The sequence below is a fragment of the Garra rufa genome, chromosome 15 (genome assembly GCF_049309525.1).
Source record: "Garra rufa chromosome 15, GarRuf1.0, whole genome shotgun sequence".
Taxonomy (NCBI): Eukaryota; Metazoa; Chordata; class Actinopteri; order Cypriniformes; family Cyprinidae; genus Garra; species Garra rufa.
In genome coordinates, this window is record NC_133375.1 from 25,813,335 (window position 1) to 25,957,513 (window position 144,179).

At 36.8% G+C, this 144,179-nt stretch overlaps 9 protein-coding genes and 1 long non-coding RNA gene across 22 annotated transcripts in view; 2 read left to right on the plus strand and 8 right to left on the minus strand.

Annotated features, from left to right (window-relative positions):
* Positions 1-8,843: 8,843 nt before the first annotated feature.
* On the plus strand, positions 8,844-21,773 carry ptk6a (PTK6 protein tyrosine kinase 6a). Its single transcript, XM_073819256.1, has 8 exons — positions 8,844-9,269; positions 9,883-10,004; positions 10,436-10,602; positions 16,173-16,341; positions 16,758-16,916; positions 19,807-19,988; positions 20,078-20,231; positions 20,314-21,773. The coding sequence occupies exons 1-8, from the start codon at positions 8,905-8,907 to the stop codon at positions 20,538-20,540; spliced, it is 1,545 nt and encodes a 514-aa protein (XP_073675357.1). The 5' UTR covers positions 8,844-8,904; the 3' UTR covers positions 20,541-21,773.
* A 5,359-nt stretch (positions 21,774-27,132) lies between these two features.
* Positions 27,133-29,353, minus strand: ppdpfa (pancreatic progenitor cell differentiation and proliferation factor a). Its single transcript, XM_073819328.1, has 5 exons — positions 29,215-29,353; positions 28,077-28,182; positions 27,635-27,712; positions 27,438-27,534; positions 27,133-27,350 (listed from the first exon to the last, which is right to left on the minus strand). Exons 2-5 carry the CDS (start codon positions 28,129-28,131, stop codon positions 27,227-27,229), a joined length of 354 nt encoding a protein of 117 aa, XP_073675429.1. The 5' UTR covers positions 28,132-28,182; positions 29,215-29,353; the 3' UTR covers positions 27,133-27,226.
* A 1,265-nt stretch (positions 29,354-30,618) lies between these two features.
* On the minus strand, positions 30,619-46,080 carry tpd52l2a (tpd52 like 2a). Of its 11 annotated transcripts, XM_073819008.1 has the most exons (10): positions 45,902-46,079; positions 45,328-45,425; positions 42,927-43,075; positions 42,536-42,595; positions 39,752-39,799; positions 35,924-36,025; positions 33,986-34,009; positions 33,091-33,135; positions 32,013-32,061; positions 30,619-31,898 (listed from the first exon to the last, which is right to left on the minus strand). In XM_073819008.1, exons 1-10 carry the CDS (start codon positions 45,918-45,920, stop codon positions 31,830-31,832), a joined length of 663 nt encoding a protein of 220 aa, XP_073675109.1. In that variant the 5' UTR covers positions 45,921-46,079; the 3' UTR covers positions 30,619-31,829. The 11 variants fall into 11 exon arrangements, with proteins under 11 accessions (XP_073675109.1, XP_073675110.1, XP_073675111.1 ...); XM_073819009.1 differs by lacking the exon at positions 33,986-34,009 and having other exon boundaries at positions 45,902-46,080; XM_073819010.1 differs by lacking the exon at positions 33,091-33,135.
* A 2,072-nt stretch (positions 46,081-48,152) lies between these two features.
* dnajc5aa (DnaJ (Hsp40) homolog, subfamily C, member 5aa) lies at positions 48,153-57,587 on the minus strand. Its single transcript, XM_073819028.1, has 5 exons — positions 57,455-57,587; positions 54,370-54,501; positions 53,375-53,588; positions 52,830-53,001; positions 48,153-50,441 (listed from the first exon to the last, which is right to left on the minus strand). Exons 2-5 carry the CDS (start codon positions 54,477-54,479, stop codon positions 50,329-50,331), a joined length of 609 nt encoding a protein of 202 aa, XP_073675129.1. The 5' UTR covers positions 54,480-54,501; positions 57,455-57,587; the 3' UTR covers positions 48,153-50,328.
* Positions 57,588-57,879: 292 nt separating this feature from the next.
* slc17a9a (solute carrier family 17 member 9a) lies at positions 57,880-69,815 on the minus strand. Its single transcript, XM_073819078.1, has 13 exons — positions 69,625-69,815; positions 67,435-67,632; positions 67,211-67,350; positions 64,506-64,605; positions 64,197-64,321; positions 63,686-63,785; positions 61,336-61,432; positions 60,995-61,082; positions 60,690-60,724; positions 60,445-60,560; positions 60,207-60,262; positions 60,083-60,112; positions 57,880-58,349 (listed from the first exon to the last, which is right to left on the minus strand). Exons 1-13 carry the CDS (start codon positions 69,753-69,755, stop codon positions 58,174-58,176), a joined length of 1,392 nt encoding a protein of 463 aa, XP_073675179.1. The 5' UTR covers positions 69,756-69,815; the 3' UTR covers positions 57,880-58,173.
* A 272-nt stretch (positions 69,816-70,087) lies between these two features.
* Positions 70,088-75,208, minus strand: gid8a (GID complex subunit 8 homolog a (S. cerevisiae)). Of its 2 annotated transcripts, XM_073819080.1 has the most exons (5): positions 75,171-75,208; positions 74,407-74,534; positions 74,123-74,319; positions 71,064-71,261; positions 70,088-70,923 (listed from the first exon to the last, which is right to left on the minus strand). In XM_073819080.1, exons 2-5 carry the CDS (start codon positions 74,525-74,527, stop codon positions 70,750-70,752), a joined length of 690 nt encoding a protein of 229 aa, XP_073675181.1. In that variant the 5' UTR covers positions 74,528-74,534; positions 75,171-75,208; the 3' UTR covers positions 70,088-70,749. The 2 variants fall into 2 exon arrangements, with proteins under 2 accessions (XP_073675181.1, XP_073675180.1); XM_073819079.1 differs by lacking the exon at positions 75,171-75,208 and having other exon boundaries at positions 74,407-75,107.
* Positions 75,209-77,786: 2,578 nt separating this feature from the next.
* On the minus strand, positions 77,787-83,929 carry LOC141287344 (uncharacterized). Its single transcript, XR_012339446.1, has 2 exons — positions 83,540-83,929; positions 77,787-78,374 (listed from the first exon to the last, which is right to left on the minus strand). It is a non-coding gene; the product is annotated as an uncharacterized lncRNA (long non-coding RNA).
* Positions 83,930-90,576: 6,647 nt separating this feature from the next.
* Positions 90,577-105,176, minus strand: ythdf1 (YTH N6-methyladenosine RNA binding protein F1). The gene is made up of 6 exons (XM_073819404.1): positions 104,781-105,176; positions 104,139-104,163; positions 103,425-103,504; positions 100,715-102,349; positions 94,465-94,509; positions 90,577-92,224 (listed from the first exon to the last, which is right to left on the minus strand). Exons 1-6 carry the CDS (start codon positions 104,805-104,807, stop codon positions 92,198-92,200), a joined length of 1,839 nt encoding a protein of 612 aa, XP_073675505.1. The 5' UTR covers positions 104,808-105,176; the 3' UTR covers positions 90,577-92,197.
* A 2,008-nt stretch (positions 105,177-107,184) lies between these two features.
* nkain5 (sodium/potassium transporting ATPase interacting 5) lies at positions 107,185-120,054 on the minus strand. The gene is made up of 6 exons (XM_073819472.1): positions 119,875-120,054; positions 116,739-116,876; positions 109,998-110,078; positions 109,543-109,740; positions 108,199-108,259; positions 107,185-108,096 (listed from the first exon to the last, which is right to left on the minus strand). The coding sequence occupies exons 1-6, from the start codon at positions 119,926-119,928 to the stop codon at positions 108,083-108,085; spliced, it is 546 nt and encodes a 181-aa protein (XP_073675573.1). The 5' UTR covers positions 119,929-120,054; the 3' UTR covers positions 107,185-108,082.
* Positions 120,055-123,083: 3,029 nt separating this feature from the next.
* The window catches only part of LOC141287200 (uncharacterized), a 33,298-nt gene continuing 12,202 nt past the window's right edge, over positions 123,084-144,179 (plus strand). For both annotated transcript variants that reach the window (XM_073819334.1, XM_073819335.1), the window contains exons 1-2: positions 123,084-123,465; positions 140,067-140,312. In XM_073819334.1, coding sequence (XP_073675435.1) covers positions 140,179-140,312 — 134 coding nt within the window. In that variant the 5' untranslated portion in view covers positions 123,084-123,465; positions 140,067-140,178. The remainder of the gene's footprint in view (positions 123,466-140,066; positions 140,313-144,179) is intronic.

Genomic DNA, 144,179 nt, shown 5'->3' on the forward strand with positions numbered 1-144,179 from the left:
TGGCAAATTTCTAGACTTTCACTGCTGCTTGAAACCTTTCACTTATGATGGCATTACTGGAAGAACCATGCAGTCTTTAAAGATCTTACAGGAACTTTCATGGGGTTGAAAACTGCCCTTTTTAAAAAGAGCCTGAAAAAATTCTCAAGAGCGTTCTGGCTGTGTTGCAAACCTAAGGAATGCACTTTGTACAGTATAGCATTACTGCATGAAAGTGTACAAAGTGTATTAGAGGAGAGCGGGGTTATCTGAGCCTTCGGGGAAGTTGAGGCACACCTGGTTTCTATGCAATCCTACACAAAATTGGTGATATGACCAGACATTTGAAGAGCAATCCATTTTAACGCACCCTCTGATGGAGAGAGGCCCATGGAACAATTGGTAACCACATTTAAGTTCAAACAACTTTTTTTTTTCTGTTCTAAGTAATTTTGTAATGTTCAAGTACTCATGCTTCTTGTGTCTGAACAATTACAGACAAATCTGAAAAAATATTAATATGTGTTTGGGCTTTAGGAAGTTATAATATGAGGCTCTGAACTGCTGGATGATACAAGTTAGGAGTGGGGTAATTTGAGCCAAAAGTCCTGGGGTACGTTGAGCCGCAGTGGCTCACCCCTTCTTATGATTATGAGTAGGGCTGGGAATCGATTCCAAAAAGAATCGATTCCGAGGCATTGGGAATCGAGAGTCGATTCCAACGTTTGGAATCGATCCTCTCAAGGGGAATCGACTCCTCATTCAGAGCCGTTTTCAGTTCAACAAAACTTACCTCTTAAACGGAAGGCTGTATTCCATGAAGGCTGAATATTTCGGCTGCAAGTCATCAAACGTCGATTGACGAAAATAAACATAATAAAAACGACTCATTACTAAACTCGTCTGAGTTTAAGGATGCTTATATCATCCTGCATTTATTGCGAAATTATAGCTCTTATATCAGTGTTGTTGTTAAAGTTCTGTTTATTTTGTTTCAGTGTATAGTTTGCTAATTTTGTCATTTTATACACGTCATGTCTTGTTTTATTCATGCAAAAAATGCATGTCCACTGCTGAGCTGTGGGTTATGACTAATTTCCTGGGCAATGAATTACAATTTGAAATCAGTCAGAGCTACAGAAAAATAGTATATATATATATATATATATATATATATATTTTTTTTTTCTTTTTTCTTTTTTTTTTTTTTACAAATGAAGCTTCATATTATGAGAAGGTAACATTATATGACCTTTACATCCTGCATTTATTTCTAAAAAACAAGAATCGAAAAAGAATCGAAACAACAGTGAGGAATCAATTCTGGAATCGGAATCGAACAGCCCTAATTATGAGTATTATTTTACTGTGATTCTACTTCATATTTAATTTTTTTAGACCAAACATTTTTGATTTTGTTCTTTGTTTTTAACTTAACTTTGTTCAGAAAATTCTAAATAGGCCTTGTTTATGCCATTGAAGTTTTCATGAAATTCTACTTCCCTGGAACATTTATTAGTGGGATGTAAGGTCAGTTTGATTTATTTGTTATTTTTTGATTCTTCAATTTTGAACTTTTTGTTCAGAAATTTTACAAAATGCCTTCAAAGTTGTGAATTGTATCTTTAAATAAAACTTTTAATAAATCATCCATCCATTCTATTATCCAGACCAAACCTATTTGTCCTTATAGGGTTGCAGGGAGATGGAGCCTAACCCGGTGTCTTGGCCATTACAAGGCTCACACACAGGTTTTAAGAAGTCATTTTGATTGAATTCCTCTTCCTTTGATATAGCATGAGGTGAAAATGGTCAGTTTCACTCCAGCATAATCAGGGACACATTTTAACTTCATGAGGCTCAATTTACCCTCACCCTAGGCTCAATTTACCCCTCACTGGGAGCAAGTTGAGCCAAGAGACCACTTTTTTTGTTGAAAAGCCATATTATTTTCAAAAATGCACCGCATCCTGAAATTTATGTACATATTTAAGTTGGATCCAATACTGTCATGTGCTTTGTTTAAACACATTGTAAGTAAAACTGGCTCAACTCACCTCACTCTCCCCTACATCCAGTGTCACTCATCTAAGCTTGGCCACCCAATTAAAACTGCAGTTTTTGACCCTTTTTTTCTTAACAAATTGCATTTATTGGGACGCGAACGTGGAAAAGTACAGGTCTGGAGGCACGTGAGTTTCAGTTGAACAACAGTGAACTGCGGTCTGATGAGATGTTGTTAGGCTATATGTCAGTAAAACAAACTTTCCTGTCCTGTCAGCAATTTCTCCGTGCTCACGGCGCACACTCTTCAACTTCACACGAATATGAGGCGCACGCACATTACTTCATCATAAATCACACAAGAAACTATGAGCATACTGTCGTCAGTCAAGTCATGAAATTACCAAAAAGGCGATTAAAGCTGCAAACTGTGCATGCATGTATATGCATCACATTAAAGAACATTTCTCAAATGCATGTAGACCTAAAATATATTCTGCAATTTGAGATCACAATACAAAGCACAAACTGATAGGCTATGTATTTTATTATTATTTTTTATTTGTAAGTTAATGCACACGTAAAATGTGAGCATAGTGCATTTAAATTAGAAAATATGTGCTGGTTTGTTTTTCTCTCATTAAGTTGTAAAGTACCAACGAAATTGAAACCATTTAAATGTATAAACTAACTCATTTTACATTCTGGCATTTATGTGCTGTGTACTTTCACATTCTTATCACTATTTGCATGTTTCATCCATGAGGACGCAATGTTAAAGAACAAGCTTTTGGGGGCTTTGAGAACCATAACCAAACTGACTGCGCAATTGTGAGCCCCTACAAAAATGGTCATTCACGCAGAATTACTTGATCTAATAAAAAAAAAAAAAAACTCAATTATAATTAAGTAAAAATAAATTGTATTCAGTTGTGTTTGTCACTAAAACAGTCCAGTACTTTATAGTCAAACACATTTTATACTGAAATAATGAAGATTTTTGTGCCACACCAGACTGGTTGCTGGCCCCTCCCAGGCCACCCCTATGAAAATATCCCTACATCATGGCAATGAAGTGATATTGTCATCTCAAGGGCAAACAAACAAAGGGCAAAAATGTCCCAATTTACCTGAATTCTAGACATACATACTATAATGAAGTATAATCTACAAAATCTGCAAATATCTGTCTAATCTTGCTTACTTTTTGATTAATGTAGGAGATGAATTTCTGTCATACTGCATAGTAGGGGAGAGTGGGGACAGTAGCTTATATCTAAAAGCATAATTACGACAAACGAGCCGTTTTTGAGATTGATCGTGATTTCGTTTTGTGGTCAATGGCCGGTGAATGGGAATACTAGGGGCATAAATTTGAGAGCATCAAAATCGATATTTTTACAACACTAAGAAGGTTCGACACACCATGAAACTTTGCTCGAAGTATCGCCTGGGTCTCTACACATGAACTCGAGCATTGAGAACATTGTTTGTGTACACAGAGTTTACTAAAAAGAAAGGTTTTGAACAACTCACTTTCACTGTTTGAGTTTCCGCTCGCGGCCGTCTTGCCAGTCAAGAGGTGTCGATCTCCGAATGCGAATGAATGGACTCCATAGGACGAAATATTAGGCTTATATGAGGCTCTTTTTACAACTAGAAGGTTAATATTGTTTTTCACTTGTGACAAAACAACTAATTAGCCGTGCATTTATATGGAAATATGCTTTAGGAGCTATCCATCCTCGCATTCGGAGATCGACACCTCTTGACTGGCAAGACGGCGTGAGTTGTTCAAAAACTTTCTTTTTAGTATCTCTGTGTACACAAACAATGTTCTCATTGCTCGAGTTCATGTGTAGAGTCCCAGGCGATACTTCGAGCAAAGTTTCATGGTGTGTCGAGCCTTCTTAGTGTTGTAAAAATATCGATTTTGGTGCGCTCAAAGTTATGCCCCTAGAACTCCCATTCACCGGTGTTACGAGATTTTTGGTTTCTGAGATATTCGGTTTCTGTGGGCGGAGCATACATGCATATTAATGAGACATGATCAGACATGCGCGAATGGTCGTGAAACTGAAAATATCAGCTCTGCTCCATCTCAGAATGTATAACGATTTTTTTCTTCCATAAACCTAACAAACAGACCTTTGTCTAATCTATGAATTTATGTCTAAAATAAATGTGTTTACCTTGTTAATGCAGTTACAAAAGTTTTATTAGTATGTTCTTTTTCCGCGTGAGGTCATCCACGACTAAATGAGAATGACAGGCTTTCACTTCATGTAACTGTAAACGCAGACCTCATCTGCATCCAGTATTGATTTCAGTTCGTAGCGTTAGGTAGATTTCTACATTGCGATGCTTAAACTGGGACTTTATTGTTGTTATTCCTTGTTAAATACATCACTGCCTGTAACATCTTAAACGTCTAGAAATGTATCTGCGGATGAATACGTTTGTTTATAAACTAACCTAATGTGATTGTTTAAGTCTTGTTAACGTGATCAAACCAAAAGTAATGCAGATTGTGACTATTAAACATTGTCCAACATTCACCATCTCTTGTTGTGATACACTGCAGAAAAATGTAATTTATGTTTGTTTGTTTTTTGTCACGTTACCAGATAAAATAAAATATAAGTGAAACCAACAATTCCAGATCACCTGAATGATATGAGTAGAAGGTTTAAAACGGGTCCCTCTGGCAATGACTACTATAATGTCCTCAAACCCATGAGTGGCCTAATAAAGTTTTTGTAACCTATTCTGTGCCCTTTGCTCTTTGACCATGTGTTGAACTGTGTATCTGTAATAATTTTGAAATGTGATATTCCAAAGGATTTTTTTTTTTTTTTTTTTTGGATTAAAGAGTAAACCAACCAAATGTTTATTTAGTGGGTAATGTCTTTATACTCATGGGTTTTACTTAGAATGAGGGTCCTGTGTAACATACAAACAAAAGATTCCCGTATGCTCCCACAGTGTGTCTGGAGCACAATAAAGCAAGCAAAAGGACTAGGAACACCAACATCATCAGATGACAGATTTACACACACACTTGTTAATCAATTTGCTATTGTCAAATTATAAGAATGTGAAGTGTGTCAAAATGATCACATAAAGCTCTATAAACATTATCTTACTCCACTATAATATGCAAATGCTCATCATTAGAAGCCAAAATCTGGGGTGGACAGTTATCTAATAAACCAATGTCAGAAGTGAAATCATCTCAGTAAAGAAATTTTTACGGAATTGCACAGTAGTGCAATAGGGGCTCACTGTGGCATTCATAAAACCTTGGATTCAGTGAGCAGAAGGTTTTATTGGCCAGGCATGTCTTTGGACATTAAAAAATGGGTGAGTGCAATCTCAGGTGTACACTTCTACTTGTGTATGAGCCTACCAATCAACATCAAGAGACAATTTTTTATTTATTTATTTTTTTTATTTATTAATATTTTGCCTCTCCCTCCCATAGAATACCTGAGTGACTTATGCATGGTCTGCGGCAATAAATATCCTTATACAGATAACAAAGTGGACACTTGGGTATGTTTAACTGGGGGCATGATTTCATTGCTCTATTTGAAACTGCTATTTAAGTGTTTATTAATCTATGATCTTAATCTCTATCAGATTGAATGCGACAGCTGCAGGGGTTGGTACCACTGGGACTGCATGAGTAGGCCCAGTATAGAGGAAGTCTTCATTTGTCCAGGGTGCCAAGGACCTTTATAGTGTATAATGTGCATGGCTTTTTTTCTGTTTTCCCCTATATACAGTCATGGAAAAAAAGGTTGGCACCCTTGGTAAATATGGGCAAAGAAGGCTGTAAAAAAATCTGCATTGTTTCTCCTGTAGCTCTTTTAGTCAAAAATTCTGCAAAATTCAAACATTTTATTAAAGTGAAACAATTTGAAGTGAGGTGGAATATAACTTTATGAAAAAATGTTTTTCTCAAATACACCCTGGCCACAATTATTGGCACCCTTAGAAATTCTTATGAGTAAATTATCTCCTAAATATATTTCCATTGAAATTTCCAATTTCTTAGCACACCAAGGTGACTGGAAACATGATGTTGTCCAGTCATGACGTCTTAGTGCACAGATGAATAAATATTAGTAACACAAAGCCCAAACCAACCTAATCATTCATCACAATGGGTAAAACCAAAGAATATACTTCTGATGTACAGCATAAGATTGTTGATCTTTACACAATACAAAGTGGCTTAAAAAAAAATACTTAAAACATGAAATATTCTCATTTCCAACATCAGGGAAATAATTAAGAAGTTTTAATGGACTGGAGATGTTAAAAATCTGCTTGAAACATGATGTGTGTCAATATTGTCTTAATGTGCAGCAAAGAGAACAATTTAAGTGGCCAAATACTCTTCAAAGATCACAGATGGAAAATTGCAGAAATCAGTTGAATTTTAGTGTCAGAAAAAATAAATAAATAAAGGAAAACTGCACCTCCATCACAACAAGTCATTTCAGACACTGTTCAAGAAACAAATCATCTGCTCTCATGCAAAAACAAACTCCACCATATTAATTTACCATACTTTTATTGCCATATGAAATGAGAATTTATTTTTTGGAGCTAGAACACATTAAAGGTTTGGTGCACACAGGGATAAAAAAGTGTCCCATGTCCACATTTAAATATATCACCAGATGTTCTTTTTTGTGGACCTAATTTTACACCAAAGGTCCTAGACATCTTGTTCAGATACATGCCATCATGTTTTATATCAAATGCCAACAGATAAAAAAGGTAAAACTAACTTGCTCAGTTAGAAATATTATAATGGGTCATGGTTAGATCTTCCATCACCACATTGATTCAAAACAAACATCAAAATCAACACAAAAACTGGTCCCTGAACACAAAATCAAGATTGTGCCATAACCATCCCAATTCCCTGACCTGAATCCAATGGAAAATGAGTGGGATAAACTGAAGAAGAGTGAGCACCAACATTTGAAGGATCTGGAGAAATTCTGTGTGGAGGAATAGTCTAAAATCACTCGCCATATATTCTCAAACCTCATCAGGCATGAAGGGGGAAAAATCAGAGCTGTTTTTCAAGCAAATGGAAGTTACAGGAAGTTTTGAATACAAGGGTGCCAATAATTATGGCCAGGGTGTATTAGAGAAAACCATTTATTTCATAATATTATATTCCCCCCACTTAATTTTTTTTATTTTTAATGAAATGTTTGAATTTTGCAGATTTTTTGACTAAAGATCAACAGGAGAAACAACGCAGATTTATTTTTACAGCCTTCTTTGCCCATATTTACCAACGGTTGCCAACAATTTTGTCCATGACTGTATATACATATATATATATATTTTTTTTTTTTTGTCCAAGATTGTTTCTTTGTCCAAGATTCTACTGTAAATAAAATTGTCATCACTACACTTGTTGTTAAATTACTTTCATAAAAGGCTGTGATTTTATTTTTCTCTTTTAAAGCAGATGTACCAAAAATCTATATTTTTACTTTCTATTTCAATACTTTTCCTAGACAAACTACTGCAGCACCTTTACATGGTAATTTGCTTTATTGAAATGCTTTTCATCCAGCACAACAATGAAACAAGTGATAAAAGAACAGACATGTTGGTGTTGTTAGGCTCATAGACTTGTTAGTCCATGTTAGTTTATTTACACAAAGTTGTGGTTTGATCACAAGTTAACGAGACTTAAACAATCACATTAGACTAGTTTAAATAAATTCGTCCGCAGATACGTTTCTAGACGTTTAAGATATTACAGGCAGTGATGTAAAGGAATAACAACAATAAAGTCCCAGTTTAAGCATCGCAATGTCGAAATCTACCTACCGCTACGAACTGAAATCAATACTGGATGCAGATGAGGTCTGCGTTTACAGTTACATGAAGTGAAAGCCTGTTATTCTCATTTAGTCGTGGATGACCTCACGCGGAAAAAGAACATACTAATAAAACTTTTGTAACTGCATTAACAAGGTAAACACATTTATTTTAGACATAAGTTCATAGATTAGACAAAGGTCTGTTAGGTTTATGAAAAAAAAAATCGTTAAATATTCTGAGATGGAGCAGAGCTGATATTTTAAGTTTCACGACCATTCGCGCATGTCTGATCATGTCTCATTAATATGCATGTATGCTCCGCCCACAGAAACCGAATATCTCAGAAACCAAAAATCTCGTAGCACCGGCCATTGACCACAAAACGAAATCACGGTCAATCTCAAAAAGTTTGTCTCGTTTTCAGTAAAAAAAATAAAAAAAACAGGCCAGGTTGCATTTTGGCAATAGTTATCCTTTAAAGACCCTGACTGTGCACAAATAAAATAAAGAAATTGCAAAATGATATTTAAGAATGATTTAATTATTTTATTGAATGTTGCAACTGTCCCCTGTTGTGGGGACAGATGCAACATTTCACTTCGTCTATTTAAGTGTAAATTGTACGTATATTATTCATATGTACACATGTTGCAGCAATATGGGTGAGTAGCTGACAGATGTGGCTTTATTGTATTAAAATTTCGGCTTTCTAATACAAACAGTCTCTGAAAAAAAAGGAAATGCAAAAAGTGTTGCAACCGTCCCCACTCTCCCCTACATTACTATTGTCCTGGATGGACAAGCATATTCAAGCAGTGTAAAAGCTCACCTGCGTAAACTCTGGTCGTGTTTCAAATCTCATTGAGCTACATACATAAACAGCATTCTTAGGGAACGTTACAGGCGCCGTCACAAAAGCTGTGCAGGTTGGCAGTTTGTGTCAGACACAACCTGTTTGTGCTCCTCCCAGCTCTTTCACTCCAGTTTAGTCATTTGCTTCAGCTTCCACGTCCCATCAATCCGGAACCTCTTATAGTCATTGATTCAAATTCAAATGAAATGTCCAAGGACGGGCGGCGCTACTCGTGCCCCGGTTTGGGGGCGCTTTGTGAGAGACTTTTCAGGTCGTCTAAGACCGAAGTTGAAAAACCAGCGAATGCCGGCAAACTTCAGACACAAAATGCTCCGAGTCCGCCTTCCGAATCTGCGCCTGAGCCCAACGGTGAGATCTACATGGCACTGTGGCCCTTCCAGGCTCGGGCGGACGAGGAACTGTCCTTTCAGGAGGGAGAACAGTTCCGAATCTGCGAGCGGCAGGGTGACTGGTGTACTGCCGTTAAACTAGACAGAAACGGAAGGGCGACAGCCAGAGGCTTCGTTCCTCAAAGCTACCTAGCCAGAAGGAAGACGGTGAAAGAGCAACCGTAAGTAGGCTACTTTTTACAGTCTATCTACTCTTAATTCAAGAAAGAATTAACTGTTGTAACCGTCATTCCTAATGACTGAGTTAAGTAATAATAATAATAATAATTATTATTATTATTATATTGAGAATACGAAGGATGTGTGAATAATATGGCACATAATAATCGAATATATCTGAGAAAATTTAAATATGTCATTACTTTGTAAACTTTTAAACTTTTCAAACGAAAAAATAAAATTAAATCGTACATTTCTCCAGAGTTGCTGAAAATGAAGCTTTTTTCTTTCTGTTTTAGGTCTATTCCAATCGTGTTTTACTATTTCATGTTCCAGTTCTCTCACACTGTTGATAGAAACCACAGACACTCTAGACTTGCTTTGAAAATAACTAATAAATCTAACTAATAAATAAATAAATACATACACAAGCTTTCTCAGTACTTGCCTCATAACACAACACTATGCACACGTATGACTAAAACAATACAAGTTCAGAATACAGAGTGCAGATCCCTTTCAATAAGAGTCAAATCATTGTCTGTTATTTTATATTTATATGCATGCATGGGTTTGAGACGTGTGCATCATCTGAACCACTGTGCTCTTCTTTAGTTGGTATTTTGGGACGCTGAACCGCTTCGAGACGCAGAATTTGCTCTTGGCTCCAGAGAATGGAGTAGGTGCTTTCCTTGTGCGACAAAGTGAAAAAGATAACATAGGGTGTGTATTATCAGGTATGTCAGAGTAATTGTTGTGTCTATTGAACTTGGTTTAACTTAATCTGCATAACTTGCATCCAGCTCTGCCTATCCTATTTGTCTATACAAGTAACAAAGCATACCCAACATCATTGTTATAATGTTGTCAATCAGGTCATAATTAGTCCTGTGTATAGTGCAAACATGTTTTTCTTCCCTATTCATTAATTCATTCTATTCCAACCCTGTTCCTGAAGGCACACCAGCAGTACATATTATGGACATCTCCCATATCTGACTCATCTATATCCAGTCTTTGAGTTTCTTATGAGATTAATGAAACTGTTTAATTATGAAAAGTTGGAACAGGGTTGGGAAACACTGGGTTAATTCATGCTGTCCATCAGAAAATCTCTTAACAGTTCTCTACTATCTGCCTTCTTTCTCTCTGTTTGTCATTCTGTCAGTGGTTATCTGTGACAAGGAAGTGCAACACATAAAGATCCATCAGAACCAGAATGTAAGTTTCTATTTGTATCAGAGTGAGCAGTTTCATAGCTTGGAGATGCTGGTGGAGCACTACAAGAGGAACATCCTGAACTGTGGTATCTGCCTCACACGGCCCTGTGCACGGGTGAGTGAAAGAAAAGTTAAGAGTATTAAAGTAAAATTCGTTTACATTATTTACACTACTAGTCAAAGGTTTTCGAACAGTAATATTGTGAAATATTTTTACTATTTGAAACAACTGCTTTCTATTGAACATATTTTGAAATGTTAATTTTCAGCATCATTAGTCACATGATCCTTCAGAAATCATTCTAATATACTGATTTGTTCAAGAAAAATGTATTATTATTATCATCATCAATATTTAAAACAGTTGAATACATTTTATTCAGGATTCTATGATGAATAGAAAAAAATAAAGATCAGCATTTATTTGAAAAAAAAAGTGTTTGTAACATTTATACACTATAACATTCAAAAGCTTGGAGTTAGTGTATACTTTTTTGGGAAAAAATTATAGAAGTGAATATTTTAGCAAGAATTCTTTAAATTGATCAAAAGTGATAAAGGAATTTATAATGTTACAAATGTTGTTCTTCTGAACTTTCTATTCATCAAAGATACCTGAAAAAAATGAATCAGCTGTTTTCAACAACAATAATAATTAAAGCTGCAAGCAGCGATGAACGGGCCCTCGCACATGGGCTCATCGCCGACTGGTGGCTTTAGGAACACAGCAAATGGTGGGTAGTATGCTTTTAATACAGTAAAAATAGGAAAAATATGTCAAAGTCACTTAAATGTGCCAAATTTCCTGCTGCCAGCTGGTGGCGCTATGCCTATAACTGATTATTGGCATGTAGATGTGTTCAGGCCAGCACTATTATCAAACATATGAAGTTTGGTGCAGATTGACCTTGGTATGTTTGAGTTAGTGAAAGATATGATATATCCTGCTGCCAACAGGTGGCGCTATGATAATATCTGAATATTGGTCTTTAGGTGTCTTCAGGCCAGGACTCTTACCAAACCTGTGAATTTTGTGGCAGATCAGACATTTTATGGCTAAGTTATAACAACTCAATGAAAACTCAAGATCTTCACAATTTAACATCTCTAAGGCCTCAAGATCAGACTGACCAAATATAATGTTGATTTAATTAAATGCAATCAATGCAAGGACTTCAGATAATGCCAACTGTGAACCAATATGCTAAATTTTCCCTTTACTCTGATGATGATGATAAGAACATGATTAATGATGATAACAAAATGTTATTATTGCTTGCTTTACGTCCACCACTTCTGCTTAAATGTCATCGTTACCTATCTGTACAAGTTTTGTGTGGATATTGCTTTGCTGGTGACTCCTCCTGTTATAAGACATCACTCTTAAGCGCTACATAACTAAGAATCAATAAGGAAGACGGTGCCCAGTTGGCACATGCATTCACAGTAACCCTCTGCTAGTTTGGATTTTAAGTTTACAGAATTGAAAGGGTTAGACTTTAAAATCAACACACAGACACATACACACAAAATATAAAATTTTATAATTTTCAGATGTTTTGAACAGATAACAGCAAAGCTTGTTTTGTTGTCCAAGTTTGTCTTGAAATTGTTAATTTAAATTTTATATTCAATAAATAACACTATGAAAATAAATGTCTATCAATGAAGATAAATCGCTAATGCTAAAAGTTTAATTTTTCATAATCTTTTGCTATGTGACTGAATAGGACAAGTTCATGGTATAGTTCAGTAAAAAAATAAAAAAATAAAAAAACAACAACTGCAAAATACAAACAATGAAAGACTTAGTGACCCTTTATATTTTCTCAAAATATCAGACTCTCAAAGATCAGACGTATTTATTTCGATTACACTATATATATATGTGTGCATTTCTCAAAGATGGTCTATAGCAAGATAGCATGTTTCACTTTCTACCCCTCTCTCCCTCTCTGCCTCTCACCCCTCCCCCCTGCAATAATGAGCTTCTCTGTGCCTGACTGAACGCACACACATACTGTAGAGACATTCACCAGAGTGACAGCAGGTTTCTGAGTTCTTTTTTAAATTTTCTTTAATTCATAGAAGCTTGTATACATTTTTTATTTGCAGCACTTGCTCAGAATGATTAGATCTCTGTGTGAAAAAAGTTTTAAAGAGTTTGGATGCTGCACTTTAAAGATATAAAAATATTTTTTACTATATCTTTAAAAAATCACCACGTCCACACCGTTCAAGATATCCAAAATCCGCTCGCAATTTAACATCTTCAGAATATTCTCTTCATGTTAAAAAAGTTTGGTGTGAACAGCTGGTTGTTCTTAGAAGTAGTGTGCATTTGTTTACAGCCTGATTTTTCCAAAAATCCACATTCAAATCAAAATAGCCGGCTTCCTGTTGGTCTCAGCTAATGAGTTTGATTTAGAAAGTTGTCCAAATTGATGAGATTAATATATGTACAGAGTTTGGTGACTGTAGGAAAAACTAACCCCCCAACTTTTGTCAAAAGATGGCGCTATAGAGTGCCTGCTCCACGCCCATTTATGACCTTTTGCCAGTGTCTAACTATCATTAATATTGATGTGTGTGTTGAGTTTCATGAAATTCTAAGCATGTTAACTGCCTCGAAAAGACAGGAATCTAATTTTAAAGTTTGACATGTTGCCATGGCAACAGCATTCGATTTATCATCGACCCCTTTACATATTCTTATCGGCCGTGTTTTGACATGATTTTGATGAAGTTAAAGAAAATCGAGTAAAATTAAGAAGCTGATTTCAAAGCATTTTGAAAATGACACACTTCCTGCTGCCAGTTGGTGGCGCTATAACTTTGACTCATAATAGTCACATTTATGGAATCGGCATCATACAATGAACAAACTGGTGAAGTTTCATCAGAATCAGGCAATGTGGTCAACAGTTATTAGACACTTCCTGTTTCTCATATCTCGCCATAACTTTGTCGCCTTGCCACGGCCAAACCGTTCGAGATATCAAAAATCTCCTCGCAATTTAGCGTCCCCAATGTCTTGAGATCATGCTGACCGAGTTTGGTGACAATCCCATGGAATTCCTGGGAGGAGTACGTTAAATTCCAGAGCATGCGCTTTTTAAACAGCCCTAAATATCTCACTTCCTGTCAGGTGGAGCCTATGACATAGAGTACAAAACTTGTTTGGCTCAGTGAGATCTATATGTGTACCGAGTTTCATATCAATATGTGCAAGTATGTGTGCGCAGTACATCAAGTTTTCAAACTGTGTTCCAGGGGGCGCTGTAGAGGCCCTGAACCACGCCCGGGTCCCAGCCTCTGTGGCGTCCTGATGGCCGCAGATTCCGACGTGTGTGCAAATTTTCAAGAGTTTTTGAGTATGTTAAGGCCCCCAAAAGTGCCCGGAAGGTGTAAAAAAAAAAAAAAAAAAAAAAAAAAATAAGAACCCTTAGAAGAACAATAGGGCCTTCGCCCTTTTGGGCTCGGGCCCTAATAATGTTTTTGAGCAGCAAATTAGAATATTAGAATGTTTTATGAAAGATCATGTTACTGGAGTAATGATGCTAAAAATTCAGCTTTGAAATCACAGGAATAAATTACATTTGAAAAATTCAAATAGAACACAGTTGTTTTAAATAGTAAATATATTTCAGAATTGTACTATTTTTGCTGTACTTTGGTACAAATATATGCAGGCTTGGTGAGCAGAAGATACTTCTTTAAAAAACATTAAAAATGTTATTGTTCAAAAAAGTTTGACTGGTAGTTTACATCATCTCATTTCAAACATGACTTTCTTTCATCTGTGGATTTTTTTGAAGAAAATACAGGCCACTCTTGAAAAAAGTTGCAATAGGATTGAGGCTGTCAAGCTTCAAAATGACAAAAAGAAGCCCTCCAAAGTCATGAAACAGTTTGACATTCATGACAAATTTTGACATCCATGACCATCCTGTCTTTGGTAAATTCATAAAAGCAGTTCTGTTCAATTTATTAACAAATCCCTTGATTGAGTCTCGACTGAATCTTTGCAATGAATCATCTGATTCACAAAACTGGTTTAAATTACCCTTTTACACTATGATGCCTTTGCATCCATTTGAAGCTTCAATGCTTTTGTTTCCAGATTTGATATGACATGATGTTGTGTAAAATTGTTTTTGATTGAACTATGTGTGTGGACAGTTTTGGATGAAGTACAGTGCCTTGCAAAAGTATTCATACCCCTTGATTTTTTTTCACATTTAGTTTTATTGCAGCATTATGTTAAACTGCTTTAAATTACTTTTTTTCCACATCAATCTACATCTCATACACCATAATGACAAAGTACAAAACAGGTTTGTAACAACTTTGCAAATTTATTAGAAATAAAAAAAAATGAAAAGATCCCGTGGCATAGGTATTCATACCCTTTTCTGGGACACTCGAAATTTAGCTCAGGAGCATTCATATTGCTTCTAGATGTTACTACACTTCGAGTGGAGTTAAACTGTGGCAAATTCATTTGAATGAGTATGATTTAGAAAGGCGCACGCACACCTCTCAGAAAAGGTCTAACAGCTAAAAATGCATATCAGAGCAAAAACCAAGTCCTGAGGTCAAGATAACTGCCTGTAGAGCTCAGTGACAGACTTGCGTTAAGAGTTCAGAAAAAGTTCACAGAAGCATGTAGCCTCCATTATCCATATTGGAAGACGATTGGAACAACTAGGACTCTAGAAAATGTCTGCCAGCCCCATCCAAGCTGACAGAGCTTGAGAGGTGAAAAGGTGAGGCAAAGAATGGCAGATAATAGGCAAATGCAGATGTGCAAAGCTTGTCACATCATACCCAAAAAGACTTGAGGCTGTAAAGGTGCTTCAACTATGTACTATGTTAAGGGTATGAATACTTATGCAATGTACTTTATTTTTAATAAATTTGTAAAATTTGCAAATCTGATTTTTGCTTTGTCATTATTATGGTGTATGGAGTGTAAATTGATGTGGGGAAAATCTAATTTAAAGCAGTTTAACAATGCTGCAACAAAACAAAATGTGGAAAAAAAATGAAGGGGTATGAATACTTTTGCAAGGCACGGTATAAAAACTGTCAGAAGAAAGACAGGATCTCAGCTAATTAACACACTAATTTGATACAAATTGTCCATTGAAATAGAGGAGCTTTGCCAGTTCATTTAAAGGGATAGTTTACCCTTTAAATGTCATTAAATTCTGTCATTAATTACTCATATCATTCCAAATTTGTAAGACCTCCATTCATCTTCGGAACACAAATTAAGATATTGTTGATTAAATCCGAGAGCTTTCTGATCCTGCATAAACAGCCAAACAACACGTTCAAGGCCCAGAAAGATGGCAAGACATCGATAAAAAAGCCCATGTATCATCAGTGGTTCAACCATAATTTTATGAAGCTACAAATTTTTTTGCACAGAAAATAAAAATAACTTTATTCAACAAATTTTTCTCTTCCATGTCTGTCATTTGACGCAAGTTCACGACAGCACCAAGACATGTGCGTTTGCATTCCTTTGCTTGCAAACAGGATGCATATAGATTCCCGTTTATCAGCAAACTGAATTATTACCACAACTGAACTGAATTTACAATATGTATATGTAACCAAATGCATTTGTCTGTATTACTGCATACTAGTTCCTCTCTGTTTTTCTTATACTAACAGCCAGAACCAAAAACACAGGATCTTTCCCACCGAACAGTAGATGACTGGGAGTTACCTAAGGAAGAGTTCACTTTAGAAGAGGAGCTTGGTAAAGGATTCTTTGCTGACGTTTACCGTGGAAAATGGAAAGGCATGGTCAATGTGGCCATCAAGATCCTCAAAAACAATGGTAAGTTTGGTGGATATAAATAAGAAAGAAACAACTCTATAATCTAAACGAGGGATTGAGTCTGGTGGATCTTGTTTAGTGGAAGCTACTTCCTCTTTGCCTTCTTGTTTTGTGTTCCTGATACAGTATGAATTTAAGAAATGTTGTGTTTCTCGTTTTGTGACTGTGAGAGCTGGATGAATGAGAACACAGCCTACTGCCCTTATAACCTTTACTCAATAGAGCACGTAGCACACTCTTGAGAATATATCTAAAACTCTGTTTAAGCTTCCGGCTGTCAGTCTATTAGTCAAAAATTCCCCTGAAGGAGTAAATTCCATATTTTGACAGATGTGTTAATAAATAGTATATCGCTTCACACTGTTGTACTGATGCTTATCTGATGTGCTCTATTGTGTTTCCTATTCCTTCTCTAGAGTCTCTCAATCACAGGGAGTTCCTGATGGAGACACAAATATTGAAAAAGCTCAGACACAAACATCTCATCGCACTCTTTGCCATCTGCACAAGCTCCCCACCATTCTACATCATCACCGAGCTTATGGAAAAAGGCAACCTGCTCAATTTTCTCAGAGGTCAAAACCCTTTTTATTATGTGATGTTAACCCAGTTAATATAAATGTTTTTTTCAATATCAGCTCTAAATGTTTACTGTTAATTATAAGTGACCTAGTTCATCATTTTCAGCTGTTTTGACCACAAACATATTTTGAGTTTCATGCACTGGATAAGAAAGTAAAACCAAAGGCCAGGTCACAACCACAAACAATAACTATAAAAATAACCATAATGATGATATAACTATATTAGCGTCCACACCAATGCATGATAATGCTCTCTGTTTATTGTAAGTGTGCACTGCAGTTATGTGACCTGCTCTGTAAAGTTTTAGAGATTTTGATTGGCTATTAATGTTTTTTTTTTTGTTTTTTTATCACATTCATCAACTAAAAAAACATTACGAATGTGATTCCATTATTCTATTCCGTTATTGACCGTTATTGGCCTACATATATTATGGACCTGCCTATTCTCATAGAATTAAAACAATTACTAAAACATTATAGTTGCTTATCCTCTTTGGTGAGAACAGCCTGTAAGTCTTTGTTTTCTGATGATATCATTGTTTCTACTCCAAACTGTTGTTGAGATATAATCGTTTAAGTATCATATGTCATGAAATCTTGTTTTTTTTAGATAAAGTCCTCTAAAGATTTCCGACATGACATGTTCACAAGCTGTTTTATTGACATTTTCTGTGATTAGGATTAGTTCACTCCTGAATTAAAATGTCCTGATAATTTACTCACCCCATGTCATCCAAGATCTTCATGTCTTTCTTTCTTCAGTCAAAAAGAAATTAAGGGTTTTGAGGAAAACGCAGCAGGATTCTTCTCCATATAGTGGAGTTCAATGGGGACAAATGGGTTGAAGGTCCAAACTGCAGTTTCACACGATCCCTGCCAAGGAATAAGTGTCTTGTCTAGCGAAAAAATTAAAATGTATATACTATTTATCGTTCTTTTATCATTCGAAAATGACCAATTGTTTCGCTAGATAGGACTCTTATTCCTCTGCTGGGATCGTGTAGAGCCTTTTGAAACTGCATTGAAACTACAATTTGGACCTTCAACCCACTGGCCACCATTGAAGTTCACTATATGGAGAAAAATCCTGGAATAGTTTCCTCAAAAGCCTTCATTTCTTTTCGACTGAAGAAAGAAAGACATGCACGTATGTAATTTACAAGGACATTTTAATTCTGGAGTCAACTAATCTTTTAAAACACTTATTTAAGGATTACTTCACTTCCAGAACAAAAATGTACAGATAATGTACTCACCCCCTTGTCATCCAAAATGTTCATGTCTTTCTTACTTCAGTTGTAAAGAAATTATGTTTTTTGAGGAAAACATTTCATGATTTTTCTCCATATAATGAATATGTATGGTGCCCCAAAACTTCCAAAATGCAGTTTTAAATGCAGCTTCAAAGGGCTCTAAATGACCCCAGCCGAGGTAGAACGTAGAAGGGTCGTCTTCAACTTCAAAATTGTCCTACGTCGCTGTTTTACCTTTTTTGTAAAGGGCATTTTATCTTCTTTGTATTTTCTGTTTGTAAAAACTGGGTCGGTACTTCTGCAGGGATGTAGGATTATTTAAAAGTTGGGGAAGAAAAGGAGATGGGAGTTTTGACCCGGATGACACAGACTACGCATTGGACATGACGAGCATTTGAGGTTAAAAAATATATATAAATTGTCAATTTGTTTTGGAAATAACAGATCGTTTCGCTAGATAAGACCCTTCTTCCTTGGCTTAGATTGTTTAGAGCCCTGTGAAGCGGCATATAAACTGCATTTTGGAAGTTCAAACTTGGAGGCACCATGGAAGTCCACTATATGGAGAAAAATCCTGAAATGTTTTCCTCAAAAAAAAAAAAAAAAACGTATTTACGACTGAAGAAAAAAAGACATGAACATCTTGGATGACAAGGGGGTGAGTAATTGATCAGGAAATTTTAATTCTGGAGTGAACTAATCTTTTTAAAACACTTATTAATTGAGCAATTGTGAGCAATTTTTAGTAGATTTTACTATACCCTCTCTGATGTTCATTCATGTTTTTTTTATTCATAGAGAGGCAGATTATCATTTTCTCGGGATCCGCACTGCCATTTGAACTAGCTGCTCCAGTGATAATAATCTGCCATTTATTTATTGTTGGAATTTAATTATTGACATTTTAAAAAAATTGTATTCAATAAATCGTACATTTTAAAGCAGAGATTGTTTAATCAAAATAACATGAAAGACTAAAATTCAAGCTTTTTGTGCTAGAATTGCGTTTCTTCAGTGCGACTCACATATATAAACACTAATACCTCTCCCTTGAATGAGTCTTTTTCTGTATAAAAACCTTAAAGGGTTAGTTCACCAAAAAAAAAATTATTATGTCATTAATTTTTCACCCTCATGTCATTCCAATCCTGTAATGCCTTCGTTCATCTTCGGAACACAAATTAAGATATTTTGATGAAATCCGAGAGCTTTCTGACCCTCCAACCACACGGTCAAGACACAGAAATGTAGTTAGGACATTGTTAAAATAGTCCATGTGACATCAGTGGTTCTACTGTATTTTTATAATCCTACAAGAACACATTTTGTGCGCAAAAAAAACTAAAATAATGACTTTATTCAACAATACTTCTCCCATTCCTCTGCCATAATGGAGAGCATCACAAGACATGTCCTTACTACATTTCTGTGCCTTGACCGTGGTAGGACCCTGCTGTCTATGGAGGATCAGAGAGCTCTCAGATTTCATTAAAAACATTGATTTGTGTTCCAAAGATGAACGAACATCTTACAGGTTTGGAACGACATGCGAGTAATTAATAACAGATTTTTTTTTTAAGTCTTAAAGCAGACAGACATGATTCCTTCAGTTTTTCCTTTCACAGGTGAGGAGGGGCAGAACCTGGAACCGCATGAACTGATAGAAATGGCGAGTCAGGTGGCTGATGGGATGGCGTACCTTGAGGAGCAGAACAGCATCCACAGAGACCTAGCAGCCCGCAATGTTCTAGTGGGACCCAACTACATCTGTAAAGTAGCCGACTTTGGCCTTGCTAGAATCATTAAGGTGAGGATTACCCTTTAGTTAATCAAAGACAAGTAAAATATTCATTCTTAAACCTTGCTTTTAAAACATGTGGGGCATTTGTTTTACAGGACCCATTTTACTCGTCTGAAGATAAAACAATACCATATAAGTGGTGTGCTCCTGAAGCCATCAGCCATGGAAGGTTCTCCAGCAAGTCTGATGTTTGGTCATTTGGGGTCCTTCTATATGAAATATTCTCATATGGTGGAGTCCCTTATCCAGGTATGTACACCACTTGTGTATCTTTTTTCATGCAGATCTGAGAAAGTTTAAAGTGCATTTTTGTGTGTGTATGTTTTTGCAGCTTTCTCAAATCAAGAGGTGTACAATATGATCACTTCTGGGTACAGAATGCCTTCGCCCTCTAAGTGCCCGTCCCACATCTACGATATAATGCTGATGTGTTGGAAAGACTCAGCTGACGAAAGGCCAGATTTCAATGAACTTAAAATGCTCCTGGAGAACTCAGGTACTGGATACATGGAGATGAGCTGCAATGACACATCAGATCCAGCAGAAGGCATCAGTTAACAGTGCCATGCAAAGACTGGGACAATAGTTGTTCATGCATCTAAACACCTTTCCACTCATTTTCACCCATTTTTTCCAGTATTCGCACACTTTCACTTTTTTGTGCTTATTTTCTCATTTCATGTAGAATTATTCACATTTAATGTAATCAAGCCTTTCCTCAAATCTACCTGGATAATACTAGTGGATAAGTTTCCGAATGGATCACATGGACTTATAAATAAAATGTTCATTATTTACACAACAAAATAACTCTTCACCAGATCTGCACTCTTTATTTTAAATGAATGGTATATACACTACCAGTCAAAAGTTTTCGGACAGTATTTTTAATGTTTTTTTAAGTCTCTTCTGCTCACCAAGCCTGCATTTATTTGATCAACAACAAAAACAGCACAATTTGTAAATATTTTACTATTTAAAATAACTGTTTTCTATTTGAATATATTTTAAAATATAATTTACTTATGAAATCATTCTTAAATTCTGATTTGCTGCGCAAAAAAACAAAAACATTTATTATTATTATTATTATTATTATGTTGAAAACAGCTGACTAGAATTTTTTCAGGTTTCTTTGAAATAGAAATCTTTTGTCTTTATCATCACTTTTAATCAATTTAAAGCAACCTTGCTAAAAAAAAAAAGTATTAATTTCTTTAATCCTGAAAAAAATGTACTGAATAAATATTGAAGAGCAAATCAGCATACTAGAATGATTTCTGCTTTGATCACAGGAAAAAAAATCTATTTAAAAATCTATTTAAATAGCAGTTATTTTAAATAGTCAAATATTTCACAATATTACTGATTTTGCTGTGTTTTAGATCAAATAAATGCATGCTTGGTGAGCAGAAGAGACTTCTTTAAAACATTTTAAAAATCTTACTGTTCAAAAACCTTTGACTGGTAGTGTCATTGAAGAGCAACTTGAAACATTTATACAATAAATTACCTGTTTTTCACTAGGGACTAGGAGGGACTTTTGAGTTTTGAAACAGTGTTTTTATAGTACAATAAAATCAAGGATTTCTCATGACACTGAAACAAGCTCATAAATGTAAGCGAGTACACAACATCCGGAACAGAACGAGTCAGGACAGTTCCTGTAGACAGGACATTTCACAATCTAAAAACTTTCCACTGCACTTTTCGACTGGCACAGTGCTGTCGGTTCATGAGTAGAAGCTAACTGCTCCTCCAAATGCTTTAAAACCACAGAAATGTACTAGTCATGACAGCAGACGTAATGTGCTTTTCATTAAAAAAAGTTATAAATGATTTGATTGTGTGACATTCATGGGTTAGATATAACTTTGAACTATATAATGTATGTACATAGACATGCACGTATGGCAGATGCAGCACGCCCTGCTGATTCATTTAAACTCAGTAACACGAGTGTTGCCACAACGTGTTCACGCTGTAGGTGTGTGGTGAGCAGAAATAGAATTGAGAACACTCTGGACTTGCCTGGCCAGGCTAATCGGGAAAATGCCAGGATGTTCAGGGAGGGTGGGCATCTGCATGATGACTGGCATCTCTGGAGATGACTCTGAACCCCTCTTGTGCTCGACAATCAGACACCCAATTATTCAGACTTCAGCGGCAGGGCTACAAATCAGAAAGGAAATGTGTTAAAGACTGTTATAAGCCTTGTATACTTTCATGCTGTCTCGTTTCTTTTGAATAATTAATCTGCTTTTCAGTTTCCATCTCAGCTTTGTGTGTTGAAATACCATTGCAACCCTGTTTCACAAAGCAGTTTTACAATAGGAAGGGCTGTTTGGTTGGCTGTAGAATTTGCATTAGGCCTAAGAGATGTATTTCTTCAAACAACTGGCCTGTACTGTGCTATTTATTTTACTTTGCTTATAAAAGTAAAATACTGTGTAAATAAGTAGGTTTGTAGTACAATTGTACTATGCTTCTGCTGAGTTTATATGTACAAGTGCACTCTAAAAAAATGCTGAGTTAAAAACAACTCAGTGCTGGGCAAAATATGTACAAACCCAGTGTCTTGGTTGTTTTGACTCAGTGGTTGAGTTAAATGTTTAACCTAACCTTCTGGGTAGTTTTATTTAATTATTGTTTCATGAGTTCGCCCTTACATCTAATCTGATTGAGCGAGTATTAAGCATATTTTGGCGTGCTGTCCTGGGGAAGGGTTCCGGGCCGGAATACAGGCCGGAACCAGAGAACTCCCCCTGCTAGTGTAGGATCGAAACAGATTAGAAGTGGGGAGTAGGGGTGGAGGAGGGATGCCAAGAAACTATCGCTGGATGGAGGTAAGACGGCTGGTAATATATAGAGGATGCGCTGATTGAATGATTGGTTAAACAGGTTGCACCTGTGCCGAATGGGTTGATTATCTGATCGTGCTCCTCCTGAACCTTGTTTAATCAAACATCATTTAAAAATTAATTCATGGATGACTTAAAATGAACCCTAAACAGGTTGTAAATTAAAATTCAGACACATATGGCTGGAGGCATCAGCATTAATCAAAAGGTGATTTTTATGTAATAAGCAATTTATTATTTATTCAGCTTATTAGTAAATGTTTATTTATTAAAAACATTACTAAATGTTCATTTCCAACCTATTAAGAAATATTTGACCCAGGACCACAAAACCAGTAATGAGTTTTTTTTATATATATTTATACATCATATTACTAATCAAAAAGTATAAGTTTTGATATATTTACGGTAAGAAATTTACTAAATATCTTCATGGAACATGATCTTAACTTAATATCCTAATGATTTTTGGCATAAAGAAAAGTCAATCATTTTGACTCATACAGTGTATTGTTGTCTATTGCTACAAATATACCAGTGCGACTGGTTTTGTGGTCCAGGGTCACGTATAGTCATTTTAAGCAATAGTTGAGTTAAATAAAACTACCCAGAAGGTTGGGTTAAACATTTAACCCAATTGTTGGATCAAAACAACCCATTCACTGAGTTTGTCCATATTTCACAGTGTGCCACAAAAGTCATTTTCTCAGCAAAAACTGCAGTTACATAGCCATAATAATGTCAGAAGAGATTTGAAAACCAGTATCAAAAAAAGTTGAAAAGGCAGAATTAAATAAGAGTATAAAGCGAATGAAAGAGAATAAAATTTACTGCCAAAAAAGGTTGAAAAAATGCTCATTCACGAAAATCAGATTATTTAACCCATTAGCCAGGTGAACTGAAATTATAAGTGTATTATATCTTGTGCAAGATACACTATTTTACTAGAATGAAGATTTACAATGTAGCCATATTGTTCTATGTTTAGAGATTCTTGGGACTAGGTCAGTCTTACTAGTACTGGGCCTAATCATTCAAAGTATGTTTAAAGGGCAGGCACTTCAAATATTTACATGGTGATATGAGATGTAGCCTACATACATTCATTAAGGTAACAACAAGGGCAGTAAGCAAACATGACAGCAGACAAAATAATGGAAAGGACAAAAGTCATACCCTGTAATAAGTATAAATAGTCTGCTTATATGAGCAACAAACAGAACTGTTAAAAAAATCAGGTTGAAATAATAAACAGGATGACAATGACATGGGAATGCTAATGATGCTAACTGGAAACTATGTTCCTGTATTACTGTTTCCAAACACTCTGGGAGATACAGAAACAAACAGAACAGTTTGAAATGCTTCCAAGAACGAGTAAGTTACACAAGAACGAGTACACAAACTTGTCCATGTGCATGTGCTCACCTTTGTACAGACTAACCTTGACGCGCGGGTGAGACTGGAGCAACGCTTGCCGCTTGTGATTGTGAAGTTCGCTGTAACGGCAAACTGAGTCTGTGTGCTCATTTTAGCTCTTGTCTCAGTTTAGAAACAACTGGTGGGATCAGTGAGGAAAGTCTGCAGCCCCGAAATAGTCCTATAGGTGAAAGGCTAATGGGAACATTGAAAACATTCACTCAAACAAGAACATTGATTAGAGGGAGGAACATATGTGGGGGTACGCGATATCTTTGCACAAGACTGTTATTCTTGCTAAAAGTTTTACTTTTTAATGTAGTTCTCAGATTTGGTAAAAAAACAATCTGGTTCAGTTACCCGGATGCAGTGTTGCCAGACGTACGATAATTATCGTATTTATACCATAATTTTGACCTCTGTACGATGTACGATCAATAATACCACAATGTACGATAATTTCAGAATTTTGTGACACCATGGTTGTTGTAATTATAGAGCTTCTATTCTCAAAGATCTAGCTGTGTGGATCCTACGTCTACCTTCATGATTGTGAGGGGACGTGAACGTGGCGTTACGCATGTCTTTCATCCAATCTTCCGTCTTCTCAACCAATCATCATAGAGAATGGCTCTCTCTCACGAGCACAAGTTAATGTTCCTGTCGCACTTAGGTCAGTTGTTTCAAAAATGAGGTTGTTAGTTTAACATAAAGTATAGAAAATGAGTGCTGAAAGGAGAAATAGCTCTAACATCTAGATAAATATCTTTATTTTGAACGTTTGACTCAAATACGATAATTTTCTCCCAAATACGATAATTTTGAGCTTCTGGTACGATACTTGGACATTTCCAACCTGGCAACACTGCCCGGATGTCTCCACATTTGATTTGATGTAAACAACAGCATGGATTGCACGTTAATGTGCTACTGCATACGTTGTTCTGCTAATTTATACTGTCTAAACCATGGAAAAACGCATGGAAGCTGCTAAATCATATAGAGAAGGACTTAGTAAGCAGGAAAGGGCACAATATTTTAGGAAAATACAAGTTAATATGTGGTAAAGATACGTACAAGCAGTATTAATTAAGATACTAATATTTCACCTACCTAACCGGAAATGATAAGAACAAACATAAATTTTGACAAGATTCTTGCCCTGAAAATCCTGGTTCAGTTGGCCAACTACAAACACTTTCTGTTCCTCAGTTTTTTGCACTCTTCCCCTTGATTTGTTTTTTTTTCCCTGGTCCGAACGATTAGTACAAGCCAAAACATGACAATAATTGACCATTTTCAACAGCAATAATCAGAAACATTTGCAAGTTCTGTTCGATTCAGTGGCATTGTTTACATTCAGTGCCGCCAGATTTCCGCATCATAGGCCTACCAAGAGGTTGGATAAACTCGTCTCAAATACAGATGACCAGATTTCTGAAATGGAAACCACGGGAGGATTTCTTAGTTCAGAGGTCAAAATATTGTTGAAATCTCACTTGCTATTATCTAAATATTAAAAATGGCTGACAATAAACTTTTAAATGTTTTTCTGTTTAAGATTAAAACTTTTAATGACTCCTTTTCAACTTTTCAAATGGTATTTTATGTTTGTGCTTTTAAGAATAGATCTTAATATTGGGCTCTACTGAGCATTATGTATGTACTTTTTGCAATGTAATTGTTGCAATAATAAATGGTCAAGTTAAAGCAATACACACCCAAAAATTAAACATTTCCCATTATTTACTCCCTTGACAGTACCAGATATATGTGAATTTCTTTAGACAAACATCTTTGAAAAATAATGCATCTCTTTGAGTCCATATAATACAAGTGAATGGGTGCCACTTCAAAAACCACACATAATGATAACCCCAGTGGATTTCAATGTCTTCTAAAGTGAAATTATATGTGTAAAAATACAAATATTTTAAACTATTATCAGTCATATGAAGATGTTGTGATGGGCACCTGGTCAACCTAACTTTATATCAAATACAGTCTTTAATAGTCAGCCTAATACAAAGGCTTCAACATATTGCTACCACAGCAAGCTGATACAAACAATCCTCTACTTCAGGAAGCATAAGCTGCCCTTTAAAATTGGTTTAGAGAATTGTTAAAACTGTGATTATACAGGTCACGGTTTCTAAAACCATTTTATTTTTGGCCAATAATCTGCTTTTAAATCTATGCCACTTTTCTATGATTAGCAACAGATATGAGGGGAATTCGCATTAAAGTTTGCAAAAATACCTTTCCCTTTTTTAATCTACCAAGTTGTGCAGAGGATCATATTGCAGTTAGCTGGTTTCTAAAAATTAATTCTGCCAGATGGAAAAAACAGCTTCAGTTTCTTGCTGCCATGTAGAATAAATGCATCCAATGACAGCAGGTGTAGTGTTATATAAAGCGTATTAGTGTGTCCTGTCTTAGCACATGTGTTTTAATCATGCCAAAGCCTGCTTAATTCCAAACGTCTTGCACACAGGCTGTTGATTAGCAGCTCGTTCTCTGTAAAACAACTGAACAGAGACTGTTTAGTACTAATCCCTATATGAGAATACATTGATAACCTAACAGTGATGGAAGTGATACTGTGCTGTACTGATAACTGATGTGTAATGACGCAGGAAGAAACAGAAACTAACACACCATACTTTAGGCTGCAGTTAGTCATTTATTTATAGCAAATATAATAGTAATATCAAAGTGCACCCAGTGATACAGTGACTTACACTAACATACTCAAGTCATACGGAACGCATATATTTGCCATTTTGTAACAATGTTGATTTGGTCATAGATAAAAAAAAAAAAAAGAGCACTACATAGCATGTCATGACAAAGCAGCCGGTTTTTATAAAAAAAAAAAAAAAAAAAAAGGAGCCTCCGTCGCCTGCTTCTGCCCACGGTGACTCCTGGATGAAGGGTTAAAGGTGTTGATTTGGGTCAGGATGGTTATGAAGGGAAAGGGGATTCAGGCTCCTTCCCGGAGTCACTGCTCTCACTCATTTGTCTTTTCATTACAATCTCTCGGGCAACGCAGGTCACCTGACCGTTTGTCACTGTGTAGGTGCCAGCCCTGCCAATCAAAATCAAAAACACCTTGCATGAAAACCAGAACTCAAGAGCTCAGTCAAGGCAAATACAAAACCGTCTTAAAACTCACTTCTGCTGGGATTCAAATCCATTGGGTGTCCCCATTTGATTCTGCTTCCCAAAGAAGAAACTGGCCCACCAGTGGCCAGAGTCCTGACGTGCCAGACCTGCCACGGAATTAGACAGTGAGCCTTTCTATTCATTTACAAGCAGACTATTGTCACATTTTTATGTGGATTTTAAGATGATAAACATTTGATGATATACCTGGTGGGTGTGGAATGACCTCCCCAGAGTACTCCGAACTGCCACAAGAACTATTGCTGGATGTAGATCCTATGCGCCCTGCAACATGAAGAAAAATTGTAATAAATAAAGAGTATTTAATTCACATTGTGTCCTAAGTAGAATGCGTATATTGTAGCAATACCCAAAAAATACATATTGAGGGGCAAAAATTATCGATTTTTTTTGCCAAAAATCTACCGTAAATATATCAAAACTTAATTTTTGATTAGTAATATGCATTGCAAGGAACTTTAAATGTGATTTTCTCAATTTTTTTTTTTTTTTTTTTTGCAATCTCAGATTCCAGATTTTCAAAATAGTTGTATCTCGGCCAAATATTGCCCTTTCCTTTTAGGCGATGTATAAATCTCAATTTAAAAAAATATATTAAATATAATGTAAAAGAGAAACATTTACTCACTTCGGTAGTAATCATGGGTGGCGACAAGAGAACCACTGGATGGAATTGCTGCCATTTTCCCTGTCCTTGAAGTGTCAACCGTGTGGAAGATGGAAAGATGGTAGACCTGTTTAAAAAAAGATTTACAGCCAAAATGAGGACTAATGTGTCTGAGGATGACAGCTGCATGACATTACAACAGCGTGGCCTTTTAAATTCTAGGGCAGCTCGGAAAACATCTGAAGTTGGCAGATGCACAGTGAGGTTTTAAGCATGTCTGGATCCCGCCCAAGGTGTCGCCAACATTTTTCCAATAGGTTAACGGTGTTGGGAAGATGTGAATGTTAATTAGTGCATTCGGAGAAGAACAAACCAGTTTCGATATCTGAGACAAGGAAGAAGAGAATGTTCCACTGAAGCTGCACATCTATTCCTGCCTATTATCCTGCGTCTTTTGAGTGTGATACTTAACAGCTGTTACTTTAAGAATCATATTTCCATATATTCAGCGACCCACTTGCTTAGAACAGCCATGACCCCATTTCAACATACATGCAGAATAGCTCATGTTTCATGACACGTGGCTTTGAAAGTGGCCGGTTTTCCAAGGTCTGCTTGCAGTTGCTATGAGAATTTAGAATAATGAAGAATTTATGGACTTTGTGACATTTCCAGGCTATAGATTTTACTGAAATAAGTGCATCTCCTTATCTACAAAAAAATATTTAAAAGGTAAGAGACCCATGTGGAGCAATAATAAATAATAACGTCCTGTAGACGTCAATGTCAGGTTCCAGATGGGAAGAGGGATTTGCCACGTGACCTGGATAATACCCTTCTGTGCTACATATAACAGACGAGACGTTTAAGCCACACTAGTGTTTTATAAAGCTGACATGGACTGAATGTTAAATCTACTAAGAAAACTGTTATAGAGTGTAAGAGCAAAAATACTATCCACTGCCTTAAAGAAGGCATTATTCATTTGCATAACCTCGTAATTACTCATATTAATAGTTCAGTTGTAAATTAAAAGCATTGATTTTCCTTTTTAAACTGATATTAATAATCTAGTTGTAAACAAAAAGTAAACAATGCTTTTCTAAACTGCGTGTGTAAAATGTTCAAATAATGATAATGAACTATTTAATGTCCTTACCTTTTAGTTTTGGTGAGTGGTGATGTTGGTAATGCACCAAAAGCAAGGCTTGGTTGGGTAAACGCTAGGCGACGGGGCCCATTTGTAGTTTGGTTCTTGGGTGAGACCCTCCAAGGTCTTTCGCTCCTCTGCTCCAAATTCTACCGCTTGTTGGGCGCATGGGCTATTTATTACCTGAGTAAGTAAAGCCTGTCCCTCCCAGAGGGCGTGGCTTGGCAGCTGACTCAAAGTTAGGGGCGTTCCTTGTCTGTGGCACACGTTGAGGGCGTGGTTTGTTCGCTGGCATGATTATTGTGTGCGTGCGTGGTTTGATCACTGGCACGAGCTTGGCAGGTCAAGGCAATAAGTTTTTCACAGAAGTGGGACAGGGTGTCCACAGCTGCCAAAAAGAGCAAATAAGTACTTAATTCACATGTAAACTATTCCATTAATCCAAACAAAAACACGTGCATAGGAAGTTGTTTTCTAAGGAAAAAAAACGTAATGTGTTGGGGAGTATAGTATGCTAACAGAAAGGTAAAAGGGCACACGTGAGTCTGGACTACAAAACCAGATTTAAGTAGCACGGGTGTATTTGTAGCAATAGCCAAAAATACATTGTATGGGTCAAAATTAACCTATCGATTTTTCTTTCATGCCAAAAATCATTAGAATAATAAGTAAAGATCATGTTCCATGAAGATTTCCTACCGTAAATATATCAAAACTTAATTTTTGATTAGTAACATGCATTGCTAAGAACTTCATTTGGACAACTTTAAAGGCGATTTTCTCAATATTTTGATTTTATTGCACCCTCAGATTCCAGATTTCAAATAGTTGTATCTCGGGCCAAATATTGTCCTATCCGAATATCCTAACCATACATCAAAGGAAAGCTTATTTATTCCCTTTTCAGTTAATCTGCAAATCTAAATCTCACTTAACCCTTATGACTGGTTTTCTGGTCCAGGGTCACACGTGTATCTAATCCACCTTATTTTCCCCTTAAGAGTGGGCGCAGCCATTTGTAAATTTTATGGGTCCGGCTTCCAGTTTCATCCTACCAAACAGCTAGTTTTACTGCCAGATATGGCAAATGGGGGTCTTGCCATATTATTTTAATGTCTTATCTTAATTATAAACACAGTGGTTTGTAATGCAAAGTTTTACCCTTACTGCAAGTTATTCTTCTTATTTTGGCTTACTTCCGTGAAGTATCTTCACGTTCCAATATTTTTAATTTGTAATAAAATGTTAACACAGGCAGCCCAATTGATATGCAATTGTTTGTCGCCACCTGCTGTCTGTTATTATTATTGACTATTTATTGTAAAGGTCACAACCATGAGGTAAAGCTGCATGAAATGCAGTTTATTCTGAGTGTAAGTGTTTGCATGGACAGATCAAAACACAACATTCTCGTTAATTTCTCTGTCTTTAATAAACCCTGAACGGTGTAGTATGTTACAGCCACAAAGCATCAAACATGTATACAGTAGTTAGGTCAGTATGGTAACATTCTTTTACAGATCATTGCATGGACAGTACTCAGCACAAAGAATCAAACAAAAACAATAAACTGACCAATAATAATTTAATTTCCACAACCTCACAGTGAAATTGACCTTTTGCCCCACCACAATATCTGATTAAATATTACAATCTACATTAAATTATCTTACTTGGAAATATTAGTCTTGCATCTGATTAATCTTGCATCTGAGTAATTAAATAATTTAGAAAGCCCATCTTTTCACCAAATCCCTTTATGGTTATTGTTACAGTACTGTAGTCAGAGGGGAAAAAAGGAAAAATGCTAAATCTATGCCAGACACTGCAATGTAAAATATAGGCAACCAAGGGGAAAATATTTAGACAAACGTTTTTCTTATTTACCGAAAAATGCTAAAAAGCAACAGGGGAGATATGTATACTTTGAATCTCAAAACATCTTTGTTATAACATATTATAGTATATTTTTTATCATGACATGGAACTGGGGAAGAACTCAAAACAGACAACATAATAAAATAAATGTAAATAATTTAGTACACACCGTCAGAGATGATACGCATTTGGTGCTTGAGTCATGTCACAAGGAAAGCTTTAGCACCTTTTGCCCTGAGTAAGAAGCAGGGTAGTAACAAGTGCAATATGTATTGTAGGAAGCATGTAACAATAATAAACAGTGGCAACGAAGCAGGCTGAGAAAGCCTGACTTGTTTTAGAACATTCTAAGTGTGAGCTGTGCAAACATTTCACCTCTTCATGCTGATGGTAACAGACCATTTACTACCAAAGTGTCAGAGAAGCCCTGTTGCTTGACAAAATAAAATATTACAATACATTTAAAGGTAATTCGGTGCACAGCAGAAAACCTAACAGACCCACAAAGGGTCATCCGGTTTTTAATATTCAAATTTGGCTACAATGCATATGCAAGGGTGACAATCTTCAGATGTTAAAGGTATAATTATTTCTTTGCATGTTGGCATCTTAGTTTCTTAAAGCATCGTTTTCTGTCTGTACATTCATTTGAAGTTAACTTAGCAGTGTGGAGACTGGAGTGCATTTGGGTACAGCGTTGTAGAGGATCAGAGGTCAGTTCTTGGTCATGATGTTGTTCTTCCTGCTCAGAAGGGTGCGTTGTTGCTCGGTGGTGAATGGTCGCTCTCTCCATTTGATCGGCCCATTACTTTGTACTTCGGGAGACAAAACGCACAACGGTTGGTAAGCGTAAACAAAGCATGAATATACATTACTGTCATTATCAGCAATAGAAATGAACAGCTATGCTAAAAATTAAAAGCTTTAACCTTCATGTTGTCCACCTTATCCTCGAAGGATTTAAAGCTTGGCGAGTTCCTGAGGACATATTTAAAATAAATTAATAAATAAAAATTAATAACTAAGAAAGTAGCTAGGTTTTAAATAGCTTGAGTTTGTTTTTTGTTTTGTTTTTTACATGCAACTTAAGATGTGAAGGAAAATTTGACACGAACAGACACCTTCAAGTCTTACAAAAGAAAAAAAATGAAAGGCTTTTCTACCAGTTTAGGTGAAGCAGCGCTAACAGGGCCACACAAAAGTGAAAGCATGCTCTCCATGCAGAAAAATATAGCTGTATATTCAATATGTGTGTCTACTATTTCTGTTGAGGTCACAATGCTGACCATCCCTTTGGTTCTACCTGAAACTATCTGTCTTTTTGTACCTGTTGCACCTCTATAATACTTCTTGGACAAATATGAAGAAATAAGTTTTTTTTTTTAAGTGTACACAAACCAGAGTCGGAAATTAACAAGGTCTTGTGGCAAAAAATGCCACCAAAATCAACAAAAATTCCATTATTTTAAGACAAAGTGGCAAATAATGCTCAATTAAACAATGTATAAACAATGTATTATGGTCACGATTAAAATGAAAAGTATCAACTGGTGAAATTACATTTAGATCCGCTCACACTGGGTCAGATTGCTTTTACACTCTGTTTTGTTCAGTGTTGAGTCTTATAACCAATCAAACACGTTTCTGTTGAACTTAGGAATGCACTGGCCTATCAGAGGCACTTAGACAACATCGTATGGTGATTAAAATAATAACATGGTTATAAACATTGGCTTCTTGAATTAAAAAAAATGCCCATGGAAATCAATTCTGCGGCAAATATTGCCCCTTAATAGAAAAGTTAATTTCTGACCCTGATACAGACTTGTTTCAAAATGGTTGACCATTTCATTAAAATTATAGTAATATTACATGTAACTATGAACAAGTATTACAACTGCATTGGAAGTTGAATAAAATACATTTGTACATCAGGCACAAGACAGAACGTTCAGACAGATATTAATCTGCAGAGGGGAATGGGCGAGAGAAGGGCTGGTACTTTACCTCATAGCTGGCATACTTAAAGAGTGACGCATGGAAAAGTTGCTACTGTGGAGAGCAGGTTGGAGACAGAGCGAGCAGGGAGAGTTAGCCGAGCAGACAGCGTTAGCCGAGCACAGAGCAGAGAGAAGGAGAGAGTGTAGAGCACAATGAAAAACTCATTAAAGCATCAGAACAAACTTGTCTAACATCTCTGTCATAGCTCTAGTAAATTTAAGGTCATACGCAAAACTTAGATATCAGTGACAGCATTAAAGGATTAGTTCACTTCCAAAATGAAAATTTCCTGATAACTTATTCAACCCCATGTCATTCAAGATGTTCATGTCTTTCTATCTTCAGTCAAAAAGAAATTAAGGTTTTAGAGAAAAACATTCCAAGATTTTTCTCTATAAAGTGGACTTCAATGGTGATCAATTGGTTGAAGGTCATTTTCTTAAAAAAAAAAAAAAAAAATGTATATACTTTTTAACCACAAATGCTCGTCTTGAAGATCGCAGAGCTAGTGCAAGACGAGCATTTGTGATTAAAAAGTATATACATTTATATTTTTTAAGAAAATGACCAATCGTTTCGCTAGATAAGACCCTTATTCCTCAGCTGGGATTGTGTAGAGCTCTTTGAAACTGCAGTTTAGACCTTCGACCCATTGGCTCCCATTGAAGTCCACAATATGGAGAAAATTTCTAGAATGTTTTCCTCAAATAAATTGGATGAATCTTGGATGACAAAGGGGTGAGTAAATTAACAGGAAATTTTAATTCGGGAAGTGAAGGGTAGATTCAGATAAATCAATCGCTTCACAGGTACCCTAGAATGCTCTAGAAATCTTCATAGGTTTAGGAGAAATCAAAAAGAAGATGGCTGCCATCAGTGCAGGCTCTCGTATAGCTCTTACCCAGAGTTAGAGTACGGCAGAGCCCTGAGCAGCCAAAATGCAGCAGTGTGGAGAAAAACACAGCAGTAAACAAAAGAACCACTTTAAACCTCTATCAGAACATAATCTTGTAGATATATACATGACAGGAGAGAGGAAAATAAACAGTAGAAACAAGCTGTGGAAATACAGGTTGTAAAACAGGATGTTAGTTGGCGCTACACTGGTGTTTAAAAGTTTGGGGTCAGCATATTATGATTTCTGAAGGCTCTGAAGCCATCACAGAATAAATTCCATTTTAAAACATCAAAGCAGAAATTATAAATGGAAATATTTGACAATTTTACAGATCATATTAATGCAGCCTTGGTGAGCGTAAGACTTTTAAAAATCTTACCAAGCCCAAACATTTGAACAGTAGTCTACGCATCAGGTTAGTCAGAGAAGCAAAAACAAGGGTAAATACGGGAAGCATAATCAGACAATTTGAGAAGCTATGCAAATTTACAACCTGTTTGTTTGGTGTCAAGTCACAGTTAAATGTCTCATTTTGATAAGCCCTGTTTCTTGACATGGTGTTCAGAACAAGCTGTTTCATTGCCAAACACCACAGAACTCATGCCACCGTAGCCATCTGGAACTTTCCCACCATACAAATACCTCATTATTAGCGCTACTGACAGTCAGTGGCTGTTGGCTAATAGTCCAAATCTGAAGACAGATGCCTGGCTAAAATATGTACTGAATGAATATGAATGGCTTTTTCACATTTGAATTAGTACCACCGGTCTATTGCAATTTATTATTAAATCAAAACTGACCACATTTTCTTTTTTAATGGTCATATTGTGCACGATTCATCAGTGCACATTATTTCAAATAAATTATTTTTAGCTAAATCCAGTCTAGTCCTACATTCGTCCTGAATACAGGGCTCTACAGTGCGACGATTTCAGTAGCATTTGCGACTGCAAACTACTGTGTGCGACTATGAAATAATATTCAGGAGCACCACGTGCGACTGATCCGATCAGCATATCCGTGTTTGCGCTGAAGGGGGCTTCAAAGATTTCTACATGTTTTTGCAATGTTGAGTAATGTAAGAGTGTAAATAAGAGATTCATTGTGCAATGTAGACAGCTTTGATGATTGTAATGGAACTTTATGAGATCGCGATGAACTAAGATGAGTGACAGCTTTTAATGATTTTTAAGGCAGTTTGCAAATGAAGTATTGATTTATATACAGTATCTTAGTATAACACTGTTAGCCTGATTTTGCTCTATTTCGTCATCAAAAATGGTCTGAAACAAGTCACAGCTGAGCTGTGCATTTAAGAATGAACATGTGTTTTTAAATGAATCTAGTGAGTCAATGATTTAATTAGAAATTTTAAAAATAATTTAATAATGACAAAAGATGACATACTTTTTTATAAAGTTGACAAAAATGCCATTACAAAGGTATAAACTAAATTCCCCTGTATATCACTTTAAGTGATATAAAATATCAAATATCACCTCGCAATGGGAAGAAATTTATCAGTTTTTTTTATTATTGATTAGAAGGTGCTCTTGAAATTTTGTCTGTGCTCCTTAAGTTTTTTTAAATGTGTAGAGCTCTATAACATTTTCACTTAAATGTCATGTAAGAATAATATTCAAAAACTGAGGTGATATATTTTTAAAGCTTTTATCCATGTATTCTTGAAGTTCTATCATAGAAAATAAAAGGGACATTTTATCCTAACAGGACCGGACCGAAAAACGGACCTGGACTTTGAAACATGAAGTCACAAGAGCTTCAAAAAAATCAGTAGATAAGGAAACAACTATTATACAAGGAATCAGAGAAATCATAGAGTGAATAAAAGGAGAATTAAAAGTTTATGAGATGGGGGAAGAAGAAGATAGAAAGTAGAAGGAGAAAAAACAGTGAGAGGAGGAATATAGAGGTCACCTCATCTCTCCAAATCGGTTTCTGATGACGGAGCCCATTGAGGAGAGTGCAGCTGATGTCATCTGACCTGCCTGAGACAGAGTCTCTTGAGTCCTCTTATAACTACAGAGTGGAGAGACAGAACAATTTCTCCTTTTAGCAGTTGTCAGTTATATTTTGAACATACAAGTTGGCATTGAACTACAGTAGCTGACAGCTCAGACAGAGAGGCAACTAAGAACCAAGGCAGCAACATAAAACATAACTTTAGAGGTGAATGCATCAAGAACCTGACTACATTTTTAGATAAAATATGCATGCAGCTAAAGATTTAAACTAAACTTCAAATTTGAAATTGTCTGCTAACCTCATAGATTTAATGTTATGGGAAAAACAAAACAAATGTAAAAACAACATAAAAGTAGTCTGTATGATTTGTTCACTATATAAACTACCAGACTTTTTTTTTTTTTTTTTTTAAAGAAGTCTCTTTTCCTGACTAGGACTGCATATATTTGATCAAACTGTAACATTACAATTTAAAATAACTTTAATGTTTCTATTTGGAAATACTTTAAAATGTAATATACTTCTGTGATGGCAAAGCAAAATTTTCATGATCCTTCACATCTCATTTTAATATGTTGATTTGGTGCTTAAGTAACGTTGAACATTTCTGAAAAAATTACATATAGATACATATTTTCAGGATTTTTAGATGGAAAAGAAAGTTTATTATAAATGTCTTTACTGTCATTTTTTATCAATTTAATGCATCCTTGTTGAATAAAAAGATTAATTTCTTAATGGAGCAGTTTACTCCCAGAACAAAAATTTACAGATAATGTACTCAGCCCCTTGTCATCCAAGATGTTCATGTCTTTCTTTCTTCAGTTGTAAAGAAATTATGTTTTTTGAGAAAAACATATCAGGATATTTCTCCATATAGTGAACTTCTATGGTGCCCATTATTTTTTGAACTTCCAAAACGCAGTTTAAATGCAGCTTTAATGGGCTGTAAATGATCAGAAAAAAAAGGGGGTATATACATTCTAACCTCAAATGCTCGAAAATCCAGGTCAAGACATTTAGGGTATGTCAAAAAACTTCAAAAACGTCCTACATCACTATTTTGCCTTTTTTGTAAAGGGCGTTTCACCTTATTTGGACGTTCATTTTGCAAACACTGGGTCGGTACTTCTTTAGTGATGTGAGAAAATGAGATATATACAACATACCCTAACTGTATTGATCTTGATTACACAGAACACACATGTGCATCGCAGAACTTGACAAGATGAGCATTTCAGGTTAAAAAGTGTAGAATTGTTTTGTTTAGTTTTTTCGTTTAGAGAAGTGACACATTGTTTCACTAGATAAGACCCTTATTCAATGTATTTGTTAATTGTTTAGAGCCATTTGAAGCTGCATTTAAACTACTTTTTTTTTTAACTCGGGGGCACCATAGAAGTCCACTATATGGAGATAATTCCTGACATGTTTTCCAAAAATAACAATTTCTTAATGACTGAAGTAAGAAAGACAAACATCTTGGCTGACAACGGGGTGTGTATATTTTCTGTACATTTTCTTTTTGTTCTGGAAGTGAACTACTCCTTTTTAAAAAATAAATTTGATCCCAAACTTAATGGTAGTTTATATTATATCACATTATATAACAAACATGTTCAAAAGACTTGGAATATAAATGAATTAACATTTTTGTAATCACAGAAAACCATTAAAGCATATTAGTTTGAGTTTACATAAGGCTGAATAAATACAGAATCTTAATTTTCAGATGAAATAATAATTTAAAGAGAAGTAAAAGCTAACAGGACTAACTATCTAGACACCTGTCTGTCCATCTTTTTACACCAGATGCTGCTGTCTAAATCTTATTGTACAAAATCTGCACCTGGATTGAACACACATCATCATCCTGATTACACACACACACACACACACACACACACACACACACACACACACACACACACACACACACACACACACACACACACACACACACACACACACACACACACACACACACACACACACACACACACACACACACACACACACACACACACACACACACACACACACACACACACACACACACACACACTACACAAACAGATGCACAGGCATGTAGATAAGCACCTGTTCCTTTTCAAAAATACAATTTTCTTCCCCTACACACTTCTTTCAGTCTCTCAGATGTAATGTAATCTCTGAAGCAAACAAATACACAGCCACAGAGAATGCCTCACAGAGTCCTCTAATGACATTAGGTAAGGCTAAGCCACTTTGCTTTGGGAAAATCCCATCATGTGTTCTCCAAGTCAGCTTTCTCAGCACATGGTCCAAGCACAAACACTACACCCTTTCCAAACCACACAACCTGCCCTTTCTATGTAGTCTCAAGGTCTGAGTTTAGATGATATCACAGGGTAATGATATCTAATGAGGCATGACTGACAAGAGGGTTAGTGTAACGGCTATGGATCTGGGTTGGTAGTAACACTATTTAGAAATTAGATCACTGTTCCCATAAGCAAGCTATCCCCCTAAAATATTGCTTATTAAAATTATAGCAAAGCAGTAAAAAGCTGATCTGTTTGACATCAGAGGGGTGTAACGGGTCACTCCATGACGCTCAGGAAACATGGTGCTAGGGTCACTGAGAAGCTTGTTGTTTGGTTTCTTAAACCATAGTGACATCAGTGCTCTTACAAGATTAAAGTCTGTCAATTTAAGGAAAAGGGCTTTCAACGTTTTTCAGGGTTGAAGGGCTGAGTGCTGCTTTATAAGCCTGGTCTACTAACAATGTATGAAGTATCATAAAAATGTATTAACATTTTTTTTATCCATTTTTATATAAATTTAAAATTTTACTTAATTAGGAAACATTTTTTTAAGATCCTTTGTTACATGTACTTTAATAACAGTTAATTATGCATAATTACAAGCAACTAACTTTAATACTAACCCTATAGTAATTATATAATTACACTGTTATAAGAACATTTTTATATGGCAGTTTGAAACATTTAACAAAATAAAACCCACATTGCAGTCAATCACCTAATGCAGGCACATTTTAAACATGTAAAAATAAAAATTTAAACTAGTGCTGTCAAAATTAGTCAGACAATTAATTTTTCCAGTTTAACAGCGTTAAAAACGTAATGCTGTTAACACAGGGTTGGAGCAAGGGCTGGTCACCCCACTCACAACTGCGGCTTCTGTCTTATTTTCTTGACAAGAAGTGCATTTATTTTGTTGCAGAACGTTTTTTACGGCCACATCAAACAGGAGACTTTTCAGATGTGCACACAACTAACATCACTTCAGCTATATTTTATTTAGTATTTAATGTTTGATAACTTTATTTAATATCTGTATATTTCATACTCGCTGAAGGCACAGGTAGATAGAGGGTTTATGTGAAGATTGTTTTAAGTTCACTTAAATTAGAAGCTATTTTATTAAGTCTAATAAATGTTAAAATTGATAGCTCTCAGTTACACTGTATTGTTGAATGGCTGTAGTCAATAGTTAAATATTAGAAATACAACAATTTAGAAAGACGTCAAGAATATTGGTATTAGTGATACATTCAGTCATAAAATTTAACAAATCTTACAAATATACTGTCTTTATGTTGTTTCCACATTAATTTGAAGATAATATAAAAGTATATTTAAAGCTTTAATATTTGGTGGGATTAATCACAATTAATTTCAGAAAAATGTGCGACTAATTTGTTTTTAATCGGTTGACAGCACTAAATTTAAATATAAAATAAAAAATTAATGACACCAACAAAATCAAACTCACGCATCAGAACGTCCAATATCCTCAAGTGTGGACGAAGCTGTAAGGTATCTACAAACACAAATTTCCACATTATTAACATATAATAACATACAAAAATCTGTTACAATTTGTGGACGGTGCACGCTGCAACAGACCTTATATGTGACCCTGTGATTTTTTACATGATTTTTTTATACATCACCTGAAAGCTAAATAAATAGGTTTTCTTTGATGTATAGTTTGTTATTTGACAATATTTGGCAGAGATACAACTATTTGAAAATCTGAAATCTGAGGGTGCAAAAAAATCTAAATGTTGACAAAATCACTGTCCAAATTAAGTTCTTAGCAATGCAAATTACTAATCAAAAATTGTTTTCATATATTTACTGTATGAAATTTACAAAATATCTTCATGGAACATGATTTTAACTCATTATCCTATGATTTTCGGCATAAAAGAAAAATTGAGAATTTTGACCCATACAATGTATGGTTGGCTATTGCTACAAATATACCCTTGCTACTTATGACTGGCTTTGCAGTCCAGAGTCACATATTGTTAAAAAAAAACAACTGAAGGGCTAAGAAAGGAATGGTGTTGGACAGGAACACAAAACTAAACTTTAAAGATGGCAATACCAGAGTTTAAACACATTGGTCTGAAAGCAAATCACAACCACCCATGGATGCTGAAAAACTCCTAAAACAGGTTTGACTTCTCTTTCAAGTACTTTGGCTTTTAGCTGTATAAAACACTGCCTAACATGAGCACATTACTGAGTACTAATCTCAAAATGTTCTGCTAAAAGAATCAAAAACCCCTATGTTTACACTCCTTTATTTATGCACTTTAATAGAGGTCTGATATCATATTTAGGAAAGTTGAATGTACAGTCGTGGCCAAAAGTTGAGAATGACACAAATATTAAACTGCTTTTAGATCTTTGTTTCAGTTGTTTCTGTGATGAACTGAAATATAATTACAAGCACTTCATACGTTTAAAAGGCTTTTATCGACAATTACATGACATTTATGCAAAGAGTCAGTATTTGCAGTGTTGGCCCTTCTTTTTCAGGACCTCTGCAATTCGACTGGGCATGCTCTCAATCAATTTCTGCGCCAAATCCTGACTGATAGCAACCCATTCTTTCATAATCACTTCTTGGAGTTTGTCAGAATTAGTGGGTTTTTGTTTGTCCACCCGCCTCTTGAAGATTGACCACAAGTTCTCAATGGGATTAAGATCTGGGCAGTTTCCAGGCCATGGACCCAAAATTTCAACGTTTTGGTCCCCGAGCCACTTAGTTATCACTTTTGCCTTATGGCACGGTGCTCCATCGTGCTGGAAAATGCATTGTTCTTCACCAAACTGTTGTTGGATTGTTGGAAGAAGTTGCTGTTGGAGGGTGTTTTGGTACCATTCTTTATTCATGGCTGTGTTTTTGGGCAAAATTGTGAATGAGCCCACTCCCTTGGATGAGAAGCAACCCCACACATGAATGGTCTCAGGATGCTTTACTGTTGGCATGACACAGGACTGATGGCAGCGCTCACCTTTTCTTCTCCAGACAAGCCTTTTTCCAGATGCCCCAAACAATCAGAAAGAGGCTTCATCGGAGAATATGACTTTGCCCCAGTCCTCAGCAGTCCATTCGCCATACTTTTTGCAGAAGATCAATCTGTCCCTGATGTTTTTTTGGAGAGAAGTGGCTTCTTTGCTGCCCTTCTTGACACCAGGCCATCTTCTAAAAGTCTTGGCCTCACTGTGCATGCAGATGCGCTCACACCTGCCTGCTGCCATTCCTGAGCAAGCTCTGCACTGGTGGCACTCCGATCCCGCAGCTCAATCCTCTTTAGGAGACGATCTTGGCGCTTGCTGGACTTTCTTGGACGCCCTGAAGCCTTCTTAACAAGAATTGAACCTTATTCCTTGAAGTTCTTGATGATCCTATAAATTGTTGATTTAGGTGCAATCTTAGTAGCCACAATATCCTTGCCTGTGAAGCCATTTTTATGCAATGCAATGATGGCTGCACGCGTTTTTTTGCAGGTCACCATGGTTAACAATGGAAGAACAATGATTTCAAGCATCACCCTCCTTTTAACATGTCAAGTCTGCCATTCTAACCCAATCAGCCTGACATAATGATCTCCAGCCTTGTGCTCGTCAACATTCTCACCTGAGTTAACAAGACGATTACTGAAATGATCTCAGCAGGTCCTTTAATGACAGCAATGAAATGCAGTGGAAAGTTTTTTTTTCGGGATTAAGTTAATTTTCATGGCAAAGAAGGACTATGCAATTCATCTGATCACTCTTCATAACATTCTGGAGTATATGCAAATTGCTATTATAAAAACTTAAGCAGCAACTTTTCCAATTTCCAATATTGATGTAATTCTCAAAACTTTTGGCCACGACTGTATTTGCATGTATAACTAGATGGGAGGGAAAGTCTGTCCATTCAAACTGTTTTCAAATGTTCACATCTGCCCCTGTATGAGCCAAAGACCCAACAGCACACGATATGTGAACTGTCTATTATATCTTTATTATTAATGATTAGATATATGCTGTCATAATATACTGGTAATTGCAACAAAATCTTTTATTGTCTAGATGGATTGATTGAGAGCCAACAAACTCCCATTTATAGAAAGGGAACATAGAAACATTTACTAGGGAGAGGATCATGGGAAGGGCTGAAAAGAATTCAAATGAAATAGAAGCAAAAGGGTGGCACACATAGCAAACAGAATCACAAGACCAAGCAACAACAGGCAAAAGAGATAAGACTCACAAATTAGATGAGGTAACTCTACGATTCAAGTCTCCAAGAGTTTGTGAGGTTCTCATATAACTAGAAGCAGAAATATAGATATATTAAGAGAAAAAGTTTTTTTTTTTTAAGTTTAGCTGAGATGCCAGTAAAAGAACACTAAAGATTAGCTTCAAGAAAACAGGACTGTGGAGATATTAATTTGGTATATATAAGTAACTTATATATACATTGTATACTTTTATGCATACATTACATATTAAAATAAAAAGATTACGTCCCATCACCAGGCACTGTTAAGAAATTCAAACAGCCCATGTATAAAGACACAGCATGAGATTAGAAAAGACAGATGAAGGTTAAGGTGATGTTCAGTCAGAGTGGACAGGTTTGACAGACAGGAAGCACTCACGCATTGGAGCACTGAACTTCATGCCAGCCTTTGGTGAGGTTCTGTTTGATTTCAGAGAGGGGACTGATGCCTAGTCTGCGCTTGAGCTCAGCAGCGTGCCTCTCCTTCGCCACAAGAACCTGTCTTAGAGTCTGAATCTCATCCTCCACCTAATACAAAAAAATATTAAACAAATGCTTAAAATTTAGAATTAAAGAGATAGTTTAACCAAAAATGAAAATCCCATCATTAATCACTCACCTTCAAGCCACTCCATACCCGTAAGACCTTTGTTTATTTTCAGAACAAAAATGAAGACATTTTAGATGAAATCCAAGAGCTTTCCAAAGTGTGACATCAGTGGTTCATCTTAATTTTATGAAGCTATGAGAATACTTTTTGTTCACAGAATAAACTAAAATAATGACACAGTATTTGCATTGCTGTCAGAAAGCTCTTGGATTTCAACAAAAATATCTTAATTTCTGTCCCAAAGATGAACAAAGGTCTTACGGATTTGGAACGACATGAGGGTGAGTAATAATTACAGAATTTTAATTTTTGGGTGAACTATCCCTTTAATTGTTAACTACACCAAAAAATAAAAACATTTGATCAGTTATTCACCAAAAAATTATTATTTAATTTTTTTAAAATACAAAAACATTGAAACCAACAGTAATATTTACCTAAAAGTTTTGGTAATTAGGTAATTGAAAAAATACTGCTTTCATGTTGTTGTGCTCTCAGGGGATAAATTAAAAACTCTCATAGTAAAGTTCTTCAGCAACGACATATTTGAGCCAATTGCTACTCTAGCATCATATTTAGTCATAATGACGTGCATCCACACTTCAATGTTTGCTTATTGCAGCCTATCCATAATGTGTACATGAAATAGATGCCAAAATAGTCAGAGAAGCACTAATTAAATGTCACTGTTTGGGTCAGCGATTTCAGCCCTCCAATACTATTTATTCCAAAAAAAATAAACAAAACTGAATATTTTTGTATGCCAAAAGTTGTCTGTATCACTAAATTTTGTTTTAAACCATATTTTCTAGATATCAGAAAGAAATATGAATACATGAATATTTCATATATTTCAATTATTTCATTTATCTTTTTATATTTTGCATAATTAAAATATTTGTCAAATGATTGCATAATAAAAACTGCACTTGATCCTGCAAATAAATTATACAACACTAATAAAACCAACTTTCACATCTGAGCTGAATTCTAGCAAAACACTTCAGTTTAAATAGTTAAGAGATAAGATGAAATTAAGTAGCTTTGCATTTTATATTTGACAACTGTGTTATGATAAAAACCAGAGCTGTTTTCAGCACATAACAAATAAAGAATGAAAGTGAGCATTCTGCAAATAAATATAATGAACTTGGTTACATTATCTGACAGTCTTTCAGTAAATTCACACAAAATGTTCAGACCTACACTATAACATGTTAAAATTTGTGGCTTTGACAAGTGTGTTTTAAAGGTTGTGGTTAGGAGAGTTTGCAAATAGTTTAAATGCATTACTTAAAAAATAACAACTTCATACATTTTTTCTTTATACATCTCATTCACCCCATTTACCTTCTCTTATTGATAAGAAAAGTGTCTGCAAAATTTGTATATAGAGAGCTTGCACTTACGTCACGGTTTGGTCAGTTACCGGGATGCCATATTGGTAATACTCGGATGTAAACAACAGCATTGATTGCACGGTTAATGAATACGTTGTTCTGCTAATTTATGCTGTCTTAACGACGAGAAAATGTGTAGAAGCTGCTCAATCATATAGAGAAGGACTTAGTAAGCAGGAAAGTGTGCAATATTTTGACAAACTAAAGTTAATCGGTGGTAAAGATACATACGAGCAGTATTAATTAAGATATTGGCCTAATATTTCACCTACCTGACCAAAAATGATAACAACAAACACAAATGTTGTAAGGATTCTTGCTCTGGAAATCCTGGTTCAGAATGACCAACCTCAAAAGCCTCAAAGCTTTTTGAACTCTTCTCCTACGTTTGGCAGTCTATAAAAGCTACAAATGTTTTTCCCATTGTGACCGATTAGCACAGTCCAAAATATGACAAAAATTGATCATTTTCAGCAGCATTAAACAGCAAAATAATGTTCTTGGCTGGTCTACGCTCAAAATGTAAAATGATAACTGTACCTTTTTTCATATACCTAAATTTTGTCATTTTAAACCCAATGCTATTTTTCACAAGCATGTGTTAATTTTTTTTTTAAATTGAAACAGACATGAAGTAAAATACACTGTTTTGAAGCTATCATTATTTAATCTTTGCCTTTCATATGTCTTAAAACGCACATACGTAGACCAGGGGAATCAAAATCTTCACGGGGGCCCGACTAGGGCTCAGGGTGGAAGATAACTGGTACCTTGATGAGCTCCACCTGCATCTCTTCTGCCTCCTCCTCTGTTATGCCTGGCGGTAGCGTCCCTCCAATGGCTACACCTGGAGATGACATTGAAGAGCCTACAGACAAATAAAAAGATGCTTAGGATTCAGGGCAAAAGAGCTGATATATTGATACTATGGGTCTTCATAGCAGAGTCACAGGAACAGAAGGTGTACATGAGGAGACCTTATCAAGAAGTGATGCCACAAAGAACAGTTACAGCTGTGTTTCTTTTGTTTAAAACTAGAGTACTAACTCTAATTCTAGTTTTAAGTATCTCCAGCCTGGCCAACACTAACGTTACATGTTTAGCTGTCGGGCCGACCAGCACTGATCTATTATAGACCTGGCATGTAATGTGCCGACAGTTTTACTACACCCAATTAAAGCCACTACAATGAACACAATATTAAATAGAGTTTCTCATTAACATGGTGGCTTTTCTATAGGACACTTTCTTGTTGTTTTGCACTTTTATATTAGCGCCACCCACTAGACAGTTTTCACTGCACCTGCTCAAAGCACGGAAAACTCACCCACAGACGACACTTACCGTGCTCAGAGGACTCCATTTCGGATAAGATACGATCTTCGATTACGTTTACCTACGTGCAGACAAATGTCACGGCGTATATTTTAGGATAGATGAAAAAAGAAAGTTGACCCTCCCCGACTTCGCCAACATACACAAGAGGCTTTAACCAGCGACGAGCTTCAGCTTCCGGGGCGAGGATATGACGTCACCACGCTCTACGCCTGTGAATATGCAAAATGAGGTTTTTATGGTTAATGTTCATCGTTTAAAACAACGTATTTCTAAATTATTACTTTTCATTGCAATTTCTTATATTCGAATTTGGGTAAATTTTTTCATTCATACAGTATGAGTCAAACGTTCAAAAAAGTTTTTAAAGACGTCTCTTCTGCGCACCAAGCCAAAGTACAGTAAGGACAGAATTTTTTTTTTTTTAATATTTTTACTAATTTACTGTTTATATTTAAATATATTTTAAAATGTAATTTATTCTTGTGATTTCAAAGCTGAATTTTTAGCATCTAGTACTCTATCTTTACTCCAGTCACATGATCCCTCAGAAATCATTCTAATATTCTGATTTGCTTCTCAAAAAACATTTATTATTATTATTATTATTATTATTATTATTATTATTATTATTATGTTGAAAAAAGCTGCGTAGATTTTTTTCAGGTTTCTTTGATGAATAGAAAGTTCAGAAGAACAGCATTTATCTGAAATAGACATCTTTTGTAACATTATAAATGTCTTTATCATCACTTCTGATCAATTTAAAGCTTCCTTGCTAAAAAAAAAAATCAAAGAATCCTTAAAAAATTTGGTTTTTAAATATTGATAATAATAATAATAAATATTTTTAACAGCAATTCAGCATAATAGAATAATTTCTGAACGAAATTGCATAACATGCATTTTATTTGTACATACAGCCTATAGAGATGATGGGGTTCTTTCACACTTAATTCATCCACTTTTTTCACTTTACTTGTTCTCATTTCACCTTCCCAAAAGTAATTTAGCTGTTTTTTTATTTAAGAAGACTACACTCAACTACATCAAATGTTCATAAACATTTATTTTACACCAGCAAATAAATGTTTTTTCTTTTAGTCATACAATAACCATGCTACAATATAAAGGTCTAGTATTATTCTTTTTAATAATTCAGTGTATGTACAAGAGACCTTCACTATAGAACTATGAGTAGCATAGTTTCAGAGTCAAATTCATGTAACATACCATTTGAAACAAGGACAATTCATTATAAACATGACAAAATAAGATCATAAATAAAATAAAAAATGCATAACATTACCATTTCACTAAAATTACACTAAACATTTTCTCTTCTTTCTGAAGACGTAATATGCAACAATTTCCTGACCACTTTTCTCCAGTATATTTTATTTTTTCTCCTTTAAGCAAGGTTCATTCAACGTAAAATCCAACATTTTAATTAATGACTAAGCCATACTCTTTATACGAGAGCAGTTCTGATACAGATAAATGCACAGGAAAAAAGACCACAGAGGCTAACATCCATTAAAAACCATCTAGAGCATTGGGAACGAGGGAATGAGAAAGAGAGCAAGAGAGAGAGGAGAAAGAGAGCAGATAGTGACTGAAGATACTATTGTACTCCATAATGAAATGTAAACAATTCAATGAAAAATCATTGGCCTTTATGGAGTAACTAGACAGAGTGAATGAACATGGCTGGTGACATTTATATTACGCTCCAGTTAGAGCTAAGATGGAAAATAAGAACAGACAGATGACAAACAAAATTCAGACCTGCCCACGTACGCAGGCAGTGAAGGATGTCTGAGTAAAAAGCACGAGTTAATATGGCATTGATGGTCATCTTAGTGTTTGTAATTGGAGAAAATCAGGTTTGGTATAAGAAGGTTAATAAAGCACTTTCAGTTGTACTTGAAGAGGGAACTGACCGTGTGTACTGAGGCGACTAAGACCCTTTTAGCCACACACACCATCTAATTCACAAGCGTAAACATAACCAGGAGCAAAACAATGAAGTTTCATGACCCTATCACATAACTAGGCTATATGACACAAAAATAGTTAATGGTTTAGGTTAATCTTTTGAGGAATAATGCCACATCTCTGAGGCTGCTTAGAGCAGAATCTATCAAACAAATGCTAATGTTATAGCATTAAACCTTAGCTGCTCACATAATCTTCAAAACATGTCCAATATGAATTTCCTTCGGGACAATAAAGTTTATCTTATCTTATCTTATCATAAAGACTTGACAAAATGAAGGAAAGCGCAACTGCCAAGAAAAAATCTCCCACATAGTCACTGTGAAAAAAAACTGTTTTTTCAGGACTAGGTTTTATGTATTATTTTTATGTCAATTAAGAATATTAGCGTAGAGAAAAATCCCATGACCACTACTGTAATAACAAACTATTTTTTTAAATGCTAAATAATTAAGTTAGCGAAATAAATTTTCATTTTCATTTTAAAAAATCTGGACATGTTACATAAATGTCCTAAAAACAGGCTTTCTTTTATTTATGTAAAATTTATAGACAGCCATTCAAAAGTTTTGGATTTTTTAATGTTTTTCAAAGAAGTCTTTTCTGCTCATCAAGACTGCGTTCATTTGACTAGAAATACAGAAAAAACTGTATATGTAAAGTATTATTGCACTTTAAGAAGTAAAGACTTATGTTGTTATAAAACAATGTATATTTTTAATAAATGCTGTTCTTTTTAACGTTTTATTCATCAAAGAATCATGAAAAAAGTATCACAGGCTCCAAAAAAAATGTTAAGCAGCACAACTGTTTCCAACATTGATAATAAATCAGCATATTAGAATAATTTCTGAAGTAATGATGCTGAAAATTCAGCTTATATTTATATTTTTTCATAATATCACTTTTTAATTTTATATTTTTGATCAAATAAATAGAACTTGAACTGATGAGCATTAGAGACTTCTTTAAAAAACATTAAAAAAAATTACTGACCCTAAACTTTTGAATGGCAGTGTATATTTTGACCCTTCAGGCTTTTGAGATTGGACTTCGAACATGTATCTAGATGCTTACAGTGTTAAAAAAACATAATAAATAAATCATAAATGGCTACCGCTCATGAATTAATGTCTTCAAAATATTTTTCTCACAAAAGACAGTATATCTTGGCATAGGGAGACTCAAGTGACCACAAAAGGCCATTACCACAGTCACGAACAATCTTGCGGCAACAACTAAAATATAAAAATGACCAAAATATACATATATGGTACATACACGTGATGTGTGTAGATTGTATATCTATATAAAAATGTCTTATCTGTTACAGTTTCCACCTTACGTACACACTCACTGTGATATGACACTACCGGAGTTTACGTCAGATTGCGTTCACGATTCCCTTTAGATGAGAGAAAAGAGACACAACTGGGCCAAATTGAGCTTAACACTAAGACCAAAGCTGAGAGGCCAAACATGTTATCGTACATCAACGAACAACCTACACACTACACAGAGATGACAGATAAATCCATTCCATATATAGAGAAGAGTCCTAAGTTTGGCTCAGCTTGTTGAAAACGGTCCTCAGAATAAGACAGGAACACCAACACCCAGATGTAAATATGTAAATACTAAGTAGAAATGGCATATTACCAGTTGCATCATTTGTATCTCTCTCTCTCAGAAAAAAACAAAACTAATGAAAAAAAAAAACACTACTTATGGATAAACAAAGCGAAGCTAAATAACCCAATTAATGTCGACTGTGAATTTCAAAACTGAGACTTAATATTGTGACATAAAGCAGATAAAATTGCCTACAGGAACACAAAAGATTCAAATTGGTGAGGTATGCAAACTGAATATTGAGACTTTAAAAATGAAAAATATTCCTGCTGTTTCTCAGCGCAGTTGCACTAGTCTTGAACACCTATGGCAAGTTCACGGAGTCGACTTTAAACCACACTCAAGTACTTATAAATGGGAACGAACATTTCATGTCAATAAATAGAGCAAAAACTGCGAAAATTTCATTAAACGGAGTCAAGGAACAGTGCATGCCACAGGACGACGAGCAAATCTGGCTGGAGGAGCGAGGGAACGAGTGGAAGGCAAGATCGGAGGTCAAAGGCAACAAAGAGATCAGGGTAAACGACAGGATCATTTTTATCTTTTTTCTTAAGCTCGTTTTTTAAGCTACGGTACGGTGAGGCGGATGTGAGCCACTCTTGTGTGGGGGATAGAAGTGGTGAGTGAACAAGGGACAGGATACGCTAACGATTTCAGCTCCATCGCTGGCTTTTCTCCTCTCAAAAACAGGCTTTTTTAGTTGTAGTTGAAGGATTCTTTCCATTCATTTTTTTTTCCTCTCGGAGAGATGGCGCAGAGTGGTGAGAGACAATCCACAGGGTGAAGGTGAAGAGATTGGGCGTTTAATTGAAGCCGGTGTCGGTGTGGTAAGTAGTATGGTAACCGTCAGACGTTAGCTGCGTGGTTTCTGTGGCAGACGAGGGCTGCATCACGATGGGCTCACCTCCACCTGCCTCTGCAGAAAGATTTCAACAGGAAATCATGGTTTAAACATAAAGAGGCTGTTTAAAGGGATAGTTCGCCTAAAAATGAAAATTCAGTCATTAAAGAGAATGAAAATTATTAAATTGACTTTGTTTCTTCAGTAGAACGCAAACGAAGAAACTGTTGCGGTCTGTCAATCATATAATGGCAGTCAATGGGACCCACGGTTTTGAAAGTCAAAAAAACATACACAGACAAAACCAAATTAAACCCTGCGGTATGTGACGATACACTGAGGTCTTAAAGGGGTCATCGGATGAAAAACTAACTTTTACATGTTGTTTGAACATTAATGTGTGTTGGCAGTTTGTGTACACAACCACCCTACAATGATAAAAATCCACCCTGCGGTATTTTTTTAATCTTTAAAAGTAATATCCCCTTTTTAAAATCAGGTCATTCTCAGCTTCTTGTCGTTGTGACGAAACAGTTGATTGACACGAGCACCTTACCTTAGACCCACCCTCACCGAGCTGAAACAATCTGAATACGATTGCCATTGTGTCGACTGAGGTGCAGAGGAAGACTCTAATTGAGCAATTGAGGTGTTCTGTTGTTGGATGTAATAATGAAAATAGCAGTAGTCATTTACTCCCGACATCTGAGCTACTTAAGAGGCAGAGGACAATGTTACTTTCGTTTTTAAAAGGAAAGCGCCGATCCCGATCTACATATGCATCTATGTTCGTGCGAATCATTCGTGATGCAGCTTCACCCTCAGCAGAATTAAGTATAAGGGTTTTTATGCATCTTTGCAAATGGCCTTTCTTAATAATGTGCCTGTTGGCAAGTTTCGCTGATAAACGCAGCTAAATGCAGCTAAAGTAAACATTACAGCTCGTAATCCCTCAGCAGAGAGGGGCGGGGCAAGCAGAGCTCATTTGCATTTAATGGGCTCATGCGATAAAATGAGCTGATATTTTGCAGAGCTGGTTTTGAGTTAAAAGGGTGTTTTTTTACACTACTATTGAGAATTTTTAACCAAACTATATTAGAGACTTTTTATTAAGACCCTAAAGAATCATATGAACTTGTGGAAAATGGGCATCCGATGACCCCTTTAAGACATAAAACAATCGGTCAGTGCAAGAAACTGAACAGTATTTATATAATTTTTTACCTCTGATCCACCGTAGTGTCCTACTGTCCTGTCTTTTGTTTTGTGTGTTAAGACTTCAATGTATCGTCAAGAGCAGCAGGGTTTAATTTGGTTTTGTCTGTGTATGTTTATTTGGCTCTCAAAGCCGTGGGTCCCATTGATTGCTATTATATGATTGACAGACTGCAACGGTTTGAGTTAAAAATCTTGGTTTGTGTTTTACGTAGATAAACATCAAAGTTTCATTTCTGGGTGAACTATCCCTTTAATTACTCACCCTCATGTGGTTCCAAACCCGTAAGACCTTCGCTGATCTTCAGAACACAAATTAAGATATATTTGATGAAATCCACGAGCTTTGTGACCCTGAATAGACAGCAACGCAACTACCATGGAAAATTACGGTTGATCCACAGAAGTGACATGAACTATTTTAAGGATAATGAACAAAGGTCTTAAGGTGCGTTCACACCGGGCGCGAATGAAGCGGCAAGCGCGAGTGATTTACATGTTAAGTCAATGCAAAGACGCAAATAGCCATCCTGCGGCGCGAAACGCGCGAAGGAGGCGGCGCGAAACGCGCGAATGGCGCGGCGTGCATTGAGCGTTTCAAGCGATTGCCGCGCCATTCGCGCGAGTTCAAAAATCTGAACTTTGGCGAAAATCCGCGCCGCGTTAACCAATCAGGAGCTTGCTCTAGTAGTGACGGAGGCAGAAATCCGAAACAACAATGGCGGACAAAATCACCGTTGCTGTCTGTGGTTCCTCGGAGCTGTACGATACATCTTTGGACTTTTGTAGAAACAGGAATAAAAGGGATCTTGCTAGGAATAAAGTGAGTGAAGAGGTCGGACAATCTGGTTAGTTTTAAAAAACGCTCTTTACTCAATTTGACCTACATATACATACATATTGAGACTACAAGCAAGCTAAAGCTGGCAAATTGAGCTCATTCACCTACTTTCCCGCTGACGAGTGGCAGAAGCCCCTCCCTTGACGCGAATTCGCGTCTGTTGTGAAGAAAATGTCACGCGCGAATGACGCGAATTTTAACGCGCGATTGGCGCGAGTAAACTCAAATGTTCAAGCTTTCAACTACGCGCGAATAGCGCGTTTTTTCCGCGCAAGTCGCGTCCGGTGTGAACGCACCTTTACAGGTTTGGAACAACATGAGGGTGAGTAATTAATGACAGAATTTTTTTTGTTGGTAAACTATCCCTTTATAGGTGGCATGTTACGTGCATACAACACATATCTAACCTCTCTCATCGGACTGCAGTTGGGCCTCTAAGTCCTCAGGGGAGACATAGAATTCCTGTTCCTGTCCCTCAGGTGGCCGTGGTTTACACTTTCCACAGCAGCAGTTACAACAACAGCACAGGCAACAGCAGAAGTAGCAGCCTGTAGCCAGGCCGCAGAAAATAAACAGAGCCTGTAGGGGGAGACAGAGAGCAACAAATTAGAGTGGAATAAAACATTTGAAATTACTGTCAAATGTTTCTTGAGTACCAAATCATGATATTTTTTATAATACATTATGTATTTTAACAGTTTTGTTCAATAATACTTTATTTTAACTAATTATAATCGCCTCATTGCTTTTAAACATGTATTTAAAGTCATTTTAAATGCTATTGTTTGGTTAGGTCTATTTTTACTACCACAAAAAAAATATATATATATATATACGACAATTATCAGATTACTTGATTAATTGTCAAAATCAACCAATTACTCAATTACTAAAATAATCATTAGTGACAGTCCTACTTACATTAAATCCAGCCAGAAAAAAAGAGTCTTACCTTTGCCCACCAGCTGGACAGGACAAAGTAAGTGTTGACGTTCTCTTCTCCAAACTGTTCGGCCACATAAAGTCCCAGAGAGCCATACTTGTCATAGATGTTTCTCTTTGTTGGATCGTTAAGGATGGCATGGGCATTGTTTATCTCTTTAAACTTATCAGCTGCCTCTGGGTTTTCAGGATTCTTGTCAGGGTGATATTTCAATGCCAATTTCCTTTAAAAGATAAAAAAGGGCACACAAACTACATCAAATGCATTCAGATTTTGGTGTTTAGACATAATAAAAAAATTAGTTTTGTTTGTATCAACATATGTGGACCACAAAAGCAGTGTTAAGTAGCACGGGTATAATTTGTAGCAATAGGCAAAAATACATTGTTTGGGTCAAAATTATCACCAAAAATCATTAGGATATTAAGTAAAGATCATGTTCCATGAAGATATTTAGTCAATTTCGTACCATAAATATATCAAAACTTAATTTTTGATTAGTAATATGCATAGCTAAGAACTTCATTTGGATAACTTTAAAGGCGATTTTCTCAGTATTTGGATTTTTTTGCACCCTCAGATTCCAGATTTTCAAATAGTTGTATTTCGGCTAAATATTGTCCTATCCTAACAAACTAAATGTCAATATGGTACTGAGAAACATGAAACATCATTAATGCAAAACACAACGATAGCAATGCTGTGATATTCCCAGGTTATCGTATCATGAAAGTCTCACACCGTGGGATCGCTTTAAAAAACACTTCATAATGAGATTCATTACTTTCGCATAGTCCTAGGGTAGGCTAAAACTGTGCATGGCAAACGGTCCCTGAATGCACTTAGTTTTATTGAGCTGCAGGGTTCCACATTGCTGTGTGCTGCATTTAGCTTATAAACATCTGATGAAACCTCCAGCCAGCAACAGCAGTAAAAGTGAAATGATACAGAGCCGAACGCAGCACAGGGCTGCTGGGGGAAATTACGGAGCTCTCAAGACTCACCTGTATGACTTCTTGATGTCATCGACAGTGGCCAGTTTGTCAACACCCAGCACATGATAGAGTGATTCTCCAGAGGTGGAGAGAGTACGCTGCCTCTGATGTTCAGCCATGGCAAATCAGGTCCTCAACAATCTGAATAAACACAAAACATGCTGCATGTTAGTAATACAAAACTCTGACCTAATGTCAAATGACCTTCATCTTAAGCAAAAACAATCATGGATCCTCATTTGCATCGTTTAATCATCATACGTGGCTAAGTTACCATTTTGGATAAAGTTGAAATATTCTTAAACTGAAATGAGGTTTTATTTCAGAAAACAGAACCAAATTTCAAAGATTTAAGGAGAAAACAGAAATTCCAAAGCTGTTTTTTGATTAAATCTAACCAATAAAATCTCCCCTAAAGTTGCTAAATATGTACTGATTATAAATTTGCCTCAGAGGACACAGAAAACACATTATCAGATGAACAGAAGACAGGCAGAGAGAACATGTCCGATATTCTCTAGATCATAGTTTGAGGTTTAAACACCAAACCCACTCAAGATAATTAGTAGTTTAAATGGATTTCAGATCAATACTTCAACTTAGAGACAAAACAGATCAGCTGGGTTTTTTAAAGACTGCATAAAGGGCCAAAACAACAATGAATATCATACTTACAGGAGAGCAGTTATTTTAAACAAATCCTTCATTACTACTGTAATAATGACATAACTAGCACTCTCTAAAGATCATAAGCATTACTTATGATTCACCAGCTGACTCACACTTTCCCTGTCAGCTGATTCTTTCGTGTTGACAAAATCGATACCACAGGATATCACAGGATTCCGTTTCCAGCAGATGTCATATTCACAACCTAGCAGGGTGATGACGGATTTTTACAAGTGTCGTCTCGTGAATTAATCAAATCCATATTGTCATGTGTAGACTATGGTGTACCAAAGGACATGAAATACAAATACTAACACGGTTTCATATCAGTGGAACAATAAAGCAAGTGTTAATCTGTCTCCATGTGCTTGCTTGTCTCATCATGTCTGGAGAGGCCTGGGTTTGTGTCAAATCAATCTTGTACACCACAATAAGCTTTCCTCAGCTGACTGTAGTACCTCAGATAGTTTACTCAGCACTGCCAGACCCTAATAATTCAGACAAGCTTTCAAGGCTCCTCAGGAAGAAAGAGAGACTTCTCAAATGAAGATATTTGGGCATTTGTGTGTGTCAGATCAGTTTGAAAAATGTAATAGTAGATTTGGTGCAAAACTAAATTTTCAGCATCATTACTCCAGTCTTCAGTGTCACATGATCCTTCAGAAATCATTCTAATATGCTGTTGAGTATTTTTTCAGCATTTCACCAAAGATCAGCATTTATCTAAAATGAAAAGCTTTTGTAACATTATGCACTACATCACTCAAAAGCTTGGAGTCAGTACAATTTTTTGAGAAATTATAGAAATAATTTTTTTTTGTTTAGCAAGGATGCTTTACATTAATCAAAAGTGATGATTAAGACATTTATAATGTTACACAAGATTTCTATTTTAAATAAATGCTGTTCTTCTGAATTTTTTATTCAACAAAGAAACCTGAAAACATTCTACTCAGCTGGTTTTAACATAATAATAATAATAATGTTTTTGAGCAGCAAATCAGAATATTACAATGCTTTCTGGAGGATCATGTGACTGGAGTAATGATGCTAAAATTCAGCTTTGAAATCACAGGAATAAATTACATTTTGAAATATATCCAAATTTTAAATAGTACAAATATTTCAAAATTCTGTTTTTGCTGTACTTTGGATCAAATAAAATCAGGCTTTGAAGCAGAAGAGACTTCTTTAAAAAACATTAAAAATCTTACTGACTGGTAAAAACCTTTGACTGCTAATGTAGATGTTAATGATCTCTACAGGATAAAAGAAAAACACAAATCCTTAGTATTACAAATGTTGTGTGTAATGGCTGCACATTTTCCAGAAGCATCATGAGGATTCAGAAGCTGAAGAAATGGCCTGGCTGCATTCAGCCTCATACCGTTCCATGAAACTTTCAAAGAGACCCACCCTGGATCCCTAGCAAAGGCGCCTGGGTTCACAGCTCACAAGATTTTGGGACAAAGCTAGTACGCAGTAATAATAGGTATATTTCGTTGGCGGTTCGTGAACGCGCATTGTTAGGGATTCTAAGAACCGACTCGATCGATTCCTGGACGAATGACTCTTTTGAGTCGGTTCTTTTAGACACTCCAACACAAGCGACACTAAAGACTAAAACTTACATCTGAATAACTGGTTATTCAAATGAAAACGTGTAGTTAAGTAGCCTAGTATTTTATAAAGCAAATAAATTAATTGTATAGATATGTTACCAATTTACCAAAGAAAAATAGGGCCAATAAAACTGCTTTGTTCTGCTTTTAAAATTCTGTGAAATGCTATTAAAACGTGTACACGTATCTCATTTCTAATTTAATCGTCTCTGTTCTATTGAAAGCTTAAATTATTTTATTACTTGGCAACAAAACAACCGAACCCCAGGGTGAGGAAACGGATTCGTAATCGTTAAATTCCGCACGATTCCCATCCCTACAGTTTACAGATCGACACGCAACTGCGCTATTCAGTCTGAAATAAGAAATGTCGCACTGTGTGTCCATATCACGGTATCTCTAGTCAAATACAATGTTGACAAGAGAACGTACAAATATGATTCATTCATTCATATTATAAAGCTGAGGAGGGGCAATTTGCTGAATAAACGGCAATGACACATTTTTTTCCTGCCCTTCAAAATGCTGATTGCGATCTGCTGTGTTAATAGATTTCTTAAATAGCACCAAACGGAAAGGATTTACTGTTAGTCTCTGACTTGCTTCGCTTCTGCATCACCAGGAAGGGCCCCAGTGCTTTGGTTTGCTTTGAGCTCCAGCATCCATATTCTCTGGCCTGTTAGCTTGCGCTCCCGTTACACCACATAAGACCGATTCTCCCAAGCCCACTGATAAATCAAAGGAGTAGGCAAAATGCGTTTTTTCATAAGGTGTAACGTGGTTTCAACGCATGCACCGCTTACCGTCTCGTCGGCCCCGGCGTCGTGATTTAATTTCTGTGCGTTAACGAAACCGATGTTAAATTTGTGGTTGCATCCCCGGGAACCGCGCGATCACGTAAGTGTACCAGATGCAGCAGATCTCGCTCGGCTCCGCCCACCCGTGACATCACCGCAACGACGTGCGCATCTCCCCTTGTAGGGGTCTTCACTGTCATCGAGAGGATTTAGCTTAGAAAACAATACATTAATCCTTATATTACTTAATGGCATGTGTGTTTAAAGAATGGTAGTTAACAAATTTTTAATACTGTTTGTAAAGACCCTTAATGTTTCATATTGATTTGTGATTTTTCATGAAATCATTCAGCCCAAATTGTCTTCTGTCACCACCTTCTGGTGAGTGAAAGAACTTGCATCGAATCATTTGTAGGCAGAAACACTTTAGACTGAGACAGTTTAATTACTCTGATCACATTAGTGGAATGACAGTTGTCTTAGCGTTTCACATATTTCAGATTAAATTAAGTTTATATTTTAGATAAATATTTCTTATACAAAACATAAAACGTTTCACTGCATTATTTTCAACCAGCCCTGCTAAATGTTTGAATATACGTTTATATTAATAAATACCCTCTGAAACATTATATAAAATAAAAGTGTTGGGGAGTTTCAATCCATTTGTTACAAATGACAAATAAGGAAACCCCAATATGTCTCTGATAAAAAACGAAATGTTTTCAACATGATGTTGAGATGATCTGAGGCTGATCGACCTGATCAACTCGCTTTGCTTCACCAAGCACGATGAATATGGTGACACCAATGACATTCACCAGAGCCAGGACTGAGAACACATTCACCCAGGAACCTGTGATCTCGATCATGTAGCCCGACAAGGACACCAACAGCAAACCTTTGAAATACAGTACAAAGAGAATAAGACAAGGGGCTCTTATTTGACATACTATAATAAAAAAAAGTCCAGATTATGAAAAAAGAGTTGTAACTATGATATAAAAAGTTTTAATGGTTACAAACAGTCAAAACTATCACATACTAAATCTTAAAGGGTTAGTTCACCCAAATATAAAAAATTCTGTCATTAATTACGCACCCAAACGCATAAGATCCTTGTTCATATTCAGAACACAAATTAAGATATTCTTAATGAAATCTGAGAGCTTTCTGACTCTCCATAGAAAGCAAGGACATTGTTAAAAATAGTTCATGTGACATCAGTGGTTCAACCTTAATTTTATGAAGCTATGAGAATATTTTTTGTGCGTGAAGAAAACAAAAATAACAAACCTATTCAACAAATTCGCCATTGCAAAAGTACCACGATGCTTTGCTATCTTGCCTTGCCTTGCAGGGTCAGAAAGCTCTTGGATTTCACCAAAAATATCTTAATTTGTGTTCCAAAACTCTTAGGGGTTTGGAATGACATGAGAGTGAGTAATTAATGACAGAATTAAATTTTTTAGGTAAACTATAACCTTTACTTATGAGATTAAACGTCTAAATTATGATATAGAAGTAAATTATTGCTATGTATAGTCAAAATTGATAGAAGATAAATGTCTAAATTCTGTCAAAGAGTTATGAAATAAAAAGTAAGTTATTATTGTCATGTAATTATTTTGTCATGTTTCTATTTTTGTCATAATTTTAATTTACGCCATAATTATGACTTTTATGTTAAAATTTTCAGATTAAAAACAGATCACTTAAATTTTAGATCACTTTCACTATTTGTATTTCATTTACTATAAAATAGAAATAATATTGTGTACACTGACCTATGAAAATATTTCAATACTCCTTCCACAAGCATAAGAGGACATTAAAATTATAACTATCATTAATTACTCACTCTTATGTTGTTCTAAACCCATAAGACCTTCGTTCATCTTCAAAACACAAATTAAGATATTTCTGTTGAAATCCGAGAGCTTTCTGACCCTGCATAGACAGCAACTCAACTACCACGTTCAAGGCCCAGAAATTTAGTGAGGAGATTTAGTCCATGTGACATCAGTGGTTCAACTGTAATGTTATGAAGCTTCGAGAATACTTTCTGTGCACAAAGAAAACAAAAGTAACAAATTTATTCAACAATTTCAGATGCATGAGCCAGGGTTCTGATGTAGAACGTCCATCTTTCTTAATTCATTATCTGTATATTCTGGTTTGAATAAGTAAGGCTGGGCAAAAAATTGCAAGTCATCCACTCTGTGGAAATCTTCAAACATGTTTACAAATACTCTTTTATGTACAGCGTGCATCTTCCTTTGCTTGTAAACAAGGCACTGCGTATCCGTGTTCTACGTCAGAATGTATTGGCACTCTTATAAACAAGTGGCGAAAACTGAGATCGCACAAAATGATTCGCAGCTTCATAAAATTAAGGTTGAACCACTGATGTCACATGGACTATTTTCACAATGTCCTTACTACCTTTATGGGCCTTAAATGTGCTGTTGTCTATGCAGGGTCAGAAAGTTCTCGTATTTCATCAAAAATATCTTAATTTGTGTTCCAAACATGAACAACATGAGGGTGAGTAATTAATGACAGAATTTTCATTTTTGTGTCCAGTGAGGACAATGTAATTTAATCCATTACAGAAAAAGAATTATAACCCACCAGTAAAAGCAGAACATGTGTTCATAACCCCTGTAAGAAAAAGAGCAATATATTTAGAACAAACTATTATTGTGTTTAATGAAAACAGAATAAAATTAGATATTCCAGCAAGAGGTGGACTCACCAAACAGGGCTCCTGCACATGATGGTGCCTGGTCATGCACATTCACAGACACCCCACTGCACATGAAAATACACACACAGGTTACTCTGTTTTATTACTTCTTCACTATACAATCAGCTGTTGATTGGCTAAATCTTCTACACTTTTATGTTTGAGCATGAAAGATCTAATAGATCTAATGTATATAGGCTAATCAATGCTGTAAGACCATGTTTTGAATATGACAGTTCATTCTAACCTATTATTAAAGGTGGACAGTCCAATAGCCAGAGACACACACGCAACAGCCTGGATAAAGCTGTCTGTCTTACAGAGAAGGAAGATGAACACACCAGCTACTCCCATTGCACAGAACTACAAAAGCATGTTTTAAACAGACAGACACACAATACAGATTATATATTTTAATGCAATATATGAATTGTTAATGTAATTGTATTGTATATCAGGGCATGTTGAAGCTTATAGCTGATGTTGTGTTACCTGCATCAGTTTCCTTACAGTTGATGTCCCACAGCCTGACATAAAGACAAAAATGTGACTAATTACTGACAGAAACATCAGGATTACAGGGTAACTGTAAGGTTAAGAAAAAGAGAGATCAATTCATATGTTTTGATTTGTACAAAAACAAATCAAACCTAATTGTCAGTGTGGAATAAACAAATTGTATGAAAATGTGAATGTGAATGAGATACAATAATTCATACAAATTAGCCACCAATTCGCAAAAACATAAAATTATTTTTATAGTTATGAGTTGCCATGAGTGTGTTGGTTTTGTTTACCTTGCCTAATGAGATGATCAGAGATAGAGCCTCCAAACAGTGAAGTGGGCAGCGCCACAAACCAAGGGATTACATTAAACACCCAATCCTGTCATCAAACAAAACAGAGACTGCTTTAACAAATGACAACATCAAACGACAAACATCAAAAACACTTCCTCTAGCCTGTTTGAATGCACAAAAACTCACACACCATCTCATAATTCAACATTTTCATTAGTAATATAGAATTGGATATTTTCACTACTACATATTACAATTATTGGTAAGTACACTGGAAGTTTGAACACCAATAATAAAAGAAACAACCATTAAAATATATTGGGCAATAGCTAACATACCTTGGCATGAGGAAACATGTCTTTGAAGAATGTTGGTAGCCATGACATGAGGGTGTAATGTGTGCTACTAAAGCAGAGATGAGCAATGATCATGGCCCTAAAACACACAAACACACACACACACACACACACACACACACACACACACACACACACACACACACACACACACACACACACTTACATGTTTTATGGGGACATTCCATAGGCGTAATGGTTTTCATACTGTACAAACCGTATTTTCTATCACCCTACACCTACCCTATACCTAAACCTAGCCCTCACAGGAGATTGTGCACACTTTTACTTCCTCAAAAAAACTCATTGTGCATGATTTATAAGCCTGTTTCCTCATGGGGACCTAAGAAATGTCCCCACAAGGTCAAAATCTACTGGTATTGCTATCCTTGTGGGGACATTTGGTCCCCACAACGTGATGAATACCAGGTACACACATACACACACACACACACACACACACACACACACGCAACTATTTGCATTAATACTCACACATTTTTTTAAAGATTTAAGTTTTAATTAAAAGGATAGTTCACCCCAAAATGAAAATTCTGTCATTAATTACACACCCTCATGTCGACAAATTAAGATGTTTTTGATGAAATCTGAGAGCTTTCTGACCCTGCATAGACAGCAATGCAACTTACAAGTTCAAGGCCCAGAAAGGTAATAAGGACGTCATTAAAATAGTCCATGTGACAGTCCATCAGTGGTTCAACCGTAATGTTATGAAGCTACGAGAATACTTTTTGTGCGCAAAGAAAATGAAAATAACTTTATTCAACAAATTCTTCTGCTCCGTGTCAGTCTTTGCTGCTTGTTCACTACTGCTTTAATGTGTAAGTTGCACTGTTGTCTATGCAGGGTCAAAAAACTCTTGGATTCCATAAAAAATATCTTAATTTGTGTTCCGAAGATGAAAGGTCTTACGGTTTTGAAACAACATGAGGTGAGTAATTAATGACAGAATTTTCATTTTTGAAAAATGAAAATTTGATGTTTATCTGCTTACCCCCAGGGCATCCAAGATGTAGGTGACTTTGTTTCTTCAGCAGAACACAAACAAAGATTTTTAACTCAAACCGTTGCAGTCTGTCAGTCCTATAACGGCAGTCAATGGGATCCACGGCTTTGAGAGTCAAAAAAACATACACACAAAAAACCCTGCGGCTCGTGGCAATACATTGAGGTCTTAACACACAAAACAATCTGTCTGTGCAAGAAACTGAACAGTATTTATATAATTTTTTACCTATGATCCACCGCAATGTCCAACTGTCCTGAGTGCGTTCACAACAGCCGGCAAGTGAAGCGTCATCATGCTCTGTAGATGCATGCGCCGAAACGATCTGTCACACGTATATGTCACTCATTGTTTACACAGACCAGTACCAATAGATATCTGTGTTTATACCGGTAATTGTGCCTGTTACGTGCTATTCACTGTCACACTGCTGCTAAAGAGATTTACCTTGTTCACTCTTCATATTACAGTTCTAAAATGATGACTTTACTCACGGTTTCTGTACTGCAAAACATGACGACAGCTGCTTTTTAGATAAAATATGAGTGAGCGCGACATGGGTCAGTGAATGGTGAGATATTTCCGTAAATAAAATGATTCTACCAGAAGAATTGCGTTAAAACTTATTATGTCTGTTCCGTCTGTATAATCTCAGTGAGTTTTTGGAGGCTTTACGCATGCGCAGTAAGGTAAATTTTTAATGTTTTCCTACGTTTAAGTGTGGATGATAACCTTTTGGAAAATGCTTGGAAACACTAGTGTAGATAGAGAGCATTTTAAAATGAAAACTTTGTTTTCAAATGTATCCAGAGACGTAGACGTAGCCTGAAGTTATGGTTACTTGCTCTTCGCCACGTGCCGGCTGTTGTGAACTTGCTCAGAACAGTTGGACATTGCGGTGGATCAGAGGAAAAAAATTATAGAAATACTGTTCAGTTTCTTGCACAGATAAATTGTTTCATGTCTTAAGACCTCAATGTATCGTCACGAGCCGCAGGGTTTTGTCTGTGTTTGTTTTTTAATTAAAAATCTTCTTTTGTGTTCTACTGAAGAAACAAAGTCACTTACATCTTGGATGCCCTAGGGTAAGCAGATAATCATCAAATTTTAATTTTTGGGTGAACTATCCCTTTAGGTTTATTGAGTTTGTAACATTTTACATTCTATATAAAAATGAGTATCCAAAAAAATGAGTCATCGTGAGGGAAAATGACACAAAACTCAAAATGGAAAACCCGACATACCAATGGAACAATAAGTGGAAGTAAAGTAAAATGAGAGACATGTTGATGTTTTGAACCTCACCAGACACTAGGCTCCCTGAGGAGATTCAGCCAATTGATTCTAGGAGATTCAGAAGCAGAACTATTACTCATCCACAGTGAGTCGAGAGAAAAATCTGGACCTGTGAAAAACAAACCAGCAAACTCTGTACTGATGCATTTAACACTAATATATAACAAACAAGATTACTGAACACCAGTGTGAGATGATTAAGATCTATCAGGGAGCTAAGTACACAATTCTCTTATTCCATGATGCTGCATGGTGAGTCAGATTTTTAAAAACAGGGTGTTGTAAAATAACACTGGCAAAAAAAGATGCAATTATTCTATCCACACAGTTGCTATGGCAAACACAAATGCTGAAGCCAATGCTGATTGTCTCTGATTCACTGCGACTTCTCTTAAGAGAATTAATTATACAAATTCTGACCTTCAGAGCAATAAGCAGCACTCAATCAGGAAAGAGTACAAAATCTCAAGAACAATGCTACTTGTAAATGATCATATAAAGATAAGTGCAGTTTAAGTACCATGCAAAAGACATTTCCATACACAAACGGACCAGCAAAGAGCAAGGAGACCAGCTCCATAAAACACACTCCCCCATCCAAACCAGTCCAGCATCAGGGAACCTACACCTCCAACCAGCATCATCCTAAGAGAGAAAGACACCTCACCTTACAAAATCATGAATGGTATGGAATACTAAATTAAGGTATCCAATTTCATAAGTGTGTGCATAACAGAATGAATCAGTTTTATGTTACACTAAAAATATGAATAAAAATAGAATGATTGGGAAAACTTGGTATTATTCTTAGTTGGGTATTATTTTTTACCCTAGGTAGCACCCACAGGCCAGAGTGCTCATCAATAAACCTCTCTCTCCTTCCGTCACACGCTGAGCACAGATACTGACTAGAGAAGGGTAGTGAACCCCTAAAAACAAGGAGAGCATAAAACAAACTTACAATCAAGTCCTACTGAGAACTACTCTGTGATATACAATAAAAATTATGCTCACTTTGAATTACTTTCTGTGGAAGCGCATTTCTGCCTCATAAGAGAAAAATGCTTTGGCAACAAATAAGACAAAAGTATGACATAAAAAGTCACAATTATGAGATACTATAATTATCAGATAAAAAGTCATTATTAAGATATAAGTCATAAAAATCTAAATTATGACTTACTATGGCATAATTATTAGATATAAAGTTAACTTTATGACATAGTCAAAATTATGAGATAAAAATGTGAGATAATGTCATAGATAAAAGATTAATGTCATAATTATGAAACATACAGTCTACATCATTGCATACTTATCAAGTCATAATTATATGATAAGAAGTTTAAATTATATTTTAAGTCATAATTATGAGATAAAATGTCTAAAGTAATACATACTAAGCCATAATTATGACAAAAAGTTGACTTTATGATATATACTACATCAAAATTATGACTATGAGATAAAAATTATGAGATATAAAAGATAATTGATGTCATAATTATGAAGCATATAGTGGGAGTCATAATTATGTGATAAGAAGTTTAAATTATATTTAAAGTCATAATTATGAGTTAAAATTTTGACTTTATGACATACTAAGTCATAATTATGAGATAAATTGTCATAATTATGAAACATATAAGAAGTTTAAATTATATTTAAAGTCATAATTATGAGATAAAAATCTAAATTATGACATACTAAGTCAGAATTCTGAGATAAAAATTTGACTTTACGATATACTAAGTCATAATTATGATAGTAATTATATCATAATTATATGATAAGAAGTTTAAATTATATTTTAAGTCAGAATGAGACAAAACAAAGTCTAAATTATGACATACTAAGCCATTAAGAGATAAAAAGTTTACTTTATGACATACTAAGTTAGAATTGTGAGATAAAAAATTATGAGATAAAAAAGATTGTCATAATTACGAAGTTAGTCTAAATTATGACATACAAAGTCAGAATTATGTGATAAGTTTATAATATATTTTAAGTCATAATTATGAGATACAAAAGTCTAAATTACCATATATTAAGCCATAATTATGAGATAATAATTATGAAACATATAGTCTAAATTGTGACATACTGAGTCAGAATTATGTTACAAAATTGTTTTATTATATTTTAAGCCATAATTATGAGATAAAAAGTTGACATTATGACATACTAAGTCAGAATTATGAAATAAGATATTTAAATTATATTTTAAGTCACAATTATGAGATAAGAAGTTTGCATTATATTTTAAGTCATAATTATGAGATAAGAAGTTGATTTTATGACAGTCATATCTAAAAAATAATGAGATAAAAAAGATTAATGTCATAATTATGAAACAGTCTAAATAATATTTTAAGTCATAATGAGATAAAAAGTAAACTATGACAAACTAAGTCATAATTATGTGATAAGACGTTTAAATTATATTTTAAGTCAAAAAGATTAATGTCATAATTCTGAAACATATAGTCTAAATTATGGCATACTAAGTCATAATTATATGATAAGAAGTTTAAATTATATTTTAAGTCAGAATGAGATAAAACAAAGTCTAAAATATGACATACTAAGCCATTAAGAGATAAAAAGTCAGAATTATGAGATAAAAAATTATGAGATAAACAAGATTGTTATAATTATGAAATATATAGTCTAAATTATGACATACTAAGTCAGAATTATGAGATAAAAAATTGAGATAAAAGAAATTGAAATTATATTTTAACTCATAATTATGAAATAAAAAGTCATATTACATACTAAGGCAGAATGAGATAAAAAAATTGTATAACAAAGGTTAATGTCATAATTATTAAACATATAGTCTAAATTATGACAAACTAAGTCACAATTATGTGATAAAAATGTTAAAATATATTATAAGCCGTAATATTGGGACAAAAGTTGACATTTATGAAATGTCATTTATGACTTGTGATTAAATCAGAATGAGAAAAGTTTGAGATAAAAAGATTAATGTCATAATTACAAAACATATAGTCTAATTTATGACATACTAAGTAATAATTATGTAATAAGAAGTTTAAATTATATTTTATGTCATCATGACACAGAAGTCAATGGTATGCCAGTCAGATTTAAGACAAAGACATACTTTTTAATCTCATAATTATGACTTTCTATGTCATAATTTTGACATTTCATGACATAATTATGTCATACTTTCAACTGTTTTTTTTAATAATTTCAGTTTATGTCATAATTGTCATGTACCAAAGCATGTTTTTTCTCACGTGGTGGAAATGAGCCTTCATTAGGGGCAGAAAAAATATGAGTAAATATAGAAACATTTAATAAACTATTGAAATTAGTCAGGGTGAGCTGATTCTAATCAAACTAGACCCACCCTACTAATTACAGCCACTGCCCCCAGCTTTCAATTCCACTTGCTGGTGAAAATGTCTAGTTCTAACACGTTGATAGAGATCAATGTATGATTCTTTCTGCACATTTTTCTGTTCCCTTTTTGACATTTTCTCACAGTGCTCTCACCTTGCATTACACCCAATAGAAACCTGGTCACTGTCATGCTAACAAGAGGTCGGAGTCCAATGTTGGCCAGAAGCGGGGTGATAGAAGTCATCACGCCCCAGGAGAATGTGGACAGCAGCAGTACTCTCTCTCCTCCTATCCTGTAAATACAACGTTCATCATTATCCACATCTACCACTTTCCATAACTGATCTACAACCTGTGCGCTTCACAAAAACACTTACCTGTCACTAGCATGCCCACCAAGTATCTGAGTAAAACAGTAACCCCAGAAAAAAGCACCCAGCACTATGCCAGTCTCTGACTTGCTCCATCCAAATTCCTTTGCCATGGTGACGGCACAGATTGGCATGGCCATCCGCGACCAGTAGAGAAGACATGTGACTAGCAGAAGCATCAGGGTCCAAGTCCTGGCCAGTGACCTGCAGCAGGTGGAACATTACAGTTATAACAGTGCATCAATCTGGTGGTCTCGAGCAAGTGCTTCACTCTTCCAACAGTGAGTTACAAATGGTAAATAAATTAGGCTGATATTCACTTGATGACATGGGATAGTTAAAATGATCAGTCATTTCTGATGTTTAAAGCTTTCAAAAGATCTACTGTAAAACATCCAACCTATCTAATAAACAAAAATGAACACTGATTCTTACTTCTGACACATCTTTAACTTTGTAAAATGTCTATATAATCTTTTTGGGAGTGGATGTCTGAATTGTCCTGCTGATTCAGAACTACCTCTTAGCAATTGTAAACATTTTTGAATGAATTGTGTTTATTTTTTAGACTTTAATGTCTGTTGAAAGCCCATATTCATTTTTCACGGTATCAGTGTTTTCAAACTAAAATTCTGTTTAACTATCTCATTGCACTGGTAATACCATGGTTATTTATGTACTTATGTATGTACAGTTGAGGTCAAAAGTGTACATACACCTTGCAGAATCTGCAAAATGTTATTTTACCAAAATTAGAGGAATCGTTCAAAATGCATGTTATTTTTTTATTGAGTACTGACCTGAATAAGATTTCATATAAAAGACGTTTACATATAGCCCACAAGACAAAATAATAGCTGACAAAATTACCCTGTTCAAAAGTTTACATATACTTGATTGTTAATTCTGTGTTGTTACCTGAATAATCCACAGCTGTGTTTTTTAGTGATGATTGTTTTAAATCCCTTGTTTGTACTGAACAGTTAAACTGCTCACTGTTCTTCAGAAAAAATCCTTCAGGTCCCACAAATTCTTTGATTTTTCAGCTTTTTTGTGTATTTGAACCCTTTCCAACAAAGACAGTATGATTTTGAGATCCATCTTTTCACACTGAGAACAACTAAGGGTCTCAGTTACAACTACAGAAGGTTTAAACACTCACTTTTTAAATTTGAATATCAGAGTAAATTTAGGGGAACATGTATCTTCTGTAGCTTTTATAGGGAAGTACTAAATAAGAAAAATGTACACATCCTCACTCTGTTCAAAAGTTTACACCCCTGGCTCTTAATGCATCGTTTTTCCTTCTGAAGCATTTTATGTGAAATATCTTATTTCAGGTCAGTACTAAATAAAAAATAACATGCACTTTGTATGATCCCTCTTATTTTGGTAACATTTTGCAGATTCTGCAAGGTGTATGTAAACTTTTGACTTCAACTGTATGTATGTATTTGTGTTAGTTAGGACTTATCCATCAAACACTTCATCAGGGGACTGCAGAGACAAAGTAGACATTTCATTGCAACTATAGCCAGGAAGCAAACCTGTCTGTTGAATGTCAATATTGATGTACCATGGTATAAGACAGAGGTTCTCAACTCTGGCCCTTGAGGTCCACTTTCCTGCAGCGTTTACCTCCAACCTTGATCAAACTCACCTGCCTGTAACTTTCTAGTAATGATGAAGAGCTTGATTAGCTTGTTCAGGTGTGTTTGATTAGGGTTGGAGCTAAACTCTGCAGGAAAATGACCTCGAGGGCCAGAGTTGAGAACTCCTGGTATAAGAGGACATCCATTCTGTGACCTCAGAATTTGATTACTGTCAGTAGACAGTAAATACAGTCAGTAACAGAGGTAACAGTAAGGTATTACCAGTGTAATGGTATTTGTATACACACACACGCACATATAGTTAGCTAGAACTCATCCACCAAAAACTATCAGGGTCCGAATAGACAAAGTAGACGATTTCTGTTTGTATTCACCTATTGCCAGGAAGCGAAAGTAAAGAAAGGTGAATGGAGGAAAGCGATGTAAATTACACTGTCCATTGACAACTACCGCTAATTATACGATAATTTCTCGCTCCTGTGTTATATTGACAGGATAAACTATTGTTAATGCAATTGACGCACAAATACACTATAAGACTTAGCAATGTTTTTCTCCTTCAAAAAAATAAGTTTTATCATACCTTGGCCATATTGTTGCCTTCTCGTTAATTTGCGTTATCTTTAACCCGGACGTGTCACACACGTTTCTAAAAGGTGTTATCACAGGGTCCACAGGTGGTTTGAAGCGGTCCGATTCTTCCTCAACAGCCATTGAATCCAACTGAGTAAAGACCGGACACTGAACGCGTGTCGTGTTGTGCCGAACAGAAAAGTTTCCAACTGCATCTACTGTAACAAATGAGAGGCGGAAACGACCGCCGCCACACCTACATAAAATGTTTAAAAGAGCAACCCATCCTGGCCTGCATTCATTGTTAAGAACCAAACGTTATTATTTGCTAAGGAATGTAGTAATTCGTGTACAATTGGTGGCGCAAGAGTGCAGTAAGAAAACGTGTGATCATGCTGTATTGAATTTATCACCACTTTGGAAGAATCAGCCTTTTAAAAATGTGATTCAGAAAAACTCCAATAAACAAAATCTACTGTGAAATCAACTTTATCCCAAACAAGCGGTACAAAACGTGAACAAAAATGAGAGACGAAAATCATAAACATAAGGCTTTAAGTCTGTAATGACAATATTTGTGATTTTTTAATTAAAATAGCTTATATAATGAAGGTCTAAAACTCGACACTGTTTAACCGACATCTGTAGTGTCTCATAAATAAAAAATGAAGTTAGATCCATGATGAAGATTATATCATATCCGTCTTTTTCTTTCCATCCAGGAGCTGGTATTTCCCTTAAAAACAGCCTAATATAAGCATGAGGACATACTGTATGTGAAAACAGTGAAGAGGATGAAATAAAATACAATATGATAAAATAAAACTACAAAACCTATATGATATGACAGACTGAAAATGAGCAAAAACAGTACCATAGGAATATTCCATGTTTTTCAGAAAATAGCCTACCAGTATAGTAAATGGTAGATTAAAATAAAAATGTAGGTTTACAGTTTTCAACCAGTATAGTTTTGTTTGAAATAAAATCATATACTGTTGCTTAAGTTACTTTTTATAGATGCATCAGGAAAAAAACATCATATATAGATTTATATTTGCTATCCAGTCACTGACTGTTCATAAATAGGACAAAACAAAAAAATCCATGTGCATGTCCATGTGGATTACAGTCTCTACTTGGGGTCCTCGATGGTGCCCTTGCTAAGGTCTGTCATTCTGGAGTATTTCACTTTTTTCTGGTCCAGTTCGTTTTGAGCCCACAGTAAAAGCTTCAGCAGCTTTGCTAATTTTGGAGTCGATTCCCTGTTCTCATAGTCTAGGACAGCCTGGTTCACCTCGCTCCACACCTATAGAGGGAGACAGAACCCGGCAATAAGAAGGGAGGAATAAGTGCAGAATTCACACCAGGTAAAGTAAACCACAATCAACTGTCATGGAAACAACGAACCCATTATAATGCATGTCCCGCACAAATAAACACATGTACCTTCTGCCTCTGCATCATGTTGAGCAGGTCTCCAAACGGCGATTCCTCAGGGTTGTCGAAGGCGAGCAGTGCCAGGGTTCGCTCCATCTCAGTAAGACATTCTCTGCTCTCCTCTCCCTGTTCGGCCAGCTGTGACTGCGCAAACTCCAGCGCTGCTTCAGTCTCCCGCAGACGGATGAGCTCAATCAGATGCTGCTGCTACAAGAGTGAAGGTAACAGTTTCACAGTAAAGATCAGGCCAAGTTTAGTCTTGCATAGCCAGACCATCAGACTGACAGCAGAAGGTCTGGGAACCTTTGCTAAGAACCAAGGACTGCCCAAGAGGCCATTTTAACTGATAGACAAATCAACCAATCACATATTGTTTTTGTGCCGTGCCATGTTTAGGACAGACTGGTGTGTAAAAAGTTTATCTCACGAACTTGACATATTTCACACACTTTTGAAAACCCAGCATTTAATTGATCCCGTTAAGCGCTCTTTGTCACAAGGGTTTTCTTCTATATGGGGTTTTGTTTCTTGTTTGGGGTTCTTGTTTCCAGGCGGAATATTAAAGAACGCAACACAATTCCCCCGGAAATCCTGTATAATTCAAATTATCAGATGGCGAATTCGAAACTCGCAAAGTGTTTCCAATTTTGTGTGCCATATGCATCAGACGTTTAGCCAACTGTCTATGGGACTGACGTCTAAGGCTCAGACTAGGTCAAGTTTTATTTTTAGGACCGTTTCCTTTTCGGTTCATTTTCATTTTTGTCATTTGGGGTGAAACAAGAGGCCTTTATTACTACATTTGCTTGTGCATTGTGAATAAACGTAACATGCCCATGGATTCTGTCATGGTTCACAAAACGAAATGCTGTTTACACCTGGTATTTAGATGCGTTTTCCTTGATCTGATCACAAGTGAACAACACTAAATCGGATTCAAATCGGATTGCTTTCATAGCGCAGACGCTCATGTTGTCAAATGCATTTAAGCAACCACAAAAGACCACCGTCTTGCTGCTCACTTCCCAAACATGTAACTGTAATAGGACAGGTTTTAAAAAAAGCACACCAAAACAATCGATTCAAACTATGCTGCATTGTGCCCTGATTTTTACTCATTTTGTGGAAATTGCAAATTAATACCCAAAATTGGAGACAAACTGGTGCACGTTCACATGTGACAACCGTGTAGTGTGCATTATCAGAGACGATTTTAGAAAAGCGTTGTCGCCGATTGTCTGGTCTGCAGTTCTTTCTACTGAAAGGTTGTGTAATGTGCGTCCCTTGTTGCCGCTCTGTCATGTGACTTTGGACCACAAAACCAGTCATAAGGGTCCTTCTTTTTTTAAATTGCAATAAATAAGCTTTCCATTGATGTATGGTTTGTTAGGACACAACAATATTTGGCCGAGATAAAACTAATTAAAAATCAGGAATCTGAGGATGGCAAAAAATCTAAATATTGAGTAAATCACCTTTAAAGTTGTCCAAATGAAGTTCTTAGCAATGCATATTATCAATCACAAATTAAGTGTTTATTTTAAAAAAATCTTTTACAATTTTTTTTGAACTGAACATGGATACTTAATATACTAATAATTTTTCCATACATGAAAAATCTATCATTTTGACCCATTCAAAGTATTTTTAGCTATTGCTACAAATACAGTAGTCAACATTTGAAGTGCATCAAAACCTTTCATCAGAGTTGTCCTTAAACCAAAACTATACCCGTGTCTTGTCTTAGAACAACTTTGATTAACTTTTTTGATCCACTTCAAATGTTGATTACTGTATACTTGTGGTACTTAAGACTTACTTATTAGTTACATTCAGCAAGTAATGGGGAGTTGTGGAACTAACCTAATGGTTAGAGAGTCAGACTTGTAACACAGTGGTCACAAGTTCAAATCTCAGTACCGACAGGAATTGAGCAAGGCACTGAACCAATTGAACGGGCAAGATTTGAGATTCTGGGTGTGATTTAGACCCTGTTTACACCTGTATTTAAATTTGCAATCAGATCAACGAAAACACATTTAAAAAAATTACCAGGTGTAAGCCAGGCCTAACGAAGCATTTTAGCCAATATGAACCATGACAGAATTCATGGCCATGTTACATTTATTCACAATGCACATGCAAACTAGGTAAAGGGAAAACAAAGGAGGCTTTTGCACTGCGTAGTTCTGCTTGGTGGTTTCTAGAGAACCAATTTCTCCCTCTGGCCGATTTCCTGGTTGCATTTGCACCGGCAGCAGGAACTCTGAAGCGGCTGACAGCCATGTCTTTATTCGTGTCATTTACAAACATCAACAAGCTGTTTTTGTTGTGTGTCGTGGGTTTCGTGATAAAGATGGAATGTAAACGCACAATTTACCTAATTAAAAGAGCATGAAAATCTGACTAAATCACCTATGACAACTTGCTGTGTTACATATCATCGAGTTTGAGAAAAGAGCTAAATGTAGCTAAATGCTGTTATCACTGTTTTCCATGTTCGTGGAATAAATATTTTCACATGGCTTTTTAAAAATGCCGGATAGCCGGTGTTTCGTATGCATTTGGCCAATCCGCATACACTTACATCACAGGTAGTTCCTATAGAACTATTTTAGGATAGTAGGAGCTAATTTAGTACCCCAAAAAGGAGTACCTAGAACTAAATACATTCCTAGTTCCTGCGGTGCAAACACGCCAAAAAGCAGGTACTTCCGCAAACAGTTCTAGGAACTCTGAAAAGGTTCCGTCGGTGCAAAACCCCCTAAAGCCCGGGCATTTTAGGCCATTTAAAAATCCAGTAAAAAGAGGATGGTCAACCTATGTGACCATTGATAGTCTTTCCTTTGCATTCTAGCAGCGTAATGGCTTTATAGTCACATTTGTATTTGTGTGCAGCAGTCAGGCCTCTCGCAAACGTGATGTAAAGTGTGATGAAATAAGAGGGAACAGTCTAAACGAAACCCAAGCAGGAAACACATTTAAAACACATCTTAATACTAGGTGTGAATAGAACTTTTAATCATCTCCCTGCCTCTCAGCATGTCTGTATGAGGTCAGATGTTTACCTGGAGGTGAAAGTAGAGGTATCGATTGGTGTCAAGGAGCTCTGGGTGGAGGCTGTTAATGAGAGCAATGGCTTCCTGGATCTGACCTTTCAGAACCATTTCCCTGATCTTTATCCTCTCATCCAGAGAATCCAGATCTACGTTCGGCTCAATCCCAGATTCCATACGAAACTTCTCTGCAGCCTCTTTAAATCCCTCTGTGAAATAACATAATGTAAATCATATATTGTGTAAATGCTACAGGTTAGAATCAAGCACCATACTATAACATAATACTGACATACCTGTTACTAGATAGTTCATTATGAGCCTGTTCATATCTGCCCTCTGAATGTGCACGTTATTCAGTTTGTCCATCCATTCTTCCTTTGTAATATCCTCAGGCTTTTCTGAATAACTCATCATGGATGTACTGTGGTAAAAAAGAACAAAATACATTTTGCACGTCCAATATAAAAATGCAAGGGCACTCACCTTTAAATGCTATTATTAGAGTATTAGTTTGATTCATTTTTAGTGAACACTGTTTCTGGCTGTCCATGTTATCAAAAAAGGAGAACCCATTTTTGTTTTTTAAGTAGCGTAGCGTTGTGATCTTGGTGTTTGAAGGTAAATGAATGAACTGCACTGCGCACGTTCATATTTTCGCGGTGTTTCTGCTCATGAACAACACAACAGAGCAGCCAGCGGCTCACTGGACAGTCAACAGTGTAACCTACGCGACGTTAAAGGAATTTTAAATGGTGACACTGATCCACTTGACAGGTTTAAAATGATTAAAGACTCGCTATTACGTGATGAAATTTATAATTAATCATTTTTCGCTTTTATGGAGGCATGAAAATAAACAAGCCCCGAGTGCATGAACCACAGCACCGAGTGAGACTTGCAAACGGGTTTGTTCAGCTATTTTCTAACAATAACATTAGCGCATGACCACGCATGAAAACAAAATAATAGTCAATTATACAGATTTTAACTGTTGTTTATTCATGTTATTTGTTTTTTTTTTTTCGCAAAATATGAAGAATGATGATAAAATACTTACTGTTTACGGTTATAAATAGCGGTGGGCCTCAGCGAAGATCACGCGATAACAGAGGAGAGCTCTTAACGAGACTTGAGGGGACGTCAGTGATTGGTCAGAATACTGACGTCACGGTTGCTGTGGCAAAGCTGGTAAGGTTGCCAGATCAGTGCAATAAAAAACGGTTGCCAGATCAGGTGTACAGTGAACATGTGGACTAATCATACAGATTTATCATTACAAGTATTTATTCTTTTTTTTTTTTTTTTCGGAACTAACGTTACTTAAGAAAAAATAACAGTTTGGACTATGTAATTAAATCGCAGATTTAGTTTATACCCAAAAGTCTAAAACTGTCAGCTTTTTACTGATAAATAAGATGTTTTTCTTACAGTCGTCATTAAATCTTATTGTAATTAATTCTTTGTTTTTTTTGTTTCTTTCTTATTTTAAATGGACCAAATAATGATTAATCAAACTGTCATAGTTGGACATTAGCAGTAATGACCTAATATTTTTTAGTATTGTTTTTAACTTCTCCAGCAGTTTCAGTGTTTTGTTCAAGAGGCCACAGCCTAGAATAGCCTAATATAAACAATAACCTTTAATGGTTTACCTTGTTATTCTAAAACCTTCTCAAAACAAGCCTGCATTTGCCTAATCCTCTTATATCTAACACAATGCTGTTTGCAAAACAGGCATCAAAATATACTGTAGGGCGAGAACTGATTATGTCTCAGAGATTAGACGGGACTATCACCTTTATTATATGGACCAGATGAGAAATCCCCCTAGTGGAGGAGGTCTGTTGTGTGCTTAGATAATACAGTACAATGCAATAAATCTATTGTTTGTTTCCATTCCTCATAACATTAAAATGACAACAGCCGGTAAATTCTGCTGATGATGACCAGACGAGCCAATGAAAATGTTTTTTTGTGTGTGTGCTTTCAGGTTGAACCACACCATATGTTATTTCTCAGACAAAACAGGTGATGCAATAAAACTTTTGTCTGTGACATATTTTTATTGTGTGTGATTTTGTTTATTTGGAATTTATTTATTTAGTTAATCAAATCAACTCTATCAAAGACTGACATTCTATAAAGTGTAATTGTGATTTGAGGGTATAAATTGAGGTCAAAGTTTACATACGCCTTGCAGAATCTGCAAAATGTTAATTATTTTACCAAAATACGAGGGATCATATAAAATGCATGTTTTTTTTTTTTTTTTCTTAGAACTGGCCTGAAAAAGATATTCACATAAAATACATTTACATATAGTCCCCAAGAGAAAATAATAGTTCAATTTATAAAAATGACCCTGTTCAAATGATCCACATCTAAGTCTTTTTGTTTGTTTGTTAATGTTATGTTTTGTTTTGTTTTGTTGTTCCCCTGTTTGTCTTGAACAGTTAAACTGCCCACTGTTCTTCAGAATAATCTTTCAGGTCCCACAAATACTTTAATTTTTCAGCATTATTGTGTTTCCCAAAATCATTTGGTATGATTTTGAGATCCATCTTTTCCCACTGAGGACAACTGAGGGACTCATATGCAACTATTACAAAAGGTTCAAATGCTCACCAATGCTTCAGAAGAAAACATGATGTATTAAAAACCAGGGGGTAAAATTTAGTTTATTTGAAGATCAGGGTAAATTTTTGTCTTATTTTGTTTTATTTTGTCTTCTAGGCAACATGTAAGTATCTTCTGTAGCTTCTGAAGAGCAGTACTAAAAAAAAAAAAAGATATTTAGACAAAATAAGAAAAATGTACACATCTTCTTTCTGTTCAAAAGTTTACACCCCTTAATTTTTAGACTTACAAGTTAGTCATCTAATTTTTTCTTTAAAACTGGTCATAGCTTTGTCAAGTTGGTTACATAAGTCGATTGGTCTAATTTGGATTTGCAAAATTAAAGACTTATTACCCCTTGGCTAACTAGTTTAGATGAGTTCCTGAGACAGTCTTAACATAGTAGCTAAGTTTATGCGGCTGGACCCAGTTTTATATTTTTAACTATCTTCATATCAATGTACAGATTTCCTTGGTTGTTGTTTTTTTTATAACTTTTGACATGCTTAAAATTTAGATTTGATCACAGGAATAAATTACATTTTAAAATATACATTTTTAAATACTTGAATTTTTTTTTTTTTTTTGTGCTGTAGTTTGGATCAAATATTGCAGGCTTGGTGAGCAGAGACTTCTTTATAAAAAAAAACATTTAAAAATCTTACTGGTAAAAACTTGAGCTGTAGTGTATGTGTATTGGTTTCGTGTATGATTTTAAAATACTATTATTTAATATTCATTTATAATACTATTTATTTAAGCTAAATCTTGTAAAGACTAGTTACCTTACATCCTGACCATGTTTTTGCATTTGAACTGTTTCAAAATAAGCAAGATAATAAATAGGCATACTTTTCAAAAACAAAACTCTTTACCTTTTCAAAACTCAAGACAAACTTGTTTCAACAGAAATGTCTAGCTATATATATTTTGATGATTTTCACAATAGCTGCTAAAACATGGGTGAAAAAAATGTAAATAAAAGGCTTCAGATTTCACATATCTCTTCCCTTTTATTTACAGTGTTCATGATACAATATGCAAACACTTGCACGTGTAAGATAATAAAATATATTTATTAGGTCACATTGTTCATAATTATATATAAAACAATTAATAACACGCTGACATAAAGACTTAGTTTGACAATAGGCCTACATGTGCCGTCATAATATTCCGTGTCACGTTCAGCTGCTCAACTATCCTCCGCATCTCCTTCAAGGCCCTAGCTTGCATTAGGATGTGGTTTTTGGCCAGGAGCAGTGTCGCTATCTTGGATAGTTTTTTCACGTTTTGATTCGGCGTGTACGGTATGACAGCTCTCAGGTCATCCAGCGCGTCGTTAAGATCGTGCATGCGCCTCCGTTCACGCGCATTGGTAAGTAGGCGCAGCGCTCTGGGCTTTTTAACTGTTCCGCCGCTCGGCACCGAGTTTCCGTGAAATCCATTTTCCAGACACCGAAAACTTTTTCTGTCCATCTCCGATGCTGTCTCTTCGATTATGCGATGGTCCGTGGTTAATTCATCGGAGGGGTGCGTGGGAACTCCACTCTGACCGTAGGGCGTGCAGCTCACGGAAGTGTAGAAGCGCAGTTCACAGTTTTGGTCACCAACCGGCACTGGGTTCATTCTCCTGATGTTCATTCTGTCAGTAAATATGAATGTATTATTTGTCCACGTCCAACGTCCTTTGTCGCTTGAGTTTGCTGCAGCAAACGCCTATTTGACCTGTCGAAACTTTCGAAGGATTAACAGTCTGTCCAATCAAATCTGCGTCCCGCCACACAAACATAAACAAACAGGCGCTGTTTTCATCTAATAGTAAGCGTATTGTTTTTCAGTCATAATAACAACGACATTAAAAATATGTTTACTTGATGTTAACTTAATGTAAGATGGCGTTTTGCGTTTATGAACGTTTAGTCGACAAACTGCATATTTTGGGAACAAATGTCAGATTTCAGTAACAAATTGTAGCCTAAATGAAAGCAAATAATTAAAGCTATAGGCTATTTAATTATTTAAAAGAATTAGTTAATCTTTTTTATTATTATTTCTATAATTTGTATGCCAACTGGTCAAATATCTGTTCCAGAGCATTTGATATTGTTGATATTCTGTCATATAAACTGACTTTGGAGGAATGGAAAAGACTGGCTTTGCTTTTGGAAACTGGGTCATCACGCCAAATTACTACTGGGTGTTAATCTACCCTGTGTACGCATGTAAGAGAGTGAAGACATTTTCAAAAAATCTCCCTCAAAAAGTCGAAGGGAAACTGGGCTGCACACAAACACTGTTTTTGACAGTACGGTAATAGTAAATGCTAAAGAATTAATGTAACACATGATTTATTTTAGGAAAACAGTTTGCCCCCATTGTATAAACAGATTTTATGTCAGTCAAATGATATAATAGCTAAATGACAATATTCCTCCTACACCCAAGAAATGCCCCAAACAAGTCTGATTAATTAGTCATCATTTACTAATGCAAATGAGCATGATTAAAATTAGTCTTGCAGTGCTGGAGGAATCCTGGAGGGGGTTGATGGAAGGCAATCAAGTATTTTGTGATAAGGAGAAACACATCTGTTCAATAAGTGAGAGTTGATAGCCTAATTTGTTTATTCTAATCATTCAAATGCAAACATGATTCTACTAGCCATAAACATGTCAAATAAAAATAATAACAGACTCAGAGGAATTATATGAATTATCCTAAAAAAATTGGATAGTATTGGCAGGGCTGGATAAACTAACTATACTTTTCAGGTACATACCAAAAAATATTTTCAAAAGTTTTCTAAGTGGATTCATCAAATAATGTTGAACTTAAAAATAGAAATAAATAAAACAAGATTATTGAAGTATGTTAAGAAAATACTATTTTAGTCAGAAATCAAAATTGAATGTTTAATTCAATGTGTTACTTGCCATTTTCATAATTATTTGTGAAATTTGCTGAAAAAAAAATTGTAATGTTTTCACTGACCAAACAATTTTTAATTTTGATGGGTACAACACACTCCACAAAAGTTGGGACAGAGGCATAATAAAAGTGAAAAGGTTAAATATCCAAGTTAAACTGGTTTGAAACAGTCCACAATAAGCAGGTGGCTCAACACTTTGTGGCAAATTTCATGAGAGAATTGTCATGAGCCCTCAGATGGCATTGCATGAGAAACTGTCATGCTGCTGTGTAAAATATAGCTACAGTCAAACCAAAATTCATTCAGACACCTTCACCATTTCACCATGCTCATTTCACCATATCCGCTATAGTTTAGAAAATGGTAATAAAATATGACAATAACTCTGTGTCAGAACAAATTCATCTTGATAATGTCAGATAACTTCGATAAAAGGTATGCAATGGATGGAGTATGACAATATTTACACAACTATCAATACTTTGTTCACCAATTAATATATAATATGTCACAGTTTACTTTATTTGCTATCCTCACTTACATAAATTAGCTATAGTGTCCTGCACCCACTATAAAATTTAAAAACTTATATCTGGCGTCTGAATAATTTTTTGGTTTGTCTGTTCCAGGCTTGGGAGTACTATGGCAAACTGTCACTAAACATCTGCAGCTGCATCAAGAAATGCAACTTGAATCTCTGTTAAATTTAATTGTGACATAGTCTGAACAAAATTAAGCATTGCTTGGTAATTGGTCAGCAAAGTATTAATAGTTGTGAATTTTTGGTTGATTGTAATCCATTACATACCTTTCTATCAAAGTTATCTGACATTATCAAGATGAATTTGTTCTGACACAGTTTAACTTTGAGTTCTTGTCATATTTTATTACCATTTTCTAAACTATAGAAAATAAACTGTGATAATGTCAGAAATGTTGAATGTATCTGAATGATTTTTGGTTTAACTGTATGTGTGAAGGTACACTGTAAACAAAATCTGTAGAAATTACAGTATTACTGGCAGCTGGTTGCCAGTAAATTACTGTAGATTTAAATTTATGCTATTTACTGGCAACAGTTTGTTCAAAGTTAATTGAACATTAAACATTAACAAGTCTTTATCTTTACAGAATAAAACTAAAATAACAGCCTCATGCAAAGCATTCTGGGAACCAAAATCTGAAGGAAAAAAACAGAAAAAGGTTGATGAAGGTTTCTGGTTCCCAGAATGCTTTGCAGTAGGTTGTTATTTTATAGTTTTATTCTGTAAAGACAAAGACTTGTTAATGTTTAATGTTCATTTAACTTTGAACAACCTGTTGCCAGTAAATAACATAAATTAAAAATCTACAGTAAGTTACTGGCAACCAGCTGCAGAACTACAGCAATTTTTTTACAGTGTACTATTGATGTGGAAGCATATATTGGGATTGCACAAAGACATATATTGCCATCAGGATGACATATTTCATTTCATAAGTCCATAGTTATTAAATCAAGACAATACCAGGTCTCATTCTGCATGTGCTACAACAGCATGTTTTTTAGACACATGTGGATGAGACTGACTGGCCAGCAGACCTGTTTCCACTTGAAAATGTATGGCCCATCACGAAAGGGAGAATCAGACAACAATGACTATAGACTGTTGAGCAGCTGAAATCTTGTATTCAGTGAGAACGGGCAAAAATTTTGCTTGCAAAACTTTAAAAATGTGCATCTGAAAAGGGATAGTTCATCCAAAAATGAAAATCCTGTTATTAATTACTCACCCTCATGTCATTCCATACCCACAAGACATTTTGTTCATCTTCAGAACGCAAATAAGATATTTTTGATGAAATCCAAGAGCTTTCTGACCCTGCATAGACAGCCACACAATTTGTTATGGTAGAAAAATATTCTACCATAACAAACTGAAATGTAATTACCATACTTAAAGGGCCATCAAAACAAATACAATCGACGCACGGCATGTGTCATGGAACTCTCGTGAACGCGTGGTGCAGACTGATGTAAGAAAGAAAATTGTTGAATAAATTTGTTATTTTTGTTTTCTTTGTGCACAAAAAGTATTCTCATAGCTTCATAAAATTATGGTTGAAAAACTGTCACATGGACTATTTTAACAATGTCTTTACTACCTTTCTGGGCCTGGAAATGTTTCACTTGTGTTGCTGTCTATTCAAGGTTAGAAAGCTCTCAGATTTCATCAAAAATATTTGATGAAAAAAAAAGAAGAACAAGGGTCTTATGGTTTGGAACGACATAAGGGTGAGTAATTAATGACAGAATTTTTATTTTTGGGTGAACTATCCCTTTAATTCTCAGATTATTGAAATGTGTAATTAAAAGGAAAGGTGATTTGACACAGTATAAAGTGTTGTAGCCATCAAATCAAAATTTGTTTATATTTACAAATTAAATTTAAGTTAGCCGGTGAAAATATTGGAAAATGTTTCTTTGTCAATTAAATAAAGGTCAAAAAGAATGAATAAATTACTTATTCTTGATTTTACGGCCTTTCACAAATGTCCCAACTTTTCTGCAATTGGGGTTATAGTTAATGACTCCAATTCTATCTGTCAAACATAATAAAACAACAGGAGAGGAGGGACTGAGGATACAACAAAGGAAATGCACTATAGATTACCCTGTGACTGATGTAATAATGTATAGAAGTTAAAGAACACCCTCTCTATATTGCTGATGACCTTTCACCTTTAGGTGCCCGCCTTATTCTATTCGTTCTGTTTCTATGTTTAATTAGATCTTCATTAAATAAAAATCATAAATAATATTGTAATGCAGTAATGTAATGGGTGTATTTTTCCCATATTATAAATTAGTTATAATATAATACAAAACATACATATCACAAATAAATCATAGATACATAAAATATTTTTTCTACAAGATTTGAAACACATCTCTCCTCACATGGATCTCAACTACCCACTGCTGTGATCTACCCTGTGAAACCGCAGATGCCAGGTAAGACAGTCACACTTTATCACTTATCAACAGATTCATCCACTGGACGGTTGGCTGTGGGGAGATGGGGGTCCCTGAGTAGGAAGTGGGGTGAAAGTAAAACCCGTTGCTGGGCGACTGAATCATAGTTGCTATGGTGAACTTGAGTTGAGCAGCTGGTCCAATCAGCTGAGACATGTTGGGCAGAGTGGATCTCATACTGAAGAGAGTGATGTAGAAACACGTGGGAGGAAGAGAGAAGGAGGGTGGAAGTAAAAGAGGGTGCAGAAAAGGAAGACCGACACAGTAAGACAGGAAAAGAGGGAAGTTGTAGAAAATGATCAAACAGGATGAAAATAGGACAGTAATAGGATATATAATGAGGAGAAAAATATATATATATAAATAAAAGAAGAACAATTTATTACAGAATATTTATGTAGCCTACTAAATTTATGTTACTATTGTGTTCTCTGTTCTCAGGACAACTATTTTATTAGGCTTTTTTAGGCTTATACAATTTATTAATTACGATACCTGGCCAAAATAATTGTTTGATATTTTTGTATGGTGCCTTTGTTTTATAGTGTATAATTTCCCGTAAGGCAAATACTATCTGTGTGTGTGTCGTCAAAATTGACTGATTGAACTGCAGTACAGTAACAATCGTTTTTAAACGAGTAAGTTTAACGTCTTTTAATAATCCCTTAAAGAATACGCGGCTTCTTTGACCTCGACAGCGGGGTTAGATATGCATGACAGTAGAAGCAGGTGCAGGCAGTTACTTAAAATCAAAGGGCTTTCTCAGCTCTTATTCATCTACATTATCTTGACTCGTCGTCAATGACAAAGCCGCTAAATCGCGCCCCTGCATCGCCAGAGCCTCCCTCCTGCACTGACTTACATTCGTGGTGACTTGTTGTGATGGAGAGGCCCCGGTCGCGCTGTGGGGTGGACAGGCCGCTGAAGAGCAGGGACGCACGGGATGAATGGTCCGGCCGGCATTGTAATGCAAAGACAAAACTCCTCCCTTGCGCAACGGAGAAGGAAGTAGGCCCAAAATACCGCTTCAGGGGGAAGAATAAATAACCGTTTTCCCGGTTGAGCATCTATTCTGGGATTTTACACATTTACAGTCGAACTGAGGGGGATTGGAAATTAGGTGAATTCAAGATGGTGGATGGATTATCCTACTGCGGCAAACTGTCAGGTCCATGAAATCACACGTGGGTTTCTAGGGTTCCACTTTTGCTTCCTATCCTCCCACTGGCGTCCATTTGCAGAAATATAGATGGGATATTTGTTTACAAATCACAAATGTTTATGATCAATATTGGAAATCACACGACCAAAGAATCTGGGGTTGTGCGCATCAAATGTAGCTTACTGTTTGGACTGGCTGTTACTTCTTAACCTAATTGACTTTATGCGTGTAGCGTTCTTTAGAACTTCCGCATAAAGATAAGCCAGCTCATAAACTTCCGCTGAAGCTCATTTTATATGTGCTATATATTAGGTGGACACTCTTGAGACTCATCTACTGCCTCGTTCTTATCAGAAACTGAGAAAAATTATAATTGCAATTTGCAACATTATAAACAATGTTAGCGGCATGAACATTCAGTTTCATATTATTTAACAACATATAATTTAAATGCGGAGCCTGGTAATCCCGTACTCTCCATATCTGCATAGATGTACATTTAGGCTAAATGCTGACAGCTAAACACTATCATAATGTGTTTATGCTAACGTTAGCTAGCTAGCGATATTTCTCTTCAAGGACATCTTAATCGTATTCTTGATAATCACTAACTTGCCTTCATAGTCATTACACATTTTTTTAAATCTTGCAATATTTTAAAGCCTTTATTATTTTCTAACTCTACAGCTGTGAAATAAAATGTACTTCAAGGACTCACTTTTCATTCATAAAAACGGCATCAGAAAAAATGACTTTTCACGGAAAACGTCTATTTTTTGGCTAAAATAATATGGAATTACCCATATAACCAATGGATGGCAGCAGAGGATTATTTATTATGCAGCTGCCTTTTAAACTCCCTATATTTTTTCAAGACGTCTTGCTTTTCGATTTGTTATAAAATTACTAGTATAAATTGTAGTACTTTTACCGCCCTTAAGTGTATATATATAGTATAGCAAGTGCAGAAAGTCATTAAGCTCACAATCACAAACAGCCTATAAGGGTGGATTATTTAAATAGGCTACTAATATATAGTTCACTTCAAATACGTTAAATATTTATGGTATAATAATTAAATAATGCACTCAATATGAATCAATAGGAATTTGAAATATTTAATAAAATTTAATAACTACATCTTTTAAGTTTTATCTTGAACTGTAAAATCTATTAAATAGCCTATATTTAACCAACACATACTTGTTACTGCTGCAGTTTTGTTACTCTGAATTTAGTCTGAATCATTTAAGCTCTTTTTTTGACATCAGCTTGTGATTTGTTTGGTCTGGTTACTACTGTCAATCATAGCAAAGACTCGCGAATATTTAGCCGATTTACTCGCATATTTTTTTTAAACTGGCATTTGTCATTCTTGAAACGGTATACATGGACGTTTGGTCCTCTTAGACAAACAACACTTTTCTTCGATTGTGAATGGATTATATAGAGAAAACGAACAAAGTACGCTCATATTACGGCACAGTAGTTGACCGGAAATGACTTAGCTGGCTTGTCTAAACAAGGAAGTAATCCGTGCATATGGTCAATCAAAGGGATAATTCACCCAAAAATTAAAATAATGTCATTAATTACTCACCCTCATGTCGTTCCAAACCAAGGCCTTCATTCATCTTTGGAACACAAATTAATATGTTTGTGATGCTGGCTTTGCATAGATAGCACAGGTCCTTCCATGATCAAGGTAAAGAAATGTAGTAAGGACATCGTTAAAATGGTAGTGCTGTCCAACGATTAATCGCATCCAAAATAAAAGTTTTTGTATGTGTGCATATTGTTTATATTTATTATGCATATATAAATACACACACATGAAGTATATATTTTGAAAATAATTGCATATATTTATATGTATATTTATATTAATATAATTTATATTATAAATATATTTAATATACAAACATAGCATATTTTTCTTGAATGTATACATGCATGTGTGTGTTTATACATAATAAATATACACACAAGTACACACACACACACACACATATATATATATATATATTTATTTATTATGTAAAAAAACCCTTTATTTTGGATGCGATTAATTGCGACTAATTGTTTGATAGCACTATGGTTCATGTGACATCAGTGGTTCAACCATAATTTTACATAGCTACGAGAATACTTTTTGTGTGCAAAAAAAACAAAAATAACAACTTTATTCAACAATTATTGTACTCCACATCACCAGAGTAGCCATTACTGAGAGTACCATGATGCATGCATGTAACTTCCTCTACTTGTAAACAAGGCACAGTGCATGCGTGATCTACATCAAAAGGACCACACGCATGCGTTCATGGTACTCTTGTTACTGGTTGCAGACTATCTCAGAAGAGAAGAAAACGTTGAATAAAGTCGTTATTTTTATTTTCTTTGCACAAAAAAGTATTCTCATAGCTTCATGAAATTGCGGTTGAACCACTGATGTCACATGAACTATTTTAACAATGTCCTTACTACATTTCTGTGCCTTGCCCGTGATAGGACCCCTGCTGTCTATGCAGGGTCAGTAGGCTCTTGGATTTCATAAAAAATATCTTCATTTGTGTTCTGAAGATGAACGAAGGTCGGGATTGGAATGACATGAGGGTGTGCAATTAATGACAGAATTTTCATTTTTGGGTGAACTATCCCTTTAAGTTTAAAACCCCCAAAGAATATGCAGTATGTAGTAGTTTATACTTTTAAGAACATTTTCAAACATTTACCTAGCCTAAAGGGCCTAAGTAGCAGGTTTTCTAATTATGTGTGTGTACTGTGTATATTTATTATGTATACATAAAGACACACATAGTATATATTTTGAAAGTATTTACATGCATTTACATGTATATATTTATAATTATATAAATATATTATATAGAGAATATATTTAATTACAAATCATAATATATTTTCTTAAATATATGTATGTGTGTGTATTTATATATACATAATAAATATACACAGCGCACACACATATATTATGTACACAAAGCTTTTATTTTGGATGCGATTAATCGCGAGTATCCGTTGCCTGGTGTAGTGAGAAATCGAGTCCGCCCCAGAATCGGGTCTCCTTTAGCATCCCGACGGTAATGCCTGATCAAAAATGTTTTATATTTTTATAAAAACCAACATACATATTATACATCTACAATTATGTAATTATACTATAAAAAAGTAATTTAATAACGTGTAAATTTGTAATCAACCACAATTTCTTTATGGAAAAAAACGTATTTAAATATATTACTATAACGTCTGATAAATGCACGAATAAATCAATTTTTTAGTGGTTTTAATTGTCAATGTATATTCAGAAAACGAGAATAGTTCACTAGTGTAAAATGCTGTTCTATTATGTTTTAAAAACATAATTCTACTATGCAATTTAAAACACATTAATGGTCATTATAACGCATTTCTAACTATATTAAATATAACGTGATTTTGCAGGAATTGTAATCAGGCGCTAAAAATAATACCCATTAGTAGTCAATTGAACCAATAAGATCACTCAGGGTCCTAATGGAGACCCGATTCCGGGTGGGGACTGGATTTCTCATGACACCGGCACTACTTAATATTTCGTATTTAAAAAATATATTTAGATGACGTACTTCAGATATATTTTGTAGACTATTTGCCAAAATATAAAGCACACATACTTTCATTAAAGCTCTGAATCTGAATGCAATGCGGGTTTGAGACCATGGCGATTCCATAAAATTCTCGCCCTCTTTCTAAAGTCTGGCAATAAATCAGTCAAAAGTATGTGAAGGAAGTGACCGTGGCAGATATTGTTTGGACTGCTCGGGGACATTTATAACAGCAGCTGTGGTTCTGAGCAATTTTGGGTAGCTACTACAGCAACTCAGCTGAATGTAAAGGGCACTAATGGCTCTCAGTCCTCCGAATGTCAGCCTCACTGGTTTTCAAGGGCATCGTACTGATGGGGATTTGGTTAACGGGAGGGGAGGGGGGCCTTCGGTGCGGGTCATGACGTCACCATGTCCCGATGTAATCCTCTCGCGCTCGAGTCCTATCAGCAGAGGAGGGCGAGCGCGCGGGGACGCGAGGAAGCACTAATCTCTCCAGAAGGGATCAGCGCAACCAAGACGCAAACGAGGCCATTTAACACTGCAGCAGAAGACGATTACGATTAAAAACGGGATACAATAGGTGTGTTCCAGCGCGAAACGACAGGCGTGACCTCGTTGCGGGATGCAGAAGGGATACGGCGGCAGCTCAAAAGATGCTCGACGGAGAAAATGGAGCATCGTGTTTACGGGGGGACTGTAGTGGTGTTTCAGTCATTTTGCTCGTTTTGGCGGTGATATTATTTTGAATAAGGTTGGTCGGCAGCTTTTTGTAAAATAGACGATTGTGTATTTTACGATTTTAAACGTGTTTTGTTTACACCTGATGTAGTCCAAGGGATGCACTACTGCAGAGGTCAGCAAAATGACTGAGAATCATAACAATGCGCGCCCTTCGGACGGATGCTACCCTCTTCATTGCTTTCATTCTGTCGCCTGCAGTTCAATGCCTTGGTTTATGCGACACCGATTAACTCATGATATGCTATATTTGGCCATTGACATTCTTTTTGAATTCCTAACCGTACTGCCACTGAGGCACAAAAATCCCAGAGACTCAAAAGGAGGAGGACAATAGCCATGGCTGCTTGAATTGAGGCTGCAGAATCATATACAGAGCAGCTTATCAAGGGAGTGAATATAGGCCACTGGTTGGCCTGCTCTGCGCAATATATGCTTTGGTATTTGACTGTGTCTCACTCGAAATTGAAATAGAAAGTAATGTAGAAACACCAATGTGATTATTATTTTGACGTTTTGTCGTCGGCGTGTTGTCAAAACGCATTACGACATCCCTCTTTGCGGTACTCTTTGAAGAGCAGCCTGCTCTGGTGTGCGCGCGTCATGGAGGGTGGTGACACGGGCCCGCCACTCTGCGTGTTCACGGCGGACCTTGATTTAATATCCATACAATTAAGGCACGCGGTGAATGCCAAGAGAGGGGCCTTAAAACGGCAAACCCGTATCGTATGGAAAATGGGAAATGAGCAGCAGCTCGAAAGATGCGCAGATGCCGAGTGAAGACTGCGCGGTGATTCTCGTAAAGCCAAAGAGCTGAACAGGAACTGAGGCCGCTTGGTTTGCAGGCGCATGATAGGAATATTAATTTCGGGAGCTGACAGGAATGTCAAATTCCTCTTGTGAATTCAAAGTATATAATTGTTTTATCTCGAATATCACCAAATCAATTTCTACTGTATATAAGCTCATTTTAATATGATAATAGACGAGAGACTATTTAATAGACGCTTAAATCATCTAATCTGAATCTGACAGGGATTTGCTAATACAGAATTACACTGCTTGAAGGAACCTTAAGCACACATAGGCTATTTAACATTTCTGTGTACAAAAGGAATCTGCTTACCACTGAAACACCGAAAACGCAGCAAAACCAAAGACGGTCAATGACGGAGGTCATATTCACCAATTCTTGTGATCATATATCAGTAGTAGTTTAAACACGAGGACGTTATTGTGTAACACTCGCGGTTTTCAAATAACACAACTGTTTAATCTTTCAATGCGCATAGAGCATCTTCTACCAAGACCTGTCATTTACTTTCACACTTTCTTTGTTCACTTGTCAATAAACCCTTATTTCATGCAAATCTGTTGCCTGTCTAGAAATCTTGTTTCAATTTTTTTATTTTTAACCAGAACTCCACTTTCTTTTAACAAGATGTGCTAGATTAGTAAAACAAGATGGCAGCCAATCAATTCAGATGGCGCTGCACTCAGTACTCAGTTAGAGATTCGACTCTCACACAAGAGTGACAGCATTTTTTTAAAGCTACTTCTGTAATAAATTCAACCCCTATACTCTTTATATGGCCTTTAGGAAATCAAATTGCTATTTATATGTGCCACACATGCCATAGACCAGCGTTTGACCACAATGTGCTGATGTAACTACTCTCATTTGCTGTTTATTTTAATTACCGATGTTCCATCTCAGCAGTCTAAACAAGTGTGCATATAAATAAAACGATCAACCTTTACTGTATAATCACAACTTGTAGACAAACACTGCTCGTTCTCTTCAACTCTTGAAATGGTTATGCAAAGGTGAAGTTCATAAAATATTCCTCGTAGTACACTCCTAAAAATAAAGGTTCTATAAGAACCTTGAACATCCACAGAACCTTTTAAACACAGAAAAGGTTCTTAGATGTTTAAAATGTTTTTCAAAATGGTTCTTTTAAGAACTGTTTACTGAAAGGTTCTTTGGGGAGAGTGTCATCTGCATATCTGAAAAAGTCCAATTACACAACTTTGAGTACATTTAACTATTTAACCCCTTCAAAACATTTATGATTGTATTAAGATGAGGAAATATTCCCACCTCTATTTCTAAGCTTATTTCGCAGTTTTCAGAAGTGACAGTGACATAAATCCTGTATTACTTTGAGACTCAAAACAAAAACCCCACAAATATATGTCCATCAGGTCTTAAAATGAAGCATGTTCATACTATGTGCTCATCAAAGGCACTTTCTTGAAATTAATTCCTTTCAGGTGGGTGTGAGTAGGTTCAGAACTGTGTTTGGCCATCTTAGTGCAAAAACAACGCCACAGACAGTATTCCCAACAAAACAAGGCAGTAAAAAGAACACCTTCAAACAGCAATTACACCATATAGTATTATTTTAATAATGAGCATGATCAAATCTAAGAACGTGATAGATAGTGACCTTCCAATACAATGCATATTCATTTCAGGGGTGACTTAAATGTTTGTCTTGTAACTCTTTTTTTAATATTTTTAGTATTTCATATATTTTCATGAATCTTTTGTTATATGACTATAGAAATCTGAAACCCTCACACGGTTCAATTCCGCTCTCCCACACACAAACACACGAAACAGCAAGCAGGTCCTAAAAAAATCACGCACAGAAACCATATACTCTTTTTTTTGTTTGTTTGTTTGTTTTTCTTACTTTTAACAGTAAATCAGTAACATTAATTTTCAGGTTACACATTTGAGGCGTTCTTCGTTATTGTTATAATTATATGATCCTACGTTAAAGCTTAGCAATATACTGAGGACATGGGGAGGGAAAAAAGCGATAAAATGAAATCTGTTAAGAAAGGACAAAGAACAAAAAAAAGAAAGAAAAGAAAGAGGAGGTGATGCATCTAAAGTGATTTCAAATAAAAAAGCAGTGAATTGCTACATCTCTCAGATTGGCTTAAAGAAACAGCGACCTCTGCTGGGCGGGGTTGGAACAGTAAGTAGTTACATTTCTGCTCTTAAACATTAAGCGTGTATGGGAACAGAGTCTGAGCACTGGGCTCTGAACCGCAACAAAAACATTAGTTTCACTTTCTTTTTTTTGTTTTCTGTTTTTTTTTTAGTCCAGCCAGTGACAATGTTGACTTCCCTTGGTTAAGGATGCATGGGATGTCGTCTCCCTGATAACGCTGTTTCAATTGAGGTATAGAACAGCCATTATTAAACGGTTTCCGTAGCTTTAAAATGTTAAGGCTCCAAGCAGAAAAAAACAGAAAAGAAAAAACAAAACCTGTGACATAAGTGGCTCGTCACTGAACAAAAAAAAGGTCAAGTGTTACATAATTCAAAAATATAGTTTTTTTTATAACATCATCTCATGTCAAGACACATGTCATTGTCCCTTCTACGCAGTTGCACGATTCTCCACAAATGGGTTCAAACCACTGGCCTGTTACAGTTACTGATGCTGGAGATGCCCCTCCCCCAACCAGAGCGGAGTCTGAACACACACCCCCCTCCCTTACCTCTGCCATATCACATGACTGACATACACTCCACCACCATCCCTGATACACACACATACACACATCACAGAAGTCACTACCCACTCATTTAACCAACTCTGAAGGGCATGATGAGGAGCAGTGGGGCTGAAGAAACAAAAACATAGGATGAAAGAAAAGACTTGTGCAGATATTGGTTGGTCAAAGGGGGGAGGGAGGTGTATGAAAACAATACCAAACGATAGAAAAGAGGAGAAAGAAAAACAAAACAATAAAGAAATCAAAACGATAACGCGACGTTGAGAGGTGCTAATCGACTTCAGCCCCCACAGGTGAAGCCGGAGGCGCAGAGGCTCGAGTCTGACGCTGGCTGAAGTCACCAGAATTAAATAGAAAAACATAATGATTGTTTATTTTTTTTTAAATTTCATCTTGTGTCCTCTTTAAATTTCATTTTCAAATGGTCAGTCCTAAAACAACTGCTCATCATATGTAAGGGGGCAGCCTTCTATTGTTTATTTCGGTTCTGGCGTTCCTGTGAGAGACAAACAGAGAGAAATGGAGGGAAGGTTACTATTATGTACACACAAACCAAAAAATATATTCATTTAAAATACTATTAATGAATTCAAACAATAAAAAGGCATATTTTTATACTACTTTTAAATTCTCACATGCATGCAGGGTTACCACAACTTTTTACCAATGAATTTCCAGAACAAAAATGTATGGATAATTTACTCCCTTGTAATTCAAGATGTTCATGTCTTTCTTTCTTAAATTGTGAAGAAATTATGTTTTTTGAGGAAAACATGTCAGGATTTCTCTCCATATAGTGAACTTCTATGGTGCCCACAAAATTTGAACTTCCAAAATGCAGTTTAAATGCAACTCCAAAAAGCTCAAAACTATCCTAGCTGAGAAAGATGGTCTTATCTAGTGAAACGATCGGTTATTTTCTAAAAAAAAAAAAAGAAAAAAAAAAAAAGGATAATTTATATACTTTTTAACCTCGAATGCTCGCCTTGCCTAGCTTTGCGTGAACTCTGTGTATTCTGGTTTAAGACAGTTAGGGTATGTCGAAAAACACCCATCTTATTTTCTCCCACTTCAAAATCGCCCTACATCGCTGCAGAAGTACCAACCCAGTGAACGTGCAAAAAAGATAACAGGTATCACCTTACTTACCCAGTTAATTGATTACATTAATAATTGCAAACATTTTTGTATTACAAGTTTTTTCAAATATGCAAATGAGGCATTATTTAATGAAATATGTGCTCATTTGCATACATTTCTAGTACAAAAATCTAAACACTGGATGAAGTCAGTTTTTTTAAATTCTTGTTTAATTTTCTTGACATAATAGAGTCAAATGTTTTTTACAGAGGGGATTCAGAAAAAAAACTTAGAACAGACACTAAAAAAATGTTTTTTTTTAATTGTTTTTTTTTTTTTTTTTTACCATTTTTGGGGCATTAAAATGTATAAAATCAAGCAAATTATATATAAACAAATCCCAGTATAGGAGAAAAAACTCAATTTGAGAAAACGGCCTTTAAAAATATGTACTGTAATTAAAATCTATTGACACAAACAGATAAAGCGCTATAGACGAAACACTTAACATTGTCTTTTGGGTGTTTTCTTTCCACTTGTCTGAAAAAACACTTTATGAAACACCAAAAATCCTAAAATCTCAAAAGAAGTCCACTATATGGAGAGAAATCCTACAATGTTTTCCTTACAAAAACATGTTCTTTACGACTGAAGAAAGAAAGATATGTCAGCCATCTTGGATGACAAGGGAGTGAGTACATTATCTGTAAAAATTTTTTCTGAAGTGAACTTCTTTAAGGTCCTTGCACACTGAGACTGAACTTTTGCACGTTAAAAAATAAATACAACCTCATGTTGCGTCAATCATGTTTGTCCATCATTTAAATAAATCAATAAATAAATTTTATGCATTTGCATTTTTCGGACCTGTAGCAAGCATTTTGAGAGGTGTTTTGACTATTCTGAGCCATTGTGACATTCTGCCTATGACCAGTTTTGACAAATATGAAAAAGCGCATACGAAAATTTCAGACTCTGTGTGCAAGGACCTTTATTCATAATTTGGATCTTTAAAAACATTTACACTCATAAGGAGTGATTTTTTTTAGTTAGTTGAGTCATGTCAATTTCTAAAGCTATTTTTACTGCAAAAATTGTAAATAAAACAAAGATTGTTTAGAGTGTTTAACAATATTACTTCAGTCTATCTACTTCAAAATGTCATATTTAATTCAATGTGTTACTTGCTGTTTCTTTGTAAATATTTGTGCAATTCACTAGCAATTTTAAGTGAAAGTTGTTTCACTATCACTTTTTTTCAGTGTATTAGTTAAAAAAATAAACATGGATAATTTACATACAGAAATATAAAATCTATATAAGATTTTAGGTGCACCTTTAAAACTAAATGTAAAACATTTCCTCTAGACATTTTACTAAACAGCCTTCAGAATTCAGGGAGTAAAACTGTTGTATGTGATTAAACAGTACAGTTTAACAGATTACATTTTAAAGTCAAATGAGCGTTACAGGAGCAGCAAGATGAAAGTTAGCTCAAATAAAATGTGTAACTCATAGCCAAAGAAATATTTGAGATTTTAGCATAAATACAAAACATTCCACACTTGGTCTGGAAAAATCACAATTTTAAATTCCTCTGACATATCCAAATCTTCCACAACCATGTTAAAAAAAAAGAAAAAAAGAAAAGCTTACTTGATCCAGTCGGGATCGGTTCTGGAGAGGAGCAGGCTCTAGGTTCTGTCGGTGAAGATGAAAGAAAGAGATTAAAATCAATAACCCATAAATCAAAAACATCAGCACTGTCTTAAATTTATGTTGCATAAAACTGCCATACATAAACCACCACCAAATGTATCCATAAACAGTCAGACGCAGAATTCATAGTGAATAAAACCACATTTTAAAAAAGTGAATCCTCATGTTTTTTTTTTTTGCTTACGGTCACCAGAAATCTTTTTAATAAAATACAATTTTATTACCAGTTTGATACTTGACTAAAGATCAAGAGTATTACAGCAGAGGTGGGACCAAGTCATTGTTTTGCAAGTCACAAGTAAGTCTCGAGTCTTTGCATTCAAGTCCCGAGTCAAGACAGACAAGTCTCAAGTCAAGTCCCAAGTCAAGACGTCAGGCAAGTCCAAGTCGAGTTGCAAGTCTTCAACTTTAAGCTTCAAGTCCTAAACAAGTCACTATAGTGCTGTTTGCCCAAATTAGTGTCTCTGTATTAATTATTACAGTAAATTTAAAGTGAATAATAGTCTATAGTAGGTATAATTATAAAAGATAACCACTAATTATTATAGCCTTTTAATGAATTAATTAATTGTTTGTGTACAAATATAGGCCTAATTGAATTAATAATTTAAGTTTCATTTGTTAAAGATTTCGTAATTTTAATGAATCAGTTGAGTCAAATATTTCATCACTTGCTAATAGGTAATACAGACATTCATTTATCATGAATTCATTTCTTTAAAGACATGAAAGTGAGTGGCTGGTAAACAGGAAGAATAGAGTAAACGTTTTATGTTGGCTACATATTTCACGTGGAAAATATATATTATTTAATTTTTTTTTAAAGGTTTAGCCAATTATTAGGATGTTTTAATATATATGGTATTTCTTATTATTATTATTATAATAAGTGGTTTATAGTGATTATGTGTGGTCAAAAGACCAAATGTAGATGCGCGGTATGCACGCTCATAATAGAAGCGACGCGCTAGTTTTTTCCAAGCGCGCAAAAGACCGCAGGTCATGTGACAAGAACCAACCAATCCGCTTCCCCCTTTCCCTTAATAACATTGAAAGCACTGCCAAGTTGGAGAAACAGCTTATCGTAGCTGTACAGGAATAACCATTTTTAAATAAATTTAATAGCAGAGCAACTGCTAGTTGCTGGAAATCCATTTATCCTTTGCTGCCCGCGTCCGCGTCTTTATGGAGAGTGCAGGTCATGGTTGCTTAGCAACGGAAGATGTGCCACGGAAGCGCAAGGTGTAGAGCGGTTCGGAAAGAATGGCGCGCATAGCGTTTTCCACTCGTTTTTAGGCGCGACATGTGAACGGCCCCTAAAACATTAAATATCCCATTATGTGGATAAATACAATACAAATGCTCACTTAGCGAGTCCCTCTCTGGCTCAGTGCCTAAAGCTGCGGTAATCATACCAGTGTGGTACGCTTCAGTAACCAGCCTATATTGATCAGAACTCCCCAAAGTTTTTTTTAGAAGACTTGCCGAGTCACAGGGTAGTCTCGAGTCATTGCTGTCAAAGTCTAAGTCGAGTCCCAAGTCTTTCTTGATTATGTCAAGTCAAGTCACAAGTCATCAAATTTGGGACTCGAGTCCGAGTCGAGTCGAGTCTTGAGTCATGGACTCGAGTCCACAACTCTGCATCACAGTATTACAAACCACCTCTGGATGAAATATCAAAGTCAGAAAAATGAAATAACTTGCATCAACAGCAGAAGCAAAGAGCATTAACCATTCAAAACAACCCGGTATCTATGATGTACGGCTTTTAAAAACAGCTGTAACCTTTACTTAAGCAGTTTCAGTGACATGAACAGTAGTCTGAACCCTTCACATGCTGTTCAAAGTTCTTTGGTTAATCACTGCTTATGGTCATTCACCTCTAAACAGAAATATTTTCCTTCAGTATATGCATCTCTGAACCTTGAGATAATAATCTCATAAAAAACACAACCTGTATCGAAATATCCCTATCGTTAACTAACAATGCAGCTTTAGAGTGTTTTCACGACACCATATTGGCGGCAATGAATGAAAACAACGCCACTGAACCGAACAAAAATTGCATATGGTTATTTCTGCTGAAAATAGTCCATTACTGTCATGTTTTTGTCTGTACTAATCGGTTGAACCAGGAAAAACATTTGGAGTACTATTGACTGCCAAAAGTGATAACATCAAGGAGAAGGGTGCAAAAAACTGTCTGAGGAACAAAAGGGGTTTGTGGTTGGCCAAACTGAACCAGGATTTCCAGGGCATGAATCTTGACAACATTCTGTTTGTTCTTATTTCCAGTCTGGTAGGTGAAATATTAGGCTAACATTAGGGATGCACCGATATGAATCGGCCGATCACTTGCGCGTTTTGTCAGTAAAGCCGGTTCTGTAATCAGCGGTAAATGCCATCAGGTACGTGATTTCACGTTGAGCCGTATATACTACACGCAGCCGTTGTTCACTGACGAGCTGCGCACATGCACACTGATAATGAACATTGATTTGCGCAGCTCGTCGGTAAACAACGGCTGTGTGTAGTATATACGGCTCAACGTGAAATCACGCACCTGATGGTATTTACCGCTGATTACAGAACCGGCTTTACTGACAAAACGCACAAGCATGATCGGCCGATTCATATCGGTGCATCCCTAGCTAACATCTTAATCAAAGGGATAGTTCACCTAAAAATGAAAAGCTGATGTTTATCTGCTAACCCTTATGACATCCAAGATGTAGGTGACTTTGCATCTTCAGTAGAACATAAACTAAGATATTTACCTCAAACCGTTGTGGTGTGTCAGTCATATAATGGCGGTCAATGGGACCCGCGGCTTTGAAGGTAAAAAAAAAACAAAAAAAAAAAACACAGGCAAAATCAAATTAAACCCTGCAGCTTGTGACGACATTGAGGTGATTGATATTTAAACAATTTTTTACTTCTGATCCACCGCAATGTCCAACTGTCCTGAGAGAGTTCACAACAGCCGGTGCATGACACGTCAACGTGCTTTGGCATAGTAGATACATACACGGAAACAATCTGCGCTTATGTGTCACTCATTGAGACAGTGGGAAAGACAGCTACTCATAATGGAAATTTCTTATCCTGATTGTTGCAACTGATTTAAAACAAAAAGATTATATTTGCTTGTGCGAACTCATCGACTTTTCACTGACTCCTGACAAATTTTGAGCCTGATCGACTGAAGTTATTGCTGCTTGGTCTTCGTCATGCGAAGCTGTGTGAACATGCTCAGGACAGTTGGACGGTATTATCTATTACGGTTAGGGATGGCGAAAACTAAAAAATTTCTTGACCGACCACCGAGCCTCATTAGCCGGTTGAAACCGGTTAACCGATTAGTTTAAAATATTTGAAATAACAGCCATTTCGAGCCGCGCCTGCAATTTCGCAACTCTGTCGCATCTCTCTGCCGCTCTGCCTCCCGCACACACACACACACACACACACACACACACACACTGCCACTCACATCACTTTTTAAAAATCCCCTTGGATATTATTTTTGTTGAAATTAAACAAACGAGTAAATTACTATTTAAAAAAAATTGGTTGTTAGTAGGACTAATATTCGTTCGGTGGGTTGGCATTCGATTTTAAATTGAGATTCAATATTCGTTTTTTTTTCCATTAACCTTGCATCCCCCGCAAAACGGTTCTCATTTGCGCTTAAATATGAATGAAGAAGATCAGACTGCTGCGCCACTAACACAGAAACAGCAACAAAAAAAAAAAAAAAAGAGAGAGAGAGAAATTTAGTAATATTTGAGAGACACTATAAAGTACAGTCGGGCCCACTTAAATGGTTTAAGCAAAACTAGGGCTGTGACTGTCGTAATGACAACTGCGCCTCTGCTTTAAATGCACGCATAGGCTAAAGCTGACCGCAAAGCCCCAGCAAAAATAATTACCATGAATGTGTCGGGGAAAAAGTAGGGAGATATTTGAATTATTTATTAAAAAACTAGTATTTGACACAAAGATGAAGTTGACGATCCTGATGCCATTTGCTCATTGACGCGGCTTTAATACCTAAATGCATATGCATTAGGCCTATAGCTATTGGAAGAGTTTTGTTTTCGATTTGAATTATTTAAATTATTTTTTTACAGTTTCGGATGATATATTAGTCTTACCTTTATGAGCAAAAATGAAGTTTCACATAGCGCTGGCTGGCGCTTCCATGTTCTGCAAAGCGTGCTTATATCTATGGGTTTTAATTGAAATCTTGATGACTTGGTCGTTACTTTAAAAAACAAAAACTTAAATTTAACAAATAAAAAGTGTTCCAAATATATGTCTAAATTAACTTTATAACCTAAATAAACGAAAATAAATGTAATCACTTTGCTATTAAAAACAGCAGCTGTGCAGTGGGGAAGAGAAAGAGAAACAGACCGGTTTCAGTCGGACTCGAGACAGTAAATCTGATGAGCTGTCGGAGAAGGTCCGGGCGAGGTTTTAGTAATGTTTTGCAACGAATGTTTCTTAAATAGCCGATTTAACATTCTTATTTAGGCTAGATTCATATTTAAATGTATTATTTATTTGATTTATTTTAGCGTTTTGTAGGCTGATTGTTCACTGACTGAAGTGCTCAAATAAACACGCACGTTTGTTAATAATGTTTGGGCCTCATTTATTTTGGGTTTCAACATAATATACATAGGCTGTGTATTTTATATAGGCTTATATACACAAACGTTATATATAATGTATATATTTATTTATTTATAAATAATTTAGATATGAATAATTTATTTATATATAAACACCGCGCCATTTTTGTCGTTCTACTTTTATTTAAATAGCCTACCCTTCATGGTGCCAGTAATTACTGTGCTAATTTCTGATTTGGGAGTGATTTGTTTGTTAAAATTTTTTAGGCTACCTTATTAAAAGTATTGCACTTAACAGACCTGTGTGTTTTGTATCACTAGCGCGGTGTCCGTTCATGAAGCGGATAAGATCTGCCTGCGTGAGGCGCGTCGCATCCAGCAATGTTCTATTACAATTTATTAATTCTGAACGTGTGGTGTGTCCATATTGCACCAAAATGCAACACTGCACTCCCTCGGGTCCACAGCAAAAATCGTTTGGATGAACTGTTCTCGACATAATAAAAATGCAAACAGAAAGACATACAGAGATTCCTGTCTTTATTAGAGAGATGTTCAGCCCCTCCCACCGAAGCTTCGAAGCTCAAAAAATGGTATTCGGACCAGCCCTAGTTGTTAGACCGTTGTGTTCTTTTGTGTTGACATGCAGATGTTTGGATAGGCCTATTGGCCCATGTGCGCCGTTGCGCGCAAAGTTTGTATATTTTAAACACTTCCGAGGATAGTGGGGGTCACGAGTCACTGGCACGGTTATTTTGGGGGTCGTGAGCTGAAAAGTTTGGGAATCCCTGGCCTAATAGACTGCAACATGATAAAACCAATGGATAAAACAGGCACCTTCAGAATGCGTAAAAGACGCACCGGCACTTTTTTTTTTTTTAACCGACTACCGACAACTTTGACCGGTTAACGTTGATACGGTAAACCACCGGTCAAACGGTCATCGGTTAACATCCCTAATTACGGTAGATCAGAGGTAAAAAATTTTTTTATATAAATACGGTTCAGTTTCTTGCATAGACCGACTGTTTCGTATTTTAAGACCTCAATGTATCTTCACAAGCCACAGGGTTTATTTTGGTTTTGTCTATGCATGTTTTTGCACTCTCAAAGCCGTGGGTCCCATTGACTGCCATTATATGGCTGACACACCACAACAGTTTGAGTTAAAAATATTTGTGTTTTACTGAAGATGCCCTGCGAGTAAGCAGATAAACATCAAATTTTTATTTTTTGGTGAACCATCCCTTTAATACTGCTCACACGCATCTTTACCACCTATTAAATTTAGTTTGTCAAAATATTGCACCCTTTCCTGCTTACTAAGTCATTCTCTGTATGATTTTGCAGCTTCCACACATTTTTTCCATGATTTAGACAGCATAAATTAGCAGAACAACATATTCAGTAGTACATTAACCGAGCAATCAATACTGTTGTTTACATCCGAGTATCACCAATATGGCCTTACATCCAGGTAACAGATCAAATTGTGACCAAAGTGCAAACTTTCCTTTGTTAAAAAAAATAAGGAAAAAGCACATTACCTTTCTTACCACCTCCTCCTCCTCCTGCCGTTTCTCGTAGTGTGAGAAGTCATCGAAGATGGAGGTGGTGTGTTTGTAGGTGGCGATGATCTTCAGCACCTGCTTGGCCTTCTCCAGAGGCACCTCCTGCGTGTCACGGGAGTTGGTCACGGGCTTGTTGTCATTGTTCTCCAGGCGGATGTGCCTGAGCTGGCTGTTGGGCACGTCTTTAACAAACAGCCAGTCCACATCGAATTTGCCCTTCCACTTGTCCTGCGCCCAAACGCCGGCGCTGGTGCCGTAGTCTACGGGCGAACGCATCTCCGCCACGCCGCAGAAGTGTCCGCTGCCGTTGACGCTGAACAGCAGATAGACGGGACCTTTGCCGTTGATGGCGCGAAAGGCCGAATCCAGCCGCTTGTTACCGTGTTCCGTGCTGCACCAGATGGAGTACTTGATGGAGCGATGGATGTCATCCTCCGAGTAGCTCTTAATGATGAAAACCCGGCCGTTTTTCAGGTTCCAATCAAAGTCCTTGGGATTGTAGCTGTGCGCTGCACGCAGCTTTTCAAGGACCGGGTGGGATTCGATGACACCCGAACCTGGAGGTCCGCCACCACCGCCGTTGCCGACCCCTCCGCCACTCGAAGAGCCGCTGCTGTCCACGCTGCCACCCCCGCCGTAACCAGGGTTGCGGTTACGTGGGGCAACCCACCGGGTTTGAGGGGGAGGAGCCGGGGCATGGTTCTGGTAAGGCTGTGGAGGGGGCGGACCCTGCATTGCCATCTGCTGGGCAAGTGATTGGGCAGACGGCATAGGGGGCTGAGGCGGGGGAGGGAGCCCGTGAGGGTGAGGTGGTAGGTGACCCTGGGAGTGGAGCGGAGGCTGCTGCTGGTGGTGGGGTGGCAGTGGCGAGGCCACTTTAGTCACAGGCCCCTTGTTATCCCAGGTGCCAATGTCCATGTTGTGTTTGATGGGCGGCGGGGGCAAGGTGCCTCCAGCCATAGGCATCCCCGGCTTGGTTTTCACCTTCAGCTGCTGAGGCTTTGCCGGCTTGCTAGCGATGGCCGCCCAGGACGTGGGTTTGGGAGGCGGGAGCCCGATTGGAGTCCCACCATTACCCGTGGCCACGGCCGCCGCCACCGGCCCTCCACCGATCACCGAGCCCACCGTCTTCACTCCAGAACCACCACCAGTCACGTCACCGCCGATCTTCAACCCCACCATGCCCTGCTCTAAGCTATTCATACCTGGCGCCTTATTCAGGGTGTCGCTCGGGAAGCCTGTTTGCCCATCAGGTACCAGGGTGCCACCTAAAGAACTGGGCGGGTAACTGTAACTTCCCCCATACGCAGAACTCTGAGTCTGCTGGCCCTGGGAGCCGCTCGTACCCCAGGCGGAAAATGCTGGGTTTTCGGGGAAAAAGTTAAAGCGGTGTGGATAGATGCTACTGCCCAGACCCCCTGGCTGTCCAAACACAGTGTCATGCATGAAGTGATGGTCTCCATTGCTGAGGGGGGCGTACGGAGTGAGGTACGGGATCGGCGGGTCTCCACCGGTGGACCAGGGGGCCTCGCTGAGGGGGTACGGGAACCCAATTGAGGGGGCATAGTAGCTAGGCAGGTACGGGTCAGTCATTGATTGGTAACTGTTATTCTGAGGGATAACCACAAATAGAGTTGTTAGAATTAGTAATGATCAAATGCAAACCAAATATACTAATTTCAAACAGCATAAAATTAGATCAGAGCTGAATCTTAGCCAACACTCCATATTTATAAGAAAATTATTGGAAACTCCAGAAAGATTTATAGACCATGACGTAGTATACTGTACAACCAGTTCCTTTTAATAATGTACTGTGGTCGTGGCAATGTACTGGTAATATATAAAAAAAAATACAGCCAAATTTCCCAGAGTAAAACCTAGATGGTCAAAATATAATTTTCCTCTGCCTCAATTACAAAAGCAGAAACGTTATTTCAGATTATTACAAAAATGTACAGACGAATTTCCCAGTTTGAAACCTAGTATATATATATATATATATATATATATATATATATATATATATATGTGTGTGTGTGTGTGTGTCCCTGTATCACAAAACCAGTTATAAGATCTATATCTATACATCATCTGAGAGCTAAATAAATAGTTTTCTATTGATGTATGGTTTGTAAAGATAAGACAATATTTGGCTAAGATATAACTATTTGAAAATCTGGAATTTGAGGGTGCCAAAAAAAAAAAAAAAAAAAAAAAAAAAAAAAAAGACAATCAATCAAGTTTGTTATATTTACGGTAGGAAATTTACAAAATAATGTCATGGAACATGATTTTTACTTAAAATCCTAATGATTTTTGCCATGAGAGAAAAATTCATAATTTTGACCCGTACAATGTATTGTTGGCTATTGCTACAAATATACCCGTGCAACTTAAGACTGGTCTTGTGGTCCAGGGTCACATAATTTTTTGCTATTCTTAGATAAAACAGCAGAAAAGTTTTTTCAGAGACAGATAAAGAAATTATACTTTGTACTGAGTGTGTTTACATGCAAAATCCTACACAAATAATGCGCTAGAAAAAAGCATATTCAGTATTTTGTTTCTTTAAAAATAATTAAACAAGATACAATGATCAGAAGTGAAATTGTAAAAAATGAGACTTGCTTTCAGAGAATGCATGCTGAATTCACACCAAGACAAACAAAAACACATTTCTCACCGGATTAGACTGGCCAGTGAGGTATGTTTCAAAGTCATTGTCGTGGACCGTTTCCTTCTGATGAAGAGAGCCATTTTGCACTGAAATACAAAGTGATGGGTTACTGTTCAAATCTCTTCATCTGATAGCAAAATCCAACAGTCTTCTCTGTCCCATGGAAGATCACTTAACCACTGCTATGCCATTCACATAGATCTTCAGCAAATGATAAACGACTACAGTAATGTGTATTTCACCACAATGATTCCAGTGAGTCATTCACCACATGTTCTGTCTGACTACCACGATACTACAGACAGTCATAGATGAAGAGGAGCATCTAAAAATGACCTAAGCCCAGAGGACACAAATTCTCAAATACAGTAGTTAATGCTACAGAATTATGAAGCATAATCTATTTAATGTGCTCAAAAGCCAAGCACCCGTTGCCAATTGATGTGTCAGTGTGGTGTTAATCCAACAGGAGCAGCTCTGGCCTCCAAGAGGAGGTATATGACTCCATCAGGTGATTGATTGAGCGCTCAAACAACATTATTTGAATGATAGGCGAGCAACACAGCAACCAGGCCTTCATATATCACAGAATGAATAACCAATTTGACTTAACACCCATAGCCAAAAGCATCAATAATGGCAAAATTGAACTTAACGAGACTACCCTGGACGTTTTATTTCTAAATCTGTGGAGACACATATATTATTAAAGAAACTCACCTTTAGCGTCTTGCCCTTTGGATGTCTTCCCATTCAGTAGGTGATTAGAGATGGATAGAAACAACAAGATAAAACATTAACACCTTTGAATTGTTGTTTTAAACACGAGCTCTTCGTGTTTAACATGTAAATACTACACAACGTTTCATGCTCCTAATCCACATCGACTCCATCAGAGCATCACCAATAAATCAATGCACTATCAGGAGTCGCTCGCCATTCGTTATTAAAGGGAAACGGGGGCTTATGTTGATATTTATTTAGTCAATCGAGGAATTATACGTCCACCCGGATAGCTAAAGATTTCGTCGACCACGCAGATCAGCCCAAGTCCAGAGAAAGCTGGTTATAACTTTCGGAAGCTGATGAGAGATTGTATACTAAATTAAGTTTTATCCTGACTGTACACTGGAGCAAAACGCGTTTTGCAACGTGTCGAACGTAAATGTCTGTTTGGACCGAAGAAACGCGATGTGATATTGAATTAAACGAGTGGAAAAAATGCTAACTCGTTAGCCATCGCGCTTGTGTGAAGCAAGCAGAGGCAGATGCCCGTAATGTCTCCGCAGAAGCGGCGGAGGCTGCACGCACATTCCCTGCTCCTCCTAAAGGCCTTAGCGACGCCGTGCCACTCCAACCTACCTGTGGGTCAATACTGGTGGTAGACATAATTCATCAAGAGGGCCTCTTTAGATTCAGCAAGAGTCTTGCAAAGAAAACAGAAGCAGCAGCGAAGGGTGCTCGGCGTAACCCGAAGCCCGTGGGTTCCTCTCGGCTCCGTGCAGGCTGAACTGCGCTTTTTTCAGCAAGTTCCACGACTTGATTCCGGCGATCCGGTCCTCTCGGGCGCACTAAAAGTCCAGCCTGAGGATGTTTCCGAGAGTATCAGAGGTCCTGCGGTTTTGGCGTTTAATCCAATGCTTTCACACGCCGGGTGTAAATTTATTTCAAAGTGTATATATATGTATATTTTTCCTCCTCCCAACCCGCAGTTATTGTGCACCTCTGTTCACTTCCGCCCAATGGCCGCTCCATCCGGGATCTGCGCGGAGGGACTGACGCCACATGGACCGGGTGGCCATGCGGAGGTGATCAACCTGAGAAAATTGGAAAAAAGTTATTGCTGCCTATATGTCTTGTTTACTTTAGTAAATAAAAAATATTTCATATATTTTCGTCCTTCTGATGTTTGCCTAAAGACATGTAAAATGTAGTGGCTATATTAAGTTGTCATGAGCGGACTGTACATCGGCTATTTTGGCATTGTTGTTACTTACACCCTAATAGTATACATACACTACCAGTCAAAAGTTTTTTTTAACAGTATGCATGTTTTTTAAGAAGAATAACACTTTTTTTTATATGAATATATTTTCAAATGTAAATTATCCCTGTGATTTCAAAGCTGAATTTTAGCATCATTACTTCAGTCACATGATCCTTCATAAATCATTCTAATATTCTGATGTGCTTCTCAAAACATTTATCATTATTATTATTATTATTATTATGTTGAGTATTTTTTCAGGTTTCTTTGATAAATAGAAATTTAATAAAACACCATTTATCTGAAATAGAAATCTTTTGTAACATTATAAATGTCTTTATCATCACTTTTGATCAATTTGAAGCATCCTTGCTAAATAAAAGTATTAATTTCTATAATATTTCTATATAAAAAAAGTATACTCCAAGACTCCAAGTTTTTGAATGGTATAGTGTATATTACAAAAGCTTTTTATTTCAGATAAATGCTGATATTTGGATCTTTCTATTCATCAAAAAATCCTGAAAAAATTACTTCCAAATATTGATTATAATAAAAAAAATAATAATAATTTAAAAATATTTGTAATATGTTTTATTTTTTTATAAAACATATTATGATTTCTGAAGGATAATGTGACACTGAAGATTGGAGTAAATGATACTGAAAAATTAGGTTTGATCACAGGAATAAATGACATTTTAAAATATATTCAAATAGAAAGCAGTTTTTTTTAAATAGTAAAAATAATTAACAGTATTACTGCTTTTGCTGTATTTAGGATCAAATAAATGCAGGCTTGGTGAGCAGAAGATGATTCTTAAAAAAACATAAAAAATCTTAGTGTTCAAAAGCTTTTGATTGGTAGTGTATGTCTATAAATTATTTAAAATAATATATATATAATTTTTTTTTTTTTACTTTTTAATGAATACTATCTAAATGCTATCTTTTTCATATATTCATAAGTATGTGCACAATTTTCTAGAAGACATAGCCTACATTTCACACCAGATGTTGTTGACAAGCTTGATTACTTGTCTTTTAAGCCGTATTAAACCATTTGCCATGGGAAGATGAATGAATTTACTCCCTTTTTTGTTTTTTAAAGCTTGTAGTTTTTCATCATAAGCCATGCCACCACTTTTATCACTTACATTTTCACTGTTAAAAGAATGTCATTAACAAGCACTGAGAACTCTTGTGTCAGCTAAACCACATGCTGATAAAGGGCATTCAGGGTAGCTAATTGATATTTAGATCTAGCTATTGATCTTAGCTAGAGATGGGTGGGACGGAGGTCTTCCTGTTTAATAAGTTTGCAGTAGGAAACTATAGGGGACTGGAACCCTGCAGGGAGCAGCTCTGTTTCAACATAACACCCATTTCACAGATAATGCACAGTAATGCAAGAGCTTTACGGGATGAGATGCTTTTGCTGAATATAAATGTGTTTCCAGTTTAAAAGTGATGCAAAATGAGAGGGAACATGTTGAATGTAGATTCTGATGCCTTATGTTGTTCACAGGATAATAAAATATTGCCACATAGCACATAGCAATTCCATGCATAATAACCAAGGTGTGCTTATTTATTAAGATCATTAGTAATGCTTTTTAAAGTTAAATTTGTTATGTAGGCTACTTGCGTTTTTCTAGTTTTAACCGCTAGGTGTCAGTGTAATGGAGGCGAACTGGGGAACTTCCTCGAATAACATGGATCAAAACTCACTGACACAGAGACCTTAACAAAATAAAGTCTTTTTCATATAAACCGTGCTGTTTTTCAGTCAAATATTTATTAAGATATGCACTACATGTATAATTTAACGAAAGAAAATATGACTCAGAGTCTCCATTCAAAATACAGTGCTTAGTAAATGTTGTATTATTTACATTTACAAAATGAGGTTTGATGTTCGTATGCGTTACCACGTTTCTGTATTCTTTGGGGCATTAAGACACAAACCAGCACATGCAGGTATTATAAATGCTCTCTCCTATACACACACACACACACACACACACACACACACACACACACACACACACACACACACACACACACACACACACACACAAATATGGCTCGTGTTACTGATAGTAAAAGAGACAGATGTTGATCATTAAACATTTAAAAGCCTTTTGCTGTGTAGTGACACAAGTGCATGTGAAGCAATTCATTCTTCTTCACTTAATCTCCACTATTAAATCGTTAACCTGAAAGAGATCTTTGCAATATGTTTAAAATGTACAGCATTTCAACTGTAAAAGTATATGCCACATACTTGAACAGTATACAAAATTGTTTTACAAAAACTCATATCCTGAAAGGAAAATAAAAGCATGTGAGGTTCATTGCTGAATCCTTTGACTTTGGATGAATAGTTAGAGGCTACAGATTCCTTGTGACTTGCTTCTCGTTCACTTGAGTTCAGTGTGTCTTTAGGTGAAATAATAATATTAAAACACACATAAACTTGTCTTCGAATTCACGTTCATATTCACATCACTCTTATTTTCGTAAGTTGTGTGTATTGTTAGGTTTATACATATATACATCATTTGGAATCCATCCAATCTGGTCCATTCTGAGAATGGTTAATGTCCTTTTCCATCTCTCTTTCCCTTTTCAATATTTCTTCTCTCTTCTCTCTGTTGATGAGATCTGGACATGGTCACTTATACAAAACTGAAAAGTAACACAGCAGATATAAAATTAGATTCACATGAAGTCACAATATCAGTTTAGAAAGATGAAGAGCCGGTGTAAATTATAAATTATGTTACAAACATGCGTCTTCCTCTTCATTGAAGATGTTGACGACATAGCAGGCAAATACAAATCCCAGGGCCTACATACAAACCAAAAAAGAAACAGATTTAGTAAAGTCACATACAGGTCACATTTGTGACTGTGGACCACAAAATGAGGGTCAATTTTTTGAAATTGCGATTTACATCTCAAGCTGAACAAATGTGACCCTGGACCACAAAACCACTCAATAAATAAGCTTTCTATTGATGTTTGGTTTGTTGGGATAGGACAATATTTGGCCGAGATACAACTATTTGAAAATCTGGAATCTGAGGGTGCAAAAAAATCAAAATGCTGAGAAAATCACCTTTAAACTTCTCCAAATTAAGTTCTTAGCAATGCATATTACTAATCAAAAATTACATTTTGATATATTTATAGTAGGAATTTTACAAAAAATCTTCATGGAACATGATCTTTACTTAATTTCCTAATGATTTTTGGCATAAAAGAAAAATCAATAATTTTGACCCAAACAATGTATTTTTGGCTATTGCTACAAATATACCCCAGCGACTTAAGACTGGTTTTGTGGTCACAAATAAGCTTTCCATTGATGTATGGTTTGTTAGGATAGGACAATATTTGGCTGCAATACAACTATTTGAAAATCAAATAGTAAAAATCAAAATACTGAGAGAATCACCTTTAAAGTTGTCCAGATGAAGTTCTTAGCAATGCATATTACTAATCAAAAATTGGGTTTTGATATATGTACATTAGGAAATTTACAAAATATTTTCATTGAACACAACCTTTACTTAATATCTTAAGGATTTTTGGCATAAAAGAAAAATTGATCATTTTGACCCATAGTATTTTTGGCTATTGCTACAAATATACCCAAGCTACTGGTTTTGTGGTCCAGGGTCACATTTTATGCGTGTGTCTGAATTTCTATACTGGTGTATTTGGGTGCATCACAGAAAATATTAAGCTGAAGTGTGAAGTGTTGATATTGAAATTGAAGTACGTACATTTTTCAACATTACAGTAGCCTACCCTGTTGAAAAAACAAACAAACAGCATATGCTAGTTTGGTATGTTTTGAACCATGGCATAAGCTGGTTATAAACTGGTTTAAGCAACTAGCTCATAACCAGCTCATGACCAACTAAGGACCATCTTAAACCAGCTGCCATGCTTCAAAACTAACCAGCACATGCTGGTTTTCTCAACAGGGTACTTATTTGTAGGTAACCAAATTTATGACACAGCAGAATTGAGGAGAAATCTTAAGGAAACCGGTTTGAAAGCAGTCATTATTTCTGCACACTTCAGCTTTAACAGACACTGGCTTCTTCAGTTTTAGGATCTTACAGAAATGAACAGTTGCAGGGCGCTGTGCATGACTTCGATGTACTGATACTCTAACACACAGCCCAGCTCAGAGACCAAAGCGGGACTTTCCAAATGCTGCCATCTAGTGGTTCGGAGGTTTCTGTTCTCACAGCCCGGGCCGTTCTCCTTCCACCACGAGCGGTAAGACGAAAGACCTAATGACAGATAATCGCTGTCCTAAAAGAGCACAGCATAGAAATACCTTAACATTCTGAATTTCAGTTTCATAGCTTTGTAAACATTATTGACTTTAATGCTGTAGTACTGAGGAAACATGCAGTGTGAGTTTAAAACGGTGTTTAATTCTGTTCATCTGTTGTTTGTAAGTCTATACCACAGTGATGATATCATTTCATACCAATGGCATGAACGTATGTGAACTTGGTTTAGCACTAGACTGACCCATATGCCATATGAGCAATGGGGCTCTTTACCTTTGAAAGCCCTCCAAGGTCCAGATAAAGACAACAGATAAAGACATTCCAAGTCACCCAAAACACGGTCCAGACTATATACTAAAAGAAAAGGAAAGAGCATATAATAGTCATCAGAGACTTTGTAAAACAAAAATCCAAGTCTGTGTAAACAACCACATTACTGCAGTATGCTATACTTTATTTAAAAGTTTAGGGTGGGTAATATATATATATATATATATATATATATATATAAAGAAGTCTCTTGTGCTCACCTGGGCTGCATTAATTTGATCAAAATATTGTGAAATATTATTGCAATTAAAATAACAGTTTTCTATCTGAATATATATTAAAATGTAATTTATTCCTGTGATGGCTAAATTGAATTTTCATTAGTATCACATGATTCTTCAGAAATCAGTCCAATGCGCTGATATGGCGCTTAAGAAACATTAATATTATTATCAATGTTGAAAACAGTTGTGCTGCTTAATATTTTTGTGGAAACTATTATACATCTTTTTTTTTCTAGAAATGAATAATTCATATCTTTATTGATTTTTTTTTTACTAAACCTAAACTTTTGAATAGTATTTATTTATTTGTTTTGATAAAGACATCAATACATTCAATCATACTAATCAATTAAAAATACATTTAATTTATTTTAATAAAAACATTTATTTTAAGAAATATATTCATTTAGGTATTTTTATGATCTTTTTAAATTTAATTTCAGTATTTTATAAATAATTACTATAAATAATGTATTTTATAAATAAGTTATAAGTAATATGTTACATAGTTTTTTCTTTATAAATCTACACTACTAGTCACAAGTTTTTATCACATAAAAGTGTCAGGAATCCGTAGAGATGAGACTGGAAACAGAGGTAAGTAAAACGTAATGGTGTTTTATTAAACAGACTGAGTATGATAACAGGAAGTGAAGTCAATGGTGGCAGGTAAGGCTTATCTGACGGTCCTTTAGCAATCTTGGAAATGAGTCCTTAAAGATCACGCTGGAAGAGAGGAATGTCCGGAAGAGAGGTCTGACGTCTGTGGTTGACATGGGAATGTTAACAGTAGACCAGACAAAGAGTCTCTGAAGGTTTGGTCTATTTAAACAGGTGAGGTGATTGAGAACAGGTGTTTAGAATTCGGGTGATGATGATCTGGTGGGTGGAGCTTCAGTGTTCGTGATAAGTGATGGTGGCTGTTGTGAATGCCTGACATTACCCCCTCCTCCAGGGGCGGCTCCCGACGCCCCAACACGACGTCGAGGACGGCCGCGACCACGAGGGGCTGGACGATCTGGGTGGCGACGGTGGAAATCTAGTAGGAGAGTGGGGTCTAGAACATCATCTCTTGCCACCCAGGAACGTTCCTCAGGACCATACCCCTCCCAATCCACGAGATACTGCAGGCGGCCACCTCGACGTCGTGAATCCAAGATCTCATGCACTGTGTAGATGGAGGGTTGGTCTAAGATCTCGGATGGAGGAGGTTCAGCTTCAGCTCGTGTGGGATCTGTGGCAGAGGGAGAAAAAGGTTTAAGAAGGGAGACATGGAACGTGGGATGAATTCGGTACCTTGGAGGGAGCTGAAGCTGAAAGGTAACGTCGTTGATCTGCCTCAGGATTTTGAATGGACCAATATAGCGGGGACTCAGCTTACGGCAGGGTAGTCGCAGACGGATGTCCCTGGTGGATAACCAAACCTTGTCTCCAGGTCGGAAGGGAGGAGCGATTCGGCGTCTGACGTCTGCGAAACCCTTGTGTCGTCGTATAGCCCGTTGGAGATGTTGATGAGCTGAGTCCCACACTCTCTCGCTTTCTCGAAACCAGTGGTCTACAGAGGGGACATTGGAGGGTTCCTCCGTCCAGGGAAACAGCGGAGGCTGGTACCCGAGTACGCACTGAAATGGTGTTAATCCGGTGGTGTCCTGGCGAAGGGAGTTCTGTGCGTACTCGGCCCACGGGAGGAACCTACTCCAATTGTGCTGATCGTTGGAACAGTATGCCCGAAGGTAGCGTCCAAGCTCCTGGATCTTCCGTTCAGTCTGGCCATTCGTCTGCGGATGATAACCAGAAGAGAGATTAACAGAGATACCCAACAGTTTGAAGAAGGATTTCCAGACGTGCGAGATGAATTGAGGACCCCGGTCCGAAACAATCTCCTCCGGGAGACCGAAATGACGGAAGATGATGTGGAATAAAGCTTCCGCCGTCTCCATGGCTGTGGGAAGACCCTTCAGGGGATGGAATTTGCAGGATTTGGAGAAGCGGTCCACCACAACCAGGATGCAGGTGTTACCGTCGGAGAGGGGTAAGTCAGTGACAAAGTCTACTCCTAGGTGGGACCAGGGCCTCTGTGGGATAGGTAATGGCACCAGTTTTCCTGTGGGGAGATGTCGAGGAGAGTTAGACATGGCACAGACTGAACAGCTCTGGACGTACCTGATGGTATCTCGGCGCATACTCGGCCACCAGTAACGAGGTTGGAGAAGCGAGAGGGTCCTTCTGCTGCCCGGGTGTCCAGAGCCCAGAGACTGGTGGATAGAGTCCAGAAGGAAGGGACGTTGGGAACTGGGAACATAGATCCTTCCTTCTGGACATTCCGGCGGAGCTGGCTCTTGGAGGGTGGCTTGACTAATCTCCTGATCCAGGTTCCAGATGATGGGACTGACAATTATTTGTGGAGGAAGAATGGATTCAGGTTCGGTGGGAGAGTCTGTAGTGAACTGTCGGGAGAGTGCATCAGCAGGAACGTTCTTGGATCCAGGACGGTAGGTAATTCTGAAGTTGAAACGTGTAAAGAACAAAGCCCATCTGGACTGTCGAGGGTTAAGACGTTTGGCTTCTCGAAGATATTGCAGATTTTTGTGATCAGTGATTATGGTAAATGGATGAATTGCACCTTCCAGCCAATGTCGCCACTCCTCCAGAGCCAATTTGATGGCTAGAAGCTCTCGGTTGCCAACATCATAGTTTTGCTCCGCCGGAGTAAATTTCTTGGAAAAATAGGCACAGGGACGGAGGAGTGAGGATTCACCAGCCGCTTGAGAGAGTACTGCTCCCACTCCTACCGTTGACGCATCGACTTCCAGGAAGAAGGGACGTTCCGGATCAGGATGATGTAATAAGGGAGCAGTACTGAAGATGTTTTTAAGTTGTTGGAATGCTTCGTGGGCAGAGGAGTTCCAGGCTAGATGTTTGGGTTTACCTTTCAGGAGGGAGGTCAAAGGAGCGGTGATGGAGCTGTAGTTCTGGATAAACCGTCTGTAGAAATTGGAGAATCCGAGGAAACGTTGGAGTTCCTTAACAGAAGTGGGCTGGGGCCAAGTTTGGATGGCTTTCACCTTGTCTTGATTCATCTGCACACCCTCGGCATTGATGTTGTATCCCAGGAATTGTACTGATGGTTGATGGAATTCACACTTTTCAAGTTTGAGGAACAGCTGGTGTTGACGGAGTTTCTGGAGGACCTGTCGGACGTGCTGGCGATGTTCGGCCTGGTTCCGGGAATAGATCAAAATGTCGTCAATGTAGACCACCACAAAACGATGGAGATATTCCCGGAACACCTCATTCATAAACGTTTGGAAGACTGAGGGACTTATAGATAACCCATAGGGCATGACCTGATACTCGTAGTGCCCTGACGGAGTAATGAAGGCCGTCTTCCACTCGTCTCCCGCCCGAATACGAATGAGGTTATAAGCACTCCGCAGGTCCAACTTCGTGAAGACTTGGGCTCCACGAAGTTCTTCGAGGGTGGCAGGAACGAGTGGTAACGGATAGGGTTGTTGGATGATTTGGGAGTTTAGGTGTCTGTAATCGATGCAGGGCCTGAGACCTCCATCCCTCTTGCCCACGAAGAAAAAGCTGGAAGCGGCTGGTGAGGTGGAGGGTTGGATAAAACCTTGCTTCAGGGCTTCAGCGATATACTCCTCCATCGCCTGGCGCTCTGGGATGGACAGGGGATATACCTTTCCTTTTGGGAGCTGTGCCCCGGGCAGCAGATCGATGGCACAGTCCCATGGCCGATGAGGTGGTAGTTGTGTGGCAGCTGCTTTACTGAATACATCCTGGTACTCCAGATATTCCGCTGGGATCTCCGGGAGACAAGCAGGTTCGGGACTTTCAACCATGGTGGATGAGATGGGTATGGATGTGGAGCTTGGAGCTGGTAACTGAGACAGACAGTGTTGAAGACAGTGATTACTCCAACGTATGACATCGCAGGGATCCCAGCGGAACTCGGGTTGATGATGTTGTAACCAGGGACGACCTAGGATGATACTCACGGTGGAATCCTCCAGCACCAGAAATTTAATCCGTTCCGTATGAAACAAACCAACTTGTAGGGTGAGAAATGGTGACGAGTGGCGAATTCTCCCACGCCCAAGTGGCTTTCCTTGGATAGTTTTGACGGCGTATTCAGGGTTGTGGCGTAAACGTTTGACATGGAGTAATTCTAAACATTCTTGCGTGATGAAGTTCCCAGCAGAGCCTGAATCAACCAGAGCAGAGACACATACCGAATGATCAGCAGTATATATGGTTACGGGTAGTAAGGAGAGTGAGGTGGTTTCAATGTCTGAACAGATGGTACTCACCACCGGGCGTGGGGGTCGGACTGGACAGTTTCTGATGAGGTGATCTGATTGTCCGCAGTACAAACAAAGTCCCATGGTGATGCGTCGATTTCTTTCCATCTGAGACAACCGGGTTGAATCAATTTGCATGGGTTCTGGTGCTGGAGTTGCAGCTGCCACAGAGACGGACTGAGGAGCGGTTAGAGTGGGCTGGCAGGCGGCTAGTTGCTGGGACACCCGGGTGGTTCGTTGGAGGAAAGATTCCAACCCGATGGAGTTATCGTAAAGGGCCATCGCAGCACGGATGTTAGAGTTGAGACCTTGTCGATAGGCACCCAGCAGTGCGGTTTCGTTCCAGCCGCTAGCCGCCGCCAACGTACGAAACTGCAAGGTGTAATCGGTAATCGACGAAGATCCTTGTCGGAGACGGAACAGTTGATCGGAGGTGGATAACACATCAGTATTCATACAGAAAACTTCAGAGAAATGGGTAGTGAATTGATCAAACGAGTGGATGATTGTATGTTCGGCTTGCCATATGGTTTTTGCCCATTGTAGAGCCTTACCGGAGAGGAGAGAGATGAGAAACGCCACTTTGGAATCCTCGGTGGTGAATTTATGAGGTTGCATTTTGATGAATAATCCAACTTGTAGAAGAAAACCGCTACACTCAGCCGCCTCGCCGGAAAACATTGCCGGCATGGCCATGGGACTTCCTGAGGCAGATGGCGGTGGAGGTGGTGGAAATGCCGCCCTTAAGGCATTCACAAGTTCCGAAGTTGGATCTGGAACCGCCGTTTCCTCTGTGCTCATTGTTGTAGTCGGTCTGGTCTTCTGTCAGGAATCCGTAGAGATGAGACTGGAAACAGAGGTAAGTAAAACGTAATGGTGTTTTATTAAACAGACTGAGTATGATAACAGGAAGTGAAGTCAATGGTGGCAGGTAAGGCTTATCTGACGGTCCTTTAGCAATCTTGGAAATGAGTCCTTAAAGATCACGCTGGAAGAGAGGAATGTCCGGAAGAGAGGTCTGACGTCTGTGGTTGACATGGGAATGTTAACAGTAGACCAGACAAAGAGTCTCTGAAGGTTTGGTCTATTTAAACAGGTGAGGTGATTGAGAACAGGTGTTTAGAATTCGGGTGATGATGATCTGGTGGGTGGAGCTTCAGTGTTCGTGATAAGTGATGGTGGCTGTTGTGAATGCCTGACATAAAGCATAATCTATCATTTTTGTTTTTATTATTTTAAATAATTTATTATAGACATACACTACTCAAACGTATTTGAACAGTAAGATTTTTTAAAATGTTTTTTTTAATGTTAGATGTTTTTTAAGTCTCTTCTGCTCACCAAGCCTGCTTTTTTTATCCAAAGTAAAGCAAAAACAGTAAAATTGTGAAATATTTTTACTATTTAAAATAACGGTTTTCTATTTGAATATTTTTTTAAATGTAATTTATTCATGTGATTTCCTGAAATTTTACAATCATTACTCCAGTCAATTTTTATTATTATGTTGAAAACAGCTGAGTAGATTTTGTTTTTCAGGTTTCTTTGATGAATAGAAAGTTCAGAAGAACAGCATTTATCTGAAATAGAAATCTTTTGTAACATTACAAATGTCTTTATCATCACTTTTAGTCAATTTAAAGCGTCATTGCAAAATATAAGTATTAATTTCTATATTTTATTTCCCCAAAAACTCATTTTGAATGGTGTATAATGTTACAAAAGCTTCATCAAAGAATCCTGAAAAAAATTACTCAACCATTTAAAATATTGATAATAATAATAATAATAATAATAATAATAAATGTTTCTTGAACAGAAAATCTGAATATTAGAATGAAGGGACACTGAAGACAGGAATAATGATACTGAAAATTTAACTTTGATCACAGGAATAAATTACATTTTAAAATATATTCAAACAGAAAACAGTTATTTTAAACTATATATTAAAAATATTCAACATTTTACTGATTTTGCTCTACTTTAAATCAAATAAATGCAGGCTTGGTGAGCGGAACAAGTCTTACTGTTCAAAAATGTTTGACTGGTAGTGTAGTTTTATTAAATGTAATATTATTTAACATACCTATTAAAGTTCAAAAGTTATTAAAAAAAAGTCATTAAGTAAATACAGTACACACCAAAACGACATAACGGGGCTTATACTGGACTGTCCCAAACAAGCCCAAAATCACCACAATGACGTGCAGGAAGTTGACAAGGATGGGCGCCCACTGGTAACCTAGAAAGTCAAACACCTGTCTCTCCACAGCAGTGATCTAGAGAAAAAAAGACAAAGTAAGATATAATCAAGATCTCTACACACTGTTATAACCACCAGCGTTGCATCTACACAACCCCCAAAAAACACCCCTAATGCTGCCCCAAACACAATAATGATGGAGACCCCATCTCTCTTTCCCAGAGACACACAATCAAAACCCCCACCTCTGTTTTTCCACATGCTGGCTTTTACTCAGGGTTGCCAGGGTAACAGAGCCAATGGGGTACAAAGCTTGTGACAGAGAAATAGAGAGTGAGAGGTGGAGAAGGAGAAAGGAGGGCGGGAGGGAGGGAGAAAGGGTGAGCGACAGGAGATGAGGGCTCTCCTTGGAGGTCAGAGGCTCAGTGAGGGGAGATGTATGATTCAGATGGGAGGTGCTGGGTGTGGGGGATGCTGCTCCTCTCATAAAGCTTCACTGCAGCAGTCATAAACCCTCTCTCTGCCACTAAGCACCCATCCCCCATACAATCTCTTTCTATGCCATAATGCTGCTGTGTACCAGCTGTTCCCAGAGGTTCCACCTCAAATCAACCATTCGTAGCATGTCTTCACCACAGTCCCCATCCGCTGTGTTCCAGCACGAGGTGCTTTGACTTTATGAGCCAAACATAAAAGCAGTGAGAGATAGGTGGGATGTTTCACAGATACAGATGAGCTATCTGCTTTTGGTGACAGAAATCCATTTACAGAATCCGTAAACATAAACAGTCTTCATTTGAAATATTTAAAGGAAGTATGAAACCATCATTATACACAGCAAATGTGGCTGAACCTGTTGATATAGTCAACATGAAGGATGAATGTTCAGCCAAGACCTACAGGTGCCAAATGTTATACAAAATCGGACATGGTATGGTAGACATGCAGCAGACCTCTCTTTTTCTATTCACTGCTAGTAAAAGGTGTGAAATACTGAATTTGTTAAACCGATTAAACCATACTGCTATATTTTCTTTTTTGAGCCACCCTGAGATCAAATGTACACAATTGTAAAGACTAATAACTGCATGCATCAGTTCTGCACTGTCTCACTGAATCTTCATCATTTATTTAGTAGGTGACGGTATTTATTTATTTTTAAAAAAAGGTCAAGGCTGAGGTAATCCACTGAGATTGTAGTCCATATGTGATGTCAGACCGGATAACTAATATATGTGACCCTGGACCACAAAATTAGTCATAAGGGTCATTTTTTAGCTTTCCATTGATGTATGGTTTGTTAGGATAGGATAATATTTGGCCGAGATACACCTATTTGAATATCTTGAATCTGAGGGTGCAAAAAATCTAAATATTGATAATATCGCCTTTGAAGTTGTCCAAATGAAGTTCTTAGCCATGCATATTACTAATCAAAAATTACATTTTGATATATTTATAATAGGAATTGTACAAAATATCTTCATGGAATATGATCTTTCCTAATAATTTTTGGCATAAAAGGAAAATCAATAATTTTGACCCATGCAATGTATTTTTGGCTATTGCTACAAATATACCCATGCTACCTACAACTGGTTTTGTGGTCCAGGGTCACATAAAATGCTCATTTAAAAATACATACGCATTCACACAGGCAATTGGAAAGAAAGGAAAGGTTAGGAAAGACAGAAAAGCTAAGGTTAGACCAAAGTTAAAAGCCATGCAAAGGTTTAGCAGAATAACAGCAGGGATGTAGGTCACTGTCTCTGTTGGTGTTCAGCACAGAAACAAAATTGTTTCCTCATGTGGAGAACACAAGTGCTACTACTGAACTGTACAAAATATAATTTTGTGAGAGGAGAAAATCATCTCATACCACTGAAAAACCATGCAATTAATGAGCTAAATACATATTAAACACATTAAAATGCACATACACAAACATTTCTTAGTATCACAATGCGCAGATGACATCTTACAGGAAACCTGTAGGAAACCTGCAGTTTAAATAAATAGATTATATTCTATGTTGAATACATGGACGGGTGGATTTGATGATGGATATTTAAAACAATTCTCTGAGAGAAATTATGGTGGAATAGCAGTAAAACAAGTCAGAACTGATGCATATGACCATTTGAGACAGTACAGTAAATACAGAAATGAGAAAAAAGAACAAAGATATTCACATATGTGACCCTGGACCACAAAACCAGTGTTAGATAGCACAGGTATATTTGTAGCAATGGCCAAAAATACATTGTATGGGTCAAAATGCATTCATTTTTCTTTTAATGCCAAAAATCATTAGGATATCAGGTAAAGATCATATTCCATTAAGATATTTTGTAAATGTAATAGTGTAAATATATCAAAACCTATTTTTTGAATTGTAATCTGCATTACCAAGAACTTCATTTGGACAACTTTAAAGGCAATTTTCTCAATATTTAGATTTTTTGCACCCTTAGATTCCAGATTTTCAAATAGTAGTATCTCGGCCAAATATTGTCCTATCCTAACAAACCATACATCAATGGAAAGCTTTCGGGCGGTGTATAAATTCACCCTTATAACTGGTTTTGTGGTCCAGGGTCACATAGGCAAAGTTATACATTGACTGTGCAAAATAAACACAAATAAACACAACAAGCGATACATAACTGTACACTAATTTGTAATTTGCATTTCAGTTCTTATTGTACTTTTACATAACAGATATTTTTATTCTAGGTTTGTTTGTGCTCTTTCACGATTACTTTTTATAATAGTCCAATAACTGCCCATTCTGCAGCCAGTAATATTCTGACGAGGTAAACAAAGACTTCAAATATCTACAAAAGCACAATGTACAATGAAAAACTACAGCTATTTTTATCTTAAAACTTGACGTCTTTCAAACAATGGATTTAATAACAATAGACTTGAGATGTTCAGAAACTCGTCTCGAAGTTGCTATCACAACGTAACATTTCATGAACAGTGTTTTCATATTAGACTGATTAAGAAAAGCCATACAAAACTGCAGCGAGTACACGCTTGTTTTTGTTACAATTCTGTAACGCACTTACCAGCTGAAGAGCGCAGAAGAACATCAACATACACCTCCCCGAGCAGCAGCCCATCTTCACTATTCTCTCCGGTATAAACGTAAAACTCAAAATGGTAAATAATACAGTGTCATTTTTGAGGTAGCCTGTTTATTATCGGTATTTTTCAGTATGCTATGTTTCCCTCACAATGGGCTATGATCATAGCTGTATATAGCGCATAGGGTAAAAAAAATAGTATGAAGCAGTAGGCGGGGGTAAAGAGGGTGAGATCGGGGGTAAATAAAACGGGGTGGGTCTTTAAATATAGCAGCTACCACCTCCCGGTGCGCTGTCGAGAGAGAGCGGCAGGTGGAGCACTAGCGGCTGGAAGAGTTGGAAACTGATTAGCTTTACAGGTCATTAAAAAAAAGAAGTATATACTTATTAGCCACAAACGTTCTTCTAGCACTCGCTCTGCGTTGCATATCTACACGCATTGCGTAGTCACGTTGAAAATATACTTTGGTTCAAAAAGGTTGGGTAGGGTGAAAAACCCCATCTCATTTTCTCCAACTTCAAACTCGTCCAACATCGTTGTTTAACCTTTTTCTGTAAAAAGGCATTAGACTTTCTTTGCATGTTCACTTTGTAAACATTGGGTCATTACTTATACAGTTATACAATTATACAGTTGAGGTCAAAAGTTTAGAATCTGCAAAATGTTAATGATCATACAAAAGATTGTTAATGATTGTTTATTTAGTACTGACATGATTAAGATATTTCACATAAAATATGTTTACATATAGTCCAGAAGAGAAAATAATAGCTACATTTATAAATATGACCCTGTTCAAAAGTTTACATACACTTGATTCTTAATACTGTTCTTACGACTGATCCACAGCTGTTTTTTTTTTTTTTTTTTTTTAGTGATAATTGTTCATGAGTCCCTTGTTTGTCCTGAACAGTTAAACTTCCCGCTGTTCTTCAGAAAAATCCTTTAGGTCCCACAAATTCTTTGGTTTTCCAGTATTTTTGTGTATTTGTGTGTTTGAACTGTACGTCCGTGAGGTCGAGCTAGTGCAAGATGAGCATTTGTGGTTAAAAAGTATAAACAAAATGTTGTTTTTAGAAAATTACTAATCGTTTCGCTAGATAAGACCATTATTCTTCGTCTGCGGTAGAGGTGTAGAAGCTGCATTTAAACTGCAGTTTGGACCTTCAACCTGTTGGCCACCACTGAAGTCCACTATATGGAGAAAAATCCTTAATTTGTTTTTGACTGAAGAAAGAAAAACCTGAACATCTTGGATGACATGGGGGTGAATAAATTATCAGAAATTTTTTTTTTTGAAGTGAACCAATCCTTTAAAGGTAGTCTGGGCTGCGTTTCCCAAAACCTTCTTAACACCTTCTATATTTTTCTTTCCTTGTTTTGATGTGCAAAGCGAAAACAAAAGTTTCATGCAAGTTTGCTCTGTTCTAACAGGACAGAGTGCCATGTTTTTATTTGAAATCAACACATATTTGATAAAGAACACCCCTTTCTCACAATACAATGAAGCAGACCCTGCATAGAGTTAATAATCTATTTTTTTGAGGCATCAACATCAACCAATTCAGCACCACCGCCATGGACAGCACCTGGTAACGTTGCATGTAAGAAGGCATATCTTAAGCAACCTCCTAAGGTATAGTTTGGGGAACGCGCCTAGAAAAAGTAGACCTTTAGTTAAGGCATACCCTTTAGAGTCTTTGTAGAGCATTAGGAGACAACGTTATCGGGAAGCGCAGCCCAGGATGGTAACCACAGCTGTCAAGCAAAGTAAGATTTCTTATAGATGTGCAATGCCTTAAATTTCAGGCTGTTCCTCGCATAATTGTTTAAAAGACTTATAATGCACCAGTCGTATTTGTTTGTGTGTATGAACTCCTAAGCATTTGTGTGTGTTTTTTCCCTAGAGTAATTAAGATGTCAGCCCTGAGGTTGCATTTTCCATAATTTGGACGCCTCACTACTTGACTAGCCCCTGCAGTGCCCAGCCATGTTCAGCACATATCACCCACCTGAACACAGCTGCCTGCTGCAGTGAGTATACGCTCGCTGGCACGGTCCGTAGTTCCACAGATGGGTGATTAACAGCAGGGTGCAGGGGTTTAGGTCTGTGAGTCTCAGTATGTGCTGATAAACAAATTTACTATCTTTAGAGAGAGCTGTAGGTTTGATTGGTGGGTTGGCATCTAGAACATATTTGTGAATCTTTGCTCTCCTTTTGAGCCCATATGTCTCTGTGTGTTTGTACATAGATTCTTGTTATCTGTTTGTAACATGAAGGTTTGTAGGTTGATTAAATGTACAAAATCAATGCAAAACATACTATCTGACATCAAATGACTGTTCCTGTTGTGCAAATTAAACAGCAAATTTGCATAACATGCATGACACAGCATGATGGGAAGACACAACTACTTCAAAATAGATATTCTTTATATTGGCATTGATGGTTCCATTAAGAGCCTTAAAGGGGTAGTTCACCCAAAAATTAAAATGTTGTCATTATTTAATCACCCTTATGTCGTTCCAAACCCGTAAGACCTTCATTCATCTTTGGAACACAAATTAAGATATTTTTGATGAAATCTGAGAGCTCTCTGACCCTGTTTAGACAGCAAGGGTCCTACCATGTTCAAGGTCCAGAAGGATACCAAGAACATTGACAAAGCTGCTCTGAATGTAAATCAATGTGTGCGAATACATTGTGGTATTTTCCAAAATGGTGCCAGGGCGACAGAGGATATTAATTGTTGAATAAAGTTGTTATTTTAGTTTTTTTGCTCACAAAATGCATTCTCGTAGCTTCATAAAATAATGGTTAAACCACTGATGTCACGTGGACTATTTTGTCCATGTTCTTGGTACTGTGGACCTTGAACGTGGACCCTTCCTGTCTATGAAGGGTAAGACAGCTCTCAGATTTCATCAAAATATCTTAATTTGTGTTCATAAGACACAAAGGTCTTAATGGGTTTGAATGTAGCCTTAGTGAGCAAGCGATACTTAATTTAGACTAAGTGAGACTTTCAAAAACATAAAAATGTTTAATTATTCCATACTTTTGGCCGCCAGGGTGTATAATCATGATACTACCAGTACTTTCTGTACTGTTCTACCACTGACTGTCATGCCCAAACTCTCCGCGCTGTGGCGCAAAACGCGAGCTCCAGATGCCAATGGAGTGGGCACCGCGCTGTCATATGGTACTGTCGCCGATGCTCGAGACAGGATTGAGGCTTGAGGAGGCTCTGAGGCTCAACGGAGGCAGTCGTGACGTGGTCTTGATATCACAAGCGACCCTAGACTTGGAATAACCCAGCTGTGCGTTTGCACCTTTCGCCTTGTGAGCGACGCGGCATGCACAGGAACAATGGGGATGGTCAGAGGTTGCGCTGAGGACGCCAGATGCCATACCGCACACATGTCCTCCCTAACATACGAATCCAGGCTCAACGCAGGTTATTGATTATGCTTGCGGGGTCCGACCGGGAGACAGACGTTTCAGCAGCAGCAGAGAGAGTCCAGCGAGGTGGATGCTGCGCGGCGACGCGCCCCCTGAATCCCTAAACTGAGTGAGTACCCTCAGCAGCATCTGTATACGGCTCTCATTGGCATGCACTTCTGCCTACGTGCTGACCACACAACGGAATCCTGTATTAAACGCATAGCAGAATCTATAGCGTGATCGTTTGCTGTCGGATGCTGGAGGAATACGCGTCCGGTTTATATGAGATTAATGACTCGCATCATATAAGTCAGACGACACGTGTGCAGCAACAGCTTCAGTGTAGCCGCATTACCCTTTGTGATTCGACGCTTAATTAAACGATTTATAAGCAGGTTGTGGCACACTCTCTCACTCAGCGGAAACCAGCACTCCACGATATCGCATTTAATACCGTGAATTATGGAATCAATTTAGAGAACGGCGACATAGCCGCTCGTTTATTTGTTTCCCCTCAATTAAAAGGGATTTCGATTGAAACCTCGTGCCGTCTGCTGTGGGAGCTGGCCTCGAGGACGCGCCTGCACTGCGCGTGCATTTCCACTTTGATCTTGCGAGATTATTTCCTGAGTGCATCGGTGATTGGCGGGACAATACCCACTGGAGCAACGAATTACTCGTGCTGAATAAGAGGTCGACCGCTGCGGGCCATAACATATCATGCAATTGCGCCTCACATCACATATGCGAGACGGGAAAACAATGGTGTTGCATACTGGCTCACTTGTCAAATACAGTGTTATTTCCGTTCTAACAGCTCACGTTTTTAAAATTCATACAGGCCAGGCCAAATTAAATGTGTTTATTCTGTTAACCTGTTGTGTGTCTGATTAAATCGCCGCAGTAAAAGCTGACTGAGCTCCTGTCTGCAAAAAGGCGCAGTAGCTACTTCAGTGACGATGTATAATTTGGGAATAGACGAGTCAATAAACGCACTGAACAGGTTAGGTCAGCTTATTGTCGCCCATGTCAGATAAAATGCAAAAGTCTAATGACTTTGAACTATTCCTTATAGTCAGCATTCCGTTCGTAAATTAATATTTTAAGTGCACGAATTGTTTATCATTATATCCACCCACTGACTAATTTTGTTAACAAGTTTTGTTAGCAAGTTAACGCAGGTGATTAACTTTTCAAGTTTAACGGCATTAAAAATATTTAACGTAGTTAACACAGGGCGGGTCTAGGGTTGGCCACCCCTCTCACAACTGTTGCTTCTGTCTGTTTTTTCCTTGACAAGAAGTGCCTTTAGTCGCAGAATGCACAACCACATCAAACGGGAGACTTTTCAAAAGCGATTTCAATTTCGATTCAGTCTAAAGACAAGGGACCTTTAGAAGAACAACAGTAAACTGCGGCCAGATGAGAAGTTGTCAGGCCATATTTCAGTAAAACTAATTTACCTGTCGTGTCAGTTGCTATACTATGCTCATAGCACCCGCTTCAATGCGGTGGCACGCGCTGTAGCCTGTATCATTTAATATTAAAGCGCGAATGAAACTACAAGCATGCGTGTTAGATCCACGTCAGATTCAGCAGCGGCAGCTCTTAAAGTAATAGCAGCCAAAAAACTATTAATCCAGCTGCTGTGATGTCTATTAATCAAAGAACAAAATAAAAAAAAGAGGAAATCAGTTACTTTTGTAGCTTTAGAAATTCATCAATATTTAATTTAGAATTTAGTGTTTTATAACTTTATTCAATTTCTGTATATTTCCTACTTGCTGAAGGTAAATAATGGGTTTATGTGAAGATTGTTTTAAGTTCACTTAAATTAGAAGCTGTTATTTTCAAAATTCAAATTAATGTTAAAATTGATAGCTCTCAATTATACTGTAATGTTGAATGGCTATAGTCAATTATAAAAATATTAGGGGAAAAACTATTTTTTATTGTGCGATTAATTGGTTATTCTTTTTAATTGATTGACAGGTCACAATTTTTTTTTCCAATTAAATGGTTTATTGACTCACTCATAACAGGCACTGGTTGACACCTACTGGCAGAAGGGGTTACAGTACCAGTCTGAATGAATCTTTTGTGAATGGATTCAGAAGAATCAAGTCACTCAAATGAATTAAATCACCAACACTAGTGTAGAGGGAAGGCTCGTCGATGTACCTTTCATACAACAGACAGATGAATGTTCTGAGTGTGTCAAGCATGTGAGTTTGTGTGAGTGGCTGCTGTGATTCAGACCACTGGGGCAGAACTGCTCAGTCATATAAGCTTCCTGTTGATTGGTGGAGACTGGACTAGATATGATGTCCCCAACCATGAGCATCAGAGAATGCAAGCAGAATGTTCTGTACTGTCCAATCAATGAAAGAGAAATCCCACATTGGCTCACATGTGATTCAGTATAACATCTGGTGTCAGGAAGGAGAAGAACTGTTTTCTATTTAGATAAAAGATTTTTTTGTCTAAAGAGGCAAGAAGGCTGCACTGGTTTGAATCCCAATCATTGCATGTTAGTCTAATATAAAAGTTCATGCTCAAATTGACAAGTGTTAAATGTATTCTTTTTAAAAAAGCATTTCGTTCAGTTCTACTGTTCTGGAAACCTCTTACATGAATCACACACCTTGTTTTGTCACATCTGAAATGTGTTTCCCCTGTACTCAATTTCCTGAAGCTCTTGTTTATCCCGAGGTGGCCTACTACGTGAACAGAGCCTTCAAGATTTTGAGAGAACTGTCACAGATTTGCTGTAGGTCTGTGACGGTGTGATAAGGCCCCGCAGGCAGACATCCATTAAACGAGGCACTGCTGATGATACTGTGAACTGCAGAGGAGTTCCTTCTCTCAGTCTTATCGTGGAGCAGATGAGTGGTCATAGCTCCTCACAGGAGGAAACATACAGCCTATATCTGTCCTTGAACATATGTGTGTGTGGATATGCGTGTGTTCATGTCGGTGGGGTTTTTAGACCTGCATTATCTGCCAGAAGAGCATTTGAAACCAAATCCTAATTATTTCCCCCAATTAAATCAGCTATAGTTATAGATTGAGAGGGTCGGTGTTAGATTTACAATGATGTACGGAAGAGACCCTTTCTGATCAAACCAGTATAATTCAGCTACTAGCAAAACTACATTTCATCAGTCTCTCAGCAAGAGGTCAAGAGGTCCTTGTCTCCTCCAAACAAAGGTCATGAGGCCAGGAATCTCTGGTGACCTTAAAATGTAGTATTTTGAGTCATTGTGTTCTGGTTCGCTCACAGTTCAGAGGCTGTTCATGACACCAGTAATTTGTCCACATTGTTTTTTTCTAATTAAAGGGATAGTTTGCCCAAAAATGAAAATTCTGTCATTAATTACTCCCCCTCATGTCGTTCCAAACACATAAGACCTTCGTTTATCTTTGGAACACAAATTAAGATATTTTTAATGAAATCCGAAAGCTTTCTGAGCCTGCATAGACAGCAGGGCTGGTATCGTTCAAAAATGTTTAATATCGATACCGATACCTTAACTTCGATACAGGTTGCTGAACGATACTTTTTTGATGCCAATTTTATGAAATCCATTTTAACAAGATTACACTGCACATTACCTAAAAAAAACTTACATTACAAATTTTTATTCAGATTGTTGAAGTTTTTACAGACTCAAGGACTCTCTTGAGCCACTGCACGAAGGAGCAAAATGTAACCAACAGAGAAAAATCAGTGCAGATAGTTTTAATAAATTTTTAAATATGTTTTTAGTGCAAAATGAACAGTTTTAAATCAGTATGTCAGACTCACTGCTGCATACTTAAGATCTTCAAATCACTCAGCAGTTCTTCTTTAAAAAAATTAAATAAATAGCATGTCCGCTTTTTCAGGAGACAGGACCCGAGGACAGAATGATCATTTCTATTCATTTTCCACTGATTTAACCCATCTGATGAGCATTAGTTGTTTTTATTTCTGTCTGATTGTGTTTTCTACTCTGCAATTCTGCAAAGCTCATTCGTTGCTCATATGTCACTCATATACACGTTTATCCCCGATGACGAATATGCGTTACACTTCCAGAAAAACATTTATAGGAATGAAACATGCAGTTTATAAACACGCGATTATGGCTATATATGATTTGTATGTGATTTTCATGAGATTTTGCCTATTTTCATAACAATACAGTGTTTACAAGAGAAGTGCCAAGCAGGTCTAACGATTAGCTTGATATAAAAGGCTACAAATAAAATTTCTCCAACATTATGAACCCTCATTAAATCACAATAGGAAGTTATAACAAACACTCAATAGTGGTTTAAAGTAAGGCATGAGTAAAAACATAGTGTACATTTTAAAAATTGTCTTATGTAGCATGATGTTATAATGCAAGGGTCACCAAACTTGATCCTGGAGGGCCGGTGTCCTGCAGAGTTTAGCTCCAACTTGCCTCAACACAGCTGCCTGGAAGTTTCAAATATACCTATTAAGACCTTGATTAGCTGGTTCAGGTGTGTTTGATTAGGGTTGGAGCTAAACTCTGTAGGGACACCGGCCCTCCAGGACCGAGTGTGGTGACCAGGGGCGCCGCTAAGGGGGGGAAAGTTAGGACAATTCTAAGGGCCCACGCCCTTAAGGGCCCCCCAGAGATCAGCTTTAGTATGGTAGGGGGGGCCCAACCTCATATTTTGTCATAGGGCCCAAAATTGTGAGCGGCGCCCCTGGTGGTGACCCCTGTTATAATGTAACGTTACGTGTTTTCCTTGATGCCTCGCCAGAGCCAATGACTGATTTAGGCATGTAAGGCATGCTGTGTGCTTATTGGCTCACTGACTTTGATGAGATTAACCCTTTAGGTATCGAAATATGGTATCGAAAGACAAGACAGAACGGCAGCTCTTGTATCAGCAGCACCACACGTATGTGTCATGGTACTCTTGTGAACGTGCGTCGACTGACACGAAAGAGAAGAAATTGTTGTGTAAAGTGATTTTTTAAAATTTTCTTTGTGCACAAAAAGTATTCTCATAGCATCTTAAAATTACGGTTGAATCACTGATGTCACATGAACTGTTTTATCAAAGTTCTCACTACCTTTATGGTCCTTTAACATGGTAGTTGTGTTGCTATCTACTGTATGCAGGGACAGAAAGCTCTCAGATTTCATCAAAAATATCTTAATTTGTGTTTCGAAGATGAACTTAATGATGAAGTGAGTAATTAATGACAGAATTTTCATTTTTTAATTGTGAACCATCCCTTTAACTGTCAGTTTTTTAGGTATAAAATGACAAATATATCTCAAGGTTACACACATCCTTTTAGCAATCATTTACTAAAAATGAAATGAGTTTCAGACCTTGTTTTTTACCGTTCATGGAAAGTATCAGATACACAAGTGAATTCACTCCAGCAACTTAATTGAGGCGAGACGGCTGTTTCCTGTAACCCATTTATGGAAATTTCTGGAGTAGAGTTACAGTATGTTGCTCTAAGCTACAATTAATAGGTGTTTGTTTACGTTTTTTACTGTGATGAATTTACATTACATTTTCTAAATAAAATCTGAGGTTTTACTAGTGCAAAACTTTACCTCACAATCACGGTAACAGGTAAAGTGGATGGTTCTCAGAGTGTTTTTTATTGGATTGCTATATGGTTGATGGACGGTTTGACCTTACTGCTCGAGGTCAAAAGAGCTGACCCTCAAGTTTGATCATTATATTTAACCCTGGACCACAAAACCAGTCTTAAGTAGCACGGGTATATTTGTAGGAGTAGACAAAAATACATTGTATGCGTCAAAATTACATTTACCTTTTGTACATTTCCTACCTTAAATATATCAAAACTTAATTTTTTGAATAGTAATATGCATTGCTAAGAACTTAATTTGGACAACTTTAAAGGTGATTTTCTCAATATTAGAGATCAGATTCCAGATTTTTTTCAAATATTGTCCTATCCTAACGAACCATACATCATTGGAAAGATTATTTATTCAGCTTTCAATTTCAAAAAAATTACCCTCATGACTTGTTTTGTGGTCCAGGGTCTCATATATGGTGCCTTCAATAGGATATTTTCTCTACAAAGCAAAAGTCAAAAGTTCATTGTTGTTTCTCTTCCACTTGGTAGAAGACGAAACAAAACACGGTGACCCCTGGAGCCATAATGCAGAACAGATAACAGAACATGTGACAGACAAATACAAATACAGCTAGAGGCAGTCCAGTAGACACTCTAGCTGTAAATATGAACACATAGTGCAGCTGTTGTCTGAAGTGAGTTCTAGTAGCATTAGTTGTTAGTGCTGTAGGATGGAAATAGTAGCAGCAGTACAGCTGTAACCAATAGTTTCAACAGTCAATTATTCTTAGTTCTGGAACAAGTTATAATCTTAGAACAAAGCAGTTATGTAAAGGTGGCACTGAGGAGTTGGGCTTGAAGGATGTGTTTGTTTTAAACCCAAGACAAGATGACAGAGGACACCCTGTTTTACCGCTCGCTTGCGAATAAATCATTTAACATCCCTCATGCTAACATGCTGCTCAGAGGAGACGTCAGGCCTGTTCACACATACAGAGATTTACAGCAACAAAGCAGCAGGAAGTCATTCATTTTCAATGAGAGTCTGTGATTTCTGACGATATGAAGTTGCGATGCGGTCATTGACTACCAATGAAAGAGCAGATAGTAATTTGCCTGCTACAGTTATGGATACAGCCTACTAAAATGTGTTTTTGCTTCATATATTCATTTGTCGTTATAATTTTGGTCATTTACGTCTCCTTATATCATCTTATACCCATTCAGCGATTCTTTTTGCTGATGTAGAATGGACAGAAAGAGAAGGAAAAGAGTGAAAAGGGGAAAAACGAGAGGGGGAGGAGGAGGAGGCGAGAGAGTCATGTCTCGGGGGTTTGGGGGGACGTGCCAGTTTCTCTCTGACTGAAATCTAGGGCTTCACAGTAATTAAAACATGCCATTCCCCAATCTCTCTCTGTTTCTCTTTCTTCTTTCCTGTTCCTGAGCTCCTTACAAACTGACACACTCTTTCTCTTTATTTCTCTGGGGAAGTAATTGACTGGAAAATAGAAGCCGGTGTCTGACATAGAGATGGAGACCTGCCATTGTTACGTGATCTGATTTCGTTTTTGTTTAAGAGACAAGATTCATTTCACACACATACAACCCATAATGCTAGAGAAAGGAAACACAGCAAACCTGTGTGTTTGACCTGAAGTTACTGGAGCCTGGACATGCTGAGACTTCATGAAGGACTCTAAAGACCTGTAAGCTTTTGTTGTTTGATATATCTGCAATTGCATACAACAACCACTAGAAAGCAGTAGTTTAAGCATTAAATATGTAGAGCTATATGAAGTATGTTGGACAGGTTTGGCTGTTTTTAGCATTGTTAGCCCCTGTTGGTATAGGTCATAACTAAACTAGTCTCAATAAGCACTTTTCCTCAACAAATATACTGTTAATATTTCATTAAATTACAGATGTTTTATTTTTTGGAACCTGTGATACTTTTTTTCAGGATTCTTTAATGAATAAAAAGTTGAAAAGAACAGAATTTATTTAAAATCGAACTCTTTTGTAACAATATACACGACTGTTCAAAACTTTGCGCTCAGTGAATTTTTTTTCTAACTTTTTTTTAAAAAAGAAACTAATATTTTTTTTCAGCAAGGATGTGTTCAATTGTTGCAAAGTGATAGTAAAGACTCATATTGTTAGAAAAGATTTCTATTGTGATTAAATGCTGTTCTTTTTAACTTTTTATTCATCAAAAAAAAATTCTGTAAAAAAAGTATCACATTATCATTTTAAAACGGTTCATAAAGGATCATGTGACACTGAAGACTGGAGTAATGATGCTGAAAATTCAGCTTTGCATCGCAGGACAAAATTATATGTTAAAGTATGTTCACAATATTACTGTGTTTTTCTATATTTTTGATCAAATAAATGCAGTCTTAATGATCATAAGAGACTTCTTTAAAAAACATTAAAAATCTTACTGATCCCAAACTTTTGAACGGTAGTGTATATTTAAATTTACTAACAATTTCCAAGTGAAAAGTGTTTCTACACCAATTTTTGATATTTTATTTTTAATTTATTTACACAAAATAATATACAGTTGCAGTCTGCAACGTTCAGATTAAGTTCAGGCTTTATTCAGTAAACCATTTTTGTATTATTCATGTACATTAATTAATAAATACTTATAATTTTACATTTTCACCACCACTATTAGCCAGAATTTGAATATTGCAGCAACTCTATCTAATTTTTTAGTTTTAGATCATTTTGCTGGATTAGCAATCCTTATTCCTCGGCTGGGATCATGTAGAGCCCTTTATTGAAACTGCAATTTGGACCTTCAACCCATAGGCCACCATTGAAGTTCACTATATGGAGAAAAATCTTGGAATGTTGTCCTCACAAACCTTCATTTCTTTTCGACCGAAGAAAGAAAGACATGGATGTAATCTAATCCTTCAACACCTCTTAACGTGTTACAAATTTTTACTGGCTAAATTAATTTATAATGTAGTCATGAAGTTGTACATAATGATTTCTCACACTAATATACCAAGATTTCTGTTAGTAGCTCTCAAGTCTTGAGGGGTTGTTTCATTTGTGTTTCATTTTAAATTGCGTGGTGGACTGAAAGTCTCCAATTAAGAGCGAACAGGATGTTTTCGTTTTGCTTGGTCACATTAATCAAATATGAAGTGGTAATAATTTTAAGGGGATCGTCCTGGGTATCCTAAATAATAGCGCAGTATTAGCTGATTTTACCAATTAAATAGGATTTTGTCTTGCTCTAATGAGTTGGTTTTCAGAAAGGCAAATTAATCAGTCTGAGAATAAAGACAGGGACTCAGTATCAGAGACAGGCTCTGCTTCTTCCCAAACAGTATCTGTGTAATTACACAGGAAACAAGCTCTTTACTGTTTAATTAGCCCAGCAAAGACAAGATGTAGATTTAGCCACAAACTCCTCACATTTGCCAAGTTTGACTTGGTCCAGAAAGTGTGATGGGAGTTGTGCTATTTTTAAGAGATTTGAACTTTGACAGAACACATATGTGTGTGCATGTATACGTGTGTGTGTGATGACTAAAAGAGCCCTAGTCTCATAAACAACATAAGGTCTGATCCACATTGCAGATTATTCTGGCCAAGAACCACCCACTTAAGACAGGAACAGACCAACACATATTGATTAAACCACAATAATAGTGCCGTCTTAGCTTCAGACTAGAAAACAATAACAGTTTTATAATTTATGCCCATTATTAATGGAAAGACTTAATGTAGTAAGCCATAAATCACACTGAAATGTTGCTACTGTTCTGTAGATGCAGAATATGTCAATATGTCAGAAAGTTCAGCATCTGTAATACCTTTGATTGGGTTTATGTAACACAGTCTAGTTTAGTCACATATTCACATGGACTAAACAGCATCTGCTCCTATTGACAGTGCATGGGACTATTTTATTCACCCAGCTCACGTTTGCCTAGGTCTCTGCATGAAAAACATCATTATAGGGAATGACTTCACAAATCAATAGGACTAACATGTGATTCGGCCATTCAGTGGGGTGAAACACAGTCACATCAAGCTCCATCTGGCCTCAGACTAATGATGTGCTCATGACAGAACAATCTCTGACGGAGCGCTCGGTTTCAGCATTGTCCTTGCCCCTTTCTTTCCAGAAACACACAGGACACCACATACAGTGGTTTACAGTATTGAGAATTATACAAGTTTACAATATTGAGAATTATTATTATTATTATTTTTTGTTTAAAAGTCGTCATTTAGCAAATAGTTTGTCTGAATCACAACATAACTTTTCAATGAAAAGTCCTGGCTACAAACATTCTGTGACAGTATATTTTGATGGATATGGGTGTCTCATTTTGCTGCATAAAGCTGAGATGCCCCACCCAATGTAACATCTCAGTGCCTGCCCACTATCAGGCATCAAGCTGGAAAGCTCCACCCACTGTGACATCTCATTGGTCCAAATTCTTCCTGCTTAAAATAAGTTATTTAGTGCCCACCCAATTTTCAGGCATAAAGCTGGGATGCCCTGCCCTCTGTGACATCTCATTGCTCTAAATTTCTCCTGCTCATACAGAGTTCTTTAGAGTTCCGCCTACTTTTCAGCGGCATCGAGCTGGGAAGCCCCGCCCACTGTGACATCTCATTGGTCTAAATTCCTCCTGCTCATACAGAGTTCTTTAGTGCCTGACTACCTTTCAGCAGCTTCAAGCCAGGAAGCCCCGCCCACTGTGACATCTCATTGGTCTAAATTCCTCCTGCTCATACAGAGTTCTTTAGTGCCCACCTGCCTTTCAGCAGCTTCAAGCCGGGAGGCCCCGTCCACTGTGACATCTCATTGGTCTAAATTCCTCCTGCTCATACAGAGTTCTTTAGTGCCCGCCTACCTTTCAGCAGCATCAAGCCGGGAAGCCCCGCCCACTGTGATATCTCATTGGTCCAATTTCCACCTGCTCATACAGAGTTCTTTAGTGCCTGCCCACTTTTTAGCAGCATCAAGCTGGGAAGCCGTGCTCAGTGTGACATCTCATTGGTCTAAATTCCTCCTGCTCATACAGAGTTCTTTAGTGCCTGCCTACCTTTCAGCAGCATTAAGCTGGGAAGCCCCGCCCACTGTGACATCTCATTGGTCTAAATTCCATCTGCTCATACAGAGTTCTTTAGTGCCTGCCCACTTTTCAGGCATAAAGCTGAGATGCCCCGCCCAACATAACATCTCATTGGTCCAAATTCTTCTGCTCATACAGAGTTCTTTAGTGCCTGCCCACTATCAGGCATCAAGTTAGAAAGCCCCACCCACTGTGATGTCTCATTTGTCCAAATTCTTCCTGCTTATAATAAGTTCTTTAGTGCCTGCCCACTTTTCAGGCATAAAGGCAAGGCAAGGCAAGGCAAGTTTATTTATATAGCACATTTCATACACAATGGTAATTCAAAGTGCTGTACATAAAAAGGAATTAAAATCACAATAGCATAAAAATTTTAAATAATAATCACAACAATAAAAACAAAATTAAGAACATTTAAGATGATTTAAAAAAAAAAAAAAAATGATTTCAAATTAATACAGTAAAATGATTATACATAAAATAATGCAAACTGTTCGGACGTAGCACAGTGCTCATTCAATAAATGCACAACTGAACAGGTGAGTTTTGAGTCTGCATTTAAATGTGGCTAATGTATTAGCACATCTGATCTCTTCTGGAAGCTGATTCCAACTGCGGGCGGCATAATAGCTAAAAGCGGATTCCCCTTGTTTTGTGTGAACTCTTGATATTACTAACTGACTTGATCCTAGTGATCTGAGTTGTCTGTTAGGTTTATATTCAGTGAGCATATCTGCAATGTATGTAGGTCCTAGGCCATTGAGTGCTTTATAAACAAGTAAAAGTACTTTAAAATCTATCCTAAACATAACTGGAAGCCAGTGTAAGGACCTAAGGACTGGTGTAATATGCTCTGATTTTTTGGTTCTAGTCAGAATCCTGGCAGCAGCGTTCTGTATGAGCTGCAGCTGTCTAATGGTCTTCTTGGGAAGGCCAGTGAGGAGACCATTACAATAGTCCACCCTGCTGGTGATAAAGGCATGAACAAGTTTCTCCAAATCTTGACGGGAAACAAAACATCTAATTCTTGCAATGTTTTTAAGATGATAGTATGCTGATTTAGTTACTGCTTTAACATGACTACTGAAACTGAGGTCTGACTCCAGAATCACACCCAGATTCTTGACTTGATTTTTTGTTTTTTGACCCCTAGTGTCAAGGTACGCATTTACCTTATGAACTTCATCTTTGTTTCCAAATGCAATGACTTCCGTTTTCTCCTTGTTTAACTGTAAAAAGTTTTGGCACATCCAACTGTTAATTTCATCAATGCATTGGCAGAGAGAGTCAATGGGGCTGTAGTCATTTGGCGATAAGGTTAGGTAAATCTGGGTATCATCTGCATAGCTGTGATATGCAATTTGGTTCTTTCTCATTATTTGACTTAGTGGGAGCATATACAGGCTGAACAACAGAGGCGCTAGAATTGAGCCTTGTGGGACTCCGCATGTCATGGACGTCCACTTAGACTTATGTTCTCCTATACTCACATAATAGCCTCTCCCTTCTAAGTATGACCTGAACCATTTGAGAACCATCCCAGAAAGCCCGACCCAGTTTTCCAGTCTATCTAAAATAAAGCTGGGATGCTCTGCCCTCTGTGAAATCTCATTGGTCCAAATTTCTCCTGCTTATACAGAGTTCTTTAGTGCCGCCTACTTTTCAGTAGCATCAAGCTGGGAAGCCCTGCCTCCTGTGACATCTCATTGGTCTACATTCCTCCTACTTATACAGAGTTCTTTAGTTCCTGCCCACTTTTTTAGCGGCATCAAGCTGGGAAGCCCCACCCACTTGACTTGATTATGTCAATTTGCTAGCTGCAACTCTTTTTTTTTGCACAGAATCATGGGTAATGCCATTTTTCACTAATTTCACTGTTAACCACAATTATTAAAATAAAAATAAGTCCAAATAATGCAAACAGATGGATTCAACAATAACATATGCCATCGATTAACAACCTCTGAGCTCACAACAGGTCTGTTACGGGTTTATAAGTTATCGTTAAAAATTTATTTGCCTATGGAGAAAATGAACCTGACTGTTGCACTCTACTGCACATCAATTATGTTCTGATTGACTGTGATTGTCTCACAACGCACAGCGGTTTCATGTTCAATGTGGACAGACAAATTGCTTGTCAGTGAAAACTTGTTGCATCAGGCCTAGTTAGGACACAGTGCCATATGGCTGAAGGGCGTTATGGAGATGATGATTCTCGTAACTCTGCAGTTCATCAAGTACTCTCACATGTGATTGGGAAACTAGAAACCAAGAAAGCTCAAGTCATAAGCCATTAGGCTGCCACTAGCAAATTCTGTCATACCGCTGCAACCTGAATAAGAGCTCATGAGCAAAATTTAGATTCTCCTCCAATTAAAATCACAATGGCTTTTATTACAGTCATCAGTGTCAATGCCAACAAATCAATAAGATTTAAAATATGCCATGGGCACTCTGGACATATTTTGAGTCAAACATCTGTTATACTATGATTAAATATTAGAAAGAGATATGTTCCTTGCACAAATGCATTTAGTCAGAATACTTATTATTGTTCCTTTTGAATGCATGGTAACTGTTCAAACCTTGATGCTTTAACGACCCATCAGTTAAAGTGCGTCACATTAGTGAAGGTTCTGCAAAATTTTGCTGGCCAAAAAGTTCATTGTTAATTGTAAATAGTGTAGTGATTTATGAAGCACAGCTCTCACAGAAGTCACCTTCAATTTTTCAATACTGTTTTATTGAGTTTTCTTTTTATAGCTTTTGGGAAGGATGTTTCATCAGCTGAACAATTGGCATGTTGTTAAACAACAGTCCAATCCACTGAACACACTGTACTTTTTCCCTCACAGCCTTGTTTTCATCCCTGTCAACAGTTAAATATGTCACTACCCTGGCTAAGGTCTGTTGAAAAGACTGAATAAATTCGCCAAACAGTAAATGTGATGACACCTTTAGTTGGTTAAAATGTATGTGAGAATTAAAAAGGTACCTCATAAAGGACTTGAGCTGTTCAGAAACTAAGCTGCAAACACCTAACACTGTGTCCCTGCTCACCCACTGAGGAGACCCTCTTAAAATAGATCATTAAAACCATGATGCACTGCAGGAGTCGGGATGGAAGTATTGAGAAAGTGAAGGTGAGAGACAGCGAGAGCTTCGTTAACACAAAATACACAGAGATGTTGAGAGGTATGGTGTTAGTATCAACAACACTACTTCAAGTTCCCCAAAGGACAGATGCAGATTTTGGGGGGTTGTGTTATCTCCAGTGTATAAATACATGAAATTTTAGATAATTCATATATTTGGGGACACCTAATTTTTTGAACTATTGGAAGAGAACTGAACTGAGCTGGATGATAACTTCATTGAATGACTTTAAAGGGATAGTTCACCCAAAAATTTTAATTTCCCCATGATTTACTCACCCTCAAGCCATGTATATGACTTTGTTCTTTCAGACGAATACAATTGGAGTCATAAAAAATGTCCTGGCTTTCCAAACTTTATAATGGCAGTGAATTGTGGTCTTTTAGCATTTTACTAAAATCCTTGATTACTGTGTAAATGGATCATATTTTCTTACAGAGCCTAGTCTTTCTGCTGTCATTTACTGTCAGTGGTTAGTTGTTGGTTTTCATATTGGTTTATAGCTCCTAGCATTTTTTTCCCAGCATTCTTCTAGTGTTTCAACCCACTGTTGTTTGCTTGTGCACAGGGGTATTTTTAGCTCTTATCATGACTCACTTCCCTTTGATAGTACTAAACCAAGAGCCAAAATAATTAAAACTGGGCTAATTCCTTATCTGACGAAATCCACGCACCTGAGCTCATGCATGTTGCCTGTAAGGTGTAAGTCAGAAATAGCCATAGAATTCCTTGTACCGCCACTAGCAGGACAAGTCTTCACAGTGAAAAATAAAGACTGGATTGTGCGTGCAAACAAAAGGTGACTGAACGATTCAGGACTCGCTCTCCATTCAGAAGCGCTGGCCCATTCAGGAGATTTCTGATGTAATAGAGAACACTGGTCAATTGGAGAAGTGTATGCAAAAACGCAATCAAGTGTGTAGCCTGTACTATACATTTGTCTCACATGGGTTCAGCTGTTCTCTTGCGCAGATGTCTGCGATGTCCCTTATAGAAAAGAAAGAGTAGATATATGGATATAGAGAAAGATATACTGTATATTCTATATACAGTTGAGGTCAAAAGTTTATATACAACTTGCAGAATCTGCAAAATGTTAATTATTTTACCAAAGTAAGAGGGATCGTACAAAATGCATGTCATTTTTTTATTTAGTACTGACCTGAATAAGATATTTCACATAAAAGACATTTACATATAGTCCACAAGAGAAAATAATAGTTGAATTTATAAAAATGACCCCGTTCAAAAGTTTACATACACTTGATTCCTACAGTTAAAGTTACAGTAAATTTTTTTTTTCAGAAAAATCATTTAGGTCCCACAAATTCTTAGTTTTTTTTTTTTTTTTGTGTGTGTGTGTGTGTGTGTGTGTGTGTGTGTGTATTTGAACCCTTTTGAACAATGACTGTATGATTTTGAGATGCATCTTTTCACATTGAGGACAACTGAGGGAGCTCATATGCTCACTAATGCTCCAAAAATAAACACAATGCATTAAGAGCTTTTGGAAATTTGAAAATCAGGGTAAATTTAACTTATTTTGTCTTTTGGGAAACATGTAAGCATCTTCTATAGCTTCTGAAGGGCAGTACTAAACGAAAAAAATATGATATTTAGGCAAAATAAGAAAAATTTACTGTCTGTTCAAATGTTTACACACCTGGGTCTTAATGCATCGTTTTTCCTTCTGAAGCATCAGCGAGTGTTTGCACCTTCTGTAATAGTTGCATATGAGTCCCTCAGTTGTCTTCAGTGTGGAAAGATGGATCTCAAAATCATACAGACTATGTGTAAATGTATTTTATGTAAAATACCTTATTCAGGTCAGTACTAAATAAATAATAACATGCATTTTGTATCATCCCTCTTATTTTGGTAAAATAATTGACATTTTGGAGATTCTGCAAGGTGTATGTAAACTTTTGACATAAACTGTATACTACTTGTAATGCATGAAAAGTCATTTAAATTGCAATACACCAGTGTGTGATTGTATTCACGTCAGTGCTGATTCAGCAATGACACATTAAGCTGTGCTGTAGCAGCTTGGACATTGTTGCCATTAGTTTCTACATGTTCCTCTCAGAGTGCCAGGGGCCTCCAAAGCCTCAAACTGTGTGTCCTGACACTGTCAAATGAAGTTTAACACTTGGACTACTAGGGAATACAGCACAAGCTGACTACATTGGCCCCTGGGACCCATGGCGCATTTAGCAGTGGCTGACCACTTGGACCTCCAGGCCCTGCAACACTTTCTGTGTGAGCTTACTATGAGAGGACCCTGCTATTATTTGAATCGTCTAATGTTATTCTACTAAATCAAGTGTTTTTAAAACCAGCTTTGTTTAAAAGTTTGCAGAGTGAGGGGCAAGATCATGAGTGTAGTGTTCAAGCATGGTAACTGTTTAGAAAGGGGCTTTAAAGTGAAGTGTAAAAGCTCAGCCTTTTTAGCAACTGCGTTTACCGTTGCTTTGTTTGCGGCGACAGACTGGTGAGGTACCTGCTCATGAATCTTTGCATGAAAAGTGAAAAATGCCCCCCAGTCTGAGACAAATGATTCCACACAAATGCTGAGTGACAGTCGGTGGGCAGAAAATGACACACTGTGGGTGAGAAGAGAGAGAGACCTGCAGGAGACACGCAGAAGGAGAAAGACAAAATAAAAGTACAAGAGTGAGACGAAGAGAGAACAAGAGAAAGTGTGGGGGATATTCACTCTCTGTCATTCATTCACACTCCAGAGAATGGCTGGAGGGAGGAATGAAAGAGTATGATTCATTTTTGTTATCTCTGTGATGGGTGAAAAGGCTCGTTTTACAAAGCAGAATAACTGATTCTCGCACCTTCACTTTTCTCTTTCAGATCTTGCGGACGGTGTTTGAGAGTGTGTGTGTGTGTGTGTGTGTGTGAGTGTGTGCATATGTGTGCGCGTGTGTGAGGGCGAGAGTGAAAGTGTGTGTGTTTGCACTTCCACATGGCCTCCATGCAGGACGGGGTGAACTTCTCTGCTCATCCCTACGGCAAAGTACTGCTGCTGGGGGCCATCGCCGCCGCCTCAGCCTTCGTTGTCACCATCCTCATCGTCGTTCTATGTGTGGGCTGCCAGAGGTGAGTTGCACACACAAACACATGTGCTCATATATAAAATGCACTGATTGCCCTGTTGAAAAAAACAGCATATGCTGGTTAGGTGTGTTTTTGAAGCATGGTAGCTGGTTTAAGCTGATCCTGAGCTGGTCCTAAGCAACTAGCTCCTGCTCAGGACCAGCTCATAACTAGCTTATAACCAGCTTTGGACCAGTTTATGACCCACTAAGGACCAGCTTAAACCAGCTGCCATGCTTCATAACATACCAGACCAGCATATGCTGTTTTTTTCAACAGAGTGCTTGTCCTCTTTGGTTGGTTTGAGTTTATTTGTTTAGATTCAAATTCTGGAGAGCTTACTTGTTCAAACCCCATACCTAAAGTGCTAACTCATCCTGCTTTTGTGCTGCAGACATAATACCTCAAATCATGCAGTTCATTGATGAGAGGCTTATGATTTTTCCTGGTGCACACAAAAAAACAAGCCAAACTGGCGAAAGACTTCCGTAGACTTACCCTGAAGGATTAACCCCAATCACAATAGCAATTATCAAGAAATGCCTTAGCTAGCACCCAGAACACCAAAGAAATCCGATCACAACAAGCTAACAACCACTCATAATGATGTAGCAACCGCCTAGCAACACACTGGTAGACTCAGAAAAGCCCCTAGAAACACTACCATTCAAAAGTTTATGGTCTGTAAGATTCTAAAATGTTTTCAAAAGAAGTCTCTCATGAGAAAGAACTGTTTTATATTTTAACAGATCTTAAAATTCAATTTATTCCTGTGATGCGAATCTGAATTTCGGCAAAGAAGCCATTGCTTTAGTCTTCAGTGTCACATGATGCTTTAGAAATCATTCTAATATAATTTGGAGCTCAAGCAACATTTCTTCTTATTATCCATGTTGAAAATAGTAGTGCTGCCTAATATTTTTTGTGGAAACTGCTTTTCAGGTTTCTTTGATGAGAAAGTTCAAAAGTACAGCATTCATTTGAAAAACAAATTCATCCTTGATAAATAAAAGTATTTATTTCTTAGAAATATATACAGTAGTCAACATTTGAAGTTAATCAAAACCTTTCTTCAAAATTGTCCTAAAAACAAAGCAATGCCTGTTCTTGTCTTAGGACAACTTTGATTCACTTTTTTGATCCACTTCAAATGTTGACTACTGTATACAGATTACTGACCTCAAGGTACTCATACAAATATCACTTAAATCATCCCTGCATATTGCTGTGAGTTTGGGTTTAAAATGTTGTGCACCATTTCATCACACTTGTAAGGTAAATCATTAATAAACCTACACAAACACAGGAGAATTGCTACATCAATATCTTTCTAAACATGCCAACTGTTAATCGTGACTTTAAAATAAAAGCCCAAATCCTCACTCTGACTTTACGTTTTAATGTCCACATATTCCAGAAATTATTACACTGGCTATAGCATTTCTGTCGTAGAGAAAGGGCCAAATATTAAAGATTAAGTGGACATTTGAATTAAATGTTTAGCCAATATTAAACAAGGATTAGATTGTGCTGTAAATTGTAAAAACAATCGTCAGGCCATTTATTACTACAAAATATAGAGAAATTACAATTATCCAATTACTACAATCGACCGATTACTTGCATATAATAATACAATCGCATACAATAATCTTTAGTGACAGCCCTAGTCATTTTAAAGGCTATTGTTCGCTTAGGTCTATTTTTATTACCACAAAAAAAAAAAAAAAGGATTTAATTACTTGATTAATCATCAGAATAATCGACCAATTACTCGACTACCAAAATAATCATTAGTGGCAGCCCTTTATTTTTAACAATCTTTCAATCTTATTATGCCATCTTGCGGACTCTTTTATTAAGAATACTCTAGCACTATACTATAAAAAACGCATAGCTATATCCAGGGAAACTCCCATAACACTCTAGCATCATGCAAGTGCACCACTGGCAATATTTTATTTACTTTTTATTCCATGTGCTAGAACCATGATTTTTCTCAGTCCATTGAGGTTAATAAATTATAACATAGATCTTAACTTCTGAGGTAAGCTTTACTTCAGTAAAGTATTTTTGAATGAGATTTCGATGAGTACCTTTACACCAAACTAGCATTCTCATATGTGCCCCAGGACCACAAAACCAGTCATAATTAGAAATGGAAATTGACATTGAAATTGAATAATTGAATGGATAAATAAGCTTTCCATTGATGTATGGTTTGTTAGGATAGGACAATATTTGGTCGAGATACAACTATTTGAAAATCTGAAATCTGAGGGTGCAAAAAAATCAAAATAATGAGAAAATCACCTTTTAATTTCTCCAAATGAAGTTCTTAGCAATGCATATTACTAATCAAAAATTAGGCTGTGATACATTTATGGTAGGAAATGTACAAAATATCTTAATGGGACATGATCTGTACTTAATATCCTATCCTTTTATTGGCATAAAACAAAAACGGCAAATTTTGACCCATACAATGTTTTTTTGGCTATTGCTACAAATATACCTGTGCTATTTAAGACTGAGTTTGTGGTCCAGGGTCACATATTACTTGCTACATCAACAGTGTACTGTAAATCTTCATATCATCAACATCACAAAAAAAAATGCTTCTGCAATATAAAGCCACATTTCCCACTGCTGCCGTGTGTGTGTTCCAGGATGAAAGCCAGAGATCACCTGTCTTCACCCATCTCTGTCACTAAGGCCTTTAATAGAGCTTATTCAAAAATGTCATTGAAGTTCACCCACGCCTCTTTCATGCTCACTGCGTAATGGTGGGGACGTCATTTTGACATGGCAGTGATGTTTAAACAGGAAGTGGCTGTTTTTTTCTTACTTTTCCATCTCTGTCTCTCTTGTTCCACCGATGATAGCACAGGGCACGCAGTGTGAATGCTAATGTCTCATTTTGTCAAAGCACATGATGCATCTGGTAGTGGGAGGACAAAGAAAAAGTATTAGAGGAATGAGAGATGGAGGAAAATAAGTGAGAAAGACAGAAACTAGGATTGAAGGAAATACAGATGCAAAACACATTGCGGAAAAAGTAAATGAGGAAATCAGAGATGTTGTTCTATGAGACATTACTACTGAAAAATATTATTTATAGCTTGCAAATAAATACTGAACACTACAGGCAAAGGTAAGCTTAAACTGTCCCTTTAAAAAGCAAAAGGTCAAATTCAAGCTTATATGTGACCCTGGACTACAAAACCAGTCTTAAGTCACTGGGGTATATTTGTAGCAATAGCCAAAAATACATTGCATGGGTCAAAATTTTTGATTTTTCTTTTATGCCAAAAATCATTAAGAAATTAAGTAAAGTTCATGTTCCATGAAGATTTTTTGTAAAATTCCTACCGTAAACATATCAAAATGTAATTTTTGATTTGTAATATGCATTGTTAAGAACCTAATTTGGACAACTTTAAAGGTGATTTTCTCAGTCTTTTTGATTTTTTTTGCATCCTCAGATTTCTGATTTCAAATAGATGTATCTCAGCCAAATATTGTCCTATCCTAACAAACCATACATCAATAGAAAGCTTATTTATTGAGCTTTCATATGATGTATAAATCTCAGTTTTGTCAAATTTAACCTTATGACTGGTTTTGTCGTCCAGGGTCACATATGGTCACTCTTTCTCACTGGCCTTCCACATCATTTATCAGATTAATTAGATCTGAAATGTTCAGCACAGTATATTTACTAACGGCTTTAAGAAGCTGTACTTGTATACTACATTTATTTATTTAGAAGGTTAACCAAAGAAGCTTAGATGTTCTTGTGTGATGTTATACTAATGTGTTTTATTCGGTTATGTCTTAAAAAACAAATATCAGTGATTCATGGGAATT

What these genes read in the sequence shown, in the direction of transcription:
- nkain5 (XM_073819472.1), bottom strand. Translation starts at nt 119,928, where the DNA reads ATGGGCTGCTGCTCGGGGAGGTGTATGTTGATGTTCTTCTGCGCTCTT. An exon ending in AGCCCCGTTATGTCGTTTTG is followed by an intron (nt 110,079 to 116,738) that starts GTGTGTACTGTA and finishes CTTTTCTTTTAG; the next exon opens with TATATAGTCTGGACCGTGTT. An exon ending in CCCTGCAACTGTTCATTTCT is followed by an intron (nt 108,260 to 109,542) that starts GTAAGATCCTAA and finishes GTTTGTATGTAG; the next exon opens with GCCCTGGGATTTGTATTTGC.
- tpd52l2a (XM_073819008.1), bottom strand. An exon ending in TGCAGGTGGAGCTCATCAAG is followed by an intron (nt 43,076 to 45,327) that starts GTACCAGTTATC and finishes TTTTTGTATTAG; the next exon opens with GTGGAGGATGAGATTCAGAC. An exon ending in AGAGTTACCTCATCTAATTT is followed by an intron (nt 39,800 to 42,535) that starts GTGAGTCTTATC and finishes TTGTGTTTGTAG; the next exon opens with ATACCTTACAGCTTCGTCCA.
- ptk6a (XM_073819256.1), top strand. Translation starts at nt 8,905, where the DNA reads ATGTCCAAGGACGGGCGGCGCTACTCGTGCCCCGGTTTGGGGGCGCTT. An exon ending in CATAGGGTGTGTATTATCAG is followed by an intron (nt 10,005 to 10,435) that starts GTATGTCAGAGT and finishes TCATTCTGTCAG; the next exon opens with TGGTTATCTGTGACAAGGAA. An exon ending in CCTGCTCAATTTTCTCAGAG is followed by an intron (nt 16,917 to 19,806) that starts GTCAAAACCCTT and finishes TTCCTTTCACAG; the next exon opens with GTGAGGAGGGGCAGAACCTG.
- ppdpfa (XM_073819328.1), bottom strand. Translation starts at nt 28,131, where the DNA reads ATGGCAGCAATTCCATCCAGTGGTTCTCTTGTCGCCACCCATGATTAC. An exon ending in CACCCATGATTACTACCGAA is followed by an intron (nt 27,713 to 28,076) that starts GTGAGTAAATGT and finishes TTCATGTTGCAG; the next exon opens with GGCGCATAGGATCTACATCC. An exon ending in GGATTTGAATCCCAGCAGAA is followed by an intron (nt 27,351 to 27,437) that starts GTGAGTTTTAAG and finishes TTTGATTGGCAG; the next exon opens with GGCTGGCACCTACACAGTGA.
- dnajc5aa (XM_073819028.1), bottom strand. Translation starts at nt 54,479, where the DNA reads ATGGCTGAACATCAGAGGCAGCGTACTCTCTCCACCTCTGGAGAATCA. An exon ending in GACATCAAGAAGTCATACAG is followed by an intron (nt 53,589 to 54,369) that starts GTGAGTCTTGAG and finishes TATCTTTTAAAG; the next exon opens with GAAATTGGCATTGAAATATC. An exon ending in TGTCCAGCTGGTGGGCAAAG is followed by an intron (nt 53,002 to 53,374) that starts GTAAGACTCTTT and finishes CTCCCCCTACAG; the next exon opens with GCTCTGTTTATTTTCTGCGG.
- gid8a (XM_073819079.1), bottom strand. Translation starts at nt 74,560, where the DNA reads ATGTATTTTGTTCTTTTTTACCACAGTACATCCATGATGAGTTATTCA. An exon ending in AATGAACTATCTAGTAACAG is followed by an intron (nt 74,320 to 74,406) that starts GTATGTCAGTAT and finishes GTTATTTCACAG; the next exon opens with AGGGATTTAAAGAGGCTGCA. An exon ending in ACCTCTACTTTCACCTCCAG is followed by an intron (nt 71,262 to 74,122) that starts GTAAACATCTGA and finishes TCACTCTTGTAG; the next exon opens with CAGCAGCATCTGATTGAGCT.
- slc17a9a (XM_073819078.1), bottom strand. Translation starts at nt 69,755, where the DNA reads ATGGCTGTTGAGGAAGAATCGGACCGCTTCAAACCACCTGTGGACCCT. An exon ending in GGTGGGCATGCTAGTGACAG is followed by an intron (nt 67,351 to 67,434) that starts GTAAGTGTTTTT and finishes TTGTATTTACAG; the next exon opens with GATAGGAGGAGAGAGAGTAC. An exon ending in CTCAGGGAGCCTAGTGTCTG is followed by an intron (nt 61,433 to 63,685) that starts GTGAGGTTCAAA and finishes TGTGTGTTTTAG; the next exon opens with GGCCATGATCATTGCTCATC.
- ythdf1 (XM_073819404.1), bottom strand. Translation starts at nt 104,807, where the DNA reads ATGTCTACCACCAGTATTGACCCACAG. An exon ending in CAAAGGGCAAGACGCTAAAG is followed by an intron (nt 103,505 to 104,138) that starts GTGAGTTTCTTT and finishes TTTGTATTTCAG; the next exon opens with TGCAAAATGGCTCTCTTCAT. An exon ending in TCACTGGCCAGTCTAATCCG is followed by an intron (nt 102,350 to 103,424) that starts GTGAGAAATGTG and finishes GTTATCCCTCAG; the next exon opens with AATAACAGTTACCAATCAAT.